The sequence below is a fragment of the Haemaphysalis longicornis genome, unplaced genomic scaffold, assembly GCF_048455015.1.
Source record: "Haemaphysalis longicornis isolate Haplotype H1 unplaced genomic scaffold, Haemaphysalis longicornis Haplotype H1 scaffold_1, whole genome shotgun sequence".
Taxonomy (NCBI): domain Eukaryota; kingdom Metazoa; phylum Arthropoda; class Arachnida; order Ixodida; family Ixodidae; genus Haemaphysalis; species Haemaphysalis longicornis.
In genome coordinates, this window is record NW_027526203.1 from 330,393,407 (window position 1) to 330,537,585 (window position 144,179).

Here is a 144,179-nt window from a genome sequence, read left to right on the forward strand (position 1 = left end):
GTAGCCTTTACCCGTCGCTACAAGCTCCTTATCGGCGTTACGAGTGACCCTGACTGTTAAACATGCCGTGTACAAGAGTCTATTTCGCATGTTCTCTGCAATTATCCACGATATGCGAATCCTGTTGAACTGTTGAAGGCCTGTTTGAACTGTCTTGTTGTGTCTTAGAAAGCACTGCTGCTGGGCCCTTGGCCAGACACGCAGCGTTCCCACAAGGCATTCAAAGCAGTGCTGACATTTCTGCGCAGCAGCGGCTTGGCAGCGCTATTATAGTTGAGGCCCGTCTGAATGAACTTTAACACGTGCAGTGTATAAGCATAGGCATATCTTTTGTACATAGCCATGTATTCATTTCACCGCCATCTTTATCTCTCTCATCCTCTATCCCCGCTCTGTCTTCCCCTTCCCCTTCTCACACACAGAATAGCTGGCCAGAACTAATACCATCAGGTCGACCTTTCCGTGTTCTTTTCATTTCATTGCAATGTCTCTCTCTCTCTCTCTCTCTCTCTCTCTCTCTCTCTCTCTCTCTCTCTCTCTCTCTCTCTCTCTCTCTCTCTCTCTCTCTCTCTCTCTCTCTCTCTCTCTCTCTCTCTCTCTCTCTCTCTCTCTCTCTCTCTCTCACACACACACACACACACACACGCGCGCGCGCACACGCAGACGCACACGCACACACACACACACACGCACACACACACACACACACACTGACGCGGCGTCTACGGCGATGGACTACGAACCGTCAACCTCAACAGCAGCCGCGAAAAGTAGTCAACCGTGGTAGTCAGGTGCCGAAAAGCAGCGGGAACGGCGGAATGCGGCGAAGAGAGCCAATCCGCAGAATCCGTTCAGCAATTGAAAACTAATGCCGTCGCAACACGACATTATAAGGACTGCTTACGTGTCATACGATTTTTCTTGTATTAATTTGAGCTAGGCATTCTTACATCTGAGTTTTTTCCATAATCTAACGTAGGGAGTAGGAAACTTTTGGGGGAGGAAACGTTTGTTTCCTACCCCCGAGACGACGCTCTTTATCATTATTTCCGTGGTTCGTTGAGTTTCATTGCGATAGCGCTATGCACTCCCGACACTCTTGTTACTGCGAGAGCTTTTCCATATATATACAGGAGGATGTAGGGTTCCTGAACCGGTACCTGTCAGGGAGTTTGCTCGGGATCCTGATTTTGCTAGAGGAAAAGCGGGCCAGGGGAAGGGGATCACGAACGCTTATAGACCTCTCTCTCTCTCTCTCTCTCTCTCTCTCTCTCTCTCTCTCTCTCTCTCTCTCTCTCTCTCTCTCTCTCTCTCTCTCTCTCTCTCTCTCTCTCTCGTTTTTTTTTTGTTGTTGTTCGTCCGGAAGGAAGTTCCATACACCAAAGCTCCACCGAGATTTTTTTTTTTTTTTTCAGAAATGTTCCAAATTTTGGGGATTTGTGGCGCGCTATGAAGATATAAGGCGCGAAGGCGGATGGGCCTCATATATGGGCTCCGGATTAATTTTGGCCATGCGGGGATCTTTAACGCCAAAGTTGCGGGGAGCGTCCGTAGTGAAGGGCAGCGCAGAGCCATCACCGATTGATTTGGGCCCCCTCGGATTCTTCACTGCGCACAGAGGGGTACACAAAGGGTGCGCAGAAGTACACACAACATGCAGGTGCTACACGTCTACCCCACTCAATATCCCTCCCTTTGCTATTTCTGTTTCACGCCCGACACCCTGTACCACCTGGCATGGGACTGCCAACAAACCCCTAACCTACCTCCTCCCATCCCCTCGCCCTCTTGTGAATAGTGGATGGCTCGCCCGGCCAACCTGGGCCTTGGATCCCAGCAAAACTTGGTGAAAAGGGCCTGGAGGGCAAGCCGCAGTCTGGCATCCCGGACTATAGGGATTCTCATCACCGGGCCAGTGCCCTGCCATCATCACTTAAGATCATGAATAAAGATTTATTCTCTCACTTTAAGTTGGTCTCCACATATTGACAAACTTCGAACGGATATATCCCGGTGCATTGGTATTATTTATAAGATGAAATATTTACTACCAGCTTGGTTAAAAAGGCAACTGTACTACAGTCTAGTACATTCTCGCCTTAACTACTGCCTTCTAGTGTGGGGTTCAACAGGAAAAACAAACATAGAAAACCTATACCGGCTCCAAAAAAAAGTCTTACGCATAATTTAAAACGCACCTTACATCAGTCACAGTTCTCCATTATTTAAGAAACATCCGGTATTGACAATTATGAACATTCTAAATAAAAAACTCTAACTATTTATCACCACATAAGGACAGACCCTAATGACTTTTACAGAAAATACACTTCACGAGGACATGAATACGAGTTTAGGCAGGTAATATACACAAAGCCAAAAACTCGCACAAACTACGGCCACCAGAAATTGAGCTACCAGATTCCCAACGTTTTAAACAGTCACCCCGCAATTTTAACCATGGCACAAGATGCTAAATCTGAACAAGGATTTAAAAAGAAATTAGACATGTACCTTTTGGAATTACAGTAAAAGACTTGTATTTTAACTTTTTGTTTCTTTCAGAAACTTAGAGGTACTTCTTTTTCCGCTTATGAAATCTTGTACTGTAATTATTGTTTGTTTATGAAAACTGAGAACTGTTTTTTGTTCTTTCTTGGTGTGAATTCTTTAATTCTACTTATTGTTTCCTGAAATCTGAGAGCTGATGTGTGTTTTTTTTTTTCCCTAGTGGAATTTTCATTGTAATTATTGTGTCTTTCTGAACACTGAAAGCTTATTTTCTATGTGTTAATTGTGTGCATTCTTCTGTTATTTTTTTATTGTCACAAAGTACGTGCCATTTACCGCAGAGTCGTGCCAAAACGGGAGGGGGGAAGGGGACGTCACCTTGTCAGGTTTTTTTTTTTTTTATTTCCTGTAGCCTTTTTGACCGTCCCCCTCGACAACTGTATAGCCATTCCTGTACATGTTGCCGCAATAAACTTTCAACTTTCAACTTATGAGCGCTGTGTTCGACACAAAATTTGGATGCGTACGAGCATACATATGTTGAGAGTGGCGAGGGAAGGTGTGTAGTCGAATCATGTTTCGCAACTAACCTCGCAAGAAAAATTGGCTTTTGGGTTAGTTTATTGCTTACACGAGGGCGTGCGGTGCTCAATATCCGTTTTTGTTGTCCTACGTTACAGATGTGCTTCTAAGCATTTTACTAATTTTTTATTTATAAAACCGCTGTCTCGTCTAAAGACATTGCAGGAGTGGGTGCATAAAGGAACAACAAAACAGTGCATACAATTGCAACGTGAAATTCTTCGATAACTCTTCAACATTTACTCTGCGTCCAGCACTATCAAAGCTTATTCCCCAGTTTCGCGGCTAGAAAATCTGAAACAATCCGAGTGAGATATGAATGGTGGTACAGATTCAGGGCATCTGATACGCGCGTCGTGCGCGCTGGGCCATCAGCGAATTATAGGGGAGCATGAATGCCGTTCGTCGAGGGAACGAATCTTGTGTAACGAGATAACGTACGCCTGCACGCATGCGTCGGTGTTCAAACGAGTGAAGTTACAAGGATTCGGCTTGCGAATATGGTGAAAAATCTCGGACCTAACGGTTAAAAATGAAATTGATCGCCTTGTTTTCTTCGGGAATAGAGTTAGAACAAAAGGATCGGCGCACAAACGTATTTCTACATTTTCCCCCGCGTTGTTCAGGTTTCGTTTTCTTCGGTCTGAGGGGCTTTGGGCAAGTTAAGACTGACACCCCGCCCGGCGACCGTGCGCACGCGTGCACTCCAGCTACCACCAATAGTATTTCTAAAACAAAGAACGACGCACCTGATTGGCTATCCAGCCTCAAGCGAGCCATGGGAGTTCAGGGTCCGTTGAAGTGAATGTGAAGTTCATTTAAAAAGGTTTGTCAACACCAAATGTTCTACATGGCCTCCGGCTTACATTCTCGTTCAAAGTTCCCGTCCTTTCCGCGGCGTCTTTAAATAGCTATCATCCTAACAAAATTGCTAGACATGGTGGCGAAAAAAAAAAATTACCGAACCCCACTCATAACGGCTTAACAGTGTATGTTTTTATTTTAAATCTTCATTAGGCTCCAGTTGGACAAGGTTACAATGCGTCCTGCGCGTTCTTCGTGGGTAAAGAAAAAAAAAGGCGCGTGTACCAGAGAGCGCCGAAACACAGGCTGGCCGCTACTGTGGACAGGCATGGTCCGCTGGCGTCTGTCTGTACACAGAGCAACTGAAAAGGCGCCCCGCCAGGAGAGCGAGCGTTGGCTTTTGGAGGAAGCGGGCAGCGGCACCCTCCTGCCGAGGGGCCTTTGTAGAAAGCGACGGCCTGTGCCGCGGCTCTTCCAGCACTTCCGGGAGGGAGTCCGACCTTTCTCCTTCACGAGCAGACAAAACGGCAGGGACAGCCGTTCTAGCGTGAAAAAAGTATTCGTCTAAAACACCTCGGGTGTCACCAACCGGCACAGTGCTTTGAAATGGGTGAAGGCCACATTTAGGTGCCGTCTGAAGGGCTCCTCCAAATGCGGCGAGGTTCCAGAGGCAGCTTCGTAGGTGCAAGGTTAACGCCCCCAAAGTTCCATTCGTGACGAAGTACTACTGTAGATTAAGATGCACGCCCCTCGAAGCCACTTGAGCGAAGCAGCTGGCGGGTGAGCGCAAACGAATGCCTCCAACTGCATTTGGTCAGCCTCTAGGTCGATGTGCCCAGATGTGGTGGAAAGTGTTTTGAAAATGGGGCTAGCGACCGTGCGCTCTGACGAACGACCTGGCGCGAGCTTATTTAGAGCTTTTGTTAAACGAATGGGGAGCGGCCTGACTGTTTTATGCTTGGTGCCACAACTGCTGGTTTTGAGGACAAAATTAATGCAGCAGCTAGCGCCACACCTGTTCTAGTTCGTCGAAATTTTCTGAGTTAATTTGATTGCACCCCTTTACGGCCAATGTCAATGCCCAATAAACAGTTCATATATGTAAACAAATTTCACGTTATTTAGAAACTTGTTCAAATAATTAACTTCAAACCTAGCACACAATAAGTTTTGTAGAAAAATATTCTTTATTTTATTTTAGCTGATGCAACATTGTTTGCTGCGCTAGAAAAGCTGATGCTTTATAGTTAGATTTTATTCTTTTGTCACAGTTAATAATCGTGTGTACTCCATGCAAAATTTGCTTGTGCGCGCATATAAAATGTAAAATTATCTATAAAATGGCCGTGCCACGTGACTTCCCTGTTCTACGCAAGATTTTCGTGCGAGGTAGCCAATATTGCATTTTGAGTCATCTCACTTTAGGACGACGCCGATTCTTGTGGCCGTGTAATTTTTGAACGTGTCCGTTTCGCTCCCCAGGTAGGATTTCTCCTACAACTTTTATGTTACGCAGTCGCAGTCCTAGTTACTAATGGGAGGACCCCTGACACAGGCAGAGTACGAGCGCGATAAAAATCACACAAACCTGGGTTGAAAGGGCACACGGCAAAAGCAATGAACGTCAGTGCCACTTATAGAGCGAGGAGGGGATAACAAGGGCCTGAGAAAGTAAAATGGAGCCAAATAAAGTAAAGGCAGCAACGAGCAACCCACATCCTGCACGCAAATCGCAAACATGAAGGGGTGAGGGGAATAATGGGCCCACGAATCTTGTACGAGGAAAACCGCATCACGGATGGGTAACGCATGCTGCGATTCCTGCAATTGTGCGAAAAGCAGGGGCGATTAATTTCGCATGGGATCAAGCGACAAAGTTAGGTACTGAGTCACGCGGAAACGAGAGCGTGCAAGGCCGCCATTAGAAATGTTCTACGAAATTTTGTTGCCTAACGTGCACTGATGCATGCAGATGGGTCGACCTGTACGACCAATCACCGCGAATGACGTTTCAAACCCTGTGAACGGCAGGGGCCTGCTCACAATCTGAGTCAGAAATTGGATCTACGATTTGCAAATTGCTAAGAGTTGGTGGAATGTCACAGCTTCCATCCCCGTGGGCGTCTCGCTGCTGTCGTTGCATGTTTGTAGCTGAGTTACACGAAAAGAAGCTCGCGCTGTGCGATGCAGTGGCGCTTCCCCCTACCCTCTACTGGGAAACGTCTTGATTTCGTTTACTAAAGCCGTGGCCGCAATTGAAGCGGGTGCCGCCTGTGTGACGACCTGTTTCCTCATCTACGCTGTATGCATTCAGTAGAGTCACGGCCGCTACGCGGTTTACGCAAGGCAAGCGAGCACCTGTTCCAAAAACGGCGGACGATATTGCAAGTGCGAACACATGTCAACCGTGGCCCTTCTTCTCGCAGCAATGGATCATTCCAGCGGTGATATCGCGCTGAATGCACGGGGCGATCTGAGGAGCGGCGACGCACGGGGCCCTAGAGGCGCGAGTCGGACAAGCACCCCGGCCATTGTGCGCGGTTGGCCACCCCCGCCGGCGCGGCTGGCGTCGATGCGTCTCTTCCGGCAGCGCCGCCCGGCCTTCTTTGAGCCGGGCCCAATTGCGATGCCAGTGGCCATTCGGAGCCAGCCGTTTGTGAAATTTGAACGGGCGATCGCGTGCGCCCGGGCCTTTGGCGTCCGCCGAGCGGTAGCCGCGACCTCGGCGGTCGCCTCTGCAGCAGCGAGGGTTAACGACCAAGGAGAGCGCGAATCCAGGAAAGGCTTCTTTCTGGACGCGCCGGGAAAGGGGCGAACCCGCAACACGGCGGCTGCAGTCCCGTGCAGGCCGGATTCCGGCGCATAAAAGAACGGTAGTGCGAGGGGGGACCTTTCCTTGCAGCTTTGCGAATGAAGCCACGTGGAGAAAGTTGAGGCCACGCAGCCAGATTGAGCATGGTGTGGCCGACGTCGACGGGGCGGCCCATCAGGAGGACGACACGCACCGACTGCTTGTATCACCACGGACAGCCCCACTCCCCCCATTGTGGCGCCCATCACGACCTGTCCCCCGAACCTGGGAGGTCCGAGGCAATCTGCCGCACGGCTGGTCTTCCTCGTCTTTATCAGCTCGCAGTATCGCAGCATTACGCAGATGAGTGAGGCGGAGGCAAATTACGAAATTATCTCCATACAATAGGCACGCGGAAGGGTAATCCCCATGTCCGAAAAATCCCGTCATACACTTCTCCACAGTGCGCGCAGCCCACGTCCGTTGCGCGAGAGTAGAACATGAACTAGCGTGACCTTTTGTACGAAAGCCTTGCATACGCCGCGCCAATCTTGTTTGCGTGCATAAACGCGCGCGCACCCCCTCCCCCCACACACGCACGCACGCACGCACGCACGCACGCACGCACGCACGCACGCACGCACGCACACGCACGCACACGCACGCACGCACGCACGCACGCACGCACGCACGCACGCACGCACGCACGCACGCACACGCACACACACGCACACACACACACACACACACACACACACACACACACACACACACACACACACAAAGAGATCGAGAGAGAGAAAGTGTCTCTCGCTTTTTCGGTTTTTATGGGACGGGGTTACACAACCTTGGGTGCTATTTTGAAGGTTAACTAGGTACACACCGGGCTTTCAGCGTATCTCCAACATTACGGTGTTATTTACATTAAAAAACAAATTTCTCTCAACACCATTGATGCCTCAAAATGCAGAAGGCTTTCATCTCACTATTTCAAATTTTCAAATGACTGCGTGCGTTTGGGGGTGAAAAAGAATGAAGAATAAAACGATTTCTCCGATGTCCGAGCTATTAGGACAGAACCCAGATCGCGCTATTTTTGAGGGATTTATCGAATATATATTTTCCAGAAATTGACCAATCCCCCGAGTGGATATCCGTCATTTCTCTCCGTGGCGCCACCAACACCAACCAATCACAATCTGCCACCACGTAGTAGCACTATTAGAGGCTCGCTCTGCGGTCGTGCGCACCAACCAATCACAGTCTGCCACAGCGCAGTAACAGATATTCACTCGGCAGACATCTGCAGCAGGGCACATAGTTACAGCCCGTTGGAATCATGCAGCCTGAGCGACTGGCCAAATTTTCTGAGACATTCAGCCTACCAAGACTGACGAGCAGATTTCCGACGACCAAAGCGCACAGAGAGGCCATCACCGCCACCAATAGGCCTGTCGCCCGTGGGGCCCCCATCGCCGGGAGCTCTCCACCCCGCACTTTAGTGCCACGACCACTGACAGCCTCCTTACGGCTCATCGATCGGACCCTTATCCACCGGTAGCCCTGTCGCCTCGCAAGTTGAGGGACCCAATCATCATGACCGGCCACCCCACCTCGGACATCCAGGCTGTATCACAGCGGCAGCCACCGCATTTCGCAGCCTTGCGGCGCCAACCACGGCCTATGACCTGCCCTTCCCCAGGACACGGCTGTCCCACCTCGCATATAGCGTGGTCCCGTGCCTCCAAGCTTCTAGCTGCCAAGAAGCATCGCGCACCAATCCATCGGTGACGGCGGCCTCCCCGCACCAAAACCTGTGGTGCACTTCGCCGACGGCGGCGTCTCGCACCTTTGAAGACAGCGGCCACCTCGGGCTGCTCCTCCCCATCGCCGGCCACACGCAACGCACATTCTGGCACCAGTGGCATAGCGGCTGCCTTTTACCGCACCTCGTGGGGAGGACCCTATCATCCTCGCGAGCCTCCAGGAGAACTGGCACAGGTCAGTTACAAAGCAAAACGACGGTGCCTGGACTGACCGATAAGACGACTGGTGACTAAGACACCGCCGACCCTGGAAAAAAGAAAGCCGTCGAGGGAAAGCACGCGCTATTCTGCGAATTCCTCGCCCTAACGGAAGCGTCGACGGTACTCCGGAAGACGAGTCGTCTTCCAGACTGTCGTCACCGGACTCATGGCAGCCACTCCCTCACTCTCCATGACACGGAGTGAAAGGGTTGAGCCGATTGGCAACGAAACCGGGAGGAGTGTCAGTTCGTTGTTGCTTGGTAATGTCCCGAGATTGGTGTGGCGGACCGGGCACTTGTCGGACCCATCAAGTCAAGTTTTATCGTAATCCGCTTCTAAAGTTGTTACACGTGTACGTACGTAATTTTTGCGCGCGATTTTCGGCGAGAAATAGCTTTTGTACGGCAAATGTAAATGATAATAGTGGCTGCATTGAACTTCAATTTGCCCTGGTATTTGATTGATTGTATGGTTTAACGCGCCGACGCAATGCAGGCGATGAGGCGCGCCGTAGTGGAGGGCTCCGGATTAATTTTGCCCAGCTGGGGATCTTTAATGTTGCCCTGGTATTTCTCGTTATGTGTATAAAAATGGTCGCCCGCTAAAGTGGCACGTTCTGAGGGTTTGTACCTCCATTTTAGGCATATCTCAATGCTTAAAAACTTCCGTGCTGCAGAAATCTCACTATTCGCCAGAAATGGCTGAGGAAGATTTCATTTCTGTGCAATGGTGCTGGTACATAACGCTTTGACTTGCGAATAACTTTCTCGCTCGTTTCGGCGAAGAAACAGTAGAATACAAGATTTGCGTCCAAATTCCAAGCACGGCAACACGGTAAAACTCCCTCCCGGCGCCGTACTGAGGTGAGGCGCGTTCAACGCAGGGCAATCCGCCGCGCTGCAGCTCAGTGGCTAAGGCGTTGTGCTGCTGAGCACAAGGACGCGGGTTCGATCCCGGCCGCACTAGCTGCCTTTCCGATGGAGGCGAAAAGCGAAAACTCCAGTTTGTCGATACTTCGGCGCACGCTAAAGATCCCCAGGTGGTGTTGCGACCGGGCGGGGGCACCCGATCCGATCTCCGTGGCCTCCGACATACGAGTGGTAGCGTGTATGGTGCGAGCGGCCAGCCGCTGTTGCAGCCGTGAAGAAGTCCAGAAGCCGTAGGCTAACGTAACTGTTTACTTCATAGCGAGAGGTGAGCCGAAGCCAAAGAACAATGCCCCGACGGGCGAGGTTACAATACAGGACTCGAGCAGAGCGACAACATCGATTCGCTGCTCTAACAGGAATTGGTTTACAACGCTTGGGCAGCTCTATTTATACCCAAAAGCGATAACGGTCGAAACGCAACACGTGGGAACACGCACTACACTCTTTCCAGAGTTCGTAAGCTGTTCATAGCCTCGGGCACGTTGAGTCCGAGAGAGGGGAGAGAGGATGACTCCCTTGCGATCACCGGGGCCTGCCTCTGTGTCCTTGAAGAGCGTGGAGACGAGCCGTGCAGGCAGCCGCCGAAGTTTTGTCGAGAGCAAAGCGTCTGACGCAGCTTTGTCGCAACTTGTTGCCGACATGGTTGCGCCTGTTTTCGAAGGCGCACGAGTGGCTTCGCCGCACAGCCGAGGAGTGATGCGGGAAAGTACTGCGGGGAAGTCATGCGGCGCTGGCCCATTCGTAACAGCTTCTCCGCCGGGGGTCCGAGGTCCCGATGGATAAGGGTCTTCAACCGTTGTCCGGAGGGATGCTGTCGAAGTGAAGTGCTCGGCAGACGTTCGACTCCAGGCCTGGGCTGTACGACACTGTGCTGGAGCTTCCCCGGGCGGGTCACTGGACGAGTAGTGGCTCCCCAAGAACGTCTCTGGCTTGGTCAGGCAAGCAACAGAACAACACAGGAAGACACAACCGCATCGCCGGCAAGTGCGAAGACAAATCAACACTGAAGATCTACCAGGCTTTTAGTTGCGAAAAGTACGCGAATAACTAACTACTCTAGTTATATTTTTGCCCAGCAGTACTTTAGACACGTGAACAAACCTGAAAGGTGACATTTCGCGTGATTGGAAATGTCCCACACAACAAAAAATGCAATCGTAAAGGGCGAAACCTGCTCCAGGAAAAACAATGAAATTGAGAAAGTCAGGCGTCTACAAGCCACTTCTCGCGCTGAGAGCTGCGATTCGAGCTCTCATCATTGCTCCGAGTTTTCCCCTTCTTGTATCGCACTTTAGGTGGGCCAGTTCTCTGAAAGAGACTGCTGCGACCGCGTGAAATCACACCTGTCGTCTTGTTCGACAAAGGCCGAGCGCGCGGAGGAGCGAACGAGATTTTCCAACGTTCAAACGAGAGGCGCGCACTCCTTTTTGGAGGCGGCGTCCCCCTGGCGCGATGCGAGCTCACGGCTTTGCCCCTTCGCGTGCCTGCACTGAAACATGCGCCACAAGCACGCGCGGAAGTTTTCCCTCTATCCTTCTTGCTCGCCTTTTCACCAACGCGTTCGGCAAGCGAACAACGGAACGTGTTTACGTTCTCTCCTCTAGGCTGATCGGTTCCCGACTTCAGCTCAGTCACAAGCGACACCGGAGCCTCAACTAGCTCAGCCGACGTTGGCTTATCGTCGGGAGCGTCAGCTGGGAGTGACAAGGGCACGATGTGCCCATTAGACGCCTCGTAGCATCCATCAGTCACTACCTCGTCGTGCCTCGCTGTTTCGGCGGCAGCCTCAGCACGCGAAGACCGAAGCGTGTTCCTGTTCTCATTCCTCACTGCTAGAACTACACTACAACCAGGCTGCTCTGTCTCAAAAGACGGCTCAGCCGCCCCAGACACCTGAATCTCTACGAGCTCGGCTGGCCGTTGCTCGAGGTCAGCTACCTGAGCTGTTGGCAGGACGGAATCGGCTTGCTCAGTGGCGAGATCGTCATGACTCCCAGCTGAGCTGTGCAAACCGCTCGCTGCTTCGGCTGCAGGCTTTCCCACCATGTCGCTCGTTTCCGCACTACCGTCCGAAGGAACAACTTCCGTTTCAGCGGACTCGTGCGGTCTCTCGGTAACCTCATCGGTTACGCATTCCTCCTGAGCTGGTGGCAGGACGGAATCGGCTTGCTCAGTGGCGAGATCGTCATTTCTCCCAACTGAACCGTGCAAACCGTTCGCTGCCTCGGCTGCAGGCTTTCCCACCATGTCGCTCGTTTCCGCACTACCGTCCGAAGGAACAACCTCCGTTTCAGCCATGGAGGAAAGAATACTCAGGAGAGGCCCCTAGCATACCAATGCATTGCAAAAAGTGTGGAGGAAGTTACGTCAGTTTTCTTGAGCCCATGGACAATGTTGCTTACTTGTTTGCGATTGCGGCGGCCAAATTTGGGCAAATAAAACGGACAAATTTTTAAGGCGCTTGGTATGTCGCTGCCTCGCTACGCTTGCAAACCAGTGCAGTCGCTACGAGAAACGTTTTTAGATTAGGCCAGTTTGAAAACTCCGCCGTCGGAGGCGGACTTAACTCGTATCCCGCCAGGCCGTTGCTATGACGACGACAAACGCTACTTTGCCAGGCTTAAGAGCTGAAAAATCGTCCTTCTATCTCAAAAACGAAGGCCGTTTTTCGATTGAAACTTTGGGTGAGGGTTAGAGTGGGCAAATTGAAGGCGAAATCAACAGCCTAGAAGATGACATCGCACCGAGGAATTAGCGACGAAGCTGTTTTCGCTTCGAAGCGGGAGGGCAGGGCGACGCCATGTTATTCAAATCAAACCGGAGACAGCAAAGGATGATGGGATAGAGTGCTGGGCTCCGTGGGCTCAAGTCATGGCGGGACTCGGCTTCACAAATGTGACGTCAGGGCCTCTCCTAACCTTTTCTTTCCTCCATGGTTTCAGCGGACTCGTGCGTCCTCTCGGTAGCCTCATGGTTTCCGCACTCCCGCGAAACCTCGCTATCTCGCGAAATGTTCATGTTCAGACCGGCAGCCGTTCCCAAGGCCTCCCGCGAATTTGAACCGTCCGAACACTCCAGCGAGATCTCCGAAACAAACGTCGACACATTATCACACTCAGTGGACACGTACTGCCCTCTGCCGACAGTCTGAGCTAATGCGCCGTCGTTATCTCTCTCCGCAACCTTGACGCGCTGCGGGGCAGCAACGGTCGCTTCCGACTCGCGCTCCCGAGCGTCTGCTACTTTCTTTTCGTTACCGTGGCCAGTTTTTCTATCCACGACAACGAGGTCTTTTTCGAGCAACGATTCTAACTCGGGCTTCACTTCTTGTTCGAGTTGAATTTCATGCTCTAGGTACTTGTTCTCCCGTTGGAGTCTCTCTCTTTCGAGCTTCTTTCTTTCCCTTCGGATTCGCTCGATATCGAGGTCGTACCATCGCATCTTTTCCTCGTGCTTGAGCTTGCGTTCCTGATCTTGTCTCTGCCACTCGAGCTCCTGTACTCGCTTTCTTTCCTCGCGTTCCTGCCTTTCGAGCTCCTCACGCTGACGCTCAGCCTCAGCCTCTGCCTCGGCGGCCTAACGTTTAGCCTCTGCCTCGGCGGCCTGACGTTTCGCGGTCTCCCTGCCATTGATCAGCTCAATGCATTCCGACAGCTCCTCATCGTCAGCCCCGACAGCGAGTATAGCCTGTATCAGCTCTGGCTTTCTCAGTGCGTCCGTAACATCCAAGCGCAACTCTTTTGCAAGCTCCAACAACTGCGGTTTTTTCAACGTTTTCAAATTCATGGCCGGTCTAGAGTACTGCTTTCCCACTGCTCCAAAAATGTTTTGCGCGAATAACCCACGCGACAAAAACACGCCCTACCAGCTATCCTCAGCAGCCTGGTAAAACTCAGTGAAGAAAAGTCCCGCACTCACCCTTGACCGCCGTGAATTCTGCGAAGTCCGAAGCCGCCTTCACGTCCGTGGTGTTGGGTCTCGCACCGCTGGCTTCAGGTGTTACGAAGTTGCCATCCCACCGCTGCCACCAGTTGTTGCGACCGGGCGGGGGCACCCGATCCGATCTCCGTGGCCTCCGACATAGGAGTGGTAGCGTGTATGATGCGAGCGGCCAGCCGCTGTTGCAGCCGTGAAGAAGTCCAGAAGCCGTAGGCTAACGTAACTGTTTACTTCATAGCGAGAGGTGAGCCGAAGCCAAATAACAATGCCCCGACGGGCGAGGTTACAATACAGGACTCGAGCAGAGCGACAACATCGATTCGCTGCTCTAACAGGAATTGGTTTACAACGCTTGGGCAGCTCTATTTATACCCAAAAGCGATAACAGTCGAAACGCAACACGTGGGAACACGCACTAGTACACTCTTTCCAGAGTTCGTAAGCTGTTCATAGCCTCGGGCACGTTGAGTCCGAGAGAGGGGAGAGAGGAGGACTCCGTTGCGATCACCGGGGCCTGCCTCTGTGTCCTTGAAGAGCGTGGAGACGAGCCGTGCAGGCAGCCGCCGAAGTTTTGCCGAGAGCAAAGCGTCTGACGCAGCTTTGTCGCAACTTGTTGCCGACATGGTTGCGCCTGTTTTCGAAGGCGCACGAGTGGCTTCGCCGCACAGCCGAGGAGTGATGCGGGAAAGTACTGCGGGGAAGTCATGCGGCGCTGGCCCATTCGTAACAGTGGTCAAAACGAATCCGGAGGCCCGCCACTACGCCCCTCATAGCCCAGGCGTATACCTTCGGCGCGTTAAGCCCCACAATCAATTTCAACGGACAGCATTTTTTATACCGCACGAGAGTGTGAAGCCGGGCGAGTCGGTAAGGATCCATGACTAAAGCAGCGCGACGTAAAAACGGACGGAGCAGTAAAACCGTACAAGGACGGGCACCGACTGAAACCGCGAAATATATGGGAAATGCAAGAGCACATGGTAAATAATAAAAAAAGGGGAAAAATGGTTGGAATAAGAATGATAATCATTGGTAATCAACTTTGGCGAGCAGCCATATGTTCTACAATGAGCAGCTAGATAGCTCCCCTGAAACGTCTTGAGGGAATTTGCATGCTCGCGCAGGGAGTCGTCAGTCAGCGCCCGTCCTTGTACGGTCCTTGAACATTAAAGCACTGATGGTGTATGTAAAGCGAAAACGCCTTGCAGAAAAGCCAAATTTCTCTGATGATGATGATGATGATGTGAATGATCGTGGGTGAAGTGAAAAAAAAAAAAAAAAACGCTCCCCGTGGCCGGAATCGAACCTCGGCTCCTCGCGTTCGTTATGAAGCCGGCGTCTATCCGGTTGCTCCATTTCCTTGTTTTTTTCTTTATTGCCGGTCTTCGACATTACAGAACAGTGGGCTCACAAGTGATATAGAAAATGACACGTAGAGCTACCAGCCTGACTCATGCTGGCATTGTCGTTTGAAATTCCTTAAGTGTCATCAGGGGTTCTACCCTTGACAGCCATTCAGGAAGGTAGTCCTTTGATTTTTGCACTTCCACGAATTGTGAGATACTCTCTATGAAATACTGTCTTTCATAATGGGAAACAGTGCAAAACAAAACTTGGACAAGAAAGACAACGGGACGAAGCGCTACTAGCATCTGAAACGTTTAATCGTCAAAACACACAAATATATACACACAATCTAAGCCACCGCCAACACAAAAGTACAGTACAATCTACAATCTTGTACAGTCACGGGGAACAACCAACAAAAACACTGCCTACAACCAAACCGCACGTGTTCATACTCCGAAAGATACACGGTACACTTTATCAGCCCTTATCCAAGAAAGCAAACTCGGCATCGGATAGCAAAACAGAAGGTTGGCTGACACATGTTTTTTCCTCTTTTTTGATGTAAAATGCTTCCATTATCTCTCTTGTTGCCCGCTTACGGAGTTTGCCAAGAACGATGGTGTGCGGTAGCTCCGGATGGCACGCGCATTCCTCGTGGTTTTGGTTTTCATCAGTGAGCGTGAGTGGCAACTCCGGTCGGCCCGTGCACTTCTTGCAATGCATGGCCAAATGAGAACACGGTACCCCTTTCAATGAGCTGTTATGCTCACGAAGGCGAACGTTCAGGCAGCGCCCAGTCTGACCGATGTACTTCTTTCCCCACTTGAAAGGGATACTACACACAACGTCCTTACCGCACTCAACAAATTTAATGCCATGTCTTATCCCACAACCATCCGTCCTTTTTTCTTTCTTGTCTGCTAACCTTTGCACCGCAGGGCAAATCTTAGCCACTTTGTTTTGGGCTGAAAAGACGACGCGCACGCCATATCTGGATGCCACTTTCTTCAGCCGATGTGATACACCGTGTAGGTAAGGAATGACAGCTATCTTATCAGGAACTGAACCCACTTCATTTTCATCCTCGCGGGCCACGCTTCCAGTTTTCTTAATCTCCCGGCGATTCCTTTCGCAAGCCAAACGAACAGAGTCATCTGGGTGCCCGGCTGTCCTTAACCTGTCTACCTGGGCGGCGACACTCTGTTCCATGAAATGTTCGCAGGATTTCTTAAAATCTGATTTAATGCAAGAAAAAGCGACTCCGTTCTTCAGCAGCTTTGAATGGGCTGAATCGTAACTTAGTAACTCCTTGGAAGACCTTGGGTGGTACATCCAGCAAGTGTGGGTTGGCAGGAAAGTAATTAATAAATCCAAAAACTCGAGTTCACGTTGCTTAGGCACCTCAAACGTGTAATCTAAGCCCAAACCTTTTTTCCTGAAGGACTTCATGACATCCACAAGTACGCCACAGCCTTGGCCTTCTTTTACTAAAACAAGGTAGTCATCAACATACCTAAAAGACTAGAGATTCCTGTCTACCAGCTCATTTTCAATTGATCGGTCAACTCTGCTTAGAAAGATTTTAGAAAGCACCGGAGCAACACGAGACCCAATACAAATGCCTGCTTTCTGAACGTACACCTTGCCACCCCAACCCACCAAAGTAGACTTCAGATAGAGGGCCAGCAACTCTAAAAAACCTTCCACCGAAATACCACATGCACTCCGAAACGTCGCTTCATCGTTATCTTCGAGGATGCAGGCCTTTACACATTGCAACAAAGGGGCATGTGGAATGGAGTAGTACAAGTCAACAACATCAATACTAAAAGCATCTCGGACATTCACACCATCGGTCCTCAGGTACTCTACAACTTCCATGGAGTTGGGAACCAAAAAAGGATCACAAAGCCGAAGCGATTCCAGATTCTTCTGCAAATACCCGGAAACCAAGTGCTGCCATGAACCCCTTTCAGAAACAATGGTGCTAAACGGGAGCTCCGGCTTGTGGGTTTTTACCGTGAAAAACGCTTCTAACACAAGACCCTTTTCATTTTTCACCGAGGACATTAAACGGCAGAAATTCAAATCCCCAAGCAACTTCACAGCGCGTCGCCTAACTAAAGAGGCCTTTTCAGTAACCTCACGAAAGTTCTTTGTTACAGCGTTTCCGGCCTTCTCAAGGAACACTTCCTCTGGCATCACAACAAAAAAACCCCTCTTTATCGGAAACTGCCACACGAGACCCACTATTCACCAAAAACCTTATCAAAGGCCCGAAACCAGCAGACCGAGTCTATCTAGCATTGTTAGATGCAAAAACCTGAGCGCATTCCGTAACACACCTCGGTTTCTCGTCGTCCTTCACTTGGTGGGCCAAAGTCCTGGACAGCTCCACCTTTTCGGCTGGTTCCAGAACCGGTTCCACGCAGAACTTGGGACCACGTTGCAGAAGCTTCTTGTGTCGGTCGGGCAGTTCAATTTGTCCCTTTTGTCCCTTTCCCTTTTGTCCCCTTTTCTTTGGTAGGGTCGGCCGCAGCTGGTGTCACAGGGTTTCCGTAGCGCTCTCCGACAACCTTGTCCACTCCTGGTAACGGCGGTACCCGTTCCCACCTTGTCTGTAGCAGGCCACACCCAGGCAATCCTTGAAGAAACGCACTTGATGGCCCCACTCGGAGGCTAACTTTAGGCTAATTCGTCGACAGTTTCCACGTGTTGGTGTGACCAAACCACACAAAGCCTGAACTTCAGGGGGGCACAACGACACTCGGGTGTACCAAGAAGTTGTCCGGATCTTGCAGATGTAGATGGCAATCAGCGTGGTGATGGTTCTTGTCCAAGTAGATGGCAATCAGCGTGGTTCTTGTCCAAGTTTTGTTTTGCGCTGTTTCCCCATTATGAACCTATAGCAACAAGCCCAACTCGCAGTTCTTCTAAATATACTGTCTTTGTTGGCCTCGCGTCCACGTCACCGTGGAGCCAGGCCATACGTGAACGCCAAATGCTGTGGAGGCCCAGCAACATGATCGAATCGTATGGAACCCCCTCTTCGTTGTCCACGCTCAAAAAACGAATGCCGTGGGGATGTAGCGGAAAGTCCTTGTGGATGGTCCTCTGAAGGACGTCCCACAAAAAGACGTCCGCCCAACAATGCAAAAATACGTGCTCTATATTCTCAGGTTGCTTTCAAATAGAGCAATTGACTCCCCAGGGTACAAATAGTCATCTTTCTTGCATCCAGGTTTTCACTAAGAGTGTACCCGTATGCAACTTAAATTGATTGATTGATTGATTGATTGATTGATTGATTGATTGATTGATTGATTGATTGATTGATTGATTGATTGATTGATTGATTGATTGATTGATTGATTGATTGTAGGGTTTAACGCGCCGACGCAACGCAGGCGATGAGGCGCGCCGTAGTGGAGGGCTCCGGATTAATTTTGACCACCTGGGGATCTTTAACGTGCGCCGAAATCTCGTACACACGGGCGTTTTTGCTTTTCGCCTCCATCAGAAAAGCGGCCGCCGCGGCCAGGAATCGAACCCGCGACCTCGTGCTCAGCAGCGCAACGCCTTAGCCACTGAGCCACCGCGGCGGGTCCTATATGCAACTTAAAGAAAAATTACTTGACTCCCGGATTAACTTCCATTCGTTTTACGCGATTCAAAACATTTTGTCCTGGGCCTCCACAGTACAGAGCTCTGTACAACGGTATCGGAAACACAGCGTCGCATACATCCTTATACAGCCTTCTACGTGCGACTGAACTCAAGTATTCTAGGGAAAAACTGGTAGTTAGGAACTGAGAAGACATCACAACCTCTTTCAAATAACCATTAATGTCACCTGACATGCTACCCGAGGATACCACAAATGCAGGTAAAGCACACGCCAGTCGAACATGAATTACTGTGCGCAGAAAAGGATCACGAGTATCTCGTAAAAACAGAAAGCGATTAACGAGCTGTCGTACGTACAAGTGTACCAGCTCCAGGCCGCCATCGCGGACCCGCCTGAACAAATTGGTGCGGCTGCACCTCTCCCACGTCGATGGCCACACAAGAACAGTGCGAAATTTCTGCACATTAACCCGTGAGCAATGCAATGCTTGCATAACAAATCAAATCTTCGCAACAAAAAATAAATTACAGATAGTTGCCTTCGCGAATATAGACATCGCAGCCCCCCTCCATTTTTCCGCCTTTTCCTTCAGTTCTTTTATCTGCCCACGCCGATAGGGCTCGCTATCGCGGTAATTTTCGAGGGGCGTACCGAAGTATTTCACAGGCGTTGTCACCCAACTCACATTTTCAAAAGTGCTTGGTGCCGATGGCCAAGCCCCGTGCCAAAATCCGACACACTTTCCCCAATCGACCCGGCTTCCCGTTACATCCCCGAAGGGCTTGACACTTTGAATGACCATTGAAATGCTCTCTTTGTCGGTACAAAATACCGCAACATCGTCTGCATATGCCAGGAGTTTTACCTCCGTGGCAAGCAGTTTGTACCCATTGATAGCTTCATTTCTAATAATGCTCTGACACAAGGCTTCAATATAAATTACAAACAAAAGCGGGTTCAAGGGTCATCCCTGGCGAACTGAGCGCTCCAAACGAATTGGCGCACCCAGGCTTATATTAACCATTAGTCGTGTAGTGCAATTTTGGTACGCCAAGGCAACGCCTTGAATGATAACACGCCCAACATTACAATATTCCAACACAAAAAACAGAAGGTCATGAGCCACGCAGTCAAATGCTTTCTCTAAGTCCAGCTGAAGCATTGCAACTCCACTGTGAGTGGCGTCCCAACACTAACACACATCTCGCCTTGTGAATGTTTGTGAATATTGTACGGCCGTTTATACCGCAAGTCTGATGTGGTCCTACCAATTCCATCATAACTGTTTGCAACCTTTGCGTGAAAATCTTCATGAATACCTTATAATCAACATTTGTTAAAGATATAGGCCTATAAGATGTCACACTCTTAAGCTTTTTTGTATCTTCGGTTTTCGGGATTAAAACTGTATGGGAGGTAGAACAAGCGCTTTGTTGAAAATAAATGTCAGGACAGGAACCATAACTTGTGTATACTCACCACGTTAACCAGCCTGCTTTGACTCGACACCCGCTGACGAAAGTGCCGTAAGTTGTCCAGTGACTGGACCAAACGAGAGAGTGCCCCCCCCCCCCCCCCCCCCTTTGATGCTTATTTTCCTTATAAAAAGCCGCACTTAGCCCATCTGGGCCACGAGATTTTTCTGAATTTAGGTTTTCAAGTGCTGTTTTAACTTCATCGTCCGAAATTGGCTGTTCTAGGGCTTGTTTTACATCGTCATCTAATCGAGGCAAACCACCGGCAAAGTATTTTTGGAACCCTTCTACATCGGTACTCTGGAAGGCGAACAGTGTCTGGAAGTGTTCAAAGAAAGCGTTTTCGATTTTGTGCTTCTCAGTCATCGTACGTCCTTTCCATTTTATCTCGTTGATCTGGTTCCGTCTTGCGTGCGCTTTTTCGATTCATAGGGCCCACTTTGTGGGCGTTTCCCCAGCAGCCCAATGTTCTGCCCGCGGTGCCCGCACCAGTGCACCGTGATAACGCTCTTGATCTACAAGCTCAAGTTTGTTTGACTTGTCGTATGTCGACGCTAAACACACCGGGCATTCTGCTTTTCTGACCAATCAGTTTTTGCAGATTCGCTCTCAACTCTTCTTCCTTCATTTTTTCTTCGTATTTTAGAGCACAGGATCAATAGCTTTCATTTTAATGTTTTGTTTAAAATTTTCCATTTCTGCCCAATTAGGCAGTTATCTGCTTCCTTGAATTCTTGAAGCTTTTCAGTGGTGTAAGATGCAAAAACTTCGTCTTTTAGGAGCTTAGAATTGATTTTCCAGAGGTCCCAATTGAAGGGTGCTTTATATTTCTTCCTCCCGATATCGCACTGCACCAAGCAATGGTCCGAAAAACATACAGGCAGTACCCTATAATTTTCACATTTGTCTGTCAGGTCCAGCGAGACGTACAGTCATGGACAATAGGTGACCGGTAAAAAGCGCAAAGGCTCATGGGTGCATTGTTTTCTCCCGCGGAGAGCCGCCACTTCCGGTTCGGGAGCTCACCTGGCCTCCCGTAGGCCGCCGGCTTTCACGCGCGTGTGTGCTTGCTGTTTATCTGTTTCCACTGGGGAAAAAATTCCCCGCATTTACCCGAGGGGAAGAATGTGAAAGTGCGAATGCAGGAGTTGAATTTGCGCGGTTCGGTAATGTTCGCGAAAGAGAGATCACACACACACACACACACAACTACAAAGAAAGAAAGATGCATTTATTCACAGACACCTATTTGTGTTGTCGTTGTACTTGATTGCTAGAGCGTATCTCAGCTTTGAAATTTCGTGTCAGTACTCCTTTAAGCGGGTGCATTAGCCCTTCTCACGCCCGATTCCTGGCCAATCCCCCACGTGGGTATGTGCCATGCACAGACACCTATTTGTGTTGTCGTTGTACCTCATTGCTAGAGCGGATCTCAGCTTTGAAATTTCGTGTCAGTACTCCTTTAAGCGGGTGCATTAGCCCTTCTCACGCCCGATTCCTGGCCAATCCCCCACGTGGGTATGTGCCATGCACAGACACCTATTTGTGTTGTCGTTGTACCTCATTGCTAGAGCGGATCTCAGCTTTGAAATTTCGTGTCAGTACTCCTTTAAGCGGGTGCATTGCTAGAGCGGATCTCAGCTTTGAAATTTCGTGTCAGTACTCCTTTAAGCGGGTGCATTAGCCCTTCTCACGCCCGATTCCTGGCCAATCACCCACGTGGGTATGTGCCATGTCAGCGGCCAGGCAGCGCGCGCCCATCTCCCCCCGTTGCCAAGGAAGACGAGGAGATTCCTGGCCAATCCCCCACGTGGGTATGTGCCATGTCAGCGGCCAGGCAGCGCGCGCCCATCTCCCCCCTTTGCCAAGGAAGACGAGGAGCGCGCGCACCCGCTGCTGTTGCTATGCGGACGGCGGCGGAATGCGGACGGCGACGGACGCTTCAGGCTCGCTTAAGAAGTGCATTCGCACTTAAAAAAACGCTCATGCATCGGGAATTCCATAAATAACGATTGACCACACTCGGGGTTTATCTGACAGGTAAGCACCCTGTGACAAATAAACAACACGCACACACGCGCCTGACAGCCGCCGGCGCACGCAGGCGTACGGGAGGGCAGGAGAGATCTCGAACCGGAAGTGGCGGTAGCAGACGATGTACCCATGAGCCTTTGCGCTTTTTACCGGTCACCTATTCAAATACGAACCGCGGAGCGCACGACCGAAGATACCGGTGCCGTCACCTGGCAGCGGACGGGGAAAACGCGCGGACATGCGCAGTTGCGATGTCGGGAGCGAGGCTGCGTGTCCCACTGCGATATTAGGGACCATAGCGGATATGGTGCCCTCTGCTCGCTCGCTTGCTTGCCTGCCTTGTCGCCATGCCGCAAGAGCGCTGAAAACAATTGTTGGCGATGCGGCGCGATATAGTATCTGCGGACACTGCGTGCTCGGCTAACGCGAGCGCTTGCTCCCCGTGTGCGCCAGCGTGATATTGCAGACATATCTTTGCATGTGGAATGCAGTAACTTTAGCAATTAACGATGAACACACAGGTCGCGCCCAAACCATGTTCAGTGGTGCGTGCTCCGCAGATTGCTAGAAGCACAGAGGTGCCTGCCAAAAAAAAAAAAAAAAAAAAATCCGGCCGCCAAAATTGTTGTGCAAGGGCAACTGGCCTATAGAACGGTTGTACCTGCCTATCTTCTTAATCTTTCTGAATATTAAAATTCTGCTAGTAATTTGCCCAGACCACACAATGCTTGCAATGTATATCATTGGAGACAAATTTTGGTGGTATATCTATTGTTTGCTACAAGCACCGAATCTGCGAATTTCCTCAGCCGTGAGTCCGTCAAACAACGGCGCATTCTTGCCGCATTGCTCTCAACTCGACCAACACCTTCGGCTGCAGCGGTGGTAGTACTTGCAGTGCTTGCAGCGCTCTTGTGGCGCGGCGACAAAGCAAGCATGCGAGCGAGCAGAGGGCAACATATCGCAGTGGGACACGCAGCCTCGCTCCCTTCATCTCAACTGCGCATGTCCGTGCGTTTTCCACGGCCGCTGCCAGGTGACGTCACCGGTATCTTCGGTCGTGCGCTCCGCGGTTTGTAGTTGAATTGCCCATGACTGTACAGTGGTGATCTCGTTAAGGGTGAACACGGGAGCGCGTGGCCGCCGGTATTATCAGAGCAGCCTACCGTGCCCAGCGCGAACCATCACGCATGCGCTGTGCGCGCCGAGCGATATTTTGCTTTCAGCGCGCGCATCGCGTCATCGGAGCGTCTGCTCGTCGTCTGCTATGTTGCGTCTCGTCTGCTAATGGATCCGCGATTCCTGGATTCTTGCATGAAAACGCCCAAATATAAAAATGTAAAGGATGATAGTTTTCTCCAGTATATTGAATGAAGGTCGTAGCGCCTGCGCCACCTTCGAGTGACCAATTTATTCCTGATAAACATTGCGCACATGTGCTCCTTCGGTTTCACTGGCAATAAGCAAGGTGATTTCAGGCGCGTAACAACTGGAAGTCTGTCACATGCGTGTTGCGCTTGTTGGCATATAATTTTATCAACAGATTACTGGTTCCCAGCATGCCCATCGGAAGGGGCAGTAATAAAGTTGAGCCGTCTTGGCAGCGTGCCAGACTGCTGCAGATCGTCATGGCACGAGTACCGGAGGACCAACGACGCGACATTATCCGGCTCGCACAGAGCGGGCATCCACAACGGTACAACCGCCCAATTTTTTACCAATATCACGGGAGCGTCGACCGTTCGGTCTATCAGCGCCGCGGGATGGAGCGATACGACAAACTCGGCGAGAGGAGCCGCATGCGCACTAAGCAAAGGTCGCTGCTGCCGTCGTCTGCTAGGCTGTTCCAAGAGCAGACAGCCACCCCCGATAGTTTATTCGCTTATCACACCACCTGCCATACTCGAAAATTTTCTTCAAGACAAGGCACGTGGCGCCAACTGAAAACAGAGTAATCGGCGTTGCCGAAAGAACCTTGCTATCAATGTATCGTTCGTTCATATATATATATATATATTTAGTTCGCTTCTAAATGTTTGTCGAAATGCGTACTGCCCACTGTTTTCATTAATTCAAGAAAACGCAAAGAAAAATGGGGAAAATGAATTCCGCTCAATAGGTCGGGTGATGTTCCCCTCAGGCTTGTCTTACAACTGCGCTTGTTTGATTTGGTTTGCGTGCACGCATGAGCCGTAGGTATGCACAAACTCATGAGTGTTGACTATCGAAATCGCCAAATTCCAGCCACTTTCAAACAATATGCTTACCTTGACAGATAAGAGGGTTCGTTCTCGCTGCTAGGCTGATATAAGAACAACGGTGGCTGCCTTCGTTTTCAGTAGGTGTGGCATATTCGTTAGGATGTCTAGTCGGGTGCCCCATTAAACAAGACGAAATGTTGTGAAAATGTGGGCCAGGGGTTTGGCACAGCGGAAAATAGCCACCGCCGTTGGGACTACGCAGTCAACTGTCAACAGAATAATCCAGGCATTTCGAGACGAATGGCGCATTTGCGACGCAGCAAAAAACTATAGGCGCAAAACTACCTAAGATGAGGATTGCGCCATGATTGCTGCCGCCTTTGCGGACCCGTTCATTACCGCAGGACAAATAAGGGACAGTGCCGGCATCGATGTCTGCGACGAGGTTGTGCGCCAGAGGCTTCGTGAAGCTGGGTTAAGAAGCAGGACCGCTGCTCAAAAACCAAGCTTCTTTCAGCAACTGCTAAAGCAAAGTGGCTTGCTTTTGCACAAAGCCATGCCGACTGGTCAGCAGAAGACTGGCAAAACGTGGTTTTCACCGACGAATCTACAGCGTGCACTGAGTGGGACCAAGGGCGCAGAGTCTATCGTCCGGAAGCCACAAGGTTGGTCTCTTTTTTTTAGGCTCGTCGCTGTGGTGTGTGATGCAGCCCCGAGTGTGCCCAGATATCCCAGGAGTGACAAAAAAACGGGAACTTCCAATTCCGGCCCTGCAACAGCTCGCTCTGACGTACATGCACGAGACATACAGTGACCGAACCCATGTATACACTGATGGCTCGGTAACATCGTCGGGTTCTGCCGGAGCTGTTGTTATACCACGACTGTCACTGTGCAGCAAATTCAAGATAGCCAATCTTACCACATCCACGGCTACAGAACTTACGGCCATCCGTAGCGCTCTTCACACCATCGAGCAAAGTTCGTGCCGCAGATGGGCTATCTTCTGTGATTCGAAGCCTGCACTTCAGTCACTCCAGTCAGCGCTGTGCCGGGAACCTCACGAACAGCTCCTGACAGAAATAAGAATGGTATACGACCGTGCTGCCCAGGCGGGTCATGATGTCACCCTACAGTGGCTTCCTAGCCACTGCGGCATTGTCGGCAACGAAAGTGCGGACGCTGCCGCCCGGCTGGCGCATCAAACAGCGACAACTGTACTCATCCCATTGTCTAGGACGGACGCAGCTAGGGTCCTCCGCATTCTTGCCCGGGAAACAGCTATCTCCCAATGGTCTCCAGAAGATTTCACATGTGCACGCATTGGTGCCTTTGACCCGCACCTGCAACGTCCCCTTCCACTAGGCCTCCCACGGTCTGACGCAACTCTTCTTTGCCGTCTCTGGCTGGGGGTGGCATTCACAAATGCTTACTCGTACTTAATAGGAATGGCAGCAAGGGCGGAGTGCGAAACGTGCGGCACATCGGAGACGATACGCCACGTTTTATGCGAGTGCCCACGCTACTCGGCTGAAAGAAAAAAGCTGTCGTCAGCGCTGAGGAACCTGGACTCTCGGCGGCCATTTTCGGAGGGAAAGATTCTGTGCCACTGGCCTTCTCAGTCATCCGCTCAGAAGGCGACTAAGGAACTATTACGTTTTCTACGGGCGACGAACTTGAACACTAGGCTATAGACTGAGAGCCTCCAGTGTCAATCACTGTCAGTGTCTCAGTGCTGGGCATACGTGTCTGGTCCAACTTTTCCTCTTTTTTTTTTCCTCTCTCTTTTTTGCCCATTTCCCCTTTCCCACGTGCAGGATAGCAAACTAGGCTCTAGCCAGGTTAACTTTCCTGCCTTTCTTCTACATTCTTCCTTCCTTCCTTGTATTTTTAGGATGTTGTTTTTATCTCCAGGCGCTTGTTAGTTCGGTTTTTGTCCATGTTGCCGGCTTTCTGCTTTTGTCCAGTCTCCATTCCTTATTTAATTGATAACGTCAATCACGGCTGCTTCTTTTTATTTTAAAGGTACAAGCCAGTCTACGTCCAGCACGTCAGAGCTAGCGGGCGAAATCGGTGAACGTTTGGGGCCTCATTACAAAAGACGGACTGGGACCACTACACAGGATCGAAGGAAGATTTCGCTCGGAGTCGTACGTTAACTTCATAGACCACCACCTCCTCCCTCATTTGCTGGATGGACTGTTTCCGGACGGATGTTTCATCCTGCAGCACGACCTCTCCCCAGTGCACACAGCATCTGCCGTGAAAACTCATCTTCAAGATTTTGGCGTGATGACCCTGGAATGGCCGCCCCAGGGCGCTGACTTAAACATTACTGAGAATGTGTGGGGTATTTTGAAAACGAACCTTTCAAAAATGGGTCTGCATCACGCGACTTGTGATGAACTCTGGGAAAACATCCAAGCCGAGTGGGAAAGAATGAAGATGGATTCGGATCTTGTAGCGGCTCTATATGGTTCTCTTCCCCGTCGCGTCGTTGCTGTTGTAGAGTCTGGGGGGGGGGGGGGGGGGGGGGGATTTACTAATTAAATTGGATGACGAGAGCGTTATCCATAACAAGGGTCATTTTAAGTGCTTATTTTTGCAATGCTCTTTGGTAGAGATTTCTGTCAATGAATCCCGCAATACACTGTAAACAAAGTGTCCGTACAGCTTGCATTTTTTTCTTGTGCAGTTAAAAGAAAAGAAAAACGTGTCAGAGGGAACACATTGAGAAACCGCGTTTTAAATTTCACAGCTTCGCTATGGAGATGGCCGCTTACTGATCCTCTTAGTTTTCACTTTGTCGGCTATACCACAGAAACCGCAAAAAAAAAACAACAACCGCAAATTGAAATTATGTTTTTTGAAGTTGAAGTCTTTATTTATTTTGCCCTCCACTACGGCGCGCCTCATCGCCTGCGTTGCGTCGGCGCGTTAAACCCTACAATTAATTAATTAATTGAGTCTTTATTTATTTAAACTAGAAATAAAAGACACACACGATCTGCACATGAACCCAAAAATGTTGTCAAAGGGTTCCTGGAACGATTACGCTGCTGTTATCAGTCGCTTTCACTTGCCCTCTTCGCACCGTTAACGGCGGGTTGAAGGGCAGTGTTATAAGCGAATAAAATATCGGGGGTGGCTGTCTGCTCTTGGAACAGCCGAGCAGACGACGGCAGAAGCGGCCTTTGCGTAGTGCGCATGCGGCTACTCGCCTAGTTTACCGTATCACTCCATCATACGGCGCTGATCGACCAAACGGTCGACGCTCCCGTGATATTGGTAACAAAATTGGGCGGGTGTACATTGGTTCTTTAGTAGGAAGGCCTTTAAAAACTGTCAACCGAATAATACAAGCCTTTAAGTACGAAGGTCGCGTCCGCGATGCCCCCAGGCCACCTCCGCCTCGAGTAACTACAGAGGACGAAGATCCCTGCATCATCGCCGCAGCAGTGCAGGACCCTTTTCAATCAGCGGGAGCCATCCGGCATACGTTGGACCTGGATGTTTCCGACATTACTGACAGTCCGCCGTCGGCTCAGAAGCGCAGGCCTCCGCAGTCGTATTGCATCGCAGAAGCCACTGCTCACTACTTCTAACAAGAACGCCAGGCCGCACTTCGCAACACAGCATGCCTCCTGGACCACAGAGGACTGGGGCAGAGTGATTATTTCCGACGAGTCCACGTTCTGCACTCGACTGGACCAAAGTGTGCGCGTTTGGCGACTCCAAGAATTTCGGTAAGAAATATTTACTCATGTATTCATTGTAGTTTAAGACATTATTATATTTTTATCATGCAGTAACCATCCAGACAACGTGCAACGTGTCTCGGCCAGCGGTAGAGCAAGCGTCAGCGTATGGGGCGCGCTGTCACGACATGGCCTTGGTCCGCTCTGCCGTATTACAGGAACAATGACTTCCGTGCAGTACTGCAACATCCTCGGCGGTGTTCTGACACCTTATGCCCTAGGCATGTTCCCCGATGGCAATTACCAATTTCAGCAGGACCTTTCACCGGTTCATTCTTCCAGGGCGGTAAAGGATTACTTGGCACAGCAACAAATACCGGTGATGGCATGGTGTCCAAAAGGTGCGGACCTTAACGTAATCGAAAATGTGTGGGGTCGTCTGAAAGCTGCCGTGGTGCGCAGGCCAATTCATCCGGCCACTGCAGACCAGATGTGGACCGCAATTAGTGATGAGTGGGAGCAACTTAGGGGTGATCAGGCTTTTGTTTCGGCCCTCTACCAGTCCTTGCCATCTCGCATGGAAGCAGTCATTGTCGGGTATGGGGAGATGACCCAATACTGAGAACAATGCCGTCCTGTGTCCCAAACCTGCACGCAGTAATTCGAAGACTTCAATTGCGTGTTTCTATGTATATAAAGGGTTTTTGTAAGCACTTGCAAAAATAAAGTGCTGTTAAAACCTGCGTGATCTTCCGATTGAGTCTGTTTGAAACAAGTGGGCGAGTTACGCTGCTGTGCCGAAACCATTGTATTGGAGCTAAAGAACGAATTACCGCTCACACGGAAACATTTTTCATGTGGATTCTAGTTTTCGCTCATTCATACAGTGGCTGATAGCTCCACCGCTACACGCACGATAAATATAGCAGACGACGCGCAGACGCTTCGATGACGCTGCGCGCGCGCTGAAAGCATAGTCTCGCTCGGCAGCACAGCGCATGCGTGATGGTTCGCGCTAGGCACGGTAGGCTGCTCTGATAGTACCGGCGGCCACGCGCTCCCGTCAGGGGCCGGAAACTTCGGCTAGTTTCGGTATCGCAAAATTAAGTGCCGCCATGACGCTGGTAGCCAAGCGAAAATTCAGCAACTTTGCATATGTGGCTTTATCTTTCCAACATACCCAGCAATAAAGTAAAGTGATTCCATTGTGTGTGGAAATAAAATGTGTACTTGACTTTTTAGATTTTTGGCACCCTATTTATTTATTTAGTCGCTTCATTCGCTTCGCCGACGGGCGGCGCTTTCGCTCTTATCTCTTCTGCTGCCATCCTGTCCGTCTGCTCCTACCACTTTCACTGTGTACACGTGTAGATGTTTTGAAGTATGCCTTGAAGATGAAAATTTTGTTGTCTGCGAGTGCGAACGGGCTCAAAATGTCAGAGAAACTGAGAAAAGGACACAACGCGTGCTTCGATGCTGTGCGGTGCGACAACTCAGGAAGGAATAATACAGCGAAAATTTTCGGCTTCCCAGCGGACGGCATGCAGGTCAGCAGAAAGTTATGAAGAAGCAAGCGCTATCCTTATCAAAAAAGCTGCAGTGCGGACCGAAACATCTTCTGCTGTTGCTTTACAGTAAATTTCTTTTTGTTTGGTACAACGCTTTTGTCCGTACTGTTGTAAGCATGTGAAGCTACTTGTCGACAGTTTCTCATGAGCCGATTGATGCCTGCGGACACGCAGACGGAAATTTCGCTTCGGTATCGGTTTGGTGAGTGGTTGCTCTTCATTTTCTTTCCAACAGAGAAAAGCTTGCAAATTATGTTCGCCCAATGTGCCTAAATGCTTCTTCGACGAACTGGTTTGGCTTTAGAGCGTTCCGACGATCAGTTTCTCTGAATGCTTATTAGCACGAAAGAAGCCCAAAAATTATTTACGTGGCAGCTTACCGCTGGCATTCCGTGTTACGAGAAGTTCGAGTTACCTGCGCGACGGCCGAGCGGTGCTTCGCTTTTCAACTTGTGCTAGGACACATTTTTTGTACCTTGTTTGCACTCTCAATATTTGTTTCGCTTTTACGTGTTTATTGATATCCATGGTGGTATTCGTTCCATTTACCAAGTGTGATGTATGGCGAAATTGCGCAGAAAATTCGCGAGCAATAAAGGGTTTTTTGGGCTAGCAAGTTTGCGAGAATAAGAATATGGAGCGGTTGTTAATGGTGGCGAAATGAGCTGGTCATCTCGCGTAATAATAATTTTATTATTCACAAACGCGTGTTTCTATGAAACATCGTTTCTGTAGAATTGTATTGTGTACAGCAAATGAACGCGGGGACCTCTGCAGCAATTTTCTGTATACGACGAATTGTACGAAGATTTCTGTTATGTTTGTGTAACCGACAGAGAATGCGGACATTTGTACTTACTATACTAGATACACATATATGTGCTTTTGTGGCATGTATTGAACTTCACTTGCCATACGTTGCTAATAAAATCAGTGAATAAAGCACATTTCCCGCTTACTACTTTTTCTGCCCCAAACAAAATTCCACGCTTCAGGGCGTGCTGCCTCACGCGTATTCAGCTAAGAAATATATCCAAACAAATGTTTTCTGCACGTGCTGAGAGTCCAAGCAAATTAGCAACTGAAAGCTGTCGAAAACAAGATGTGCAGCAGCAACCCTATCTGAAAAGCAAAATGCAAGCGGTGTTTGTTCACGCTTGCGGCACACAAAGACAGGCGCGCTCGCTCAGACCATAGCAGACGATAAGCGGCACGGCGTTTCCTCCTCGCGCATCAACGAAAGCGTTGCTATAGCAGCATCAGTAATTTTTCTGTTGTCTTTTAGTTAGACAGTGTGGCCTACCAAGCACCAGGGGACAAATTGGCGCCAGTGGCGCAATTATCGGTTACCTGGGGGGTATACCAGCTGACCTGGCCGTGCTCCCGTGTTCACCATCAGCGAGATCACCACTGTACAACCTATCCAGCCGCGCGTGACTGGACCCCTGAAAATGGGTGTACTGGACATCTCGGGCTCCCTCCACGCACTCTGCTACATCTCCTATGTTAAATTCTTCAACCATTTCAATAAGGAGGTCGGTACTGTCATCTCTATAATGGCTGCTGCTTGATTTGTCCCGCGAAGCTAGTACGCAATTAAAATCCCCCATCAGTATGAGTAGCCTTTCAGTTGTCATTTGATGTCTCAGGTTGGCAAAAAATTCTGTCCTTTCATCCGCCCTATTCGAAGCATATACGCATATCATTTGGAAACTTACTGCAGAATACAATATATCACATACAATAAGCCTGCCTGAGTCGTACGACGTCACGGTTTCCACAACAAGGCCAGGCAACTTTTTTACAAACAGTACACACCCTGCAGACGACCCAACGGCATGACTTATGCAGGCATAGTAACGTAACGTGAAACGGTCCGCCATGCTCGCGGTCTCCTCCTCCCCGTCAATTTTTGTTTCCTGAATAGCTAAGACGTCTAGGCCCCGTTCCGTTAACAGCCGATGCACCTGGGCTTGCCGTCTTTTAGTGGCCAGACCTCTAACATTCAGGGTGCCTACATTTAAGGCGCCTTCCTTACAGGTTTTAACCTAAACGGGGAGACCGAGAGCGTGGCGCGTACCTGCTCGCATCATGGCGTCGTCACACGCCCCCCAGGATCCAGCTCGCTCGAGACGAGCGGTTGCTGCTGCGCCGACGTCGTCCGTGGGAGGCTGTGGTTCTGCTGGTTGTCTGGTCTCGTCGGCTTGGGTGGCACCCGTCGACTCTGGCTCGTCTTAGCTGCCAGCTCCTCGCTGTTTACATGCGTGGTCGGGGGGTGCCCGTCTTCCGCATCGTCGTGGCTGCGCTTCGTTCTCGCCGCGACGGTGGCCGCTTGGCTCACGTCCATCCTCTCCTGAACGCTTGCGTCGTCTCGCTGTTTCGTCGGCGGCGCGCTCTCGGAGTTGCTTTGCCGCGGTGTTGGCGCAGCTCCAGTATGCACCTCCTGACGCTTGGGCGGGTTGCCCTCCACAGAGAGTGGCATGCTTGAAGTCCCGTCCGCGGCCGCCAAGTTTCCCTTGGCGCGGGCGGCTTCCTCAGCCTCCATAGCGTCCATTACGAGTTCACTTGAGTCGTCACCGCCTGCCGGCCCAGTCACGTTGGGGTATAGGTACGAACGCATTGTGCATCCGTGTGGCCGAAACGCCGACACCGTGAGAAGTGGGGGACTTTGCACTCTCTTCGAGCATGTCCCGTCGCGTGGCAACGCAAGCACTGCATGGGCCGTCCCGGAGCAACCACAAGTGCTAACTCGCCCGCCACACGAATCTGATGAGGCAGGTCGTCCAGTTTTACTCCCGCCTTGAGCTTCAGCATGACAGTCCTGGTCGTCGACCCTTTGTCGTGAACTCCTCGAACGCGCCAGCGCTCTTTTGTAACTTCCGTAACTCGCCCGAACGCCGCGAATGCAGTTCGGACATCCTCGTCGTCGACCCCTTGCAGCAGCCAGTGTAGCTTCAACCTCACCTGCTGATTCTGCGGGTCGAAGATAAGGCAGCGGCGCCCCTTAACTTCCTGTTCTCCGGAATCCAGCATCTTCTTCGTAGCCTCTGCGGTGTTGAAGGTGACGGCCCAGACGTGATTAATCTGGTACGCCCACAGCGCAATCACATCCAAGAGCATTCCAGTCCTGGCGAGCATATCCCGAAAATCTTCGACTCGATACGGTCTTGCCTTCACGTCGCCGTGAAGAAAAACGGTGTTTGCAACAATTCGCCCGGTTGGCAGTTGAGGCATGATCTGATAATCGTCTTCAGCTTGCGCCGATGTTTCCGCGGCCGGCCTGGGCCGCTATCTCCGCTCCTACGCAGGACATGATTACACGAACGCACGCTTCGGTGACTGGAAGTGGAATGGAAGCGGTCTGAGAAACTCAGACGACAACCAAAGAATCCGTCACGAGAAAGCTTCGTTTTCAACCATCGTCGTCGTTAGACGGAGGGGTGCATGATTTTTAAATGCAGAGCATTTCTTAGCCTCGCCTGTTCCTGCGTCGGACGGTGTCAACAGTTCCGCGTCCGCAGCAGGTGCGCCTCTCCTTCCCTCCTCTCTCTCAACAGCAGCTGGCGCACGCATGCGTCGTAGTCAGCCCGTTCGCTCCGTCGCGGTCTCGGCTTAACAGGTGCGTGATAGCAGCGCGGTGGGGCGTGGAAGGGCGCGCGCTGCTTGCGCATGCGCGCTCTCCCCCCCGTACTGCTCTCCCTCTACTGCGCGCGCTGCAAATATAGCGGCTAGCGGTCGCTCGTGTTTCAGTCACTGCGTTGCTCCTTCCTTCCTTGGTTGACGCTCGTGCCCACGTTTACTCGTGTCTGCTACTCCAGCATCACGGAAGAAGCGATGGAAGCAACACTGCCTTCAATCAGTACTGAGGCCCCAATGCTCTGCATTTACTCGTGTTCCCCTCGCGGGAAGGCGCGGGAATTTTTTAGTCGTGCCCTGTCTCGCGCTGTTTTAATCATGGAGCCTTTTTCAGGTCGTTCCAAACCATCACGTGACGCTTTCTTTAAATGTCACCTTCACAAGACGTTTCACGCAAGCGCAAGTGGCCAGGACTGGACTGGACTGGAAATTACTTCATTCACATCGATCCTGCAGTGGGCGGGGGTTTGTTATGACCCCCGTCCCGACGCGGCCAGTCGTCGCATCTTCTTCGCTACCAGGCGCAGGCCCTTTACGGAGTCCGTGATTTTCGAGTGCAGTGAAGACCTGCTGGATGGCCCACTCTTGCTTCGTCTTGTCTCTTGATTCGATGGCTTCCTGTAGTCGTGCCGGGTAGTCTTCGAAGCTGGCGCCTTCTGGGTCGGTGGCGCAGTCCCACATGATGTGCCACCGGTTGGCCGGCCCCCTTTTGCATATCTCGCATAGGCTGCTTGTGTACTCCTCCGGGTACATGCGGTGTAGTGCCGCCGGTGACGTGACCGACGCCGTCTGTAGTTGTCTGAGAATCGTCGCCTCTTCGCGGCTCAGCGCCCGATGGGGCGGGGGGTATTCTCTTCTGGACAGTCGCGCGTTCTTTAGTGCTTCACCGTAGCCTCGGGCCCTATCTTTGGTCTCTGTCCACCATTTCCACTCGGGGCGGCTTTCTACTCTGGGTGTGCGGTGTGTTAGTGCACGCGCCTTCCTGTGGGCCGTCTCGTTGTGGTTCGGTGCGTGCGACGAGCATTCGCCCGCGTGCGCCGGAATCCACCTGACTTCCACTCTCCGGTCTTCTCGGGTACCCGACTTCTTGATGATCTTGCCAGTCTGTAAAATATTCGTGACGGTCCCTGAAGACGCCTGTTGTTTCCAGTTTAAAATTTGCTTGCCCAAGAGTTGATGCGCAGTAGAGGAAGAGGTGATGTGGTTTAAAGGAACACTGAAGTGATTTATGAACGTGGCGGAATTGCGCAAAGTGCAGGCAATTCCGCCATGTTTAGACCACTCTCGTTGCGTTTACGCGACTATTTTTCAGTAGAAAATCGACTCGAAAGTGCTGTCCCCCTCTCAGCATCGTCCTTGCCGATTTCCTATGACGTTTTGCATGACGCTTACTCGAGATGGCTTGGCTTGGCTGCGCTACTGCGCGGCTCGCCGACTTTCCGACAGTGTCAGTCGGCCGGCCGCCTGCGGGTCGTCGCAATTCGTTCAATTTGTGCCTGGCACACGATTTGTGCCTGGAAGGATGTGCCTTTAGTTTGTTCGTTTGCAGACTGTATCAAGCTTAGTAAAGTCTATGAAGTCAATTGAGTAGCTCCACAGAAGCGCACATGTGACGCTTCGCTGACTGGTAAACTAGTAGAAAATCTAAGGCTAATTGAAGGCGGGAGAAGAGTCGGCGAAATCAACCGAAACTTTTATTCTAAAGCGTAAAACCAAGGTACGGAAAGCATTTTTTTTTTTTTTTGCGCTGGGTGAACTAGAACAGCGGTTAGCAGAAGGACCATACATTTGCGATCGCTTTTCCTGACTAAGGAATGTAATCGCTAGAGATAAGATATTCGTGGGATTTTGAGGGACGCTTACTGTACAAGCGTTATTCAAGAAATAGTCATCTAAGCTGCTGGGAATGCTGAAACAAAAAAAAAATGGCAGCATCTCCACTCCGGGGATGATGGAGAGGGTGCGGAGAACGGGGACTTGAAATTACATCAAGTTGCGCCCCCAGTGACATCCCATTTGCGCCCCGACCATCATTCGATTTGAGCCGTGAGTTGTTCCTTGATTATTCCCTAAATGAAACTGAAACTCACGGCTCAATTCGAATTTCGCTTGATTTTCGCTTGATGGTGGTGTGCGCACGGATGGACGCGGACGGACATTGGGAGGTCCTAAGGTACTCCACACTGTTACAGGCGAGGGTACTAACTCACGGTCGTAACGTACGTCAGTGCTCTTGCGAAGCAGAAGCTTGTAGACCTCGGAAGTTTCCCCGTGAAGTCCTTAAAGTGTATGGTGTTTGACCCGGATTCGCGGGAGGTCAAGGTAAAGCTACTTTGGTTACCCCGCCACATGGAGAGCCGACGAATCGTGGAAGCGCTGGAACCGTACGGCACTGTCCAATCTGTAAACCGGGAGATTTGGCGTTGCCCTGGAATGGAGCACATGGAAACTTCTAACCGGGATGTCTGCCTAAAGTTGAAAGAAGGTGTCTCTGTGAGCAGTATCCCGCACATGCTAGATGTCTATGGGATCCAGAGCTTGGTACTCATTCAGGGAAGACCACCGCTATCAGCGCTATGCCTTCGTTGTAGCAGGATTGGGCACGTGCGACGGCAGTGCCGTACACCCCGGTGCTACCAATGCCGGCGCTATGGACATACGGTGGAAAACTGTGTAATGACGTATGCTGATAAACTGCGTCAGGGCCAGGCGAAGACTACAGACGATGAAACTTCCGAACACCTTATGGATGCATCTGAAGTGGTGGATGCTTCAGGAGAAGTCAGCGTCGCCCCAGGCCTGGCCACGGCTTCCCAGCAGTCTCCATCTGCCAATTTGGAGACCCCACAGCATGACCCTGTACTCCGGGAACCAAAACCACCCGATGGTGGGTTTTCAGATTCCAGGAAGTGCGGGCCAGTGGGGCCTGTCTTGCCTTCAGCTGAAGATTCCAGGGACTTTGATGATGTGGGCCCGTCAAAGGAGGCCGAACTGCTTGAGAGCTCCTGCGACAGCGCATCGCTTCCCTGCAGCGGAGTGGCTAGGGAAGACAGCGCTACTTCCGAAAGCTTCACCAAGGCTGAGGATGATTCTTCGGAGCCTAATGGTTCGCCGTCGGCATCGTGGGCTGATGCACCCCCTTTTTCTGAAGAGATGATGGACGCTGCTTCAGGGCCCCTAAAGCGGCCGGCCTCTCATTATTCAGAGGAAACCTGTACTGGTGCAGAGAAGAGGCAGGCGCCTGACCTTGCAGCAGTTGCAGGGGGAGATCCGGGAGCTAGCAGGTCAAATGTGCGGCCCACCCCACGGAGGCAGACTCAGCGGTCGTCAAAAACTAGGGTGACTCCTTCTTTCGGTGAGGGGAGCGAATAGCTGATTCCTATGGCCAACTTAGCAGCAGTACACGTCGCCTCACTTAATGTAAGGGGATTAAGACAGAGACGCAGACAGTATCAGCTACTGCAGCTTTTTCAGAGAAATTCTATAACTATTGCGGCCATTCAGGAGACCAAGCTAAGTACAGATCAGGACACGCAGGCAGCTCTCCAGCCCTTTTTATCTGAATACAGCGTTTGCGTTAGCCACTCGGTTGGCCTATCAGGTGGGTGTATGCTATTGGTTAGTAAAAACCTTGATGCGACTGTCCTTGCTTGCAAAGTGGATGATGTGGGGCGGTTTGTCTGCTGCGACGTTGACATATCGGGAACTGAAAGGCGCATTATTTGTTTGTATGCCCCCAACAAATTGACTGAGAGGAGGAGTTTCTTCCTCTCCTTGGCTCAATTTTTGTGCACCGAGCTGCTAGGTGATTTTAATTGTGTGTGTACCCAGGAGGATCGTTCGCCAGGTAACTGGCGCTATGATTCCAGTGCCGCGGTTCTCAGTGACCTGATCAGTGAATACGGCCTAGTTGACATGGGAAGCGTTATAGGGAGCACTGTACACTTTACACATTTTCATCGTTTTTCTAGTACCCGTCTGGACCGAATTTATGTTTCAACGGGAAAGTGCTCCATTGTGCGTGATCATGTTGTTAGGCCAATATTTTTTACTGATCATTGCATTGTCTCTGCACGGATCGGTCCACGGGGCTGTCGCGCTCCTCCCATCCCTTGAGAACTGTGGAAACTGAACAATAGTATACTCTGGGACGGACTTTTTCAACACACAGTAGCAGCTTGCTTGAACGATACATTCGAACTTTCAAGCATTAGTATTTTCCAAAAATGGGACCTTGTTAAACAAGAAATCAAAAACGTAGCTATAGAGGCGTCGGCTCGGTCATCCTTCTTGAAGCGACTTCACATTCGTGAACTCCGCAGTTCCTTGATGGAATTACATGAGGTTGAAAGAGCTGAGGCCGGGACATTTTTTGATGAAATATGCAATGTTAAAGCTCAAATGCAGCAGCATATGACTGAAAAATATCGGGGAGCCCTTGTTCGATCAAGAACGCGTAGGTTTTTGCAGGAGCCGCCAACACGACGCGCATTTGGAGATGAAAAGCAGACAGCACTAGAAAAAGTTATAGTCGAAATTGAGTATGGGGGCCAAAGCTACTCTGATAGCCGCAGTATACTTGGAGAATTTTGTGCCCATTATGAAAAACTGTTTAATGGCAACACGGGTACCTGTAGTACGCCTGATTTTAATGTATTCCTCCAGCCTTTTCCTAAGCTCAGTGACGATGAGCGGGCTCTTGTAGAAGGACCAATTATACGCTTCAAGAAGTGGAAATTGCCATTTCAAACCTGCAAACCCATAAGTCACCTGGACCTGATGGCCTCACTTCGGAGTTCTACCAAAAAGTCTCGAGTATTCTGGCACCTGCCTTACATGAGGTATTTACAAAGGCCTATGAACTCGACGTCCTGCCTCGTACATTTTACCAAGGTTATACTGTACTAATCCCGAAAAGTGACAACGCAGAACAGTTGAAAAGCTTGGATGGCTACAGGCCGATATCTCTGTGTAACGTGGATTACAAGATATTCGCGAAGGTGCTGGCACGCAGGCTTCAGATTGTAATCACAAGTCTGATAGGTTCGCACCAGACTTGCGGTATTCAGGGGCGGAGCATTCAGACCAACATCCATATTGCTCGTTCAGTATTGGAGTGCGTATCCGATGGTGCTGGGCAGGTTGCGCTCCTTCAAATTGATCTTGCCAAAGTATTTGACAGGGTTAGCCATCCTTTCCTTTTTGCTGTTCTGGAGTCAGCTGGGCTTGGGGAAGCCTTGTATAAAGGCATATCTCTCTGTTATAAAAGCTGTACGATTCGGTTGATTATGAATCGCAAACTCTCTAGACCTGTTCCTATTAGATCCTCCGTACGGCAAGGTTGCCCGTTGTCACCCCTTTTATTAGGTTTGTACCTTGAGCCCCTGTGCATTAGTATTCTCCAAAGCAGTGCCATTCATGGTTTCTCACTGGAAAACTATGAAGTCAAAGTTTTAGCCTATGCAGATGACCTTGCCTTTTTTTGTACGGACAAGAAAAGTGTTTTGGAGGTAATGATGCTGACACAGCGGTTTTGCGATGTAAGTGGTGCTAAGGTGAACCTTGAAAAATCAAGAGGTTTTTGGAAGGGCTGGTGAGGTACGCAGCAGCGTCAATACGGAGGCATAACATGGGACTCTGAAACAATACAGTACCTTGGGGTTCCTCGACATCAGATTCGGAACAGTGGACCTCATTGGTCTTCTGCACTTACTGTAGTGAAGCGTAAAACGCACGCATGGATGGGGCAGGAGCTGTTTATATTTGCGCGTGCAGAACTGTGTAATGTATTTCTTGTCTCCAAACTTCTTTATGTTCTGCATGTCCTTAGTTGCGCACGAAATAACGTTCAAGCATTTCACAGAGTGTTGGCTACTTTCGTATGGCGGTCCAAGGGAGCCCATGCGCCGCGATAACCTCTTCCTCCCGTTAAGGTCTGGTGTGTTGGATTGGTGCATTTGTTTGTACACCAGCTCGTTTCGCGGTTCTTTTTTATCAAAACGGCTGATCATCCGTTTTTTAAAGTTTTATACAGCATAAATTGAGTGCTCATTTGCCTTTTTTATTTGCTCCAACCCACCCCGCGAATCCTAAGCCGCTTTGGGGCTTTCTGAAAGAGGTTGCTGACACTTTCAAGTTTCTTATTGTGCGTTTTTCTCTCGAGTATTTGTACGGTCTCTCCAGGAAAGATTGACGGGCATTTTAATTGAAAGTTTATTTCCAGTGACCATTTACCGTCAACCATATCTGATGTTTTTAGATGACAGTGTGTTGAAGCGCGTCAAGAAAATGTGCATCCAAGCGGCTGCAAAAACTTTCTTTTTTAAGTTGCACACATCAACTTTGCCTGTTAAAACATGGCTCAATAGTAAAGGTGTATATGTGCCTTGGTCTGTTAACTGTCGCTTGTGTAACCAGCCGGAGACAATTGATCACTGCTTTGTTTTATGTCGGGATGCTGTGTTTTTTTTTTGTTTTTTTGTTTTTTCATGTTCTGCAGCGGACTCTTAAAAAGGACATAGACATCACCCCTTACAGTATACGATTCCTGCCAGTGATGAAGAACTGTTCCGGGCCATACGACCTTTTCGTGCTGATAGGATTGTTTAGCCTATGGAAGTGTCGCATTATTGACCGCCATGCCGAGGAACCTCGTGGAACTATATATAAGTCAATTTTTCGCGAACAATGTGCGCTTGTGTACAGTGTCTATGCGGCGCAATCGCAGCCGCCGGGCTGGTTGCATCTTCTTGAAGCGTGTGTGTGCCTGCCTGACTTTTAAAATGTATTAGTGAATGTACTGTTATTGTAGTTAGGGTGGGACTTTAAGCTATTCTGGCTAGTTTCCCATGCAAAAGGAAAAAAAAACGGTCGTAGCCGAATGCGTAAGTCAACTGACACTAACTCTGTCTGGTTTACCAGACGCGGGCTCGAATCCTACCCGTGCCTGTCTGTTTTTTTTTTTTTTTTGCGATTGTAAATGCTATGCGCACGGACGCGGACAGACATTGTGCGGTCCTAAGGTGTTCCGCACCTAATAAACAGGCTATACGATATAATCTTATTTCCACCTCCGACTGCGCCGTGGCTATGGACGGGTGGTCTGAAGGCACTGAGTGCAGTGTGCAGCAGTTAGAAAGTTCAAATCCCGGATGGGACTTGTTTTTTAGTTTTTTTTTTTTTTGTACTCAGGCGATGTGCTAAATTCACCATTTCGCGTTGCAACCTTCATTGCTCCAAGAGCGAGTTGGCCGACATGCGTCCAGACTGACACTGACATGCTGGCGAGTTCTCGTTGGTGTGGTGTTGACATAAGCACCGAGTGCTTGCGGACTGCTTGCGAATCAGCTGACTCGGCCTGGTGCGAACACGCCTTTTACGACACAGGCACAAGCCAGGCAAGCTCCAAAGGTGAAGGAAAAACGCCTCGCAGTTGAGCGTCTCCGATGACGCGGAGGGCGTTCAGCCCCTCCGTACGCCTCGGCTAGTGGACGTTACGATTCTAAGCGGTGCTCGCAGGCTTACCTGGGACATTCTACAGCCAACTACATCGCAGAAGTGCGGCATGCCCATTTATGAGATATCGAGAATGCCCAGCGAACGATAACGTCGGATGCCAAGCATGTTAATTGTTGCACAGAGCCGAACCGCGGTTTAAATTTCGATCTTGCAATCGTCCAATCACACGGCAACTCGAATACGCGTCACTGCTGTTAGTTGTTGCGGCCACCATAAATGTGGTGGGATGTACGTTTTCTTCTTTTCAGGCTTTACAAACCAAATACTGCTTTATTGATCGGACAGACGATGAAAAGTGTGTTTATTTTATCCAGTTGATGCAATGCAAGCAAAAACAGAAGTTTGACAAAGTCACTTCAGTGTTTCTTTAAGCGTCAACGCGACGTTAAGCCTAACGTCGCGTTTAACGTCAACCGGTACCCGCAGCTCCACATGAGTATTTGGCATGTCGTTCTTTAATGTTAGTTCTAGACATAGGACGTTAGACCTAACGCCACACTTCCACGTCTAACGTTGCCACTCGGTACAAATTGGAAAAAAGTACTCATTGTACTCAACGTACTCAAATCTCCTGGTACCAGTTCTAAAAGTGTGGCATTAGGCCAACAAAACCTGGTAACAGGGCGAAAGTAGGGTTGGCCGAACTCAGCCATCTGCTATAGTTAGGACAAGTAATCACGGTATGGCCGAGAGCAGTTTCAACGTGTAATTATGAGGAGCGTCTGTTTGTCGCTTGATGCGGGCTGGCGCGAGGACGTCTATTTTCTCTTAAGTACTTGTCACTTTGAAGCAAAATTTAGTAGCCTAGCTGCCATTGAAGCAGTGAAAATTTTAATAATTTTCAATAGCCAAATGAATCAATCACCAAGTCATGTCTTTGGTATTAATTAGGAGGAGGAGGGGGAGGGGGAGAAATAAACATCTTTGAAATTTGAATGGAGTCTTCAGGAGGTGGAGCCCTCAGTCCAGGACCCCATATGCCTTTCCATCCGCAAAACCCAACATTACCAGCCGAAGCTGCATGGTCGGACAGGCATGAACTGGACAGGGCGAGCCTCCATAGCTCAGGAGAGTTGAAAGCATTCGGTTTGAGGCGAGAGTTATAGGGGCATCCGCTGACCATAGTGAAATAGGGTGCCTGCCGCTTCACAGAAGGGGCAGCTACAGGCAATTTGTGAATTGTGGTTGCAGACCCTTTTGAGGTGGGGAAAGCCGTCCGTTTGCAAGGCCCGGTAGTGGTGTGCCTGCTCGATAGATCTGTGTCGGTGGGGTGGGGGAAGGGTATGCCAGGCGTAGATGGCCGATTTCTGCGTCTGTCAGAAGGAGAGTGAATCTTTGCTAGGAGGCATTTTCTTCGCTCCTCGTGCGGCGTGTCATTTCTCGCGCGAGGTCGTTTGCCGTCTCGTCCCCTCTCACTCCCAGATGGGCTGGAGCCCCTCATATATGGATATGTCGCTGTGGGCGATCCAGGAGTGTGGCATTGCACAGGCCGCAGCGTGAACCGTCCCGGCCTGGAAGTGCCAGCAAACCTGTTGGCTGCCCATCGCCACAGTAGTAGCCTGGGTAGAGGAGATGGCAAGGCGATTAATTGCGCCTCTTCCGCTTCAACTGGTGATGTTTTTTTTTTTTTTTTTTTGATGGAGGCAGTGATAGCCTGCCCTCGCTTGCTGCCAAGGCGAACGCTGGGTAGGAGGGGTATGCCATGCCAGTGTGATACAGTGATGATGCTGACGCGGTCATAATGAGAAACAAATTCTCAGCGTCATGTATTCAGTACCAATGTTTCTTTATCAGAACAATTTGGTTTCAGACAACAGCCCCATTTTGTGACCATAAATTTGTTCCGGGAAGGCAAATATTTGGGGAGACATTCGGTTTAACCCCCATTTTCATCAATTTCAACCATATGGGAGTTCGAAATAAGTGTTTACTCAAGAACGAAGGATGAATGCATCTGTTTCACATAAAATTTTTTCCGCATGCTCAAAGCATTGATTTATTCTAGGGTTTAACGCGCCGACGAAACGTAGGCGACGAGGCACGCCGTAGTGGAGGGCTCCGGATTAATCTTGAGCACCTGGGGATCTTTAACGTCCGCTGAAATCTCGTACACACGGGCGTTTTTGTTTTTCGCCGCCACCAGAAAAGCGGCTGCCGCAATTTCAAGCATGGTTTAGTCATCCAGGAAACGAGGTAACACAGATTTGCACGAATGCTTTAGAAGAACGCTTTTGTGTAGGGACAGAACACCATGTACGTGAACTACCTGAAGTGCCGTCTCCACGGTCACTCCTGTTGAGTCGAATTTTCTTACTTAATGTTTCAACAGTAGACAAATGAAACCAGGAAAAAAGGTGAAAGAATTAACAACTTGACTTGTCGTGGGTCTCAAACGATCATAGGGGCTCTTCAATTTACAGACTAGGGACTCGGCCATGCCAGAGAGGTTTATGGGAAATGCCGGAACGCTTCTCTGGGATTCCGTGGTGAGTCCGAAACTGTCGATGAGCCCCACTGCCTACAATGCTAGTCTATAGCGATAACCGTCTGCAAGACAAGCGATATCACAGGTCTACCAAATTTAGCCTCTCTTCTTCAACGGCTGGCTCTTCGAGAGCAGAATTTTCTACGAGTTTATAGGCGTACTTGCTGACACTGCAGCTCAGACGCAGTGGCGACTGCAGCTCAGTTGTAAGGATGCTCATGCTTCATCCTTCGGCCAATTTTTCCCCAAAATGTCAGAGCCTCGCGAAGGGCCAAGAGTGCACCGGATCTCTTTTCTTCCATAGCTTGCCGCCAGCAGAGACGTCCTAGCGCCCTGCGTTCTTTCAGGATTTCGAAGGCACCGCCCCAAACAACTAGTAACCTTTGGGTGCGCGTAACAGCGGACGGGGTGTAGGCCATTTATACCAGACGGGGCTGACACACCCGGCTTCAAAACCGAAAAACTTCCCAAAGCATTTAGGTGCGATGGTCTATCTCTAGACGAGCAATGCAGAATAACAATTCCTGGCCATACCCATATTCACTACATAAGAAGTTTTGACAGCGAAAGCATTCTTAGGATCGATAAACCGATAAAACCTAAAAACCAAAACATGAAGGTGCAGAAACATCTACCCAGCCGACAGCAATTCACGCAAACACTGGCGGGAAAATGTGGGGGTGACTGCCTGCCGTATCCTATCTTTCTTATCATGGTGGCTCTCTCTGAATGAATCTTCGCTCCTCACCAGTAAGCAGTATTGACGGAGTGCTAACGCACCCTTCCTCTTCTCTTCTGTGATTATGTGACATGCTTCTATGACCTCGCGCGTAATCCTGTCTTTAGCGCGTGCCAGAATGTGCGTGTTCTGAAACTGCGGTGTACACTCGCGCGGTTTGCAAGTTTTGGAATGGAGTGACAGGGTGCTCGTTGCCGGTGTTTGCCGAGCTGCGTATCGGTGTTCTCCGAGGCGTTCGTTGACGCACCTTGCGCTTTGTCCGATATAAGCTTTCCCACACGCCAGCGGTATCTTGTATACTACACGCGTCTGACAATCAACAAATTTATGCCTGTGTTTCACGCCGCATTCTTCTTTGCTTCCCTCTCTGACGTTCACTTTTCCGCACATAGCTTTGACGGCGCAGAGAAAACCACTCCGACATCGTTATTTTCTGCCAGCTTCTTCAACCTGTGTGATATTCCATGGATATATGGGATTGCTACCGGAGTCTTTTTCTCTGTTACATCCCTTTCTTTGTTCCGAGTTCCTCCTGTGATAGATTGGGGCAGCTTTTCACTGACTGATACCAGCAGGCTGTCTGGGTATCCCTGATTCCAGAGCCTAGAGGTTTGTAAGGCGTAGCTTTCTTCAGTGAGGTGGCAGCATGTTTTCCTGATGGCCTGTGTCAAGCAAGAGACTGCAATGCCCCTTTTAACTATTTTTTAATGTGCCGAATCGTACCTCAAAAGCCCTTTTTCCGACCTAGTTTTGTACATCCAGCAGGTGTGAGTCATGCCTATTTTTATGTGTAGGTCTATAAACTGAATGCAAGAATTCTCAGGGACCTCGTGGGTGAATTCGAGCATGCCGAAGGCATCCTTGAAAACGGTTATCAATTGTTCGGGGGTGTCTGCGGGTTAGAGCCTTGTGTCGAGGCATCTTAAGTAGTCATCTACATATCTGAAGCAGACTACCACATTCGTGTTGCTAAGCTCTGCCCTGATTCTTCGGTCCCCCGCAGCCAGAAAAATATCTGACAACACGGGCGCCAAACTTCGAACCAATGGAAATGCCATCATCTTGCGCATACAAATCCCCCTCAAAATCAATGTACAAGGATTTCAGGTATAACTCGAGCAATCGTAAGAAATCCGTAACGCAAAACCCACGTAGATTTTGGAACTTAACAGCTCCGCACGTGTCAATCGCTTCTTCGACGGCGCTGATTGCTCCGTTCTGGGGTATGCTGTAATACAGATCCTTAACATCGATTGATACACAGGTCACAGGCGGACATGTCTTAAGGAATCCTACCACTTCTTCAGAGTTTCTTATCAGGAAGGGGTCGTCGACTGGTAGCAAGGAGAGCTTTGCCTGAAGGAAGGTTGCAAGCATCCGTTGCCATGTGCCTTTGTCTTCGACTATGACTCGGAACAGGTTGTCAGCTTTGTGGGTTTTGACCGAGAAGAAAGGTTTCAAAGTTCCGTCTTTGCAGTCTTTGATCGCCTTGGCCAACTTCTTGAGGCCCATACTTTCACAGTTGCAAGTTTGCGCCTCGTCCCTGTCCGTTAGTCTGTATACTTAGCGCAATTGAACATGAAGAACCACCAACTAGACCCATTCTACGTCCTTTTGCCCTCTTCAAGTGTTTACCAGAGCAGCTAAACAACCACCGGCCGTCCAACGTACATCCATTCCGGCTTTAGCGGACGTCTGTAGGACGTCCGTTTCAGGGCCGATGGACATACCCCGTACGTCCGTGGGACGTCCGGATTTAACTTCTGTACATCCCGAATCAGATGCATTTTAAGTGCGAATGCACTTCTTAAGCGACCCTGAACCTGCGTCCACCGGCGATGTCCGCGCACGTGGAGATGGGCGCGCGCAGCCTGGCCGCTGACATGGCACATACCCACGTGGGGATTGGCCAGGAATCTCCTCGTCTTCCTTGGCAACGGGGGGAGATGGGCGCGCGCTGCCTGGCCGCTGACATGGCACATACCCACGTGGGGGATTGGCCAAGAATCGGGCGTGAGAAGGGCTAATGCACCTGCTTAAAGGAGTACTGACACGAAATTTCAAAGCTGAGATCCGCTCTTGCAATCAAGTACAACGACAACACAAATAGGTGTCTGTGAATAAATGCATCTTTCTTTCTTTGTAGTTGTGTGTGTGTGTGTGATCTCTCTTTCGCGAACATTACCGAACCGCGCAAATTCAACTCGTGCATTCGCACTTTCACATTCTTCCCCTCGGGGAAATGCGGGGAATTTTCGACGTTCAGTAAAATTTACAGAATCCAGTTTTATTAACGAAAAGCTTATGTTCATACAACGAATACTACACCGCAACACACCAACGCACTACCCGGCAGATAAGCATGCATGAACACGGTAGACTTGCTTCACATTTCGTTAGCGGTTCTGAATTCTTATATCCCTTCCCCAAAGAGATCAGAGTTGGAGTCGGTGAGGCGCTTCAAAGAAATTTAAAAATTATTTTAGTCATATACAGATGAAACTTGCAATATGCAAGTCAGGGTGTTGATGTACAAAATCTTTATAATTGAAAAGCAGAGTAACTTTTTTGTTCATGGTTTTATATTCAATTTAAAAGTTTATTTGATGCATTGTAGTAACTTTGTACGTCCACGGGCAGATGTCCTTCGGACCTACGGAAATGAATATCCTTTCTACATCCATTGCTGGATGTTCCATTGTACGACCGAAAATGTACATCAAAACATGGACGCACAGTGGCCGCCCAAACTGGGCATTGGACGTTCGGCTGTTTTTCAGGCATACCACGGACGTCTGTGGTTGCTTGGGAGTGGACGTGCGTCGAGGTACTCTGACGTTTTCAGGTACTGGCAAACGGCAGCATGGTCGGCAACGACACGTCGGCTGGACTGCGCCAGTCAAAAATTGCACCCCTTGTAATACGTACGTGCAGCGCGCCGCGCCATGGCGCTAGTGACCGCAGCTGAAGCACGCGCAGAAGATGATGACGATTTCTATCGGCTTCCCCTCTGTAACCAGGTGGTGTTTCACAGTGACCTTACTATTGACGCCGCTGTACACTCACCCCGCCTACAAAAAAATTGGCGCAGCTTGCACTAGTGGTGCAAGGCCGGAGAAACAGCCCAGCTGTCAGCCCCTCTCTGGACGATGCCGCTCTGCCTAGGCTTGCGGAGTAAGCGCAAAGCTATGCACAGCTGCGCCAGGGGTTGCTAGGCAACGCGAGGTGACGCCATTGCTCCGCGAAGTTTTTTGGTGCAATGGACGGATAACGCTCGGCCATTGCCTCCTGTATTTTTTCAACACCAAACGCATCGCCCGCATCACAATGGGAGCGAGTGGGACGCCTATTTCGTGCACGTCGTAAGACGAGGCCCCGAGCTTAATTGGATAACTCAATCGTCACTAAATTCGACAGCGGCCTGTGCTTGGTTGCCAAGGCAACCGATGTTTGAGATTGCCAAAGTAGCGGCGCTCGGGCGGCGCTCTGGCCAGCGACGGAAAACTGAGCACTGCAGTGGAGCACGTTTTGCCAGCGTTGCTGCTGGCCGCCAAGCGGTGGCCCGAAATTAACCGGTCACGTGCCTAAAGTGCTGGGAAGGCTAGCCATTGGGAGAGAGAGGCAGGAATAGAAGGAAAGGGCTTGGTTGGCCACTCGAGGCTGATGAGTTTGGCATTGAAAAAAATACAGGAAGCGATGGCACGGCTTAAACAGCTCCGCTGTTAAAAAAAAAGCTTACCCTGTATGGAACTTTTATGCTATACTCGGTGACAACTTAAGAACGGCACCGGAAGTTGCCGCTGTGCCTTATCACCGTAGCTGGATGTTACTCCGCACGGCGCAAGTAGGGCGTTACTGGGAATATTTTGAACATGGCGTGAGCTGTTCCCGTGATTTTTTGGACTTAATATGCTTATAAAAGACTCCAGTGACGACAAACAAACTGCGTGAGACAAGGCAGGCGATATCACGCATTCATAGCAAACACTTTTCAAAACGCGCGCATTGACGTCACGGGTCCGGCGCTTTGGCAGAGTGATACACTACATGAGGTGGTGCCATTATTGAGTTGTAACCGAATATAGTCTCACTCATTTTGTTCAGCTGCCTTCCTGGCTTCTCTGCTGTTTTCCCACCAACACTCTAACCTCCTTTACCTAAACTGACCTGCTGTCCAACTTGCTTAGCTTAAAGCCGAGGGCTTCAGGAATCACTGAGGATTGGTCGGATACTTTTGCACTCCGTTACAAAATTCCGCATCAATTCCGGTTCGCTTTAAGATAAGACTGCGAAGGAACTCAGCCACCCTTCACAGCTTGATGCCCTGGCATGCTGTAATAAGGAGTATGTCAGAAGGTGTGCATGTGATCACAGTAGGTACAGCCACAATGCCAGGGGAAAAAAAGAAAGAAAGAAAAGAAACCAGTGTTTTATTTGCTCATGTGAACTGCAACAGGTGCAATGTCATGTCTCATCGCTATAAAGAGCTTAAAGGAGTACTGACAAGAAAATTTTATGTTACACTTTTATTGCTTTTATCGATGCTTAATGGTCTGGCGAACCTGAAACAGCACTTCAAACACTTCAGCGCGCGATAGTTAATTACATTGAACGGCCTGAAAATCGTTTGTTTCAAATTCCTGCACTTTCATCCCGAACGGCGCATATGCCGGAATCCCGGCCTGACCTCACCGCTTTGTGCGGACGTCACCGGTGCCCGCTTGAGAGGGTGCTGCGCCCGCTCGCTGCTCGTGGGGCCGCGCGCGTGAAGTGACGTCCCGAGTTTTTGACGAGCGCTGTCGCGTCACTTCTTTTGGCTTCACGGGCTGATGTCACGCTGATGTCCATTTGCTGAGTGCCGCTCCGTGCGCTGCTCCGTCGGCGCGATAAATGAGATCCAATTGAACTATGTTCTTCGCGTCGCAGGCCGCTTATATTTCAGCCAGGGTATTCTGTTGAGTGAAGGAAGCGAACTGTGCAATAATATTAACGCCGAAAATTGGTGTCAGTGCTCCTTTAAGAACACAGTGCTCTGAGGGCTTGCACAGAAAGGAATACAAAAGGGGAACAAATGTGAATTCAGAATCACAATCAGAAATGGATTTTATTTCCCTCAAAGGAAAAATGGATCCAAGAAAGAAAGCTGCAATCGACAAAAGAAAAAGAAAAAAAGATTTACATATGCCGAAACATATACAGAATAACATAGACATTTACATAATATAAACACATGTATACACATGCAGGAATTTGTGGATCATACACAAGCATAATCACACATATACACATATGGCATGTATACACACACTACTCTCATATGCATGCATGTGTGTGTGGTAAATGACAGCTTTAAACAAATAAACGTTCATACAACACTGTGAACAATGAATTATCCCTTCGAGGCTTGCTAACTAACTTAGGGGCCAGCATCTACAGGGATGGCCCGCACAGGAAAGCAAAGGTGAAACACACAAGTGAACCACAAGCCAAAGCTCATGGCCTAGCTAGGCTTGGAGTTAAAGATGACCTCCAGAGATTTTCTTATTTACGTGTATGTGAAACTTAGCTTTTCCAATATTCCCTGTAGAAATGTGCTTGAAGGGATCTGGACATGTAGTACTGGTTCAAATACTGTAGGAATTTAATCGGCACTGGAACCTGGAACATCCATCAACGGTGCATCGGAGCTCAGCAGGTTGGCCAGCCGCATTTGCTGCTTGACCCTGCGGTGGTGCAAGCCCTCCCAGTAGACCTTACCACACGACGTGCACACATAGAAGGTCTTTACATGCGCCAGGCGCTCGAAGGACAAGCTGCCACACTGGACGCGTGTGCCATTGCTGAAGCAACCTAAGTAAAGGTCCAGCAAACAGTCAGCCCCGTAGCTGCGTGTCAACGTCTCCATTTCAGTCTGCCCCAGTGCTCGGCGATCGGGGGTGGCCTGGAAGTCGCTGAGTTGCCTCATGTCAGCGTGTGCCACCAGTGCGTAATGGGACGCATTGCACACCTGCAGAGACAGATAATCGGTGAGTGTGTCCACAAGCCACTTCTGACATACTACTACTTACTGTAGTTGCACATGAATGGTGCTGTCTGTAATTTGCTCTTTCAGATTCAGCAAATCCGGCATTCAAAATACATATGGATACCATTAGGGCTGTGCAAATACTTAAAACGTTCGAATGTAAAAAGGAATAATACCACCTCCTGATTCCGATTTCATTCGAATAACCCTGCTTGGAAAAATTCGAATAATTTTGAAGCATATTGAAGTCTGAAAATGCATATAGACCATTGTTTCAATGAACTCGGATACATAAAATTATGCCTCATTGAAAATGAGAAATTCCCAGCTAAAAACATGCAAAATACATCCTTCGCAATGAGTTAGAACGGGCTAGGTACTCGATATATCGCACACTGAGCACTAATATAATGACCACTGGCTCCCTTCAGTAGTGGTGACAAGCTACTCCACAATGCACCGGCGGCATGCATTTGGAGGAGAAGAGGAAGGTACTCCTGGAGCGCTTCCTTGGGGTTAGGCCAGCTTTGCCCTCTGCCTTTGTATCCTGATAGCATGGTCATGCTCAGGCAACTCTGATCAACAGATAAGAGATCCTATCTGCACAAGTTGATTCTTTTTTTAAACCTGCAGTGTTCATTTTTTAATACCTATACAGGACACAAGGAAGATGACAAAATGATGACACAAGGACGATGACAGATGACATATTATAACATTGAGATATTTTCTTGACAAAAAGGGGCGGATATTGTGGGGAAATAGCAAAGTTGCTGACTACACACATCTATTATCCTGCACTTGCGTAATTAGTGGTCTCAACACTTTTTATACACACGTATTAGGCATGAAATGCCATTAGCAGAGCCCATATTTGAGATTTTGAGTGTGCAAGGACAATGCAACTCATGCAATGTTAGTGCCACAGGCAGGGGGTTGCAAAGTGGAGATAATAGCACCAGGCCATGAGGCCATGCCTGTGAGGTTTTAAAAGTCAGTCTGGTTGTTTCATGCCTGGCATTGACCCACACACTGAGTTTCTTCCCTAGAACTTAGGTGAACACTCATATTGCTACTTAATTTCTGTCTTTTTATTTCTGCTTCAGAATCGCTATGAAACATACAATGCAATATTATCAATGAAGCCAAAAGTAGCACAATAAGTTCTTTTTGTTTGCTCTATGCCACAGAAAAATTTTACGAAGGCTTCTAACACACCCCTCTCTTTTTTTTCTATGCGCTAGTCATCGAAAGACATTTAAAAAAGAGTAAGAATAAAATCATTATTAACTTCGTAGTAGCTTCGAAAGCAAAAATCTCTACTCGCACAGTCCTAGATACTGTGCATAAAAAAAGATCTAGGAGAGTGATGATGATGTTAGGTTTTCTTGGCGCAAGGGCATCAAGGCCAAAGAGCGCCAGTACTATGGTGAGGATTATTCAAGTGAGAATATAAAGTACAGAATATATAATAAAAGGTATCTCAGATTTCTGTTGGTGTAGAGGGCCAAGAATTGGTGTAGAGGGCCAAGTAAAAACAATTGACACTATGCCAGGCATTTTCTACGTGCACCCCTTGCCCCCGTCTTTGCGGTAACAATGAGTGGCCCTACCGGGTCCTAGCGTGCGATGGTGGCTCGGCTCACGGGTGATACGACACATACCTTAAAAAATCTACGTCTGAGAGGTACTTAAAAACACGGTTAGTAGAGAAAAGTGGCTCGTCTGATAAAAACAGCAATGGGTGTTGAGGGATCATGCGTGTGTACAATTCTGGAAAATGAAGCTTTCTTTGCGGTTCAAGTAGTTTGCATTCTACCAGTACGTGAATGACTGATAGCGACCCTCCACACCTCAAGCAGCGTGGCTGTTCTGTTCCTTTCAATAGGTACGCATGTGTAGCATGGGTATGGCCTATGCGCAGTCTACAGAGAGTAACCTCTGTGATCCTGTCTCGTTTCTCACAGATCGATCTACCTAACTTGGGTTTTACCATGTGCAATTTGTTTGCTGTTTCCCCATTCCAATCTTCCTGCCATTGGTCTCGCAGCCTCTTACGTACGTACGCTTTAAGATCCTCGTACGGGACGCTTTGAATATCTAGATCATTCCGAAGAGCTGCAGTTACAGCATTCCTGTCTGCTTGCTCATTTCCGGCTATGCCGCAGTGACCTGGGACCCAACAGACAGTGATTTCAAGTTTTTGTTTGTGGGCTGAGCACAGTAGTTTTAGCAATTGATTAAAGACTGGATTTTTTTGTAACTTTCCTGACGCTAAAGCCTGCACAGCACTTTGAGAATCCGTGAATATCACTGACTTTGGGACATTGTTCTCAATAATATATTCTACAGCCAATACAAGGCCGCGTGTTTCAGCAGTGAATATAGATGTGGCTTCAGGCATAGTCTTTGACGTGGAAAAGTTGGGACCATGTGCAGCACATGATACTGCACCAGCTGACTTGGATGCATCTGTGTAGAACTCAGATGCTCTGTACTTGTTCTGCAAAAACAAAAAATGCTGCATAATTAATTCCTTTGGAGCGGTTCTTTTGTCAATCTTCATAAAAGAGAGATCATAAGAGATAGGGCAGAGATCCCATGGAGGGACAAAGTCAGCAAAGCTGGTTTTCTGAGCGTCAGTGAAGGATATTCCCAGGCCTGCGGCCAGTGCCCTCACCGACAGAAGGAATGGCTCAGCCATGGCAGGTCGCTTTTCAAAAAGCTTGATTGCCTGGTTACCTAGAGTGCTGTTCGGGTGTCCGGTCAAGGATGTCACTTTTAGAGCATAATTCAACCCAGTGTACTTCCGCTGTGTTTCAAGAGACCACTGATTGGCTTCCACATACAGGCTTAACACAGGGCTTGTTCGGAAAGCGCCTGTAGCCAGACGAAGGCCAAGATGGTAGACAGGGTCTAACATCTTTAGTGCTGTTCTCGCGGCAGATTGATAAACAAGACACCCGTAGTCGATGCGGGACCTCACAAGGCTATTGAATAAGGCCAATAGGCACTTTGTGTCAGTACCCCAAGACTGGTGTGAGAGGACTTTCAGGATCCTGACTGTATCCAAACATTTAACTTTAAGGCGTTTGAGGTGTGCAATGAATGAAAGTTTGTCATCAAGCACAACCCCAAGGAACTTGTGCTCCTTTTTTACTGCTATGGGTGTTTCATTGAGTTTAATAACAGGATCTGGGCGGATACCACGCTGCCTAGAGAAGACCACACACGTGCTTTTTTCTGGGTTAAAACAGAAGCCATTCTCATCTGCCCATTTTGTAAGTTTGTTTGCAGCTAGTTGGATTTGCCTCTCACAAATGGACATATTACATGATTTAAACGCAATGTGCACATCATCAACATATAGCGAGTAGGATATGGAGCGAGGCAGTGCAGTTCCTAAGGAATTCATTTTAACAATAAAAAGGGTGCAGCTGAGCACACCACCCTGCGGCACTCCATTTTCTTGGACGAACATCCTCGAGAGGACATTTCCAACCCTAACCTGAAAGGTGCGCTCCGAAAGGTAATCTTTCAAACTGTTCAGCATGTTTCCACAAACTCCAAGGCGGCGAAGATCGCAAAGAATACCGTAACGCCAGGCTGTGTCGTAAGCTTTCTGGAGGTCAAAGAAAACTGATAAACAATGCTGCTTATGAACAAATGCATCCCTGATGTAGGATTCAATAGCCACTAGGTGGTCTGCTGTCGATCTACCAGAGCGAAATCCCGCCTGGCGATTGTCTATAATACCATGGTACTCAAGAAAATAGATAAGGCGACGGTTAATCATTTTTTCGAAGACCTTGCATAAGCAACTGGTTAAAGCGACCGGTCTGAAACTAGTTGCAAGTGATGGATCTTTCCCCTCCTTTAGAATCGGCACCACAATAGCTTCTTTCCACACTTTTGGAAATTGCCCTGCACGCCAGATCTTGTTAAACAACAGTAAGAGCGCTTCTAGCGTGTCGTCGTGCAGGTGCTTAATCATGGTGTATGTTATTCGGTCTCGACCTGGTGATGATTTACCACAAGTAGTGAGCGCCACTTTAAGCTCCTGCATAGTGAAGGGGCAATTATACCCTACCTCAGACTGCCGTTTGTCACGTACAATCTTCCGTTCCTCTGCATTCTTGTGTCTCAGGAAGTTATTTGAATAGTGAGCTGAGCTTGATACATACTCAAAATGCTTGCCTAGAGCATTCGCTTGGTCTTGTAAAGTGTCTCCACTTGTGCTGACCAAAGGGTACGTAAGAGTGTTACTTCCTCGGAGTGCTTTAATTCTCCTCCATACTTTCCGCGTGTCAGTATATGATGTGATTGATGACACAAAACGATTCCAGCTTTCTTTTTTCGCAATACGCCGAATCCGTCTGCCATTGGCCTTTGCCCGCTTGAAAAGTACCAAATTTTCAGTCGTTGGGCACCTACGCAAGACACCCCATGCTTTATTCTGTTCCTTACGGGCCTGCCTACAATCATCATTCCACCAAGGTTTCGGCTTAGCAACCCTACTAGAAGAAGTCTGGGGGATGGACCTCAGTGCAGCTTCAATTATATGGGTGGTCAGAGTCTCAGCAGCTTCATCAATACCAAGGTTGTCTATAAGTGTATAGTGACACTCAGAGAGCTCTTTGAATTTTTTCCAGTCTGCGGCCTCCTCCTTGAACTTTTGTGGGCATGGAGTGTTGTCTTGTTTGTTGTCTACAAGCTTGAGGCTCACTGGAAAGTGGTCACTTCCGTACAGGTTATTAATGACCTTCCACTGGAGTGCTGGAAACAGAACTGGAGAGGCTATGGCGAGATCTATGCAGGAGTACGTGGCATGTGTTGTGTTATAATATGTTGGGTCTTTCTTGTTAAGTATGCATGCTCCAGATGATAGCAGAAACTTTTCAACGAGGCGTCCTCTAGCATCCGTGCGTGCAGAACCCCAGAGTGGGTGGTGAGCATTACAATCCCCAACTAGCAGATACGGCTCTGGCAGCTGATCAACTAATGTTTCAAACTCCATACTGGAGAGCCCGTGGTCTGGAGGTATGTACAGTGAGCATACTGTTACCAGTCTACTAAAGATAATGGCTCGTATGGCTACAGCCTCTAAACTGGTCTGTAGCGGTAAGAACTGGCATGCCACTGATTTTTGCACGATAATCGCAACTCCTCCAGAGGGATGCATGCAGCCATCCCTGTCCTTCCTAAATACAGAGTAGTTCTTTAAGAAGTTAGTTTGGTTCGTCCTCAAGTGTGTCTCCTGGAGACACATAATACTTATTTGGTGTTGTGACAGCAATTCATAGATATCGTCCAAGTTTTTCAGGAGGCCTCTGCAGTTCCATTGGACTACATTATCAGTTACCCTCAGCTTATGCTGAACAAGGATTAAGGAAGTGCCATGCTGTCACCCTCCCAGGCTCAAGACACCTTCCCAGGAGCCGTGACCCTAGGTGTCTTTTGCTTTGAACGGTCGAGTGACGTGCCGCGCCCTATCGGCGTACCACGCAACGGAGGGCTTGGCGTTGTGTCCATGGCTTCTTGCGAAGCCTCGTCAGCAGGGCTAGGCTGGCTGGTTGCGGCAGCCTGCCTCTCAGCAGGGACCGGCAGTGCAGTGCCAGCAAGGGGCCTAGCGTTGGCATCAAGGGGTGCTGGGGCAGCCCTTGACGCTTCTTTTGTGGCATGTGCAGTGGCCTTAGCCACCGGCACTGAGGGGGCTTGGGGTGTCCCTTGGGGCCTCACTGGGAGGGTTCCAAGGGGAACTCGAACCGAGTGTAGCGCCGCCCCCCGTCGCGCTACATCGGCAAAGCTAGTGTGTGTCAGGAACAGTCTCTGTCGTGCTTCCCTAAAGGTAATGTTTTCCTTATACTTCAGAGCAATTATTTCTTTTTCTTTCTTCCATTGCGGGCACAAGCGCGAGTACGCGGCGTGCTCTCCCATGCAGTTTACACAGTGGAGTGGAGCTTCACAGGTGTCAGACGAGTGGTCGGGGAGGCTACACTTTGGACATGCTGCCTTGCCTCGGCAGCTCAGTGAACCATGGCCAAATCTTTGGCATTTATAGCAGCGACGGGGGTTTGGAATATACAAACGCACAGGGATTTTAACGTAGCCTGCCTCGACAGACTCGGGCAGTACACTGGTCGAGAATGTGAGGATTACATGCTTGGTCGGAATTTCCTTCCCATCTCTACGTATCTTGATTCGTTGAACATTCACAACATTCTGGCCCTCGAACCCTTCCAGGAGTTCTTGCTCAGACAAGTTCAGAAAGTCTTCATCAGAGATAACACCTCTGGTAGTGTTCATGGATCGGTGGGGACTGATGCTCACAGGATTGTCGCCAACAGTGGTTATTTTCGTCAACTTGGCACACTGAGCTGCATCTTGTACTTCTAGGAGAAGGTCACCGCTTCCCAGCTTGCTTACTTTATAACCGCCGCCTAGCTCATTCGTTAGAACTTTGGCTACCAAGAATGGTGACAGACGTCTCATTGACAAGCCTTCTTTTTCACAGTGCATGACGTGAAACTTTAGGAAATTTTCTGACTTTTTAGGAGTGAAAAACTGCTGGACTGCTTCGTTGCGTCCCCGTTTTGGAGGACGATCATGGGATGCAGAAAATCTTGTTGCCATAACAAGTGAAATCAATTCAGCAGCTATGCTGGCCGCCCACCACCGAGCCCAACCTGGGAACGCGCTAGATGCGCGTTAGCCATACATAGCTGCTATAACCCTGTTTAAGTCCTCAAGGTTGATTCCTTACCCAGGGTTAACCCTCGCCGCCTGGAAATGTGTGGAAATGAGGAAAAGAAGAGATGACAGGATAGGGGTAGAAAAGAAGACAGGAAGGTGAAAGAGCTGAGAGGGAGGCAGGAAAAGGCGACTGGCTGGTTCCCCCCGGGCGGGTCAGACCGGGGGCACCGTCTGCGAGAAGCAGGGGCCAAAGTGGTGTGTTGCCTCTACCGGGGGGCCATGAAGGTCCAAAACAACCCCGGCTTTGGCTCAGCCACCAGGATTCCCTTTTCCCCGGACACGGCTCAGCCACGCACAGCCGGGGCGTGGGTGGGTCCAACCCACATGTGCTCGGGTCCGTGGTGTTGCAAGTCACCAAGTGCCTATGGCAGTAGGCACCCCTGCGGAGCTCGGGACCGTGGTGGCGCTACTCACCAAAACACCTTGAGTACACAAGGTGCCCCCTGCGGGGATCTAGGAGAGTGTCAACAACTGAGTTGAGAAAGATCTGATTGCAATCCACGACAAATGATATGCCAGTGCATTTGACGCGTGGTAGTCTCCAATTTGAAAACATTTTCATGGGAAACAAGGCTGCGTAGGCAATGACCGAATTAAACAAAACCAAAGCAAATGATGAACATGGTATCACATCAGGCACCCTGGCAATAACAGTGAAACATTAAATTTTGCTTTTACTGTGTCACCTGGAAATTCCTCAACTTTACATTATGTCCATTTTCATGTAATTGATATGCAAATACAACACGCATAGGCCTCTAGGCCCCATGCAAAGGCCAACTGCACAGCTCCATTTCTCAGGAACTGTGAAATTTCAGGAAGCATGAGCAAGCCTAAGGAAAACCATGAAATCTCAGCTTATCCTATCGCCTCAAATGTGAAAAACGAGTTATTTTTAACAGTAAACATAACATGTGTCTATTTTGACAATGTTGCCTACCCCATATCTTTTCTTTGGTTTGTATTTCAGGGAATTGCATCTACAGGTTTATTCAAGAAGCACAAAGTGTCCTCCGAGTCTTTTTTCTTTAACCTTTTGTGTACAGACAAAATGAAATACTTTCGGGCGCACTTATAACAAGGGCAGTGAAGTGGAATAGCAGCAGCAATGAAGTAATCATAATTCCTAATTTTGCTTACATTTTCTCGATGTATATCTGGCTGGCTTTAACTAAGGAAGTCTAGAAGCTTTAATTAAAATAGCAGAGAAACTCTGCGACAAAGAAAACAACTGAAATCAGAAGTTGTTAACAGGAAGTTATTTGTTGGCCCACTGGGCTCTACTGTGCTGTTTGTGCCCAGGCAATCACATGCGAACTACAATAAACAAGCTGTGGAAATGTTGTTGAAGGTGATAACTAACACCTGCAAAGGCAATGTGATTATTCGCATCATGTCCAGGACTGCATCCATATTGATCTCTTAAAGGGAAAGCACACTGTAGGTTCAGCAGTGTTAGTTTCAGGTAACATTTGGGGGGATCAATTCATATACCCCTCCCCCCTCTTTTATTGGCCTCACTACTCACTGCGCCATGTGGTTTGTCAAGTATATGCCACACCCCATTAGTTTTGGTTTCCCTGGCCCTCAACAGCGAAAATTCAGAGCAACCAAGCTTATATTAGAAACATTTTTTTCCAAGAAGTCTGTGCTTGAGATGCCCTCTGTGAATCCTGAAGGTGCCAAATTGCATTCACCGGAAACATGAGTGATCCCGACAGTAGCTCCTAAAAAGAATATTCTCGCTCCAAGTTAAAAATTTCCACCTTTCGTGGCACCAGGAAATGCAACCTCTGGAATATGCAGATGACATGGATGAAACGCATAAGGCCACTGACTCTGCCGATATTACGAGACATGACTATAGATAAAGACTTTTCTGTCACAAGAACAAGCCTATGTAGCTTCGATGTCTGCACTCGCTACATCAGCCTGAAGAAAAACAAAAATTAACAAAATGATTGAAAGGTTATGAAGAGTATGCACACCACACATCAAAATTTTTCGTCTTTTTATTTTTTAATTATGACTTTTTTTTTTTCACTTTCTTGCACTTTACCCTTTCTTGCACATCCTATGCTCAAAACCAAGAGTCAGAAGTCATCAACTAGAAAGTGAATCTAGTAATAGAAGGCATCTCCAATATGAACAGCCGCTGTCAGTGTAAGAGTGCACAATTCTGGGCATGTGATTAACCTGACATAATGATAGGTATATAGTATGAAACAGATGGGATGAAGCAATGCTTCCATGAAACTGATACATACATCCATAGAAGGATCAGCCGATTTTTAGTTCAGATATTTTGCATCTGTTATACAGACGAAATGGCAAGCTAAATATGCTTGTTTTGATGCTATGTTACTGCCATTACAAATGAATTCCTGAGTGGCAGTGTTGGGAATGGTACAAAATTCTGGAAGGCCACTAGCCTTGCTCCAATTACTGGCATTTGCCTGAGCTTGTCTTTGCATGAATGCAGCGCTACTTTTTTGCACACTGCCTGCTGTATTACCTCTGAATTTTTTGTGTTTGTCCAACTCTTTTGCACTGAAATAGATTCCGTACATGTGCTTAAGTTTTTCTCCCATACAGCCCCCCTCCCCTTCCAACCCTACAACGCACATAAATAAATAATGGCTAATACATACAAACATGCTAGGACGTTGCTCAAGAAGGACATATTGTGAGCACGTAGCTCTGAAGCGTGAAAATTCATTTATTTCACCTTCACATTATCCCCATCATCAACCACTTCGAGGAACACTTCGTCTATTTCCTTGGCTGATCGTCATCATCACTTCTTGGGTCAGTGGTCGGAGACAGCTGTACCGCATAAACATCCTGCTTCACCTGTTTCCCAAGGGCCTTACAATATACAGTGTAGACCGCTTATAACGTATGTTGTGGGAGCCGCTAAAATCTGCACTGTAAGTGGTACCACACTATAGACAAAACATGCGCGAATCTGACCATATCGCAAGCTACATTTCAATCATTCTTTGTTTACCATTACTCAAATGAAGTCCTCTTAAATACAGAGGTTTGGTCTTTATTGCGTCTTTTTTTTTTACGCATCAGGCGCTACTGCATGGTCTTACAAACCACGATTTTTTTATGTTTTGAGGGATCTGTGTTTTTTAGCGTCTAGAAGAACGGATGCCGCAGAGAGGAAAGCAGCCCGGCTTATGTGCGCAAGACAACGTGATAAGAATGCAAGCCAGAATTAACTTCCGGCGTCACGGCTCGGCTCGCTATCTACAATTGTTCGAAAAGGAAAGGGGTGGTTGCTTATCTGCACAGGGTTCTAATCGCAACAACTTACCACCCCCTGGACAGGGGGAGGCTCCTATCTTAGTAGTGCCAAGAGCAAGGGCAGTTGTGATTATCACGCAAGTGCAAACAGAACACATGAACTAAATGGTGTCTTTTTTTTTTTTTTTTTTTCTGTGTCTAAGTTAGATGTGAGAAGGGGGCATGGGCTGTGTCAGATGATTGAATCCATCTCTTTCCTTTCTTTTTTGCGGCACTAAAACGATGCCCCAGCTGCACCAGTCGATCAGCGGACCAGCCAAAAAACTGCACTACAGACGGTATTGTGCTTCGGGGGACCGCATTATAAGTGGTACGCTTATGCAATGAGTTCTATGGAGGCCTACTGGTGGCCATGAAAACCCGCGTTATATCCGGTCCTGCACTACAAGTGGTTACGTTATAAATGGTCTACACTGTACTAGATGCTACTCCCACGCCGCTATTCTACACATACAGAACCGCTCCCTACCCTCAACAGTTCCACAGGAGGACAAACGAGTGGTCTCCGCTCTACAGCCATTCACCATTTTCCTCCACTGGGTCCCTGGACATTCCGGGATTGACGGGAATGAGTTGGCCCGCCAATTCGCCCGTGACACTCATTACCGGGCACCATTAACTCCCTGGCCTGGGCCCTTGGAGGATAGCGGGAGGCTTTCCCTGCGGCGCACCATCACGGAAGTCTACCTCCAGCTCCATCAGGACAAACGCTTCTACCCACACCTCATCCATCATGCACCATGCCGGAGGCTCGTCTTTTCCGGCACATCCAAATGAGTGCCCTGATTACTCCCTCCCGCCTATTTCTCTATCGCTATCGATCTGACCACTCCCGTCCTAACTGTCCTGCTGCCTATGCTGATTTACCCCACTGCCTCTAATACTGCCCGGTGGCTCAGCTATCAAGCTCCTATCCCTCCCTTCCATGACTCGACTGGCTTGGCTCTGCAGGGGAAGAAGAACCGTGCCATCTGGTCACCCATGCGGTCGACATGCTCGGCCTGTAGTTTTGGACAAACAAAAAGTCTTTACTACTACTACTACAAGATGCTCGGCTAGCGAAGCCATGTTTGAGACCAGTAGGTGCTGTTATTTGAGACTTGCAAACAAAAATGTTTTAGCCTGGCATAAAATTTTTGCATGCGGTGCTATACCTGCAGTCCAGCACTTACATATAATTAAGTAACATTGATCCTTTTTTTAGCCTATTCGTGCTACACCAAATGCTGGCATGGCTTGCAGTATTGTCACAAATGCACCAATGCCAAATTTTTTAGGTAGGAAAATATTCAGCTTGCTTCCACCTCTTTTTTACAGCAAAGCATAAGGAAGAAAAAACTTGACAAATCTACTGCTTTCCATTTAGATCAGTCCAGTCCAGCATGGTCAACCTGGCAACCATGGTCAGTACCTCCCTTAGTTTCTGACATAGCCCTCTGGCCAAGGGTACTTGAGGGTCAAACGATACAAGGTATGCAGAGAAGTCCCATCAAAAGTTGCACTCGCATAAAATTTGAGCTGCAGAATAAAAAGAAGGGCTTACAGTTGGAACTCGTTACACTGACTCAAGCAGAAAATAAAATGCAATCAGAAACATTTAATTTAGTTTTACACTGCAGTCACAGCTCATATTTTTGCCTCTAAACCACTACATACCCCTTTCCAATTCCATAAAAACTTTCTCCATAAAAACACCTAAATTGTGTTGAAAGTCGAAAGCCACTCATGCCTCCATGAGAGAAAATGCATTGTAACCTGTGACTGTGGCTTCTGAATTCAGTTTTTGGAACAACGAGATATTCTGAGCAAAGTCAATCCAGAAGTGCGCATTTCCACTAATTCCCTTATTTACTGGTAAGATGACAGCAGCATCTGATTTCCCTCATGGTAGTAGCACAGCAAGGTACTAGTAGCAGCAGAGTAGAGCAACACAGCAAAGAAGCAAATGTCACAACAAACTACAGGCTCACGCAGGCGTGAGTAATCATGCCGCATTCTCCACCCAGTGAGTTCTTCCCAACCATCAGCAGTTGAAACCTGCTAGAAATACATTGATTGATCGATCGATTGATTGTTAGGTTTAACGTGCCGACGCTACGCAGACGACAAGGCGTGCCGTAGTGGAGGGCTCCGGATTAATTTTGACCATCTGGGGACATCTAACGAGCGTCGAAATGTCGACACACAGGCGTTTTTGCTTTTCACCTCCACCAGAAAAGCGGCCGCCGCGGCCGGGAATTGGACCCGCGTCCTCGTGCTCAGCAGCACAATGCCTCAGCCTCTGAGCCACTGTGGCGAGCGAGTACTAGAAATACAGTTTCCTCAATTATTTCAAACTTGGTGGCAAATTTCTCTTCATAATCATGCATCTTGGGGCCCTGATTATTGCTAAAAGCAAATATCAACCAAAATCTGGATGCCTGCTTTTTAAATGATAGGCTGATAAGTTATAACTGTTTTCCCCTTCTTTCCCCTTCGCTCTATCACAAAAACAAGAAAAGGTCCAATAACCCACGTCTCATTAATGCTAATTCTGTGTAGTGCACTAAGTACAACTTACCACGCATCTGGTCAGAAGATTCTCCTCACTAACCACAACTTTGTAAAACTGCAGTACTTCCTTTAGCTGTTCTTGAGCAGGAAGTGTTGTGTCCATACGAAAGCAACGTCCAGGAGCCAAGTACTGTTTCAACTGCAAAAATGAATGCACAAAAAGCAAGAAAAGAGCACATCAAGTACAAAATGCCAGGAAAGAAAGTTGGGGGGAAAAAAAGAAGAAACTGAGAAATTACCTTTGCATATGGTGCTCCACTTGTAATGACCACTCGGTCTTCCTTTTGAGCAATCTGAAGAGGTGGAAGTTCGTTTTTAAGTAAATGTCAACGACAAGAAGCAAAACAGTCTGCATGTGGTGCAAGGGTAAGATCTTGTCTTAATTAAACATAATAAAGGTCTTAATTAAACATAATTTTAATCTGCAAGTTCTATTATATATAACAATGCACCTAATTAACTGCTTGTATTATTTTAAAACCAAGTGCGTGAGTTTTATAAAAATGGGATTTGTGAACATTCCTGTATGGCTTTGACCTTGCATGATAAATTTCTGATCAAAAATGACGAAACAGCAGTACAGTTACGCTTAGAAGTGGAAGCAGTGAAAATGTAGATCACAGGCCCGTTTGGTGTTCTTTACTTTTTCTCAAACATTAGCAAAGATAGATATCCTAAAGTTTGCTCGGCCACAAACCACGTGTGCTTTTGGACTTCACTGCCCAGCCCATGTTTTGCGAAAAAGCCACGTGTGCAAAAACCTGCAAGTGCCTCTTCATCACATGCACGCATGCACACCATCATCATCATCATCACCAGCCTATCTACGTCCACTGCAGGGCACAGGCCTCTCCCATTAATCTCCAATTATCCCGGTCCTGTGCCAACTGCGACTAATTTGTCCCTGGAAACTTCTTGATCTCATCTGCCCATCTAACTTTCTGCCACTCCCTGCCACGCTGGCCTTCTCTAGGGATCCACTCTTACCCTTAATGACCAACGATTATCTTGCCTTTGCATTACATGCCCTCATCATCATCATCATCATCATCATCATCACCACCACCACCAGCCTATCTACGCCCACTGCAGGGCAAAGGCCTCTCCCATTATTCTCCAATTACCTCGGTCCTGTGCCAACTGTGACCAATTTATCCCCGCAAACTTCTTTATCTCATCTGCCCATCTAACTTTCTGCCGCCCCCTGCACGTCCTATCCTATCCCTATCCACCCTATGCCCTATCCACGTCCATTTCTTCTTCTTAATTTCTACTAATATGTCCTTATCACGCGTTTGTTCCCTGACCCACTCCGCTCTCTTCTTGTCCCTTAATGTTACATCTATCATCTACCGTTCTATTGCGCGCTGAGTCTTCCTCAATCTAAGTTTAACTCTCTTAGTGAGCCTCCAAGTTTCTGCCCTACAGTGTAGGTGAGTACCGGTAAGATGCAGCTGTCATACACTTTCTTCTTCAGGGCCAATGGTAGGCTGCCACTCATTATCTAAGAATGCCTGCCAAATGCACTCCACCCCATTCTGTTCCTTCTAATTATCTCTGCCTCATGGTTGGTATCCGGGGTCACAACTTGGCCTAAGTAGATATAGTATTCGCTTACCACTTCCACTGCCTCGCCACCTATCTCAAACCGCTGTGCTGACCAGAGGTTATTGATCATTACTTTGGTTTTCTGCATAATAATTTTCAGGCCCACGGTTCTACTACGTTTGTCCATTGCGGTAAGCATGCTTTGCAATTCCTCCCCTGAGTTACTTAACAAGGCAACGTCATCAGCAAATCTGAGGTTACTGAGGTATTCTCCATTAATCCTTACTCCCACCTGTTCCCAATATAATGTTCTGAATACTTCTTGTAAACATGCTGTGGATAACATTGGAGAGATTGTGTCTCCTTGTCTGACGCCCTTCCTTATAGGTATATTATCCCCTTATGGAGGATGATGGTAGCTGTGGACCCACTGTAAATATCCTCTAGCATTTTTACATAATGCTCGTCTACACCCTGGTTCCGTAATGCCTGAATGACTGCTGAGGTTTCGATCGAGTCAAATGCTTTCTCATAATCTATGAAGGCTATATATAGGGGTTCAGTATACTCCGTGCACTTCTCTATCACCTGATTGAGCGTTTTAATATGGTCCATTGATCAATAGCCTTTACGAAACCCTGCTTGTTCTTTAGGTTGACGGAAATCTAAGGTGGCAGAAATTCTGTTAGTGATTACCTTGGTAAGTACCTTGTAGACGAGTGACAGTAAGCTGATCGGCCTGTAATTTTTCAAGTCCTTCATGCCACCTTTCTTATGGATTAGGATGATGTTAGTGTTCTTCCAAGTTCGGTACACTCGCGGTGATTAGGCATTGCGTATACAGGTTTGCCAGTTTTTCTACTACATTTTGCCCGCCATCCTTTAAGAGGTCGGCTGTTATCTGATACTCACCAGGTGCTTTGCCCCCTTGCATTTCTTTCAAAGCCTTCTTTAAATTCTTCTGTCGTTACAGGTGGGATGTCTATCTCCTCTGAATTACTTCCTCATAAGATATTACCCTGGATGTCGCGGCTGCTGTACAGATCTCTATAGAACTCCTCGGCTACTATGACTATACTATCCCTATTTGTTATGACATTGCCTTGCTTGTCTTTAAGTGCATACATCTGATTTCTCCCCACGCCTAGACGCCTCTTCACTGCTTTCAAGCTGCCTCCGTTCTTTACAACATATTCGATCCTATCCATATTTTACTCCTGTATGTCAGCTGTCTTACGCTTATTGATTAACTTCGAAAGCTCCACTAGTTCTATTCTGTCAGCTGGGGTGGAGACTGTCATGCTTTGCCGCTTCCTAATTAGATCTTTCGTCTCCTGGGAAAGTTTACCAGTATCCTGTCTAGCCATCGTGCCCCCGACTTCTACTGCACACTCCGTGATAGGGAGTTTTAGAATAGGGGGCCCCAACGCTCTGGGGCCCCCAAGCGTCTTGGGGCGTGGTACTGCGCATGCGCAGAACCCAAGCCGTCCTTGGGGTTTTGGGTTTGCGTTTAGCGCGCACGCTATTTTGCTGAAATAGCGGGCGCCCCAAAGCTGGAGTTTGCGTTCTTGCGTTGCTCTCGCAGCCAGCGAGACTGCGCGTGACCATGGCTGAAGCGAAACCTGCGGTTCGTTTATCGACTCACCCGATCAACTACGACGATCGCTGAGCTGAATTTGTTGATTGTGCGCGTCGTTCTCTAGAAATGGATAAAGCAGGTAATCGTGAAGCGTTTTCTGTCTTCAGAAACAGTCCGCGCACACGCCGGCCGCGCCTGCCAGCTCGGCACGCTCAGCGGCTCGAACCGGCGCAGACCATGGTAGCAACCGCTTGTCGCTGCTCTTCCGAATCAATCTGATCGCTAAAAAGAAGCTCCACATTCGAGAAAGTAGGTGTTAGTGTGATGAAAAATTGTGCTAGGGCTTATTGTCAGGGCTTATTTTAAAAGCGGCGATCAGATATCTGCCGCGATGCTAAGCCTACGCTGACCGGCCGCGGACGTTTGGCGGGTTCGCCGATCCGACCGATCGCCGCGGCGCGCGGTGCGCCGAGCGGCCGAGAGATGGCGCTACCTACGCGGAAGCATCGAAACAGGCTACGCAGATGTCGTGGTCACCGATCACTCGAACAGCAGTTATAGCTTAAATAAAGTTCCACATGCGAGAAAGGGGATGATAGTGTGGTGAAAAGTTGTATTACGGATTGGCATTCGCAGTTGCACAGATAGCGGCGATCAAATATCCGCCAGGATGCTAAGCCTAAAGTTCCCATCACCCGACCCAACCTGAGCAACGCAAGCCGGTTGCGGGCGCCCCTCTTCTAAAACTCGCCGCGCGCGAGCCCGTTGCGTTTGGGTTCCCCTAACTTCTTGGGGGTCCCAAATGCCGGCTTCCCCTATTCTAAAACTGTCTAATGTGTCTAAGATTGTCGCTGGCTTCCTGTATCGCAAACTCTGCTTCCTCGGTAAGAGCTGAATATCGATTCTGCAGCGCGATACTGAATTCTCCAACTTTACGTCTTACTGTTAGCTCATTGATCGGCTTCTTTCATACTAGCTTGTAACGGTCCCTCCTCAAATTTAGCCTAATTCGATATCTTACCATACGGTGGTCTCTACACCTTACCCTTCCAAGCACTTCCACATCCTGCACGATGCCAGGATGTGAAAGTGCTTGAATATTATCACATATTATGAAGTCTATTTCATTTTTATGCTCCCCATTTGGGCTCCTCCATATCCACCTCCGGCTCTCCCGTTTGCAGAAGAAAGTATTCATGATGCACAGATTATTTCGTTCTGTGAACTCGACTAGTAGGTCATCTCTGCTATTTCTATAGCCCAGACCATAGTTCCCAACTGCATTGTCTGAAGCCTGATTTTTGCCTACTTTAGCATTGAAGTCTCCCATAACTAAGGTATACTGTGTTTTTACTTTAGCCATTGCCGATTCAATATCTTCATAGAAGGGTTCAACTAGCTGGTCGTCGTGGCTGGATGTAGGCGCGTAGACCTGTACCACATTGAGTTTGTACCTCTTATTGAGCCTAATTACAAGACCGGCTACCCTTTCGTTAATGCTGTAGTATTCGTCTACGTTGCCAGCTATGCTTTTATTGACTAGAAATCCCACTCCAGTTCTCTTCTGTCCACTAGGCCACGGTAACATAGGACATGGCCATTTTGCAGCACCGTAAAGGCTTCACCTGTCCTCCTAACTTCATTAAGCCCTATGACATACCATTTAATGCCCTCTAATTCCTCGAACAACACCTCTAGACTCGCCTCGCTAGATCAAGTTTTGCGCATGCACACATGTATGCGCAAAACAACACTTTGTGTGTTACCAGGTGTCACTTGTATGGCACTTGTCACCACATGCAGGCGGGAGCGCCTCACCAGATCTCACTCAGCTCAACAATGTCTGCTAAGGACAGGCGTGTGTGCTCGTGTTTATGGACCCGATAACTTTGTCTAAATGTTTGTTTAGAAGAATATAAATGTTTTTTGAGTCTTCTTCATGGGTAATGCATACCTGCCAACCTGGTGACTTGCAAATTCGTAAAACCAGAGGCCCGGTGGGGGGGGGGGGGGGGGGGGGCAGCGCACTAATTTTTTACAAGTTTAAAAGGATTAACGTTCTGTGCCAAGCGTTCTAACGTTTTCGCAACCATAAGTGAAATTCGCAAGTTTTGAAGAGTAATGAGCAACAAGGCAGGAAGAGCAAATTCTGTCATGTACAATTTTACAAACACTCGGTACAGTATTGTCGCGGCTTCGCGTCATTGCACTGCGAAGCACCTACCGCGGTCATGCCACAGGTCGTAGTGCATTGGTCACGGCAGTCATACGAAGAGCGACGCGAACACGGAGGTCCTAACCGACCCCCGAACGATGGGCTCTAAACAGGCTGGTCGAGGTGGAAGCGAATTCCGGACATGGATGCGTACCCACCCCGAGAAGGTGACAAAGTCACAGCTTCTGCTGATGATGATAACAAGAGTACGTATTGCCCTTTCGTGGCGGTGCAAGGTGGCACAGTGTCGTTTTAATGGATATTCCCTTTTTTTCGGAAATCCAAATATTTTCCGTAAAATTTCGGGCAAGATTCGTAAAATCGTAAGACTGGTCGAAATTCGTACATTTTACGGAAAATTCGGAAGAGTTGGCAGGTATGGGGCACATTTCAGACAAATAAACAAAGGTGGCACGAACTTTTTTGCCAATCACCTGCCTGCTCTTGAACTGTAATTCAAACAGGGGCTGCACCGATGCATTGAATACACGCGACAAGCATATTTCGGATTCAGCTATGTATCTTTATACAGCTAATCTAGCAATAAATGTGGGCCAGACACCATGACACATGTTGGCTTTGCGGGTCCCACTGATGGACACCACTACGTTGCTGTAGTGCTAGATGCTTGTACAAAATGGGTTAAAGTTCATCACGTGACAGAAGCAATACCAGAAGCTGGTATTAACGTGCAATGAAGCATGTTTTCTACATTTACTAGCATGTTGGAGAAAGTGGTGTTTGACAACTGAACTGTTTTCGTCTCAAGTGAGACCAGGAAACTCCACACAGCAAATGGAATACACGTAACATCCGCTGAGTACCATCCCGCTACAAATGGGCAAGCAGAGCATAATATTGCTGAATGGAAGTGGGCACGTTTTCAGGACAACATGAGCAGTATACAATAATGCTGGATTTTCCGCTTCGTATTTTGGCAGCATACAACAGTCCACTGTTGTGTGGGAACAACACTTACGAAAGCCATCTTTTGCAGAGAACTTTTTCGTCTGCTTGACCTGTTTAAACTCGTGGTGGGGAGTGGGAGAGGCAAGCTTACACACATGTGAAATGTGAGGAATAGTGCAGCTGCAAAGGCTGGCTGCAGAGTGTAAAGTTGGTATGGTTTACAGGATCCCATTATCATGTGGCAAATGTGATGTCGGCCAGACTGGCCACTGCATTAATTGAGAGGTTGAGAGAGCATCGTGCTGCTGTCAAGTCATTGGCGAGTGGAGGACATTTGGCAGAGCAATACCAATGGCCCTCATGCACAGCTGAAACTCAGGGCACATGCGCCCTGCACAGCTGTGGGATGCAGCAAGCGAGGGAGACCTTCGAGACCTTTTGTATACTCACAATGAAACTGATAAAAGTGTGGCCTCTCGATTGGCATGCCAAGGAAAAAAAATATCTGAAGTGGCACTCGAACTCCTGGTTGTGAAAGCTGCACCCGACATCTGTTTTAGGTTTTCTGTACAATTGTATGTATGTTGCTCTATTTTGTCAACAAACCCCCAGTTCCCTTCCTTGTGTCCCTGTTATTCAGTGCTTTTATCTATGTTGAAGCTGTCTAGTCCTTTAAGAGAAATAACAGGCGGGCGTCTTACCTTGACAGCCTGGTCGTGGTGCTCACCATCCCCGAGAACGATGGTGTCGATGCCGCATAGCCGCAGGTAGCGGCCCAGGCCTTGAACCATGGTGTCGACGACAACCCGGAATTCAGCTGCAGGAACCGGATGTCTTGGCCGTGCACGCTCTTCATTTCCTGTGCACTGCTCAGCCTCCCCACTCTGCGCGCACACAAAGATGGGAGAAGGTGAGCGTGTAGCAAGAATCAGAATGAAGTGATGTCCGCGACCACGGACTGACTTAATTGGTCCCATTTCTTGGCTATGCACTTTTCAAATAGAAACATCTTCCAGAGAAGTCTGTGCGCCAGGGCAAAGAGAACAGAAATGGTCTTCAAGCACACAATTTACACCAGACTTCCTTTCAGGGTATGCAATGTGCAGCCAAGGGCCATGCTACTTTCAAATAAAGCGAAGTTACTTGTTATCTTCGTAGCATTCACTTTAAAGTAAATTTTGCTGAATGCATCCACTACGGCCAGCCTGACGCTTCCACACATTCAAGCGGAGTTGTTCAGCATGCAGCCAAGCTGTTCCAAATGTAGTTCTCCAATGCGACACTGGCGTAATAGAAACGAGGTGAGCCCCAGTGCCTGAAAACAATGGTGAAAGCAGGAAGCAGCAGAGATGGGCCAACTCCACCCTAGTGCTTTTCTTTTCGCATCACGATAACATGGTCGCACTGAAGCAACCCTGATCAACACTCCCTCTAGATAAGAAAGCCCAGCTGCATACTGACATAGTACCTAGACTTTTGATCAAGTGATGCACGAACTTGATTTTTACAGCGAAGCCGCATATACCTCGGTGAAACGTCTGTCCATAGCCAGGAGGGCCCTCCGCAGGAACAAGTGCGCATGCGCGGGGGTGAGGGAGGGAACGAGTTGGGGAGGAGTTAAAGGCAAGAGGAGAGGGAATGCCTGGCTCTTTCCACTTGGAGTAACGTGTCTGCGACATACAAACACTCTCGCAGCATCAGTGTGAAGCGCACATGCACCAAGTGGGATGAAGCAAACAGAAAGGCAAGCTCTGGTTCTTTGGCAGCGTGCCTGTGACGGTGCACAGCCTGTGTGGAATGCACATGTGCCAAGTGTGAAGGAGCAAGAGGAGAGGGAACGTCGCTTACGAAGAACAGTGCCAGGAGTCTGCCCGCTGCCACCATGCCGACAGCACAAGCGTCAAGGTCGGGCCGGCCCTCGAGCCCATCCATTGATGGCAGTTTCGCTAGGCCGCACGGGCGGAATTTAAATAAACACTGCGACAAACCCAAGCCAAACGTGCCTGTCTTTATTTCTCGGCATAAAGAGGTGCATAAAGTGACACTAATTGCCTAAAACAGTTCAGAAACACTTAAATATACATGCATGATAAACGTTAAGATACACACCGTGCCCGCCCTTTTCAGCTTCGCTGGTCAACCATCTCTACAGGCTGTAAGGGCTGAACGTTTTAAAGCAAAGCTTTATACGGCTGGGCGAAAAGAAATACCAGTGGTCCCACGTACACAGAAAACTCCTCGGCGCAACCCCATGCACATGCGTGAAAAAGAAACCAGATTGGAGAGGAGTTACAGGAAGGGGAGAGAGACTCGCTGGGTTTATCGCAGCAGAATGCACGCACAGCAAGCTAATGCGGTAACTACAGCTGAAGCATTAACAGCTGGCGGTGCGGGCAGAGCAGCATCAACGTGGCAATGGCACACACCGGCCGCACGTTACTTCGAAATGGGTAGGCCACGCATCATATGAGAAACACCAACCGTACATCGCAGCTTTGATGGTAAAATATCTGTAGGGAGTGAATGGACACTTTTTTTTTTTAACTTGTGATGGTCTTTTTTTTTTCCAATGTAAGACATTGGGAAAGCGAAACTTGTCTAGTTACATGCTTCCAGACACCAGGCTGAAGCTTCTCAACTAGAAAGCGTTGACAATAGGGCACTCAAAAAACAAGTTTGCGGACTGTACAAATTTGTTATCACACACTTGCGCAAATTTTTGGGCTACACTATTTTAATACGTTTCTAGCATTCAATGCTCTCCATGGAACCCACTTTTAAAACACATGTGCATGTGCGCCGGGCCATTCCCAGCGCAAGCGCTTTTTGAAGATAAAATTAAAGCGTTGCTAGTACTGGGAAAGGGATTAACAAGCAAGTGCAAAGCGGGGATGATGCCACCACGTCCCGAGGGCATACTCGCCAGAGTTAAAAAATTGTGCCAATTGTTCATGCCATGCGCTGCCTTATACGACAAGTTTCCTACCTAGAAATGGCATGGACGGTCACAAAACTCTTTTTTTTAAGGCAATGTGCTAATTGCAGCTTGTCAGAATATGTACCTTCATGACACTTGTGGTTGAACTGACCATACGAGATGAAAGTTGTTCCCGTATAAACAATAATACCATCAAAGCTAAAAGCAGTAGTAGCTTTTGTATGTTTTATGCCATAGAGAAGCTTTGCACGCCCTTTTAAGCGACCTTTTTTGTTCAGGCCAATTACTGAAGCATGTTTAATTGTAAATTTCAGTTGTCTTGATAGAAACTTCAAAATATTCCCTTCACTTGGAAAATATTCGCTTCAAATCACAACCATTCAAACAAAATCCTCATGTGCTTTGAAACCAAAACTTTCGGGAGATGCTAGAAACTTTCTAAGGATACGATGGTAAAAGCCTAGCTGGACCTCCTGTTGATCTACTGTTAAACTTTCTGTTGAACTTTGCGGCCGTGCCCGTCACCCCTTGATTAGCCCCAGGACAGCTCGATCCATACACTTGCCATTTCCAGGAGCCACTTGTTCGCCCCCATTGCTACCTTCACCTTTAAAGGCAGCTTGTATTGTATGTGCCGTAGAGGCCCACTCTCCTCTTGCACGGCTGTTTCCCTTTCCTGGCGTGCGCAGCATGGCTTTCTCAGGGCTCTTCTCTGACCCTCCTCCGACATTGTTTCCTTTCCCCGGGCGCAACCCTCAAACTGATTTTCTATGTGGTTCTGCGTACTTCACAACGGTTTTTTTGTTCCTCACGCTTTCCATGGAACAGAGACTTAAGGCATGCGCCTTAAAGATCACTATTCGCACACCCCTATTCATGTAACTATCATGTATTACGTATTTGTGTTACACAAAGAATGATTTCGACGATCCCCTGCAGCACTGTGCACGCCATTATTCAACAACAGCACACCTGGTACAACAAGCAACACCCAACACTACTGTGGTTAAAGTGCCTGCCACGTGCCTCTTCAGTGGAGGCATGGCAAGCTCTTAATTTCACAAATTTTGGTGCACAAATACAACTGACCATGACAAAACAAACAGATCAGTTTATTCATCCTATGATTATTATTGGGCAGCAAATTTTAAAATCTTTTTCACTGTATTTTCAACTTGTTGACATGCTACATCCCAGACGTCACTTTCACCCATGGGGGAACATCAGGTAAACGGCAATCTCTTTTACATGCCACTCTGCCCAATTACTAGCCACTGGGTGATACAGAGCTGTGAATGGATATCTCTGCCTAGCATGTCATTGTTTGGTTTTTGAAAGCAAGGCTGCAGACAACCCACCCCAAATCACAAGTCACAAACCTGTTCTTAACTGCTACAGAACACAGCATGCGCATCCACCATTTCTCCCCCTCACCATTTTAGAGTAGTCTTCAATGCACACCTGCACCACATTTCCTTGAGAACCATACCCTAACCCCGAGGCATATATTTTTTTTTTTGTTTCGTCGCCTGCTCTGCCATTTTTAGAAACAGTTTCCCTCAACTATTTCAACAATATTGGCTTAGCCTTACTAAACCAAGCGTAACCTTGGATTGTTTCCTTGCAGAAGAAAAAATAAAGTGCAGTACTGTTCATAGGAGGCTGGAAAGAACAAAACAAAGCAGCAACAACATTTAGGCTTTACTAATGTTTTTGTTGCATTAACCAAAAAGTGCAAACATAAAATATCGCTCCGAAAAAATGAGCTTATTATGGCAACATGCTGCAAGCAGCTAGGCCCAGGGTCAGAAACCTCATGCTTTTTGCAGGCAGCCAGATAAGAAGTTAAGCTGCCACATTTTTCAATCCCTTGGCATGGGGGGGAAACAGGCCAAACAAGCTCGGAAGGGAACTCTTGGCACAGGATGCCACTGCACGCTTACAGCAAGGTGCAGAGTTGCGCACCAAGTGCAAGGTGTTTAGTACAAAGCAAGCTTGTAAGTTCGAGCCCTCATTTGTTTGCTGAACTGTGCCCAACTTGTTTCTATCCATAACCTCCAGAGGGCAAAGTTTCCGGCTGCACACACAGGTTTTGTTTGTGTAGGCACGCCCGAACACATGGGGAAAAAGTGCAACTCGTGATGCCACAGTGCAGATCAGCCACCTGGCTCCCACACTGAGCCGCAGAAAACGAAGGGGGCAGCCCCTTGCAGAGAGAGGGGACTGTGAGACAGACCAGCAGTGGCACAGTTTATTTCGCTAAACAGGAGAAAGTGACGGGAAACGCAACAAACTAGTCCGAGCAGTGCACAGCACGAGAATGACTCGAACGCTTGGCGGCCACGGGACAGATCACAGCACAGAAAGGAAGGAACACAATTGTGTCACTACTACTCAGTCAACTACATTCCAACAACACACCTAGCGGTAAACAAAGTCTCAACAATCGGAGACTACCATTTGGAACAACAACTACAGGCTGAAACGCCCCATCACCGAGGCTCACATCACACCTGTCCCACAAGAGATTCACCATTTAAAAGCTCGACAACATGAACCTGTCTTCTGAACAGCATTATGCATCACAATGCCAACTGCGATTACAATCAGCTCTTGTATTGACTTCCTGCCGGTGTACAATCTCCCTCCTTCAGGGTATACGATCTCCAACAAGATGGAGGACAACAGCAATAAGGTTTGCATTTCCGGAATGTGCAAGAATGAACTATGAGGCATACACCGTAAGATACAAGTCACATGAGTGTCATGTCATAAAAGGAACCACAGATGTGACTCATTGTTTAAAGTTGCACTAAAGCATTTTTGTACCGCCTTACAGCCTTGGAACCAAAAGGAAAAAGCCATAGCAAAAGTTAGTCCAGAATGCAGCCACCCAGTCCAAACAGTAGGCACAGACCATGGCTTATCAGCGTTCTTTAGTCGCGTAAATTTTGGATAATTACTAGCAGTTTTGCACCTTATCTTCAAAATACATTTTTTCACAGCCTTGGCAAATACCGCCTCTCTGCCCTGCGACAAAATGAGTTATCTTTCTATAGAAAGGATTACACAAAAAGTAATACTTTGCTTGAACTGATGCCTTGTTTCTGCTTGAATCTTTTAACAGGAGCCATGTTTTGTGGCTGTCTTTGTACATTAACCCTATAAAATAAGGCAATATTGACCGCTTCAAGAAACAGGATACCATGCGGTGTGAACATGCAGAGCCATTTAGAATCCATAGCCATACAGCCATTAAGCAGTGACCAAACCTAGCAATTACAATACTTGGAAGCAACTTCAGAATGGCACCAATCTGTTCCCTAAACTTGCCTCACCGTGCTACAAAAAAGAAAAGGCACCCTTGGCTAAAATGTTTGTGCAGTAACATTGTGAGCAAGACCACTACAACAAGCACATTGTTGAGCCTTAGAAATTCATCTTAATTCAACGCTTTAGTTTGCACACCTTCTACTTCTACTTATTGAGAAAGAAAAAAAGTAATGCGAATCGTATGCAAAAGGCTCACTTACAAGATGCAGAAGAGGGTCCTCCTCCCCTCCCCTTAGAAAATACTTTTATAAGGGTGCACAGTAAAACTGAAAATATATCAATTTGCTAGCAAGGCAACTGGCATTTCCAAAAAATTGACAGCACACCTTGAAATTCTTTAGCTGTGCATAGAATTTCACACAATTTGAAGCAACTGGCCACAATTCTCAGGAGATGATTACATATGCCATTTTGAAGCATCCACTCTCGTCCACTGTAACGACCCCTTCCTTATTTGCATATGCATTGAAATGAATCTACAGCAAGCCACATTAGCCTAATAAACTGAAATGAAGCTCATGGCACCGATCACCTGTTGGACTGCACCACCAAAATAATTGTACTTCATCGTGCCTGCTACACCAATGTGTTTCACTGCGCATTAGAAAGTGGCGAACTCAATTCTCTTGCCTTTAATTGTTTTAACACCACGGAATGCCGCCTGCCAGAATACCGCAAACTACTTTAAACTTTAGGGCTGAGGAAGTGAATGAACACAAGGCTGGTTTGCCCTCGTGACTGGTTTTGGAGAATTTGCTTCGCACTGTGCTGCACAGAGCTTGCAAGAGAGGTACCACAGAGGAGGAGGCCACACTGCAGGTGCCTTTTCTGCATCGCAACTGGACGTGGCAACAAGGCTGAAATGACTGCCCTCCAGCTTGCATAATAACGTGCGCACGACAATTACGGACTCCCGTGCCTGACTACCTCGGTGTGCGCGTGTGCTCATCGGTTGCACTCGGGCTGAAAGCTCGGGACCGACCACACCCTAAGTGGAGACTTGAAAGCTTACTTCCATGGATAACAGATAACGCGGCAAGACATTCTCTCAGCAAAAATCTTGCGGGAAATGCGCTAGTTACAAGGGACTGCTAGTCATGTGCCCGTGTGTAGGCTCAGCTCTTGGCCATGCAAAAGTCACCATGCACTGACCTGCCGCCAAGGTCTTCACCGTGCAGCAGCCAGACCCTTCACCTCGAAACTGAATTGCTTCCACAGGGAGTGCAGAAGGACCAGCGCTCAATGTGGCTCAACCTGGAGGTGTTTTCTAAATCAAAGCAACACCCTCTGCACACTACAATCGGAGGTGCAGAGCACAACAGCTGCTGGACACAATGAGACCATGTAACGCAATGGCCCCCTAAAGAGAGAATGCTGATTGAGCATTAAGAGATTGCCAAATTTAATGGCCAGTGCAGCCCCTGAAGAGCAAGACAGTTTGAAAGCAATTCAACAATACATCCGTGTACAATGAGCGCGGAGGTTGGGACTAGTAGACTCACTGGCAGCAGCTAAAGGTACACGCAGTAATACACAGGTACAGCTCTGGACCCAGGAACAGAGTCCGTCAGTGCAAGTGTGCCAGAACATGCCAGGCATGCCCACACAGGGCATGCCAAGGCGAGCCATCCCCCCATTTTTGTGGAACTGCAAGGCTACTCAACACCAGCCACACGCTCAGCACAACGCTTCCCACTCTGTGCTCATGGAATGTTTGCTTGTGTGGCATCGACACGGCACAAACACTGTAGAAAAATACCTGCACACGGTGTGCAGTTGCACTCAATTTGCAACCATGAGGCAAGTCATGCTTTGTACTTTAATCAGACATTTTTTCGCACCAATGCTCCTCATCCCCCCCACCTCTTGCCAAATGCCCGACATCCGTGTGTTGTTTCCCACTCTGGCTGACCGCCCCATCACCTCTGCTACGGACAGCTCGTTTTAAGCCTTACGCCCCTGCAGTGATCCCCGTCACAAAAAGCTGAGGCCGTTTATGGGCCAATAATCTTCTTGCGAGAGACACTTGCACCTGGGCTGGACTGGGGATAACTTGGGGTCCCTTAATGTGCAATGTCTCTACCATTTGCAGCTATGAATCAACCCCCCCCCGCCGTACCAGAGTGGTGTCAAGTGTATTTAACCAAAAATTAACCAGCACTTCAAAGCACTGGCAGCCTACAGAACACTGTTCAGGTGCACCTCCTGCTCACATGCCTCGTTCACTCAAGGTCTACCAAGCATTTCATACAGAAAACGAATACCCTGCTTGGAAGCAGCACTTTACCCTTGTCGGGAGCGTCACAAATATAGAAAAAGTTGCAAAGATTGCAATTTCAGTACTGCAAGGGACAAGACGAAGCCTTGGGCTCTTTTGACTCACGATAAAACCCCTTGTGCACACATTCTTATTTGTACATATCCACCGCACTGCAATTAGCCAAGAACTCATGAGTAAACCTGGCTACTGTTTAGCGGTATCAACCAATGCAACTTGTAAGAGTAAACGTTATTAGTAGTGTGTGGGCAAAGAAGAGGTAGCTGTATCTGTAGACACAAGAAATTAACACCCCGTGCCACAACTTTAAAAGCAAGAAACAAAACCTTTATTGTTACCCCTACCTCAAGGGGCAACACACACACATACGTGCACAAAAAAAAAAAAATGATGCATGAGGAAATGAATGAAAAAAAAAAAAGCATGAAAATGAACTGTCCAGGTCACTGCTGGCGAGTTAGTCCCAGCTTTCGGGTGGCGGCCTCGGCTTACAGGCTGCTTTCTTGTGTACCTCAGTCACAGGTCGAACTCCTTCAAAGAGGACTTCCACATCAAGATTTTCCTCACGGGCGCCGCAGTGAAGCTCGTCGTAAATTTGCAGTAGACAAAAGGCATCCAGAGCTGTCAGCACACAAAACAATGATGTCAGGCATGTATCTTTGCACACTCCACTACACATGAGCAGCATGAACTGTGCTGACTACCAAGCGACATGGAGGCATCTATACACAAAAGTACGCATTGCCACTTCTTCAAATCTGACTTGGTGGCAGCATGCGTAACACTGCATGGGGAGTAGTCTATTGGACGTCTACACTAGCAGGGCAATAGCAAACCAGTTTTGCAACAAAACCGGTTATTCAATTAACCGATAGTCCGGATTTTAAAGTCTGATAGCCAGATAACTGGAGTGACGGTTAGCGTACCTTGTTAACCAGTTTTGTACCCGGATATCTAGATTTCTGTTTTGTATACGAAAGATATCGTTGCGAACACGAGCAGGTTTTTTGGTGTCGATTTCATGGTGTCACCGTTTCGCTGTCGCTTTTTTAAAGCCCAGTTCTTTTCCATGGCTGCTTCATTGCAGGGTATATTTCACACCAAACCACTCGAATACTATTCCAATATTCAGTCAATTGGATATCAAAACCGGATATATTGATGATCTGTTGTTGATAATTTAGGTCGCTCCGAGCCGCTTTAACAGGATAACCAATCTGACGAATATAATGCAAGCACTAGTCTACACTCACGGCAAAGCCACAAATAGAAGGAAACCCCACCATCAATACCGAACCACACATGCCAACAAGTGGAAGCCACGGTTCTACAAAACACCTATTCAGTGACATGCAAAAATGGTACTGGTGTCACTTTTCCAAGGCCCTCCACTAAGCAGTCTGCTTTGCAGTCCTGTCCCATACTGTGCAAGCTTTGGAGTACAGTTCTAGTCTGAAGGATCCGAGACATTTTGCAGAATCCTACAAAAGGTGCCCCTAGCAAACCTTAAAGAGAAACCCCCTGCTGGAAAACACTGCTTTTAACTCAGAAAATGGGCCACAAATCAGACTTCAGTCTCTCCATTTTCAAGTTCCCAGCCCCCCGTGCATCTATACGCAAGGTTCTATTAAAATGTGTCAAATATTTGTGGAATTATAACGATGTGACCTGTGGCGTTATAATTCTGGAGTCCAAAATATTAACAATCTAATCTAATTTGTGGCCAACCTTGTCCCCCTGGTGCTCTGAAACTACACGTTTCACCACTGTTTGAAAGCGCAAGAATTCAATTTTTTTTTGTCACTGAAATGAAAGCCTAACCCTGTCTCCATCATGAAAAAAAAAAAAACAAGTAACCCACGTGATATTGGCACCTTTTGGTTGGCTCCAGGGAACCTGCCAGCCTATCAGATGAAATAACCGGACATCAAATGAGATAACTAGGCGCAGCCCAATGCCAGGAGTGCTCATCGCGCAGCAAGGGCCTTTTAGATTACAGTGACGGCAAGCATATGCTTATGGCTGGTCTTTTGACAGGTGCGTGGATTGGATTGTTACAGAACAAGTGTGACTGTTCAAAAGTCTGTACTAGAGCCCTCCAGGTCGTTTATGGGTATTGTGTTTAGCATGGTCAAGCTCTTTTGCAGTGGCTGGGTTGAGGGTAAGGCTGCTTTTGTAAAGGGATGTAGAAGAAAACCCTGGGCCCATGAGCGTGGAATCAGAGCAAGAACTTGTAAATGCTGTGCGCACAAGAAATGTTGCAATGAATCAGGACGACACTATGGGATGAACAGTGACCGCCCCTGCAATAGAGCGTGCACAAAAATTCGGCAAAAGGCAGATATTTTATAAACCGGGGCCAGACATTGTAAAGTTTGCTTTTAAGGACAAGCAAAGAATCACGTCGACTGCTTTAAAATTAAAGAGAACGAGTTTTTCCACAGGAGAAAATTATTCTAAAGCAACTTGACACTGAAGGCACAGGCTACAGTCGAGTCCACTTATAGCAATACCGTTTATAACAATATATCGGATGTAACGATGAACAGCTATAGCCCCGTCAACTTTTGTGTTCTTTCTATGGTAAAATAAACTGCTTACTACAATGCTCCAGTGCCACAATATCGGATAGAACGATTGAATCCGGTTATATTGTGGTGCACCAAAAGTGCAACAGTGACGACTCTAATGACGCGGTTGCGCAGCCTACTCAGGTAGTGTCTTCGTAGGAGGCCCAATGCGTGACACAGTCCCTCGGAGACTTTGTTTCCGCTAAGGACATACATTTACCTCAGCTAGGTGAAGCACCTATAGATGCTCTTGGAACAGATTTGCGCTAGCTTCACACGCGGCAAACGAAGGTGACCGACTGTGGCTTCTTTACCGCAAATTAGTAGTAGTACGACCTTGCTGGCATGCGAATAAAATGTTTTGAGCTCTGTTCTGTCTTTTTATTTCGCAACCCGCTCATAATCCTTGGCACTTGGATACTGTTATAAGTGGACTAGACTGTACTTGCATATGGACGGTAATCTGATGCGAAGTTTACAATCGAGTACAACAGGCGCAGAATGGTAGCCATAATCAGAAGTGAAATATTCATATTGTGATATACCGTATTTACACGATTGTAGGTCGACACATTTTTTTCAAATTTGACCATCCAATGGTGGGGGGTCGACTTAGAATCGAAGTCGAACCATCTACCGCTAGTAACGGCAAGAGAAACGGGCAATCTGGGGTGCTACGAGGTGGGGACAGCTTCGTACCCTCGTTCCCATGGTTATAACCGCATAGGGCGTTTTATGCTCGCGAAAATGCGCCGCGCTGACGCTGACGCGAATACCACCCGCATGCTGCGCGCTACGCGATCGGCGGCGGCAACATGGCGGCGTCACCAGCCACGAAGAGGTGCGCGTAGCTCCAGCGGCCGCTTTAAACCGCTCTTTAAGATGTCACTGAAGGCACAAACGAAGACGTTTGTGGAGGAAAGGAGCTGATAATGTGGTCGAAAACGACACTATAAAGCATCATCCGCACCGCTAGGAAAAGCGCCAATCAAATATCCGCCACCGTGGTAAGCCTAACCATTTCCAGCGGCGCCAGCCGGCTAGTCCCGGGCGCTATCAAACTGATCAAAGAGCGCGCCTCCCCAATGCCGCGCTCGTCGCGCGTCATACGGAGATAGAACGGTAGAACTGGTTTAGCTTAATAGAGAGTTTTAGCATAGCGGCTCCCGTACGCTACGCTAAGGTTAGCGGATAGCGGGACCGGACTGCGCATGCGCGCGCGGGGAGTGCGAGGAGGTTGCCCCTCAGCGGAGGGAAAGAGCGGGCATGGCGAAGGCAGCCCGCGCGGAACTAATCCACCCCACCGTGACAAATTCGCTCTTCCCAGTCGCGCCCCGCTACCCGCCGCCGTAGCGTTAGCGGACGGAGCACGCTATGCTAAAACTCTCTAATAGCAGTAGAAGCTGCCGCGCGCGGAATCGTCGACGCGGGCGTGAAAAAGTCGCCCGCGCAACACCGACGCGCACGAATCGCGTGCAAAAACGCGTCAAGAAGCTTTTTATTCGTCTCTAATAAATAAAATGAGTATTAGCGAATCCTTCGATTCAATGCGCGGCACTAACGTAGCCCAGATCGTATCACATTGTTCAGTACACTTCCGAACGCGATGGTGGGAGGTTAGTCACTCAGAAGTAAATTGCGTGCGGCCGCTTTCGTCAGCCGCCATTTTGTTTGTTTTGGTATCGCGCGCCAGTGGCTGCTGCCGGTCAACCCAAAGCGCATGGTTATTCTATGTGCTTATACAAAAGCTTTTCATTTTTAACATTTACCGAGCACACCGCGAGTGCACGGCTCTTGTGGGAGCATCGATCATTGATGGTAGAGCCGCCGTGTGGGTTGACGGAAGAGCTTCTCTTTGTGATACGATTTTATAGGTGGCGCTCGCATTTTTCTTTTTTTGAGAGATGCAATTTCTGAGGGTCGACCTACATTCGAGTCAACTTACAATCGTGTAAATACGGTACAGCACAAGTGACTCCGTAAAGCAATACGCACAATAGCAGCTGATGGGTGCCTGAACACAGCGTAGAGTGAATCTTCCCCTTATCCCCTCAGTTATTACTGACGATTGCTGAAGTTACTGGTACTGCATTTGGCTGGATAAACGCATTTTAGATAGTTATGTCCAACAGCAATACACACGGCGAGGGTGTGTTCATCCTGGTTTGAGAAGGCTTACAAACTGTGGTAATACCGTGTGAGGCTAAGAGCCCCGAATTCGTTTGGTGGTGGATACTATTTTCTCAGAAGAACGGTTTGGTTCTGGGTCTTTCTACTGGCCTGTTGTACTTCTAGTGTTGTCCCTCTGCTTAGGTTAGTCAAAAATTCTTTTGGTCTGTCCATTTTCCGAGTCTGTGCACGCATTTTTTCCTCCTACTTAGAGCTGCATATTTATTTATTTATTAAATACTGCAGGCTTTACAAAGCCCAAGCAGGAGATGCATATGATGCTTCAATGAATACTATGCATATGAGGCATAGCATTCAGAAAACTAGTTAATTATGCAACTTGAATCTTTAAAAACTAAAAGCAGTGGTGCACAAGAAAGGCATTTCTCTGCAGGTCACACTGGGAAAATTTATCTGGAGCATCTATTCGATTGATTGATTGTAGGGTTTAACGCAACGGAGGCGATGAGGCGCGCCGTAGTGGAGGGCTCCGGATTAATTTTGACCACCTGGGGATCTTTATCGTGCGCCGAAATCTCGAACACACGGGCGTTTTTGCTTTTCGCCTCCATCAGAAAAGCGGCCGCCGCGGCCAAGAATCGAACCCGCGACCTCGTGCTCAGCAGCGCAACGCCTTAGCCACTGAGCCACCGCGGCGGGTTGGAGCATCTATTCGAAATATATAACAACAGGAGCTGAATCTTCAAGCTGAAAATTTCAGCCTCCCAACTTCATTAAATAAAAAGTTGAGCTACCAGGATAGAATTCAGGTAGCAAAAATGTTTACAGAAAGAGACTGCAGTCTCTTTGTGTAAACATTTTTGCATGCTCCCCCTACTGTTAAATGGGTATTTTTTAAACGATCATTCCAATGAAGCCAGTTACGAGCGAGCAGTTGTCCCTTCCACTTTGTGTGTGCTTTGCTCACAATGTGCATGCCTCTTTTCTTTTCATCTCGTTAACTGAATGTGCCCGAAAGAGTTGGAGTATAATTTTTTATGTCCCGCATCCCTTGAGCAAAAGTAATCTGACGAGTTTTAAGTTGCGTGATGACAACTGTGCAGCATTTTCAGTAATACTGTAAAACCTCGTTACAAGAGACACTCGAGGGACCCAAAAAACGTGCCTCTTGTTACCAACGTCTCTTGTATGCAATGTTGCTAACATGGGGAACATAGGAAAAACCAACCAAACCGCTTTCATTCAAATGCATCTAACCAAGTGTCTCTTGTAACGAGGTTTTACTGTAGCTATGATTTGTAACCTTAACGTTATGCAGCCGCTACACAACCCAAGCCTGAAAAACGCAGGCTTCTATCCAGCAAAGATATCCTGCACCAAAAACATGGACTCAAACAAGGAAGGACACCACTTATGGGATTACAAATGGTGGGCACCCAATATTACCTTAGCTATGTGCTTCAGGCAAACGTGCAGAGTCAAACACAATGAACAAGGCAAATGTAAAAGTAGAAGATCGCGCCTCTTTGCACGCAGGAAGCTTCCCTTTTGTTTAAAGCTGTCCAGTTCAACAAAGGGAACCAAAGTTCAGGCTGCTGGCAGAACGAAGTTGTCTTGTGCGAAAACAAGACTACAGAATAGAACATACAAGCTGTCGTAGCAAGTCCCCCTCCCCATGATCGTTCTGACCCTGCTCCCCTATAATGCAACCTTCGTCCATAACCAACTGCCGGCTGCAAGATTGTGAATGCTGAGGAGCTGACTTAAAGAGTCCATGAAGACAAAATACAAGTTTGGTTCATTAGAAAGGCTGCTTTTACCTAATAAAAATGATACTGATTTCATCACAAACTTCGAAAAAATGACGGAGATATTAAACAAAACGTGTGGAGCTGTGGCGACTCGCTAGCCAGTCTGCCGCAACTTTTCTATGACGTCACAGAATCTTGTTTGGGCGATTGATGGCGGCCGAACTAATCAATCGCCAGGACACATGACTGGACGATTGTAGTGGGGCCGCTAGTTCCGTTTGATCGAATCACTCGAATGCTAACGTGCACCTAACCCACTGAAAATTATGTTTTTAGTGCTGGCCCATATGACGTCACTCTGGCGCGAAATTTGAAAGTTCAAGTATTTCTTGCGTTTTTATTGGTTAAAAAACGTCTTTCGTGGCCGCAATGGAGCTGAGTGAGGTACTGAAGCCTAACTCTCTAAAGTTAAAAAACAAAGTTGTATTTTCTCTTCATGGACCCTTTAAAAGCTGATAAAGCGGCCACAACGCAGAGGCATTTTTGGCTTCAGCAGAAGATCAAGCCAGGAACAACAAAACATGCAAGAGCTGGGCTTTGGATCTTTATGAATGTCCTGCTGTTAAATTCACCACTTACCAGCGTACTTCAGCTGTGCCTCCCTTAGTGGCCGGTTCTCCCAGTCTGAACACTGCTCATCCTTGTTCAGCGGCATGCCCAGAACTAGGCGAGTCAGTTCAGACAAGCCCTTATACTGCATGGCTGTTGGGTTGACCGGCTTTAGCAGAGTGGGGTAATCTTTCCGCAACTACACAACAAAGAGAAACAAAATTGACACCACTCGCTTTCATTCCAAGTGCCCCACCACAGTACCAAGAGCATATATTTTCACTGTCGAATAGCACACAATTGATGCAGCCGTATTTGGAAAGAAGAGGAATGGCTTTTTCCCCCAATTGCAGGTTTTGCAATTAAGGTCAAACAGTCAAACCCTGCAACAACCCTGCTTCAATGAAATTTCCGCAAGGATTTCTGATTCCCCAGCAGTTTGTTTATCAAAGCTAATGCACAAAAATTTGGGGGGAAATTTTTTGTACTAGGTAGCAAAAAATCAAACTCATTCATCTACAACACCGCAAATGCATGCACAGCCATTTTACAGAACAGAAACAACCCAGCTCCCAATGCCTCAGCACCACACTTCACTCTTGCTGCTATGGAGGCGGGTGTGATCTAATGAAGCCAGTTATTTCCTAAACGCTTTTGAGCATCACGATTCTTCTGGCACATGGTGAAGACGCTATTACGCACCGTCACTGACTGCCAATCATGTACCAATGTTGCACAACTGACTTGCCCACTAAACAGCTCCTCTGCCAAAGGGAAAGGACTAGCTGGCGCGAAATGAATTCCAACATGCACCTTTCAATTGAGCATATTCTGCGGCCTGCAACAATGGCAACACCAAAATAAAACCCGTTAGTGAGGTTTATCTTTTCCAAGCACAACAAGGGCTCCAACATAACACTACCGCATCAACACAGGGCAGGGAAAGAAAAAAGAATATGTTAAAAGGAGGTTATCAGGTTATTTTTTGGAAGGCACTGTCCTGTTATTTGCAAGAAACAAAGGTTGCATGCTGCTGAAAAGGGCTGGGGGGCATGCACGTGCTTTTTGAGCCTACCAAGAAGAAGGGGAAGGGAAAAAAAAAAAAGCAAAACAAAGCAAGCACCCTTGCTGTACCAAAGCCTTCAGTTGTGAGTGCAACTCATACGCCCCCCTACCACCTTCCTGTCGCGCCCTGTAAATTATTATTGCTTTTAAATCTGAGGTGTGATCTAATGAAGCCAGTTAATTGCACGCCACAGTACAAGTGAGCAGGAGTTCATACCCTCGCAGGTCTGCTTTTGTGCTGGGCACCATGTGACAACCTGGCTGGTGATTTGCAAACAGTGAGCGGTAGTTTAACCCTTTACTGTCGGGTGTTTCTGGCCATGACACACCCCCAGAGTCGGCTTGGTTTCAGGAATATCGGGGAACAAGTGTAGCTATTTGTTCGATTATGATTGCATCCAGAACGTGACGCATCGAAAGGAAACAGCGTGGGTGAAAAATCGCCTTTATTCCACATATTCTCAGTTCGCCGTGCACGCTTCCAGGACGATGGCCCCATTGTTTTATCACCTGAATCTGACGCTGCGGAACTCAACCATTCCTCAGAAGAGAAGCTCTCCAAATACGAATCTGAGCTCAGCTCATATATGGAATCGGAAGAGCCATCGCTCCAGTCCGCAGTCGAAGGGCTCGCACGGTCAGCCATCCAAAAGTAACCGTGCGCACGGAGGGTGCACCTTCAGCAAACCGCACAACACACAGAAATGGAGTTTTGTAAAATCAAGAAGGCAGATGGAGATGGAAGGTGAATACAACATGGATACAAAAGCATCATTTGCTGCTGACAGTGGCAAGTGAGGAGTGGCGAGCGAGCAAGAACCACGATCGAGTCATGCTTCGTCGATTGGAGAGGCAATGGCGCTGCGTGAACAGAATAGGAAAAATCCTACAAACCTGCGGCAGATTGCAGAACAACCCTTGCACCCGTAATCTTACGCGCATCACATGATCACTCAGCCCGAGAGAGTAGAGCGCGTGGAGCGACCATGCCCCACAGCAACAAAGGGCGGGCGCAATCGCTCCATACTCTCCAATATATGTACATATCAACATAGCATGGGGTAAAATATATGAGCTTCTAGAAAGCTTTGACAGATGGCGCAAACAGTACCGGCAGGCTTCGGCACGAATTTTTGAATGCACAATGGAGAATGTACCGGTACGTCAGTGACAGCGAAAGGGTTAATTCAAACAACTGAAGGGTAATTCAAACAGCTGAAGTCAAAATTCATTGAGGAATGCAGGCTGTATGTATTAGGTGCAAAATGAGTGTCGATAACATCATTTACTAAATGGGTGGAAACGAAAAATCTCCAACAGCTAGGCAAGGGTTCCTGGAACAGATTGATGCAACAATACACCAAGAACGTTGCCGGAGCTTGTGCTTGCTTGCAAACTGTTGAAAGGAAAGGACACAATGGATCCCACAGAAGGCTGGTGATGCACTGCTGCATAACCCCACTTTGAACCCTCACCAAAACAGCCATGGAGACATGCTGGATTTAGTCACCAAACCAAATTTAAATTGTGGGCTGCTGCCAGTAAACCACCCTTACCACATTTGTAACTATGAAGGACCTCTTTTTCGCAAATGGTATCTGAATGTGTTCACACTTAAAAAAAAAAAAACCTGACACATCTCGCTTCCTTGCACACATCGCTTTATTCCATTTTACCATGTATGCTCATATACCTTTTTTTGTTCATCTTCCGATTGACAGTTGAACCCTCACTAAAAGTTTGCCCCTTGTATTTGCAATGGGGCGCTTGATAGGCAGTTGGTTTGAAGGCCTTCGAAAGGTCTTTGAAACGACCATGTAGCACAGGTATTAGTTGAGGCACACGACGAGGTTCCATGCAGTTACGCCTCATATGATACATTCCATTCGGCAGGGAGTGATTAGCAGTTTGCAATTTTGTAATCTGTGCAATTCGGACCTTATGCGTTTGTGGGGAGACAAAGAAATGGAATGTTTTCAAATTTTGAAGATCTTCATGCCAAAGCTACACCTGGGCTATGAGGCATGACGCAGTAATGGGATGCGGGTGAACTTGGACCATCCGGGGTCTGTATCATGCACCAAAATGTCAACACAGACGTTTCAGCTTTTTGCCTCCATTAGAAAAACAGCTACCATGGCTGGGATTAAACCCGCATCCTTGAGCTCAGCAGCTAGATGCCCGAGGCACTCACTAAAGTGCCAGTGTCAATGGAGAGTGAACGATACAAGAAAGATGCTTGCGCGTTACCAGAAAGGCATTAAAAAACTGGAGAGATGCCAGGGATCTCTGCTTAGACATACGAAAATGTTGCCAAGAAGGCGGGGATTTGAAACAAACACAACAGAGTGCGGGTGACTTTTGCAGTGTTATTGTGAGCGTTCTGCTGTCCATAGCTTATTAAGTGTCAGACATCAGCTCAGAAGTCAAATTCAGCTCAAACGTCTTTGAGCCCACAACCTTGCTAGAGTTTCTATGTTAAGAACATCCCTAACAGAGTACTAAACAACAACATTCCCTCATCCAAACCCCAAAACAAAATTTATCTACAAACACAATCTTGAGGCAACAGTGCCACACCTGAACAGGGCATGCAAGTCCACAGTGATATCACTGTGGGCTTTGTATAGTATGGCTGGTAAAAGCAAAGCAGGTCAACTCACATACCACGCAAGCCGTTCTCACTCGCACGGACCCTTACCTTCTGCGCAAACTTGGACAAGTCCACGACATTATCGAACATGGCATGCGGGCTCTGGGCAGTCTCCATCACCAACTTGACGTCATCGGCAATGCCATACCCTAGGATCACAATCACATGTGAGAAGAGGCTAGTGGCAGAGTGGCCCAGATGTTTTGCCTTCCTTGAACGTGCATGCTTACCCAGTTTCTTTATGCGGCTCGCAGCCAATATCTCTGTGTAGAGCAGGTCCCAGTCTTTCTCCGTCAGCGTTTCAGCCAGTGCCAACATGTCCAAGATGTACACACAATCTCGCACAGCCAGTTGCACCACAGAGAGCCTAAAGGACGCAGTAGAAAAAAAAATGCGCACATTAGCAGCCCCACTATTGTGGCAGGCGCAAGAGATCAAAATGCACAATCTGCTGTGTAACTGAAACATCTGTTAGCAATTAAGACCTGGGATGGATTGCCTGCGATTAAGACAAGTTCCTACATATTGTCCAAAGACCCCCCACACACAGCTTAATTACCCTGCAACAATAGCCACAGTTGAGAATTTAAGAGTATTTTGCTCCATTGGAACACTATTGCTGTGCCGCTCAATGTTGAAAATGTGTTCGGCCACTACACCTTCTGTCTGAATCAGAGGTGCTTAGGGGACCCTCCAAAGCCCCCTCAAGCACGTATTAATGTGAAAGCATTATATGCTTCATAAAGCGAAAATGCGGTGTTCAATGTCTGCGCAACCTTAAACATGGTCCAAAAAATGCCCGACCGTGCAAACAGAACAGAAAAGAAATTTAAGCGGGTCTGGGATTGGAACCCCGGTCCTATGCAATAGGAATCCAACACGCATCCTCTGCACCATGGCTGGGCCTAGGCTCTAGCAAACAATACATGGACCTAATGAATGCGGTGTAGACTCAAAACATGCTAGACATCTACTGAGGCCTACTGGAGTAATATGAGCACGCTAATTATACAAGTAACTAAGATCGAATTTGTAGGGCCTACAAGGGCGAAGAAGACGAAATGAAAACAATTACCCTGCATGGGTACATGCCAATACCTAACGGAGAAGATGAAAGAGAAAACGAACAGCGGAAAGGGAAAAGGACCACAATGATGGTAATGAGAGAACAAGTGGAGGCCTACAAAATAAGATAATCATGAGACCTACCATTAGAGGATCGCACAGCTTGAAATAAATTGCAATGCTTTTGCAATTGCCCACATTAAGTGTCTCCCTTAATTTTCTTTTCCAACCACTCTCTGCTCCATTACATCACTCAGGAAACAACTCATAGTATGTAGTTTTCAACTAGAATTGAAAAATGTGCTACAACTACTCTGGTATTCATACCTGGCACTGCACACAGAAAAGAGGGACAAGAGAAGGTTTCACTTTATTTTCCAGAGTGCAGTGTCAAATGTGAATCACCTTCAACTAGCCCAGCTTTACGTGGTACTCTGGTATTGTCACAATGCTTCCTTAATGTTACTTTTATATGTGCCCAACTCCACTCTAGCCACATACAGCGGGCGACCCTCCACTTTTACTCGCAAGTTGCAGCCCCCGCCAACAGGAGCAACATTTGACAGGGAAACATTTTCTCATCCTATGCACGATTCTAAATACATTTCATAAGCATGAAATACGAAGAACAAAGTATGAACAACTCTTAACCAACCAGTTCATGGGAAACAAGTTTCTGCAAAGCGAAAATTTGAAATCCACCTTAAATGCTAGCTAAGATGGACAAAAAAAAGTATTAGCTTGAACTGTTTTTTTGTTTCGAGCTAAAGCTGGTGTAAATGGGAGAAATCTACTGTTTCTAGCTGTCTTGTGCAGAATGTGAACATATGCACTCATTTACTGTTCACAGCCACTGCCCTTTTGGCGCAGCGTGGTGCAATTTTGGTCCACTTTCTGTGTTGAGCACAGTTTGGCACAGATATTTGTGTTTGTATAAAAACGGCACAATTGGAGCAGAAGTCCCACCCCTGATTACAAAGGTAATGCTCAAAAACATCTCTTGTAAACGAAAATTTTACCTGGACCTTACGCCTTAAGACTTTCGTGACTGTGGAAAAAAATCAGCTGTTTTTGGATAGCCCAGGAAATAGTTTTTTTTTCTTGCCATAGAAAATGATTGATGCTAAAGTGTAAGGTATGAAATGATAGAGGAAGGATAGGTCTTTCCAACAGTAATAATTTCGAATGACAGATTTATTTCGCATTTTACAAAAAAAATTATTGAAACAAAAAGTAACAAAAAAAAGATGAAAACATCTGCTACTTCACACAGGGTACTCATAAAAACAATTTGAAATATACGCTATGAACGCAAGCCCCTCATAGAATAATACTCCAAATACAAGCTCCATGAGTACAAGTTATTTACATACATACAAAAATTTTAACACTAGTGCCTATAATGCCACCGTGCGAAGCAGTTACTCAACACGGAGAAACACAGGTTGGCTGCGCATGTTTGGTAGATATTTGTTTTCTGCTCAACCTTCCTTTCTTCGTAGCAGTTTGCAGTTCCAGTATTTCTCAATTTTTAGTGGTTGGTGCTGGGGACCCTGAGGCGCAGTTTTAGGGGACACAACAGGAGGGACAGTGGGGCCCGCGAGATTCTGCTTAGTTTATTACAGCCCAGCAGCTGTTCAATGGCCTCAAGTCTGAAAGCGAACTGATCGAAGTGCAAGCTCCGTGACAGCTCCGGAACTTCTTGACACTGCAAGGCGTTGCGCTGCTGAGCACGAGGACGCGGGTTCAATTCCCGGCCACGACCGCCACTTTTCTGATGGAGGCGAAAAGCAAAAACGACAAGTGTGTACGAGCTTTCGGCGCACATTAAAGATCCCCAGGCGGTCAAAATTAATCCGGAGCCTGCCACTATGGTGCGCCTCATCGCCTGCGTTGCGTCAGCGCGTTAAACCCCCTACAATCAATCAACTTCTTGACCCTGCCGACGAAGTCGACAGCTCTAATGAACCACCGCGCACTACCCAGGAGCGCTACGCCAAGGTCAACTCCGGGCCATCTTGCCATCTTCGCTGAGAGAACCCGACTCTTTGTGCAGCCAGCGCCAAGTGGTCTAGCCCGAATGAAGCCGATACCCCGCAGATAAGAGCTGTGACCTTTAGAACAGGCAGGATCTGTTTGCATCATCCACAACGCACCCGCGATAAGACGGCCGGAGGAGTAAGGAAAACTCAACAGCGGATACCTGTTGATGTTCCGGAGCACTCTGATGCACTTTAGCTGTCCGTACTAAAATCTGATGAATCAAAGTCTTCTGTATCTGTGCAGTTGGCATCATCCAAAGATTTTAGCTCAGATTTATCGGAATCCGTCGAAATTCACCGTATGCGTGCAACGTCGGCAAGCGTCGACGCCATAATCGAAACTACATGAGCTTGCCTCCCTGCAGGCGAAGGACGTTTAAAAATTACCCCCGCGGTGGAGAAAAGAAACTTGAAAGTGAAACTGATGAACTACTTCTTCCTTTACCCTTTGGATGGTGATAGCTGTCCAGAAGCGCAGCATTAAAATTTGAATTTGTATCCGGTCACAAAAGTGTTAACAAAATTTTTAAGAAAAAAGAAATAGAATTTTTAGATACCCAGACATTCGTAACACTGCAAATACACGCAGAGTCGTCGCTGTATTAGTTACAGCTCTGCATTTCCCTTCCACTGGTAGGAAGGGAACAACTGACAGTAATGCCGCTAATATAACTTGTAAAAGGGCTTGCACGCGACCACAGTCAACCCATACAGATAAAACTGCGTCGCAGTCCCCAGTACCAGTGTAGCAATGTTTTTGCTGGTTCGTTCTAGTGCGATTTCACCTGTTGCAAGTTAGGAGTTTCTTGTATGATACTGACATCGGTGTAAGGGATGAGCTGGGCTTTATTACAGATGAAATTAAGCGATACACAGGAGACCAGAGGCGGGGAGTGGTCAGCACATAGCAGGTAGCCCGTAAAACCAACCTCTTCCTTCTGTCATCCCTAGCTGCCAATCAGTACCCGTGGCACGCAGTAAAGACGTTATGCAACTGATCACCAACTGCCAGTCCTTTAGCAACCTTGTGCAACCGACCAGTGAGCGTCAATTACTTAACAAAAGAACTCCTCACACACGCATAGCACTGCACACTGCTCAGCCCACATCACCACAAACACCACAATAAAGTAAATTGCTCCTGAGGTAGGGCATTTCCCACTGCTACGTCGTTGACGCCCACACTCAAACAAACCACCATGTCTAGGCCACAAACCTTATAGGTCCCAGTCCCATGGTAGGCTGCCACTCTGCGTCCATGCCAATCACGTCGTAGGTCTGCAAGTGTCAAGAGCTCAGGTGATGGTGTTTCCGCTAAAGCACTGGGTGAGCTAACCTTGAGAACCTCGATGCAACTGAAGAAGTCCTCAGCAGTATCTACCATGTGCACGACCGAAAGATCGAGTTCCAGTTGCAAGAACAGGCCAGTGTCTTTCGAGACATCATCTGCTCGCCATGCTGGAAGCATATCTTGAGTCCTGTAAAAAAAAAAAAGCACGCAAGGAGGAGACATGGCAATGGCAGCATCTTAGTATAAGTAATCCAATGTTGATCAGTTTAATGGCTTCCTTTATGCTTAAAGATCATGCTCTCACGGTGGATAAAAAATTTGGACAGCAACAAGAAATACCGTATTTACTCGCATAATCCTCGCACTTTTTTTTCGGAAAAGTCAATGCTAAGTTAGGGGTGCGAGAATTATGCGGGGAAAAAAAAAAATCCGGTGCACAATGTTGCCAATCTGCCTCCTGCCAATCCCGCTAAATGTAGCGGTCGTTTTTTGTACATGTAAGCTCAGTGTTGCCAACAGCAGCTATTTCTTTTTATTTTATTATTTGCAACGTAAACAGTCTCCCGTCGATCAGCGATCATGAAATTGCCGCCTTTGCTTTCTGGCACGCGCCCTATCTCGTCGTCGTCATGTGCGTGCCCTACCCCAGTAACACACGTTGAAGTCGGTGACGCCGAACTGCCTGCTTGCGGCGCGGTTGCCGTGTTCGATCGCGTACTCTATCGCTTTCAATTTGAAAGCGGCACCAAGCACAAAACAAAAAGATCGGCACCAAGCACAAAACAAAAAAGATCAAAAAGTTCTCAAAATGGCAGCGAGCTATCCACCGTTGACGCGAGTGACTCGCTGACTGCTGCTGCTCAACGACGGGACCACGACGACGACACGACAGCGGGCTGCGCGAACGCCGTCTAGTTGCGCGCACGCGAAACCGGCTCAAGAACAGTGTGGGCAGCGTGTTAGGGCGCCTGTTAGGGAGTAGCCATGGCTGCCATGCAGGTTAAGGGCGCCTGGATGGCCTTGGATACACAGCGCTCTCCGCCGAACGGAGAGGCGGCGGGGGAGGGCGCGCGTTGGAGAGCGCGTGCACCATGCTGGTTTCGCGAGCAGGCAACTTTCGCCGCTGCAAAGTTGGGGGTGCGAGGATTATGCGAGGAACCAAAAAATCCAAGTTTTGGTGGCTCACATTGGGTGCGAGGATTACGCGAGTGCGAGGATTACGCGAGTAAATACGGTAAGCAAATCTCTCACACTCGTGAGCAGCTACATGCAACTGGCACACCAGCCACTCTTGAGCACCACACTATTTAATTCATGTTCATGTGCAACTGCGCTTGATTACACACGTCTGGCTTTGTACTAACAAATTTTTGCACCAACACTTCAGTGTGCAAAGAACACTAAAGGCTGAATAACAGTTCTAACTAAAATTTTAGATCATGCCTTTCAGAACTTTTTTGGATTTGATGACAAATGATGCTTTGGCTGCCTTGGGTTAATTGGCGTATTCATGGGAGGTTGTGGCCGTTACTACACCAGGGTGGCCAATCCTGCTCTGGTGAGGGAGTGCGTTCCCGGCAATGGTCGCCGGGGTCAGGCCACACCCCAAGCCTCATTCTAAATTCCATCAATACGCGGATTTTTTTTCAATCCGGTGGGAACTGTCCGGCACCGGGATTCGAACCCCGGTCCTTCTGCCCGCGAGGCGGATGCTCTACCTCTACACCACCGCTGTAACTTGGGGGAGGAATGGCAAAGCATGCTTTCCGCACTGGACAAACAGAGTAGAACTGTGGGCCTGAAAATTAATATGCAGAAAACTAAAGTAATTATCAATAACCTCGGGTCAGCACAGCGGTTTGAGATAGGTGGCGAGGCAGTGGAAGTGGTAAGCGAATATATCTACTTAGGCCAAGTTGTGACCCCGGATCCTAACCATGAGACAGAGATAATTAGAAGGATAAGAATGGGGGGGAGTGCATACGGCAGGCATTCTCAGATAATGAATGGCACAGCCTACCACTGTCCCTGAAGAAAGTGTATGACAGCTGCATCTTACTGATACTCACCTACGGGGCAGAAACTTGGAGGCTCACTAAGAGGGTTCAACTTAAATTGGGGACGACTCAGTGAGCAATGGAACGGAAGATGATAGGTGCGACATTAAGGGACAAGAAGAGAGTGGAGTAGGTCAGGGAACATACACGTGTTAAGGACATATTAGTAGAAATTAAGAAGATATGGACGTGGGCAGGGCATGTAATGCGAAGGCAAGATAATCGTTGGTGATTAAGGGTAACAGAGTGGATCCCTAGAGAAGGCAAGCGTTGCAGGGGGTGGCAGAAAGTTAGATGGGCAGATGAGATAAAGAAGTTTGCGGAGATAAACTGGTCGCAGTTAGCACAGGACCGGGATCATTGGAGAGTAATGGGAGAGGCCTTTGCCCTGCAGTGGGCGTAGATAGGCTGGTGATGGTGATGGATGCTTTGGTTGTTCAGTAATAAACTAAGTTAAAAATAAATAAAATTAGTTGTGAAAAAAGCATATGTATGGGAGGGTATGTTGATGTTGCTGCCAATGAAAATTTTGTTGAACCAGCCATGAGTTTCAGAGGGTTGCTGTCATAATGAATGGCCAATCCATTCGAGTGAATATGTTGTTAGGCCAATATTCAGTTTCGAAGTTCAGCGAAAGTAACATTGAGCCTTACAACATGCCAAGCAATGTCAAAATCCTTGTACACCAAGCTGCGGGCAGTGAGTGACAGAAGTTAGGCTTCGAAGCATAATGTTTGGGTCAATGTAGGGTGTTACAATTCAGCGCGCCGCTACCCTGTTCACGCATGCTGAAAGTTTTGTATAGTGCTCCTGTGCCTTGCAGAAAGCCCACCTTCCCGAAAACATGTTGAGACAGGCCCCGTCAGTGAAGACTCAAGCTGCGGCAGTTCAAAATAACTGCTCGGCATGTCGAGATGTGCACCTGAGAAGCGGACGCCGCTGCCGGGATCTCCTCTCTGCCCTCTCTCAGACTCAACGAGCGCCACTATACTGCCGGCCCTCACAAACTCTGGAAAGAGTGTGCATGTTTGTACTGTTCTCGTGCTGCGTGCAAAAGTACTATGAAAGCTGTTGGACCGCTAGCGCTTAGGGGATAAATACGAGGTTCTCCAAAGAGCAGAAGGCATTCTTTTGACAGTGTCGGACCACGCTGTCGCTCTGTTCGAGCCATGTAAAGTTCGCCGAGAAGAGTGGTGTCCCCGTATCGTCGCTGATCATCTCTTGCCATGCAGCAAACGAATTAAAGTTTTGCTTTTGGCTTTTTGTCGTCAACACCAAGACCGCAACATCACTGGTCGCTCGACCGCCATGCTACCACACGATGGAGGCAATGGAGCCCGGTTCGGGGATGCCTTCCCGCATGCAACCAGGGCCAATGTAGGGCTGTTGCATACCAAACGGGGATGCGAGTCCCCCGCATACCCTCGTTCGCAGCCACATAAAAATTATTGGACTAGCTGTGAGCTTCCAACAGCTGCTGTCCCCGTCACTGGCCAATACACCTCAGTGGGTATGTTAATAGGCTATGACATAGCACGTGGGAATTTGGGTGACAGGTCTCGAGCTACAGGCTGCTGCTTTTGCCAAATGAGCCAAGCAAAAATGCTCACGCACTGATAAATTGCGCAAGAAAAGTGGGCAGGACTCACAGGTCCTTTGGATAATAAGAGTGCCGGAACTGGTACAGGTACGCAGGCCACCTCTCCTCAGGCAGGTTGAGCCGGAGGGCAAAGCCCAGGGCACTCTCGTACTCGTTTACATCCATCAGCTCTCGGACGAGATCCAGGTGCAGGTCCTCGTTATCCTGGACAACTTGCTGCACGGCAAGGACAACAGTGAGTGTGCTGAGACAGACAGCCTTCCTGTCTGCATCCTCCTGGCCTGCAGCTCCGAGCAAGGCCAGGCGTCTAAAACATTACTAGCTGCCCAAGCCCTGCTAACTGGTGCAGCAGTTTCTTACTGATCTGTGCCATTTCATTGCCTGCAATGCCATGGCCGCTGCTCATTGCGCTCACCAGATGAAATGCGGCACACACACAATGCGCAAGGCATTGTGAAGTGCTCCCTCAGGTGGGAGGCGATCACCTCCTGGCTTGAGATTGCAAGGCACTCCATGTAAACCAGCAGTAACCATCAGCTCAGCCTAAAACTGCAAACACACTCAAGCCAGAGGGTAGCACACAAGTGCTAGAACCAGAAGCAGCACTTATAATATTGACACCAAGAGAAACAGACCTGACACACTAAATCACTGAACTTCCGCAAGAGCCTTACATGGGAACGCACATCCTTTCCTCAGCAGCACAATGCCTTAGTAACTGAGCCTCCACAGAAGTTGTTTGAGCATGGCAGATCGCTATTCATTTTTCTCTCCCTCCCTCTCTTTTTTTTTCTTTTCAGAACAGCTTCCTGTCGTTCTGGTGCACATGCAGGAATATTGATTGATTGTAGGGTTTAACGCGCCGACGCAACGCAGGCAATGAGGCGCGCCGTAGTGGAGGGCTCCGGATTAATTTTGACCACCTGGGGATCTTTAACGTGCGCCGAAATCTCGTACACACGGGCGTTTTTGCTTTTCACCTCCATCAGAAAAGCGGCCGCCGCGGCCGGGAATCGAACCCGCGACCTCGTGCTCAGCAGCGCAACGCCTTAGCCACTGAGCCACCGCGGCGGGTATTGTCCCAAAACTCCCACCTGGTAAAAGCAGGTCGGCCTCAATTCTACCATGTGCACAGTTTCTGCATTCGAAGCTTTAACCGCAAGTCGCAATAAACTATATGTCACCAGACATTCAGTGCACAGATTGTATTTAAATTTTAAGCGCATTTTCTTGCCCTCCAGTCCTTGTCCAAGAAGCCTGAGGTAGCCGTAAATGTGAAATTGGTCTTTGACAGAGCTTTTACATCATGCAATAATGGACTCTGCATTTCATAATTTTTTAAGAGATGACACTGGTCTTCAAAACATTTGTAATTTATTTAACTATGCCCTAGGCACTTACACATTGTGTATTTTGCAGTCTATAAATACGCAGTCAGTTCTTGCTTACCGTATTTTCCGGTCTATAAGTCGCACCTTTGTATAAGTCACACCCCCCTCAAAATGAGTTTTTCCAAAAAAAAACGTATATAAGTCGCACCGTTGTATAAGACGCACCGGTATATAAGATGCACTTGTTAATTAGGTAAACTAATAGTGAATCAGATCGTTAGAAAGTGCGGCGAAAGTACATGGTTGTGGCTGCGGCCGCCTATTAACGCATCACCCTGTAAGCAGGGCTAGACACGGGCATATAACATCCAAAGTCTGGACATAACTAACTTCTCAAAAATGGTTTATGGATACACACAGATGGCATGTACTTACGAACGGCGTTTAGGCAAAACCATCGAAGTCTTTTTCCTCAGACTCGCTAACAAATAATTCAGTATCTTCAGTGGAAGTTCCACCGGTGCATCACTGTCGCCCTCCGACTCTCTGATGTCTTCTTTGCCAACATTGTTACCACTCGCGGACCCGATTACTCTGGCCTTTATCAACCCGGCTACAACTGTTTTTGTAGAAATGGAGTCCCAAGAGTCGGAGACCCATTTGGCCACCTCTCCAAACAGCGCGCGTCTCTTGTGTGCTGTCGTAAATCAGCGCAATAAAGGTGTCATGGCGGACGGAAGTGGCGCGATGGGAAGCGGCACGAAAATCAAAACTTATCTCCAAGCTATCATTTTAAAAATTAGCAGCACGTTTACCTCCTTCAGAGTAACTGTCTGTAATAATTCATGAGCTGCATTTGTTCTTGCAACCCAGTTTGATGTTACTTTGAATTTATTCTGAACTGCAGTTACTGCGCATGGCCTAAAGTGGGGCGTGGTTGTCGCAGGCCATTATCATTCTTTTTGACTAGAAAAAGCTGCAACTTCTTTGGTGCAATGTCCCGAAGCGACATATGGGCTATGAGAAATGCCGTAACGGTGGACTTGGGATTGATTTACACCATAGAGCTGTGTCTCAACGTGCGCTGGCCACGCGCGGCCGCCGCGAACCAGATTTATTCCATACATAAGTCGCACCGGTGGATAAGACGCACCAACGAAAATTTCAGAAAAAAAAACTCGACTTATACACCGGAAAATATGGTATATGGACTAAGTTCAACGTCGTCAACACCTTATGCCAATCCCTTTGACACAATTTTGTTAATTTTTTTTACAAGGTACCTATTAAATACTAAATAATTTATCCCTTTGTGCTCTATGAAGAGCAAGAAGTCCAACTGTAATTTCAGCACTGTTACTGCAAGAGTTACAACCATATAACATTGTCACGGGCTCTTGTTCCTTGCCGACAGACCTCAACGATACAGCCAAGATTAGCCAGTCATTCAGCTATGGCGAACTCCTACTTTACGGATACGCGTCACGGCGATGATCGGATACCAAGCTAGTACATAGCCTTGGGGAGGAAGACGAGGACACTCACAGCTTGTCTTGGGCACGCTATGCCTCGGACTTTGGAGCTGCCTCAGAATCCGGCGCCTTCTTGTATATATGCGAGAATACGTTTTATTGTGCTGTCATAAACAATTCCTCTGCTGTCGCATCACAATATTTCCGCTAGCAAAAATACATGTCCCATTTCTGTGCCCTATTCAGTTATCAAATGCAGCAAGAAATTATATGAATCTGACCAGTACATTCCAAGATACTGTAATTGACAGTTGATCTCGTGAGGAAAAAAAGAAGTTCTGGGGAAAAAACCCGAAAGTTTGAAACCAGGTAAACAATGGTCCCTCAGGGGACTTTAAATTGCGACAGCATTGTATATTTAAAGGAGTACTTAACACAAAATTTCAAAGCTGGGATAACTATGCAAAAGGCTTCCTTTGTAAATGGAGATATCTCCCAGAAAGTTTTAACAGTAACCGTTCAGCATAACATATGTAAATAATTATTTATGCAGCAATCGAGCATCTAATGTGCCATTCTATGATTAGTAGGCTGGTAGGCACCCATAGCAGCGGGTAAAAAAAAAAAAAAAACACGAAAATTTTCATGTCAGTACTCCTTTTAAAATACACCTGTAATAATAGTGTGCTGGAATGTTCCACCTGCATCCCAGATTCAGTCACTTCACAAGTAGCAAATTTGTGCACACTTTGCGACCTCAGCAGTTGATAAATAAAAAAATTAGATGGTGCACTCTGGCTTCAAAAACATCTACAAAAGCCGTTTTTGTGTTTGCTTTAAAGTCACTAATTGTAGGACACATGCATCGTGAAACGACAACCCTGACTCATATAACACACAAAACTTGAGCTTCAGAAATGTAACAATTAGCTTTGTAAATCAGATTATGTTTGTGGAAGGGAGAGGTATGAATGCCTACAGCTACAATGGCATGCATGCAACGACTACTGCACACTGGTTGCACAAGTTCTAATCAATACCTTTTCAAAACCATGGGAAAAGATCCTGGACCAAATCTCCAGTTTCCTCTGGTTCAGTGGTTGAATGCAGGCGCGTTGAAGGGGCTCACAGTTTAAAAAAAAACGTAGTTTAAGACTGTTGCCAGTGGCTGAATTTTTCTAAGGTGGTGCAAAAGGAAGCAGAAGACACGACTATTGGGTCCCTCTTATTTCTGCTCCATATTTGTTTCCCTCCGGCTTTGCAAACATGGTTCCCTTCCTTCATGCCCACACAAAGGAGGGATGCACATGATGAATGATGCTGATTTCGATACCCAAGTACCAAAAGCATGGGCCATTAGTTTCAACTGTAAAAATGTCAAAAAAACTAGGTTTGGTGCAGATGACTTGAAATGCAGCAGTATTTGCCATGGCAACCACACCCCTGACACTACACACAATATTATGTGTAGACACAAAGGTGGGGATGCAGCTTGAACCAATATATTTCATTGGACAACTCACCAGAACCATCTCCCGCCAGCTTGGACCCGAGTATTCGAGCTAGAAGGAAAATAAAAGAATTGCACACAGTCTGCTGCATCTACCAAGTGCAGAGCCCACCTCATCATAGCGCTTGTGGATCAAGTACTTCATGGCCCTCTTGCTCCTGCTGGACTGGACATTGCGACAGGTATCTGCAATAATTCACACAAAGGAGGCATTACATGGCAGCACCATGTACATACATAATACCATACCTGCCAACCTGGTGACATACAAATTCGGAATATCTGCGGACTGCGGGAAGTGGCGGGCAGCACACTAATTTTTAAGTCTAAAAGGATTCACGTTTTCCGACACGCGTTCTCACGTTTTTCGAACCATACATGAAAACCGTCAGTGTTGAAGAGTAATGAGCAGCAACTCCATTGGGAAGGGCAGAAAATTCGGATATCTACGATTTCGAGAACACTTGGTAGTGCTTTTGCGGCTTCGAGCCCGCCATCGCACAGCAAAGCAACTACCGTGGTCGTACCACGGGTCTTACTGCGCATGACGCAGCAGTCATACAAAGAGCGCCATGAACACGGAATTTGTAACCGACCCGTGAACAACATGCTAGAAGCAGGCTTGCCAAGGTAGCAGCGAATTCTGGATATGGATGTGTAGCCCACCCCGAAAAGACGACAGAAATCACAGCTTCGCAGATGGTGATAACAACACTACATATTGCTTTCTCGTGGCGGCGCAGGTACCACAGTGTCGTTTAAATAGATGGTCCCATTTTTTTTCAAAAATTCGTATAATTTCAGGCACGATTCGTAAAATCGTAAGACGTGTCGAAATTCGTACATTTTACGGAAAATTCGGAAGAGTTGGCAGGTATGATAATACCTGCAGTTGGGCCAGTTAGTCTAGGGTTTTTTAAACCGCGAGTGAAAAAAAAATACGCAGCACACAGGACACAAGAACTAGTGCTCTTTATTTTATGCATATAACAGGACCACTGTACAAGGATGGCTCGATGACACCTGCTGTTGGATGAGTTGGTTTAGTATTCTGAGTAAAGAGAAAAAAAAAAGGTCGCAGGACCCAACAAGACAGACAGGACTAAAGCTCTTATTTTATACATATAACAGGGCCCACTGAACAAGGACAGACAACCTAAGGGGACGTGCTCTTCAAAACGTTTTTCTTAATAATCAAGTTAGGAGGCTCAAATTTGCAGCCTAGATTCCGGACAGCTGCTCCGGATGCAGCATGGCATGCACAAAAACGCTTTCTGAGCACACTATTTTGAGAGACGGGTCTAGGAGAAGGGAAGGCCAGTAATTCGATGGGGGGACAAAATAAGGAAGTTTGGAGACAAAGAAAAATCCAAGCAGTGCAGGACAGGAGCGGGTGGACATCAAGTACCGCAGCGGACCTAAATAGGCTGTCGATTATGATAATTCTTGCAGAATTTTTTTTTTTTTAACTGAGAACTTTACAACAGCCCAGGTAGTTTCTCATGAACTGCACAGTGGCATGGCATACCTGCCAACCTGGGGACCTCGAAATTTGTGAGATTGTCCGCAAGAGGAGGGGGGAGGGGTTGCAGCATACATGACCTGTCTAGCCTACGAGATCAGCCTTGATTTCAAGGCCACAGTCAGCAAAGCAAGCAAATTCAAAAGGACATTGCTGTTCACCAATAAACTGCCCACAGACCCCCGTTTCACAGTGGCGCAAATGAAGTTCTGGGGCTTGGTCGTTGCCAAATGCAGTTTTATATCACTTTTCCCAACGTGCGCCAGGCTCGCGTCACATGCCCAAATCATGCAAAATTTGAGGTGCTCGCACTTCTGGGATGGCACAACACACAGAAATCCTTAAGAAAAACTGCAAATACTCATTTGGCTTTCGACAACGCCACGTTGTGGACACAGCTATAAAAAAAGGCCTACATGCTCATTGAACTGAAATAGCTTTTATACCACTGTCGCCGATTTCGGCTGGCTACTTAACTCATGATGGAAATTATAATGCGGCAGTGCTGCTTGATATGCTTTCTTTTTTTCGCGGCGCAGTTTTTGCACTTTTTCGGGAGATTTATGGCCGTTCCCGTACTATCGGGAGAGTTGGCAGGTATGCAGTGGGCAAGTCCACCTGACAAAGTGTCTCCGATTTCTATACCACAACCCCCCCCCCCCCCCCCCCCCCCAAAGAAAAAACGACTTGTAGTTGTTTATACTGTCTTCATTTTTCTTGTTTTATGACAGTCATAAATGTTCGGTGGTACAAGTTGCCTAACTAACTAAATTGGTCCACTCAATGCATACTAAGGAACACCTGGACCAAATTTCATTGCAATAAACAAAAAATACCAAACAGAGAAAAACAAAATTTGAAACTCATTTCTTTGTAGATTCTAAAATTCTTGTTTAAACAACATAAAGCTTCGTGGGGATATAGTTTTAAACATTCACCTTGAGGTCCTTAATGGGGCCATGCAGACAAAATACAAGTTTGTTCTATTTGAAAGATTTCGTGTTTTGTGGTGCCCCCAGTGCTTGTCCGGATGCAAATGATGCTTTGTTCACTGACAAAAAATTAATCAATATAAGTTAAAATTTTGATTCTGCCGCCAAATCATGCGTTTTCATGACATCTGCAATGACGTCGTATGTACTGGAGAGCCCTGTTTACCGTTAGTCAACCCAGACGGCCCCCACCATACCGTGGCGGACGGACCATTTTCTGCTTTTGTTTTTGACCATACCTGTACCTGGCTTGTTTTTGTTTAAGTAGAAAATAATCGATTCATGAAACATGGTGTTCGCTCGACAAATATGGTCACGTAAGACACCATCGCTTACACCAATTGGCCAGTGTCGTCCAAGACAGCCCCAAAGCACCGCAGTGCTGTGCAGCTAAAACAGCATAGTGCGCGCAGTACCAACAGCAGTACGCATCGATACTTCTATGTTTACGTGTACTTCCGTAACTTCCACTGTTTACCCCACCATTCTTACTGCTATAAACAGAATGTGCCCTAAATGTAAGCGCAAATAGCTCGTTCAGCAAGCTTATAAGCCCTGCTAATTTGCGTTTGCTTTTTCTGGCCTCAGCCAATTGCAGAGCTGTCACATTGACATCATAGGTTCTGTTGCAGGAAATGAACTAGTGAGTTGCATGGTCCTTCCCTTTTGTCCTAATTATGTAGCTTATTTGAGCGAAGTTTACATTACATGTGGGGTCTGTACGATTCTAATTAGGCAATCTTTCGAATGAACCAAACTTGTGTTTTGTCCACATGGCCCCTTTAAGCTGGAACTCTCTTGCCATTCTCACTGCAACCATAACACGATTGCATGAAACATTGTAACTGACGTCAGCCTGAGTTGCTCCAAATCAGCTACTTCCCCAACTGCTTCCACAAAGTTATCGGTGACGACTTTAGTGGCCAAGGTACGCACTTTCTTTTGTGGAAGATCTGGTGGCAAAGTTTTTTGGGTAGGGTCAAGGTACGCACTTTCTTTTGTGGAAGATCTGGTGGCAAAGTTTTTTGGGTAGGGTCAAGGTACGCGCTTTCTTTTGTGGAAGATCTGGTGGCAAGGTTGTTTGGGTAGTATAAAAATATCATGCTTGCGCCTATCACGAATGCAGCAAGTACCACTTTCACATTGATCGCAAAACTGCCGCACTCAGAACTTTCTTGGCCGGCGGTTATCACTGCGATGTGTTCGCAGGGAAAAAAAAAAAAAAAAAAAATCAATGCCGCAGGGCACCCCCATTTAGTAGCAATGTTTTGGCAGTGGTGCAAGGCTCTTCGTGCTTTTTTGCAACCTCAGAAACTGCAAATTTGCATTTCCTGAACGCCGCACACATAGTGCCGCTCGTGCCGATTCTGCAGATAACCGTGCTTTCTCTGAACACCACTCCTGTTCCTGGCTATCTACTGTTGATAAATTAGCCGCGCTCGACTGTCAATGCCTGCGATGCTTGGAGGGTGCGTTACCATATCTCTGGTAGGAGAGCTCGCCGCCGCCATGTTCATTGCATTCCTTCACTTTATTTGTGCACTTCCCTTGCACGGCACAAATTCAGACACTAGGGGAAACAAAAGTCACGCTTCTGATTGTTCCCCATCAAAAAATTTTGTTACACGAATTTTGTGCCCCAAACCGAAAAAGAAGCCCCAAGGACCGTCCTCGCCATTGGCGGTCCCGCTTTCACATCATGTGATTTAAAAACTCCGTAAGAGCCCTCAAAAGCAGCACAAAAAACTTTTTTTCCACATGCAATTACAAAGCTGACTGACGTCACTTGCAAAGGAGGAAGATATGCACTGCTCCACAAATTGCGGCCATCTAGACTGTTTTGTGGCACAGCCGCTGAAAAATGGGTGAAATCTGACCAACTACGCAATTTCTACAGTGGCCGCATGTCATTCAGACGTGTTTTCCACTAACTTCTCGTCCATATTTCACTTTTTTTTTTCATTGAAGATGGCCAGATGGAAGCTAAGTGGAAACAAAACAAATCATCAATTTCGGAAGAAAGAAAAATTCAACCCCTGTCTTCCGCTGAACAAACACTTGCTTTTAAGAAAGTGATCTTAATTCATACTGAGTGCAAAAAAAAATACACAGAACAAGACAGACAGGACGCCCTCATTTTTTAAGGAGGGAAGAGGGTCTTAGAACAAAAATTTTATTATGATTATGGTGAGAAAAATTGGTGGACTTTTCTTTATATTTACCCATCCATTGTTTTTGTATAAAACTGGTATTCCAGAACGTGTGCAAACTTTGATATAATTTTGTGATGGATTTTGTAAAAAAAAACTGCTCAAGAGCTGCAGCTAAACTTAGAACCATTTAGTACTCCTGTCACAAGGCCACTTTCAATCCAGATCGAAGCGCAGCAGGATTGACTTTTCGAGCACGCCCGATGCACCACTGCTGCTACATGGCACGTTTCAATCTCGATTGAGAAATTGCACTCATGCACCAGAGGGAAACCAAAAAAGGTGTTTTGCGGCCAGCATCAAATAACTCTGCACAACTGTAGCCAGTATCAGCCAAACTCTCAGCTGTGCCAAGACCATCTGTTGTGGTGTGGTTTGTGGCAACAAGTGCGACAGTTTGCGTTCTGGTGAGTGAGCCCATCTTTTGCGACAATGGTGGGCTTCCCCCATGTGTTTTTTTTTTTTCATACTCGTCCAAAGAGCGACTACTGCAGGACAAACTAGCAATAACTATTTTACTCAATAGAGTCGCCAGCAGGCTGGCAACGCCATTTCTGTTTTCAGGCAGGATTAACCCACGGTGTTGAGTTTGCAAATGCAATTTTGTGAAATTAGGTATACTTATCTACATAAACATTATCACGCACAGATTCAGAATCAAGCTATTTGATACAACTTGTGGCGTCATTTGAAGTTGTCCCCTTCTATGGCATTACTTAGCGGGACAAATGCATCACAGCTCCCTTCCGATTGAGCGTGGAAACCTCAATCTTGTTTGGTGAACCAGGATTGAGTCGGACGCGATTTAGGTCGATCGCGACTGAAACTGGCCTTAGGCAGCACCGGGTCCAAACTGAGTTCGACCAGGATCAACCCTACCGCAATTGAAAGTGCCCGTGTGACAGGGGTATTACTGTGCACTAGCAAAGGATTGCAATAAGACTACCGTAAAATACTGAGAAAGCGCCCCCCTGAAGCTTGAAGATAATTGGTCTAGAGATAGGGAGGGGGCCGTTATTCGGATTGGGCCCCAAACTCAAGATAGCAGCCCAAAATGGCGGCAATCGCAAGAAAAGCACTGTAGCCTGCAGTACCAACGATGTTAATTTACGACACTTCAACTAGTCAATACTAAAAATGTACATTCTTACATTAGCTTTGAACACCGTGGCATCCAAAAGCCTGGGGAGAAAAAAAAAAAAAAAAAAAAAGTTTTCAGAATGGCCGAAAGTGAGAGGGGGGCACTTGCCCAGTCGTGTAACAAAAATGCGAAGTTCCCAGAAAACGCTGGGAGGGGGAGGGGGGGGCACTTGCACACGTGGGGGCTCTTGATCGGTATTTTACGGTAACATCAATATCTGTGCTGGTGCAAACGTTACGACCATTTGAATTTCAAGCTTGAAAAGTGGAAACCAGGAAAACTGGTTTTGTCTGTCAAGCCTAATCTTCAAATGATTGTATCTTCCACTCAAACACGGATAGAATGATTTTTGACTTGTGCAAAGTTATATAGTACCATGCACCTGGGCCACAATTGTTTTTACAAAGGTTGCCCCAGAATTAAAATCTAGAAACTTTGAATAAATTCTACAATACTTCTATTATACACAAACGAAATTCATACCTATAATCAAAATGCAAAGCTACACATGTTAAGCTATTTTCTTCCCTCTGCCCGGTTGAGCATACTGTACTCACCAGCCGGCAAGTCGTACTGCTTCAGCATCCTTGAAATGGCCTTGCCCAAAGTCTTCGGATGCAACTTGGCCTTGCCGTTGTCCTTCAGGTTCAGAGAGCTAGGAAAAGTGAACCATGCTCAAGGTACAAATCCCGCATGAACTTCAGGTGTGAGGGGGGAAATAACTAAAGGGACTTACCGCACCAGGCTCCTCACAGGGCGGCTGTCTTTGTACAGGCGGTCCAGGTACCGCACCATCTCTTGCTGGAGATCTGGGTGATCAGCGAGGTAGTTGTCCAGCAGAGAAAGCTTGTCCAAGAGGAACAATGGCACGGCTATCTGTAGAGGAAGAATGCTCCCAGGTAAGCCCCCAGTGCAAAGAACACGGGGGAAAGTTGCTTACCTCGCGAAGCTGGAACTCCTGTTGAAGGTTCAGCCTGATAACAAGAGTGCTGGCCTGAAATGATATCCAGTTTATGTACGATCAATAATACTGGGTAGATGTATTAAAACAAAAACAGTGAAGGTTATCCTATAAACACAGGCCTGCTACAAACTATCACCCACATGGGGACTAGGCTGTCTTGAAGCCCGTTCCTTGCACCACGAAGAATGAGCTATAGGGTCATTAAAAGTTGCACATCCCTCACAGTGCAAGCCTTTCTTGGACCACACCGAGTACCTTAATGTCCCTCTTGTGTGTTCTGCACATCTAAAAATAAAATTCCGATGGGTGTTCTGTGCACCATAGCTATACCTTGCCATGCAGTGCTGTAATGCAATGGACCAATTGAGACCGCACTAAGATCTTTAGCATGCATTTAAATCTTGTACACACACGGGCACTTGCATTTTGTTGCCTCTAATCAGAAGAACAGCTCCCGCAAGCCGGAATAAACTAACATGAACCTTGTGGGAATCGTGGAGAACCGCGACCTGCGATCCCGAGCCAGCGCGCGCTTCGGGAGAGACGCTTGTGCGCTGAAACCGGTCCGGCGCTGCGTTGTTTCGTCGGCGTCCCCCGAGAGATGGCACCACCGATCTATGCGGGCATAGGCGCGCGGGCGGCGCATGGAGGAAGAAAAATGGGCGGCGCGGGAGACGAGGGGAGTCTCGTCGGAGACCCGGTCGGGGCGAGATCGGCGGGAACATCGCGGCGATTGCGGATACCATGCATCTCAGGTGGGAGCTTTGTTTGTCGCGCGCCGTGAGTGCCCACCTCCCGTTCGCGGTCACGACCCGGACGGCGTGATTCGTGAACGCCGTCGAGCCCTGTGCTCGCATGCTTTGGGATTCCCCAAATAAACGGCTGTGCTTCGGCACTACTGTCTACTGTGTTCTCGTATCGGCGAACCTCGCTGGGCTGCCGTAGCCATGGGAGCCCGCGTGGTTGACACGCCGGGAGCTAGCGTGGGGGCCTACCCCAGAGAGCTGGCAAGGCCCCCGAGGAACCCCTCATGTATCCCACATGGCGCCCGAACGTGGGTCTCGTATTCAGACGAATTCGAGGTTGCTAGCTCCCCGAGAAATGCGTTGCTGCAGTCGTAGCCCGCTACCCTTTGTCCGGAAGACTTCGGACGAAACGCCTCGCGCCAGTCGGTTGCAGAGAGACAGTTATGATGCCCGATACAGCCGTGACGGCAAATGTGTAAACCTTCCTACCCGCACCAGGCGGTGTGTCAGTAGGATACCTCCGAGCACCGCAGACGCGGCCCGCTTGCGAGACGGGAGGTGCGTAGGCCTTGTTCCAACATGGCGGCGGGTCGCCTTCCTCGTAGCGCCGTCCCCGCGCAGTCGCGCCGGCGGCGCCGGTTGAAGTTTCCCCCAGGCGCGGCGGACACTACCGAGCGAGGGTGCGGTGTTTGGGAGTTCGCAAGCCGCACGATGAGCCCGCCGCTACTGCGCTTCGAGTCCGAGGCGGAGTGTTTGCCGATTTGACGCCTGACAAAGAGCGAGGGGGATCGCTGAAGAATCAGTCTCCTCTCGCTGCGGGGGGAAGCGGGAGCAATGGGACCGTTGTCTCCGCGCTTCCGGAGTGCGTGCGTCTCGATGCCGTGAAGTCTCCGCTTGAGATTGCGTTTAGGCAGTAAGAGCTTCGCGCGGCTCGGCAGCGGGCTCGTTGGTCGCGAGAGATCGCCAGTCTTAGTAAGAGACGGACTCTCAGGCGACCTATACCGGTGATGTGCGCCCGTAAGCCGCTGGTATTGCGGTTGGCGCTGGCTCTACGGCAGCTTGTATTGCTGCGAGTGAGTTGCAGGAGCCCGCCTGCTTGATGCTGACGCTGCTTTGCCGACCAACGCACCAGGCCGAAATAGCTCGGACGGGCGTTTCGATGCCGACACCCTCGTAATAGTCAGGCGAGCTGCCTCCAGGCGGGGGTGGCTGCTGGAGCACAGTTGCCGGACTCGTGATTCCGCGAGCAAGCGAACGTGCAAGGGGGAGTCCCCTCGGGCATCTTTGTTACCCTATTTGGCGAGATCGTCGATAAGGTTTCCGGCCAGTCACAGGAGATTGCGGAGTCCCGCTGCTCCCCACTTCAAGTTCGGGAATCGTTTAAACTAGACATTAAGAGCGAGACCTGCATACGGATACAACAGGGAGCCACGCCAGTCACCACTGCCACGGACAGCGAGGATGGCCTGCTGAACCACCGGCGGGGCCGAGCGCGGCCCGCGAAGCTACCGCCAGTTGCTGCTCCGGCCTGCCGGGCGGCAGCCAACCGTTCGGGAGGACCTGCGGCCGAGCCGGCCACGGAACCCAGGAGGCGGCGGGATCTGGCGCCTACGCGAGCGGCGCGAGCCTTCGGGCAGCCGCAGTGGGCGCGGCCGTTCCCGTTGCCGCCTCGAGCTGGGAGTGGGGGTCGCATCATGGCGCGACCCCGGCGTTCGTCGGCTGCGGCTGCAGCTACCCCCGGGCCTGCCAACCTGCTGTGCTGCCCAACCGCGAGAGACTTGGAACCATTGCAATGTGTTTGCGGGTTTGTGAGGCGAGCATCGCGACGGCGGCATCGTGTGGCGAACTTTGGTGTGGAGTGGCGTTCGGTGGCTGTTTTGCTGACTTGAGACGTGACGAGTGTGGTGCACCGTGGCGTCACTCGAGCTCAAGTGGCGTCCAGTTTTAGGGGGGAGGAGTGTGGGAATCGTGGAGAACCGCGACCTGCGATCCCGAGCCAGCGCGCGCTTCGGGAGAGACGCTTGTGCGCTGAAACCGGTCCGGCGCTGCGTTGTTTCGTCGGCGTCCCCCGAGAGATGGCACCACCGATCTATGCGGGCATAGGCGCGCGGGCGGCGCATGGAGGAAGAAAAATGGGCGGCGCGGGAGACGAGGGGAGTCTCGTCGGAGACCCGGTCGGGGCGAGATCGGCGGGAACATCGCGGCGATTGCGGATACCATGCATCTCAGGTGGGAGCTTTGTTTGTCGCGCGCCGTGAGTGCCCACCTCCCGTTCGCGGTCACGACCCGGACGGCGTGATTCGTGAACGCCGTCGAGCCCTGTGCTCGCATGCTTTGGGATTCCCCAAATAAACGGCTGTGCTTCGGCACTACTGTCTACTGTGTTCTCGTATCGGCGAACCTCGCTGGGCTGCCGTAGCCATGGGAGCCCGCGTGGTTGACACGCCGGGAGCTAGCGTGGGGGCCTACCCCAGAGAGCTGGCAAGGCCCCCGAGGAACCCCTCATGTATCCCACAACCTTAGCAAAGTTGACTACAATATATTTAATGGCTACAGAAAATTGCGCCTTCTGTTAAGCTGTTGCACACATTATTAGGCAACTGCTATCTTTGGCTCCACTCATACACTTGACCGTTCCCCGCCCAAACATCATCTGCAAGCCCATAGTTGTGTTTGTGCACAACTGCAGCAAAGGAAACGGGCAATGACACTTCCCTGGGAAGGTCCTAAAGCGCACAAAAGGCAACAATGCAAAAATTTAACCTTCTGACTGCACCAACCTGTGGGAAAAGAAGGACACAGGCTGGTACTCTTAGCATGGTGCACACTGCTGCTATCCATTCCAGGCCAGTCGCTACGAGTATGCGCCTAAAATTTTTCAACACCCCATGACCTGCCCAATCTATGTACCAAACCTGTGATTTTTGCCACTCTTGGACTTAGTTGGACAACAAAAAAAGCCTTAATTCTGCTTGGAGAGCAGCAAAAGAAGAGCCAACAAGCAGACAATTTGTAAACAGTAGGGCTCAAGTACATGCATCCTCACAAAAGGAAAGAAAACAAAAGGGCTTCAGTACTGCTAAAGGCATGTTACACCTAATACACATTAAAGCAAAGAAGATGGGGATTTGATGCCTAGAGAGCACTTTGGCAGATCCAGCACTGCACAGCAATACATGCTGACCACAAGAGGGGAACTCCCCACAGTAGCCTATCCCTCTAACACCACAGAGAAGTGGGGGAAATGTGTCAAATGCAAATTTCTTGCACTCACTTCATTGAAGAACTGCTTCTGCAGCAAGTCACGAATGTAGCCCATGTAGCTGTACGCGTCTTCTTCCAACCTGTATGCTTGGCATACCACATCAACCAGAGCTGAGCTCCCACGTGTAGACAGCACAGTTTCCAGAGCACGCGCCTTCAACTCGCTGGTCAAAATAGAGTATCGGTCAAGGTGTTGAAGCACCTGTCGAAACAGAAGCGCATTGAACAACTGTGCCCTGGGTGCAGTGTTCAAATAAGAAAACGCAATGAAATCGGTGGCTCTGTATTTTCTTTTACAGTAGGCATAACCCCTCAGTGGAAATGAACATTTGCCCACTATGCGAGTCAAAAGAAAAGTACACCATAACAATCGAAAACACAAGCACAAATGCAGGAAGCGATTGCGAAGTCTGAGCAAGGAATAGGAACCAGAAAAATTTTGTAAGGCTAGCTGGTAGAAGCAGTAAACAACAAAGAAAAGAAACAAAACGAAACAGTTTTGGTACTGTGACGGTAGAACAACTGCAAAACCTAAAAATTACGCCTACATCAAATGCACAAAAGGCCAGTTAAACATACCCATTCTTTGAAGACGCACATTATGGTGAAGCTCTGAGTGTGAGGACGGGTCTTGCCAAAATCAGATGCACTGTGGGTCAGCGCAAGAGCGCACTCAAAGCAGTTGAGTGTGGTTTCAAAAAACGACTCTAGAGTTCTCACAAAAGGCTTGGTCTTCCTTTGTTTTCCAGCACTCCAAAGGGCTTCAAGCTGTGCTGTCCATGTTTCGTCTATGAACTGGCAGAAAAAACAACAAGTAGTGAGTTGTAGAATGCATTGAATAAGGTAGTTATGTTGCTGATAACACAACCAAGAAGCACAAGCTGCTGACATCATCACCAATATAAAAAAAAGTATGCAGACAGAAAACAGGCAGCGCAGAATTCTCCAAGTGGCAGGGGCAGGTCACTCATCACAACATCTAAAATAAGTGCTACATCACTCAGCTGACACTGTGTGTGCGTGCATGCGACAGTGATGCAGCCAGCAGGAAGAACTGTGCAACGAATGGACCTTTTCCCAGTAGCGATCTGCGCATGCGTGGGCTGCCGGTACACCATTTTTGGCAGGCGCCTCCCACAAAATAAACAAAAGGGCACGCACCCCTCAGCTTTCTGCTTAGTGAGTGGCTATGCTGTCTAGCGCTGCAGGTTTTTATTTTTTCTCTTTCGCCAGCTCGTGGTGGGGTCATATGGGCACACAAGAATGGCTTTCTAAGGAAAGGGGCAAAGACAGTTGAGGCTGACCACACACATGGCTGCCAGTGAGGGAGCAACGAAAACGAAAAAAAAAAAAAAAAAGTAAAGAAAAAGGGGCGCTTCGGCAACTGCAGATTAGTCACGGGAACATGTGCCTGCTACTGTGACGTTCATGTGAAAGGTACGGGTGAAGAGTGGGTGCGGGAGGGACAGCAGGACCGGGATATTTTGTGCACAAATTCTCCGAAAGCCAAACTTTTGGGGGGGCGTGCCTTACTGCCATTTTTAGCTCACTGTGGCGGCCACTAGGACGACTCGTACTGGAAAAAGGTACATTGAATTCTCCACACGGGAAAATAATGGCAGCTAGAATGCAGTGATTTACTCCTCAAGCTGCGTGTGCGACTGTGCAACTGGATTTATTTCCCAATCAAGGATGTACAGAACCACTAAAGTGTTTGTGGAACACAAGAAAATATTCCACTGGTATCCACAGTGGACACAAATGTGGGGAAAATAACAATGCACAACAGCCAAACTTCTCTAGTATCTTGGTTCAGCACTAAATAGTGAAAGCACTGTTTCAAGCACGATATATTACAGGAAGCCCACAATGAATGTCCTGGAGGCAAGTGGCAGGGCGGGCACTTCTCCAGTTGCATTGATGAGCGTGGACTGATGGCTTGGTACTTTGACATTCTGTAGGCACAGCGCGCTTCACACACGCAAAACAAGAGACATGTTAGCAGCGCATCACCCATGCCTCTCTTCTGTGTCCCAAGTGTGATATGCGCTGTGCCCAAAGAATGTCCACGTGTATGCCACATAAATGTAAGCACGAACCTGAATCAATATGCCACCCGAAAATAGCCCTGCACTCATTTAAAAGCCTTCTCCAGCCGCCATAAAACTTCAGAGGCCATTTCCATGTAGTTTGCTGCTTGTAGCTCTACACATTTTATAGAAAAATTGTACCTGCGTTACAGGTCAGCAGACAAAAAGGTATATGGGAAAAAAGAAAAAAAAAAAACAAGAAAGCCCAACTAAAAGTTTCTCCACCAAGCTTCCACATAAAAGAAAGGCCCCATGGTGCACACCAAACAAACAAAAATTTTGACACTCTAAGGTGAAACTCTCTAAAATGTGCTATTTATTACTGAAGCCGTGTAACCCTTCATTTCAATCTTCAGCAGGCAGGTTCGGGCCTTAGTTAATTTCCAAGGCCCAGAAGAAGGAGAGAACCGAAGGCGCCCATTCAGTCATTTCATATGCTACCGACATCCAAGTCTCCACGTGCCCACCCCTAATTCCCACTTGTTCAAGCACAGTCTACAACACAATCTGAACATACCTGCAATCGGCTTAATCCTGCCCTACCAACATGCCGGTGTACCGTCAGTCACCAAATAGGCAAGCAGCAAAGTGCTATGGGAACAGAGCCCTCTTGAATGCACTTGTAATAAACCAGACAGACACCCAGACACCGTCGTCTACCTTGATAAAGTCATCAGACAATGTTCACTACAACACACCCCGGTTCTCCTTTAACAGCTGATATCCAAACTGCAGCAACACTATAGATGCCTTCGTGCTCTATGCAAGTACAGTGCTGGACCTGACATTAAGGCGTGGAAGAACTGGGTGGAAGGTACTTGCAGCCCTTTCTGAAAGCCTTGTTGCTGTTTTACAGTCTGTTCTGTGGTTGGAGGGGCACCATCTTTTTTTTTTTTCTTAGTACAAGGTTTTGTCCAATGCAGAAAAAAAAAGGAAAGTGCACATTATAGATTTCATTCTGTAAACAGTCAGGGTTGGATCTGTCAGCACCCACGAAATGACCACATTTCGTGTGGTATGAGTTTAGTAGCAAAATCTGGCGGTGTGTACTTTTGATGACCAGAAGTGAACAGATCATCTGCTTTAAAAGAAAGTGCCACCTTTAAAAGCCACTTCCCGACACCAGTGCGGTCGTGGGTGCGCTGTTCCGACACAGCAGTGCACCCTCTTGGGTGTTGCAGTCCCCATAAATGTATGATAAAATGTGCACGTGGAGGTTATAAAAATTCAGACAAAAACTTATCACTCCATTTTGATCTACACCAATTAACTGAATTTTTGTTTCTCAAGGAAAACCATTGCCTCCAAATACTTCTCCACAACGGAATGTGCCAACTTTATATATGCAGAACGTAAATATATGGGACTAGGGATTCCGTAAGAACACACATCAAAGATGCAGTACTTATTGCCAGTGCTATTCTACTTGAAGGTGCTTTATAGCGCCGAATGAGGTGATTGTCATGTTTTGAGTGATACAGGGATAAAGAAATCAGTCGAGAAAAAATCTACGGCGGATTTTTTCTTGACTTTGATTTCTTTATCCCTGTATCATTCAAAACATGACAATCACCTCATTCGGCGCTTTAAAGCACCTTCAGTGTGCGTGCGTGTCGCGCTACTTTGTGCCACGCTCCTCTTTAAATTTCTTTTGCCCATTGCATACATATGCAATGCACTTTCATTTCAATCTTCAATTCTGAACTGTTTATAGCTGCAGCATAGTTGTGACAGTGGCGTCCTGTCATCACACCTTCGCGAATTGTCTCCGACAGTGTACCCAGTTGCTCAAACAATTCAACAATACTGTACTGTTCCTTCTGTTTCACCGTTTGTCTAAACTAAAGATATTCACAAAATTATACTGCAATGTTCACAAATCCTGCATTGATTACGCTTCAGTCTTCCGCTGAAGCTATTTGTCAAAGTTAAAACCCCCGTAGAATCGACGGAGCCCGCATGCTACACTCTGCATGATTTGCACGAGCTCATGCTCAACAGTTTGGTACCCTGAGCGGCAGTGGAAAACGCCCTAAGCAACATTCAGCTGTCATTACCACTACTAAACGCAACTGCCACTACCGCTTGTTCAACGCCCTACCATTGGACGATAGGTAGTCCGTTGGGCAGCGATGTTGGCACGTGCGACATCATAAGGCAGATTTAAACGAATTCAAATACATCAACAGTGCAAGCGCGGACAGGCCGAAGCGCGTTCACTGGGAACAGTGCTTTCAAGACACAGAAGCCTTTTCAGGAAGCTGAAGCAATTTGAAAATTTGGTTACAGCCTTTAACGAGGTACGAGTTAAAAACTTTCTTGAGCAACAACAAAAAGGGACTCGAATACGTAAATCAAAATTCGGATCTTTGGTGCCCAACACACGACGCCAAACAGAGAACACACGTGCAAGGCAAAATACAGCGCATGCGACGGCTAAGAATTTCACGCTAACGAGGCTTGAAAATGCATTGGGCCAAGAAGCTGCCCCCTTCGGTCTAGTCATAGTCTTTCGTAGCCCGCGTGTAGACCGTGTACTTGTCGTTACTGAGGAAATCGAACATTGCTCGACAAACATGAACGCTGAGTTAGCCTGAAGTGCTAGACCCCACCAACAAGGCACAGATTTCTAAATAGAAACAGCGGACCTATTTATAAAACACACTGATGTGTAGAATTTATTAAACACACTGATGGGAAGAAATAATTGTGCGCATGCGACATTCGGCGGTGAGTGCGCCCCGCTACTCACCTGATTCATAATGGTTGTGGCGGCTTCCCCTACTCTGGGACGAACGAAGTGTATACGCTGCCAATCCGATAGGCGGGCAACCCCCAACTCACTGAAAGACTTATCAAATGGCGCCTTCCGCACTGTCCGTGTACAGCGCTGGCTTTCGTTCACCTCGTTCACCTAACTCTATGCGTTCACCCTTGCCTGTTTGCGCTTGCTGCCTCCGCTCTGCAAAGTAGTGCGCTCTCCGCTAAAAGAAAAAAAAAAGCACTGCTGAAAAGAACTTTATGCTTGTTAACATGTAAGCTGGTTTAATTTAGTCAATTCATTTACTCTATAATTTGAGGACATTGTATTTTACAACAACAACAAAATAATTTACAGTATTATGCGCGACCTCGACGTCAGAACGTCAGAGGCCCCGAAGGCCACGCCCCCGTTGGAAAGTAGACGAAACGGAGTAGCGCCTAGACCTGTGCGCCGCCGCGCCACGCCGCCGCCGCCGCCTGTTTTGGTCGCGCCGTCTGCGCCGCCGCTGAAGTCCCGGGAATGAGCACGCCGCCGCCGCCGCCGGGCAAAATTTTCGGCGCGCTGCCGGCCCCGCGCCCCACCTATTATTCTTTTCTTTGAGGGGAGCTTCTGAAGGGCGACTCTTCTGAAGAACGAAGGAGTATGAAAGGAAAATACGTCGCTTCGCTGGAAGTTGTCGTTTCTCCCTCTGTAAGAAATGGCTCTCAGCGGTGCTGTTCGTGGGGAAATAATCGCCATCCACCATGCATCAACGGATGATTTGTACTTTCTGCCTGGAATCAGCTCATTCTGCTGCTCATGTGGGGAGACTTCTAGTCCCCTTCCTTCTCCTTCACCTTTTTTTCCCCGGCCCGTCTCATGCCAATCCTCTTACATTGCATGCGTACCGCGACCTTGTTAACAAAAGATAAATGGGTGATTGCCTACCGTCTCGACGCGCTTGACTCGGAATCCTCTTGAAGCACCCCAGCTTCTCCCGCTGCCACACAAGCGCGACATCTTTCTTGTGTTATCCGCTTTCTCAGAAACTCTAAAATGACCAGGCACCCATGGTTAAACAGGCCCACCGGACTCTCTCTGTGTCAATAGCCCTCTTTCTTTTTTCTTTCTTCTCCAAAGGGAAGTAGGACGGAGGACAGGAGCGAACGCAAACTTCAGCCCCTCAAGCCATATTCGTTCTACTGTATAAACATGACCAAAAGTGTTTGACCACCTTCCTTCTTGATAAAGGCCGGTCCCTTGGCGTATTAATAACATCGTCATCCAACGGGGATAAAGGTATACACACTAACAAGGAAAATAAAACATTAACACAACAAATGCGGTCGCAGACAGACTGAAAAGAATAAATGCGGGTGAAAGAGAACGACCGGAGTACACAAGTCTCTAAAATCAGTGCGCCAGCTCCTCCCACCACTCGCCGATTCTCTCAAGGGGACAAGCCGCTAACATCGAAGAATGAAACCCCATAATCAGCACGGGAACAGTGCACAAGAAACCGCCTCAGTAGCGCGCAAGCTTGAATGGGCAGCGTCATTACGGGAAGAGTGCACGGGAAGTGGGTCAATAAATGAACTGTCCAGGTACGCAGGAAGGGTCAATGAAAGCGCAGCTAGGATCTCCGGAACTCTGAGCCTGGTACAAGCATCACAACTCATTAACATCACCAATGCATTGTGAAACACAAAATTGGAAGGAAATTCTAATACCCGCACAATTTCAAATAACCAATGTCGTATTTGAGCACTGTGATAAAATAGCGTCCCTGAGGGCAAAGGAGCGTACGTCATGCTGCCCTTTCTGCGCTGGAGGCCAGTTAACTAGAAGATTTGGAGAAAAAGAATTCAGAAATAATGGTGAAAGGTACCATAAGAAAAACTGCAGAAATTCAGAGGGTTGTCTACCAATGCATTCTTACTCCTCTTGCCTTCATTGTGAGTTCTTTACAGCCGAATTAGGCTATCCCAAACTGAGCTTCGACTAGCAATGTCCACGCTCCGCAAGAAAGCTATGATTTTGAAACGTAAAAGTTGTATATATATTAATAGCGCGTGTTGCGTGACGATTGATTGTGGGGTTTAGCGCACCGTAGCTACACATGGGCTATGAGAGAGAGAGAGAGACAGAGAGAGAATAAATTTCGTCAGCACAAAAATTGCGGAGTAGTGTCCTCATTTCAGAACCCCATTCGTGGTGCCGGCTGGTCGTCCGCACTGGATCAAAATTAATCCGAAGCGCCTCATAGCCCATGTGTTTTTTGATACTTGTGAGTAAAAAAAACCCATGGGCTAGAGGCGCGCTGTAGTGGGGGGCTCCGGATTAATTTTGATCCCCTGGGGATTTTTACCGTGCGCCAAAATCTCAACACACGGGGGTCTTCGCTTTTCCACTCAATCTGAAAAGCAGCCACCATGGCCGCGATGGGTGAACCCCGGAAACGGAAAAAATGGTCCCACCATACTCCAGTCGACATGTTTCCCTTCAAGTTAGATCTGAACTTTTTTGCGGTTTTGATTTTATCCCTTTGCGTTTTAGCAACGGGTTGAGGAAGAGATGGAATGCTTTAATATTCCTATAGGGGCAGAAATTAACGCCTCTGGAGGCTAAAACCCAACAAACCAAATTGGGTTGACAGACGGGCGGTTTGATGGATGGATGGATGGATGGATGGATGGATGGATGGATGGACGGATGGACGGATGGAGGATGGATGGTAGGGCTGAGTATCGATTAAAAATTTTAATGCAAGTAACTGGATTAAAACCGCAAACAAGAACTGCGAAGCCTGGAACTGTTGGTTTAGTAGCTTAGTCGGACATAGCCATCTAAGTGTCTGGAATGTCATAAAAGCTCTACGCTTCGAGGTTTCATCAGTATCGGTGAAAATTGCACTAGAAGCCGTGGGAGCTTCACCAAAGAAGCGCACAGCGTCGCCCCAGGTCTAGGACATTTCGTTGCTGGACATTACAGTGCAGGACGTTTCGGTGCGGACAATTTGGTGTACGGACATTTCGGTGGACGGACATATCGGTGTACGGACGTTTCGGTGCAGGGCATTTCGATCCTTGCGCGAACATTTCGGCGACCGTATTATCGGGTGCTTGTTTGCTTGAAACAGCCGTTATATTTTTATTTTTGCTTAACATGGGTTTTGGACAACAATCTAGGGCAGCGACTGCATTTTAATATTGATGCAGTGTTCGCGATTTTTTTGCCAGGTATTTTTAGAAACTGAACATTTGTGTATTTTTCTTTAATACCTACTTCAGGGAGCATCGGTTTTGCAGCCAGGTGATTGAATTCTTTTGCACATTTTTTTTTTATTTACGACAAGACGTTATTTATATTCGCTCTTTTCTGGGGCATGCTAATCAGCAAAGACAATTACTCGATGTTTACGATGGCTAACGCATTCTCTATGTTATTTTTTCTAAATAAAATGCACTCTCACAATCTAAAACTTTACAAACATTCGGTTGCCCCTAAAAATGCAGACAATCTTATGAATGGTTTATTTAGGCTGCGCTGTCAAGTTTAAAGGAATTTGAAGACACTGTTCTCGCCAGCTGTTTTTTTTTTTTTTTAATGGACAAGTCCAGGATATTGTCGCGGAGGAAGAACGGGACTTTTGAAAACAGCTGCAGGTTCTATATCTCATCAATGCTGATCAAGCGCGTACAGGTTGTGCGTACAAATACCACCAATTCTGTTCGGTCAAACCAACCTCCGTTTTAGCTTTACATGCTTACAATCATTTCCTTTTAATTCTCCCAGCCTCCCGCCCCCTCCCCCTCCGTCTGTCTGTAAGTTTTAACCTTCCCAGATTTCTTTTTCAGTAATATTATGTTCAATTTCCCGTGGCAATCTTACAGGCAAAGCGGCCATCACTTTCTCCAAAGAGTCACCGCATTGATGGAAGAAAAAGCGATACATTCGGCGTGAGCTCACACGACCTCTGTAGTGCACAAGAAAAAGCCACCCGAAAAGCCCCTGAAGACACAATGACCAGGATCGTTGGCGCCTGTCGCCCCCATTGAGGAACAAGCTCGATGGCTGCATTACACTGTAGCTGCATTCTTCCGCGCGTCGCGGCCACACGGAAGGCGCCCCTCTCCAGGAATCGCTGTCTTTCCTTTCAGTCGCCCCACCTGCAATTAACTCTTCAAGTCGCCATATCATGGACACCGCAGACATTCCTCCTTTTCTTCCATTGTAAGAGGGGAAAATTCTGAATAGGCTGGTTTTGCGAAAGCCGCGACAGTCGTATTCACTTTTTCGATGCCCAGTTTACACTTTGAAGAAGCACAAGTGACACCCCCCTCTCTCTACCAAAGGGGCTGGTTATACCCGGCAGTGCTTAGCCTGTAACATATCTGATTGATTGATTGTAGGGTTTAACGCGCCGACGCAACGCAGGGGATGAGGCGCGCCGTAGTGGAGGGCTCCGGATTAATTTTGACCACCTGGGGATCTTTAACGTGCGCCGAAATCTCGAACACACGGGCGTTTTCGCTTTTCGCTTCCAACAGAAGAGCGGCCGCCGCGGCCGGGAATGGAACCCGCCTAGTAGTACTTGGGCTCAGCAGCACAACGCGCCTTAGCCACAGAGCCACCGTGGCGGGTCACCATTATTCAGTCATGCAGGTATTGTCAATATTGGTCGTGCCTCTGCAGAGGTAATATGCGTGTGGGGTGTACCTGCATTGTACTCTTGCAAATGCGTGAGTCTTTTTGTCAACACGTTGGCCCGCTAGACGCCTCACTTTCTTTTTTTTTCAGATTTTCCTGATGAATAGAAGGTTCTGAACTGGTTTGAAATACTGTATCGCAAGGTTTTTTTAGTATATAAATGCACTGCAAGAAATGCAACATCAAAAGGGAAATTGTCTCTGGCCAAATCGCCCTCCCCTGATGTCAATTAAATTTAATGGGAATTTTTATCCGTGCTGCATTTCTTTCTTGTTTGACATTTCAGGATCTATTATACAAACTGTATACATTGTTTAAACACTGCATCTGTTAGGTAATCGCCAACTGTATGACATCTGATCATTGAAATGCACTATAAGACGCCACATCACAGGCTTGTGCAAATATATATATATATTTTCTAATAAATTGATTGTTCATGAATCCCGGGCTACAACCAGACATCCTTTGTCATTCAAGTATTTTGTTATTGATTAGCTCAGTCAATGAGTGCCTGAACCAAAAAGCGGTGCTTAAGACCCCTCATTGTTTTGGTTACAACATCAGCACGTACATTATTTTTTACAACTGCGGTGCTTTCGGAAACTTCAGATTTACGGCGCAAACGCGCGGTGTGCGGTGTGCGGACGCGTCTGCTTGAGAGCGTTCGCGTTAATTGGTGCCGCATGCTTCTTGGTGGGGTTTATGAAAGAGCCAAAAAACAACCGTGTGATGAAGCATATCTTGCCAACAACATAATTATTTCGCTTCCCAGAAGCATCTTTCCTGGCCGAATGAAAAGAATGCGCGCATAACGAGAAGCGCGCGCAAGGCCTTCAACCCTGCAATAGCGGGTATACGTTTTCCTTTTTCATTCGGGTTTGGTGTTTCATGTATTTATTTATTTATTTATTTATTTATTTATTTATTTATTTATTTATTTATTTATTTATTTATTTGTACAGCATGCCACTATTTAGGCCCAGGCAGGAGGGGCAACAAAACAAAACAAAAAAAGAGACTAGACTGGCATCGTTTCCGACAAAGGAGGAAGCATATATTAGATCAGAATACATCAAAGTACGTCATTTCCATAAACAATATCGTGGTTGCATAGTGGCGTCAGTTTCTGAAGCACGCGCTACAAGGGCGTCAATGGTATCAACGGTGTCAATGGCTGCTTCGCGACCATCGCGATGAATGCCCATGTATCGAAATTCGACACGAATTGTCAGATCAGCTGTTAGTCGCTGGACTGAGCAAAATGAGCCAAATGCTCATTTTGCGCTGCTAGTTCGAATTTGTAAAATCGCGATCAGATATGCGGCGGCAAAAATTAAGCGGCACGCCGCGCCCTCCCGTTTGACTTTGGGGCCGCGGCGCGCGGGAGCGGCGTCCTGGAAGAAGACGATCTCGCCGCCAGGGCCAGTCTTCGGAGACCTCACCAGGGACAAATACCTACACCCCATCTTATTTTCCATGTGCAGAAAATAATATGAAAGGTATATTGCGGCCCTGGGCAGCAGAAGAAATGGTTCAGAAAAAAAAAAAAAAAAAAAGGAGCAACTCTAAAGGAAGTTCGAATCGACAATTCTTTTGAACGGTACGCGCACCTTTTACCACTTTGTACCATAATCGCTAACGATTAATTGTCAATGCTGGGATAACGTTTTACTCTGCCTCCCAGAATTTCCAAGTGGCAAAAGGCCCACGTCGACGACCGCGATGAGTACTACAGCCTCTTATTAATTAAATGCACGAAGACCGGACTGGCTGCCGATCTCCACCTACACATCAGTATCAGCTGCATGAGCATAGCGTTGCGGAATTCGTCTAGGGGCACCAACAACTGATCGCTTGCCGATGAGTCATGACGCGCGCGACCTGCGCTCCTGCCGCACCTCTCCGCTGCGGCGCAGGAAGAGTGGTTGCAGTGAAGCGGACTTAGGCCCGCAGTCGGAGGCCATGGTGGAAGAACTTTTTTCTCGCTTAAGAAAATACTCCGATTAAACTTTCCGGAATAAATTCCGTTTGTACACCGCTTAAAATGAGCCTAAGGTCGTAATATTTTTATATGGAACGCCACACAACGCGATAAGCGTCTGAACATGGACATGTTTGCAAATTTTTAGAAGTTGTCTTCACCGCGCTGAAACTACAAGGTTCCCGGCTCCCATAATTTTTTTACACACTTACCGTCAACAATATAAACAAAGTGTGCAGCTGAATATTGCCTATGAAAAAGGTTTTAAGAGCCGTACAAATGTGTGAAAACAGCTCAAAAACGTCGCTTTGCTTCATCCCAAAGGTCATTTTTTGGACACAAAAGCAACTGTTATGTATTGTCACGGCCGCTGGATGAGAGCTCAGTGCGCCTTTCATCCAGCGGCCGTGGTATTGTAGCAAGGAAGCGCTCTGCTTTTTCTATTGCCTGGAAATATGTCATTGTGCTCCGTATATTATTTTATTTTTGTGAATTTTTTTCGCAACACAGGTTGAATAAGCATTTTTGGCATATGCAATCCTATATATTGACTATCTTAATCAGCAGAATAGCATTTCTGGTATGGCAACCATGGTAGCCCCGCAAAAAAATGGCGGGAAAATTTGCCAAACTAGGCAGGTTGGTCGCCTGAAACGGCTGTTATCGAGAAAAATTGACAGACACAAGAAGAAGAACCCCAGTCGTCTTTGTCGAGGGAATCGTCTTCAAGATATAGCGCACGCACCCCACGCGCACGAAGACAACGTCACGAGGTCAACGCCGAGGGGGAAATCTGCCCTGTCCAGGACTACACACATGCGGGCCGATTGTTTAATGGGCACGGGCGCGAAGGCTTGGCGAGTCTAGGATTGTCCGATATATATACGCCTCATGGCCTTTTGAAACAGATGTTCACGCCACTGCAGGTTCAGTCACCATGCCGCTCTGCTTTTTGGTTAGCGGTATATCACAGCATATATACATTCGGATATCGTGTTACATCACCGTAGCCTCGTTCTCGGTTCATGGCCACGTGCTTGACCTATGAGCCGTGTAGCATGGCCGCCGGGGTGCAGCATACACAACATCGCTTATAAGAAACATTAGCTTCGGCTGGTTCGGTTTCGTGGCAGGGCGTTTCTTCTCTGCATGACGGAGAAAAGCGATTATTTCTTACATCGCAAAAAAGCTGTGCGTTTGAAATTTATTCGTGGGTAGGCTGCAGTTGGTGTTAAACACAATGGTATTAACGTTGCGCCTTTTCTATATAGCGTGCGGTCGGGGCACACATGGTACCAGTGAGATCTCATCCCACACAGAGGAATTGGCCGGGAAGAGGGGGCTCAACTGGATAAAAACGAGATGCAAGCGTTCGCTGCAGTGCCAATACTCATCAGAGTGGTTTCTTGGGCGAGTTGGTCATTCATCGTGTAAGTAAGCGCAAAATGGACAAGGACGGACGAAGTGTCCCGTTCACTTCGTCCGTCCTTGTCCATTTTGCGCTTACTTACACGGCCAATACTCAGCTCTACTTTTCTTTCCCAGGCACAAGTGACATCTTACGAGAAAAAAAGCATACATATGGTTTTTCACATCTGAACTCGCGCAAAAAGTGCGTGAGTGAGTTAAGTGTGTATATATGAGCCGAGTAAAAATTAAAGAAAAAGAAAGGTGGTGGCCATTTCTCAGCACAGAAAGCCGTGAGCTGTCGCCGCTGCTGGCCTGTGCACGATCAGGCGTTCTCGATTTTCAGACCGCGATCTGGTCACTTGCCCAAAGGATGCGGAAGGGAGAAGCGTTGGGTGCATACGCGTTTGCCTATGAGTAACAGACGAGGTGGTACGTGGTGCAGGGATCAGTCCAACAGGAGCTAGGGGCAGTGTAAGGGGATTGAATGGAAGAGATGTGGCTAGGATGGTGGTCTGGGCAGTTTGGGTCTGCGCCATGCAGGCGGGTGTCGATAGTGAGCCTGTGTTGGTCGTGATAGAGAATTTCAGCGTGCCGGCTTGGTTGAGAGGGAGCACGGCCGAGTCACCAACTCTCGACGGAATTATAATGCCCGGAAAATCACGTCGCGGGCAGCGCGCCCTGGAGTTCATACGGTTTGGATGTAGGGTAGCGTTGGAATTGTTTGAAGAAGCTCACGTTAATTGCGGGGGAGAATAAGCGGCCTGTGGGGTGGTTACGGAATGCGTGTTCAGTCATAACATGCATGATATGTAGCCCCCCTCCCCCCTTATTCCCGGGGCAGCGCACAAGGTGACCGGCGACAGCAATGACAATTTATTCGGCGGTGATCGTAGCAATCGTAATGGCATGAGCGAGGCTGGCGTATGTTCGGAGTGATCCATGGTAGTCGAGGGCGGTGCATGCATGAGCTGGTCGGCTGGGGTAAAAATTGCAGCATGCATGCGTGTACCGGACATATGCGTTACTGGCGGATTTCTTCTGTGGGAGGTTTACACTCGCCCAATTGTCTTCGGTCCGCGGATTGCATGTCGGGTGCATGTGGCGGGGAGAAACAGATGTACAAGTTAAGAACGGCAATAGCTCATATACGGTATAACTCCGCCTAAGCGACGGAACCGGATATCAACTGGCGCGCGCGTTTTGAACGGAGATGCTATGAATGCGTGATATCGTCTGCCTTTCCTCGCGTAATTTGTCTGCCGTCGCTGCAGTACTTTATAAGCATATTAAGTACAGAAAATTACGGAAACGGCTCGTGCCATGTTCAAAATATTCCCAGTAACGCACTACTTGCGGCGCGCGGAGTAACGTCCGGCTGCGGTGATGAGGCACAGCGGCAACTTCCGTTGCCGTTCTTAAGTTGTAACTATAGTGCCTAGAATATACTAGTATATTCTAGGCACTATATTGTAACCAAGGGTCTATTCGATTCAGCCTACACCTCTTGAACCAGTTCACAGCGGTGCAAAGCGGGTTCCGCCATCGGCGGAACCAGACCTGCACATTTTTCGTCTGCTTCTGCATCTCCTCGGCAGGGCGTGCAGGCAAAGCCATGAACTCATCATGCACCCGTCGGCACCACCGGTGAATCGAACGGCAAGGTGTGCACCGCCTGAACTGGTTCACGCGGTGCAGGTGAAACGAATAGACCCCAAGTATTGGCGATGAGATGTTTGAGTGGCGCCCCCTGGCTCTGACGTTTTAGGTACTCGCGCCGCTGTCGTCTGCTACACTCTGCTTGTGAGGGGCAGCAGTCCCTGTGCTGAAATCGCCCGCTTTGATGCTTTAGTGCATTAAAAACGTATTTCTAGTAATTCAGTTATTTTGCTAGCTTCTGAAAGCTCGGAATAATTTCAATCTGTATCCCCCAGAAGTTTGCAACACACGAGGAGCCTGAGAGAAAACTTTCTTCAGAGTATCGGTCAGAAGATCGTGTGTAACTCGTCCTTGCTAGCTTATTTGCCTGATTCAGCGCTCAGAGCTCTTCCATAAGTGTTCAAAATACGTAGGCTTCCGTGCAGTATTTTTTGAGATGCTCTTATGAAGTCTCAATGGTCTAATGATACGTATCAAGCAGCGGGCCCCAACAGGCACATCACACAGCAGGAAATGAAGTGGCTGTCTTCTATTTCTTTCGTTGCTGTTGATTTGTATCAGGTGAGTTATTTTCCTGTGCCTAACGCATTAATGTTTCTGCACCGCCACAAACGTATTATTAGTAGCTTTGAGGATGTTTGGGGAGCTCACAAAGATCGTGTGGATATTTTCTTCAGGCTACATGGCATACATTCCCTACTTCACAAATTGGCTTTCGTTATGGCCGTGTGCAAGAAAGGGCGTATTGATTGATTGATTGATTGTAGGGTTTAACGCGCCGACGCAACGCAGGCGATGAGGCGCGCCGTAGTGGAAGGCTCCGGATTAATTTTGACCACCTGGGGATCTTTAGCGTGCGCCGAAATCTCGTACACACGGGCGTTTTCGCTTTTCGCCTCCATCAGAAAAGCGGCCGCCGCGGCCGGGAATCGAACCCGCGACCTCGTGCTCAGCAGCGCAACGCCTTAGCCACTGAGCCACCGCGGCGGGTGAAAGGGCGTATCCACAGCATGAGTTGTTTATTCACATGCAAATACAATGATAAGGTTTGTGCAACGCCACCGCGATCGCACCACAGACAACGTTGTCAACAGTACTCGAAGGTGGCTTTTCTGCCCCGAATTTCTATCGTAACCATCGTTGTCATAACGAACTGACTCAACCGGAACAATTATGACATGATTACGGTGTTGAAGGCTTGATATACCCGCTAATGAACGCAATAAATAGTATACGTGCATATATTACAAGAATCGAAACCAATAAATATTTCCAAGCAGCTCTTTTATGTTTTCCAACCATTCCAGGCGTAAAGAACAAATCTTGGTCTACTCGGGGTGGCGTTCTATGAATTAAAGAAAATTACTCTTACTGTCTTGTCCTGTAATGAGGACCCGGCCCACTAATCAGCTCGATTTTACTGTTAAATATAGTTAGTTTTCTCCTTCTCCTCCTTCTGCTCCTCTCGAGCGCAGTTTTCCTGTAACGCATATCTGAATATTCGGAAGATATGGCTGTGGGAAATGTACCGAAATATCCCACCAAGTCTGAACAAACATAGTGTTACTGTATCTTTACCGTAGATGTAACTCGTTTCGATTAATAAACCTTCATACTGGTTAGAAGCCTGGTATAAAACCAGCATGCACCTATACACAAGGTGGGTTATTTGGAACTCAACCTACAGTTTTTGCAGCATTTAGTGTATGTCGGCATATTTTTATGCCATGACAACGTAAAGTGATGTGATACAATACTTTCGAGCGTTTGGGAAGGTTGCAAAAACTGTTTTATTTTACATAATATTACCTGTAATTGTAAATGCATTCTGCCAAAGCCGACAGCCCCGAAGGTCTGGAATTTGTTTTGGTCTTGCATTGTCGCTGTTGTCGGTTACTAGCAGCCGGCTGTTCCCTTCATTCGAAATATTGCTGTATACAGTTGCTGACTCATAGCTCGGACTCTTCGCGCTCCGCACAGGACCGGCTTCGCAAGGAATGGGACGAAGCCGGCAATGTTTCTTCCGTTGCGCTATCCAAAACTATACTTTAACTCACGCTTTTAACTAGTGTATGCGATTTTAAGTCTATTATCATGATAAAAACTTACGCACACGCAAAATCTGGTGCGGACACGCATCAGACGTCAACCGAGCGCAAAAAAACAGCAAAGAGAGCGAGCCCGAGTGAAGCAGACAACAAATGCGAGAATCCATAGGCCGACGCTAGAGTGAATCAATCAATCAATCAATCAATCAATCAATCAATCAATCAATCAATCAATCAATCAATCAATCAATCAATCAATCAATCAATCAATCAATCAATCAATCAATCAATCAATCAATCAATCAATCAATTAATCAATCAGGAATCCGAAGCGGAAGTCCCCCCCCCGCCCCCAAATGAAGTTGACCTCCCACACGAATGGCGAAAATACATTCGCATCGCAGCCACTACCAAGGAATATGCATCCAGAGCTGAACGTGGAAAGAAGACAAGCTAGAGCATCAGCCCTTGACAATCGTTCCCGAAATGCATTGTGAGCCACGGGAGATGTTGACGCTGCCGACTATACTAGACGGCGGCTGTTGTCTCAACGCAATGGCAATTGCAGTCGTCAGCAATGATGGAGTCACAATGGCACCAGCATCCACGCCGGCCAAAGATCCCACTCAGGGTGAGGAAATGGCCATAGCCCTTGCTATAAATTCTACCCGAGCAACCACAATTGTGAGCGACTCAATTATAAGTCCGCCATACATAACTTCACGAAAGGCAGGATCTCCCCTGCACCAGCCTCGCTGTTAGAGAAGACTACTAACCCCCAAAAAATTAATTTGATATGGACTCCGACCCACTGGGCTCTACAGGGGAATGAACTGGCCCACGCAACAGCTTGAGTTCTTGCCAACCGAGCTGTGTTACCACGATGCCACCACAACCACCATCATCCCCACACCAGACAGCACAGGAAAGCCAAGACCAAGCACACATTATTAATGCGAGAATCCATAGGCCGACGCTAGAGTGAACTAGAATACTTGGCGACGGCAATTCTGTTCGTGAAGTTGAGTGGATATTCAAAAAATATTTTGTCAATTGTTGTGAACAAGGATCCGGCTCATATCTCGCACTAGGCCATAAGACTTGCCTCATTAGACACGCGAAAGAGACAATTAACGGCGCGAGAAAATTAGGACACGATGCGTTCGAAAACGGGAAGCGAAAGCACAAGACACGGACAACTGATTAGTATAATTGCACTTGCAAAGTCAAATTTTAAGCAAAATGTTTCGCTGGTGTCCCACAGGCTTACCAGTCGATGACATTGCTGATGCCAAGGCGTTGTGTCGCTGACGACTGCAGAGTCGGGGCGAGGCGTCTGCGCGCCGAGAGGCCCATCTGGAAACTGGAGCTGCAGTCGGCTCCCCCGGCCTCTGGAACGGATCCCGAGCACGGCAGGAATGCTCGCCGGCTTTGGGATCCCGGAACCATGGAGGAAGGAAGAATCTTCTTTCCTCCCTGCCCGGAACGCACCACGACTAACCGCCCGGACCCGGCTTCTTCTTCTTCTCCTTTCGGATAACGGCGCGAACCCACTGAGGGGCGTTGGTTGGGGCTTGAAAGTTGGTCCAGTGAGTTAAAACTGCGTACTTAAAGGACCGAAAACAATGATTGGTAAAAAAAAAAAAAAACACATACGTTCAGTAGGGGCGGAATATGAGTCTTCCCGGGGCCATGATGAATTGATGAAAGTTGGAGTAAATTTCTTTCCTCTGCTTAGGATAGCGCCGAATGAGAGAAGTACAGCCCCAGGCGTTGGAATGGGGCAGTTAGTTCATTCTTTTTTTGCTCCGAGAAAGGGTGACATTCGAACAAATAGTGTTCTAGGGATTCGGGTTGGTTTCAAAACAGGCATATGCGTCTGCTAATTTACAACGCTAATTTACAACCATATTTACCACGATCAATCAGTTGATACAGAAGTGCGCGGAGTTTACTCAACACCTATATATAGTCATTATAGATTATGAAAAAGAATTTGGCTCGGTCGAAACCTCAGCTGTCATTCAGGCATTGCGGAATCATGGTGTAGGCGAGCATTACGTAAGAATACTAGAAGATATCTACAATGGGTCTACAGATATCATCGTCCTCCATAAGGAGAGCAGTAAAATACCTGGGCGTCAGACAAGGACAGCATGTAAACAGCATGTTAACAAGAGGTATTCAGAACATTGGGTTGTAAACAGGTAAGCGTTAGGGTTAATGGAGAATACCTCAGTAATCTCAGATTTGCTGATGATGCTGCCTTGCTAAGTAACTAGTGGGACGAGTTGGAAAGTATGCTTACCGTACTGGACAAGCAGAGTATAGAACCGTGGGCCTGAAAATTAATATGCAGAAAACCAAAGTAATGATCAATAACCTCTGGTCAGCACAGCGGTTTGAAATAGGTGGCGAGGCAGTGAAAGTGGTAAGCGAATATATATTCCGCTTCGGATTCCTGATTGAAAGTGGTAAGCGAATATTCCGCTTCGGATTCCTGATTGATTGATTGATTGATTGATTGTCGGGTTTAACGCGCCGACGCAACGCAGACGATGAGGCGCGCCGTAGTGGAGGGCTCCGGATTAATTTCGGCCACCTGGGGATCTTTAACATGCGCCGAAATCTCGCACACACGGGCGTTTTTGCTTTTCGCCTCCATCAGAAAAGCCGCCGCCGCGGCCGGGAATCGAACCCGCGTCCTTGTGCTCAGCAGCACAACGCCTTAGCCACTGAGCCACCGCGGCGGGTCCGCTTCGGATTCCTAGTGACCACAGAATGTGTCTTCCCGTTTTGCTTTTAGACAGACGTTCTAACTGAGCTGTTTGTCGCGCTTCAATAATTTATGCCTGGTGCTTCGAAGCGTTAGTTGGGAGAGGTGTATCATATTGCTTGTTTATAAACCTTTTTAATTAAGCCATAAATTTTTACTTTCTCGTCATTTTTTTAGTTGTAGGAAATGAATAAGGTGATTTTACTAATTACGAAGTTTTCTACGAGTCGTAGCAGCGTGTCTTCCTTAATACCTATATTCTTGTTTGGTGCTTTCTTGAGATGAGTCGCATGGTGAGGTCAGTGCTCTTCTACAAATGAAGGATTGTTTCTTTGTTGTGACCATTAGATTGCAGTCGTAGGCCGAGGATTCTAATGCTGTTTACGAGTCCCGGCTGGGATCTTCATGGTTGTTGGCGTAGACGCAGATGTCGGAATTCGACGGGTCTTTTTTCCATCCCCTACTGGTGGGCCGGTAGATGAGCAACACGGATTCCCGAAGAGGACAGTCCAGTCCTCGTTCTCGAAGGAAAATTTTCCCCCTTTCTCACAGCAATTTGAATATAAAGGCTGTGATCAAAACCTAGGCTGCGAAAAAAAATAGCAAAAATAAGATCTTCCATGGAGAGCGTTATAAAAAATTCCAGTTGGTAGAAAATTGATTGACAGTTTTACGCGCCGACGCTACACAGGTGATGAGGCGCGCCATAGTGGAGGGCTCTGGATTAATTTTGACCACCTGGGGATCTTTAACGCGCGCCGAAATCTCGAACACAGGGGCGTTTTTTGCTTTTCGTCTCCATCTGAACCGCAGCCGCCGTGGCCGGGAATCGAACCCGCGTCCTTGTGCTCAGCAGCACAGCGCCATAGCCACTGAGCCACCGCGGCGGGTAGTTGGTCGAAAAAGAACCGCGCTTCTAGCTACATCGCATTCAGTGCTGCTAGTTCGTCTTGAAATGTGTTTTGCGGGGAAGCAATGCGGCGTTTCTGGGCCACATTTAGACATTTTTTACAGCTGTTACAACTTTTTCAGAGGCAAGTCGGCTGCATAGTTTGTTTATATTGTCGGCAGTAAGTGAGTAAAAAAAAAAATATGGGAGGCAGGAAGCGATTAGTTTCGGTGCGGTAATCGTATTACATTAAAAAAAATTACAATATTGCTCATGTTCAGGCGCTTATCGCACTATGTGGCGGTACATGTAAAAACACAGACTTGGGCTCATTCGAAAGGGCGCATAAGGGGTATTTATTTCTGAACGTTAAAGGGACAGACAACCGATTTTTGCCGAGTATATATTCTCTATCCCAAATGAAAGGGCATCACTTAAAGCACCTTGACGAGAAACGGTTTTGCTGTTAACGTTCTAGAACTTTTTAAATCGAATTTTTTGATCTACAAGCCGTATGTGTCCCTCTCAAAACTAATGCTGGCAACCATGACATAGAGTAGCTCGGCAACAAACTTTTGTCTGTATGCGAAATGAAAAACGATATTTAAAAACTTGTTCCCAGCTAAAAAAGTTTAAATCGCAGGCTTTCCCGTTCCTTTGTGTGTTTTTTTTAATGCAACGGTCTTTTTTGCACGAATGCGCCATCTGTTGGGATAGACGATAGGTAGAATCTGGCTTCACGTTGTGGAGGCGGGAAGTTCAATTCTCCCCGGGCGCGATGTTTTCTTTTTTTTTTTTTAAGCTGCCGTAGGCGTATTTGGAGACTGAAATCAAATATTTTGGCAGAACAAACGCCCCTGACTCAGACAGAATCATCAAAGCACCTTCGCTGGGTCTGTTTACTGAACACTGCCGTTGATTCTGGGCATGGTGGCTCAGTTAGCCACACTGAGAGCAACCCAGCGGCGGCGGGTGGCGTGTCTTTAGAATTTTCAAAGTAATGTTTAGAAATACATATACTATTTAAGCTTGTAAAAATACTTGTGTTAAAAGGTTTTCAATACGTAAATAAACGTTTCAGCAGTTACAGTAGCTACTAGGTTTGCAGGTCACGTGACAGGGACACATATTGTAGTGTCAAGTTTCGACACTACGAACCGCCACCCTTCCGATTTCAGGAAGTTTGCTGCCAAATTAAAATTATTTCCGCCAGTTTGTTTAAAAATTGCTTGTGGTTCCCCGGCTATATAAGACGCTGGCTTTCATATGAGCTAGAGAACATATACGCAACAAAAATCGGTTGTCTGTCCCTTTAATGAAAGTACTTTTTGTTTTAAGCGAAAAAATATTTCTGTATTGAGTGGCCACCACGTCCTAATCGGTGGGCCGTAAGTTCTCTCCACTGCATCAAAGGTTCCTGCGGCAGCGAGGGATGCGGTGGCCGTACGTGTTTTAGATCAACGCCACCTAGAGAAGGTTAGATGCGACTGCATCTCATTCACTCGCCCTGTCCATGCAGCGTCGTCGGCGTTGTTGTCGTCCGCCCCTCCCCCATTCTCCTCGCCACGCGAGCTGCGCTCTCCGCCGCTCACACCCTCTCCTCTCCGATGCCGCTCTCTCGCGAGGGGCATTGGATTGGATTCGAATGGATTGGCTTGGCTTGGATTGGGATTGGATTGGATTAAAGTGGATTGTGTGTGTTGGATTGTGTTGCGGCATAGCCGTGGCACACGCACTAACGCCGGCAAGCGTTAGTGCGTTAGCGCCGGCAAGCGTTAGTGCAAGCAGGCGCCGGCAAGCGTTCGGTCGCGTGCCCATGGTTGCCAGCCCTGCTAAGCACTTTCTGGCTGAACTCTGACGTCATATGAATACCCCCTATTGAGCGCGACCACGGGCGGCGCTGCGAAGCGCGCCTCCGTCACGTCGCTCGCGTTTGTCGTCTGCTTCACTCAGGCTCGCTCTCCCTGCTGTTTCTTTGTGCTCGGTCAACGTCTGATGCTTTTCCGCACCAGAATTGGCGTGCGGGCGACTATTTATCGTAATAATAGGCTTAAAATCGCATACACTACCTCATGGTGACAGTTAAAGTATAGTTTTGGATACCGCTACGGATGAAACCTTGCCGGCGTCGCCCCATTCCTTGCGAAGACGGTCCTGCTCGTAGCGCGAAGAGTCAGAGCTAGGCGTCAGCTTCTCAATTAAGCAATCTTTCGAACAAAGGGAACAGTCAGCTCCTAATAACCGGCAACGGCGAAAATGGAAGACCAAAACAAATTCTAGGCCTTCAGGTCCATCGGCTTTAGCAGAAGGCATTATGATTCCGGGTAATCATATGTAAGGTAAAACAGTTTTTGCAACCTTGCCGAATGCTCGAACGTGTTGTGTCACATCACTTTACGTTGTCAAGACATGAAAGATTGCCGACATGCACTATGTGCTGCAAAAAACTGTAGGTTGAGTTCCAAATAATCCACTGTGTATATAGGCGCGTGCTGATTTTATACCAGGCATCTAACCATTATGGACGTTTATTGAGCAAAACGAGTCACGTCTACGTTAAATATGTTGTTGAAACACGATGTTGTTTCAGACCTGGAGGGATATTTCAATACATATTCCACAGCCATAGCTTCCCGAGAGGCGGAGGAGTAGGGAGAGGGGAAAAAACTTTATTTAACAATTAAATCGAGGTGGTTAGTGCACTGGGTCGTCAGTCCAGGACAAGCGAGTAAAAGTAATTTCCTTCAATTCATAGAACGCCATCCTGAGTAGAATAGGATTTGTCCTTTGCCCATCGAGGGGTTGCAAAGCAATAAAGAGCTGCTTGGAATTATTCCTCAGTTTCGATTCTTGTAATATATGCAGGTATACTATTTATTGCGTTAGCTAGCGAGTATATCATGCCTTCAACATTGTAATCATGTCAGAATTGTTCGGGTTGAGAGTCAGTTCGTTATGATAATGATATGATTACGATAGAAATTCGGAGCGCAAAAGCCGCTTTCGAGTACTGTGGACAACGTTGTTTAGGGCGCGATCGTGGTGGCGTAGCACAAACCTTCTCATTGTATTTTCAGGTGAATAAACAAAGCACGCTGCGGATATGCACCTTCTTGCACGCAGCCGTAATGAAAGCCAATTTGTGAAGAAGGGAATGTATGCCATACAACATGAAGGAAATATCCACACGATCTTTGTGAGCCTCGCAAACATCCCAAAACCGCCTAATAAGACGTTTGTGACGGCGCAGAAAAAAAATAGCAAGAAACATTAATCTGATAAAAGACAATAAAAACGAAAGAAATAAAAGATGGATGGATGGAAAGGACTTTACTGAGCAAATCCTGCAGTAGGTAAAGCCCGGTTGACGGGCCGACCTCAACGTGGCCGTGCGTTGCATCCTCTTGGGCAGCCCTACTCGACAGGGACCCCTTTGCGGAGTCCGTGCCTTTCGAGTGCCTTGAGAACCTGCTGGATGGCCCACTCTTGATGCGACTTGTTGGTTGAGGCGATGGCGATTTGGAGATCTGCGGGGTATTCTGTGAAGCTGACGCCGTCTTGTATGACTGCACAGTCCCATAGGATGTGCCAGCGATTGGCCGTACCTTGTTTGCAGATGTCGCACTGTGCGCTGGGATAATCGTCGGGGTACATGTGATGGAGGAGCGCCGGTGTGAGCACCGACGCAGTTTGGAGGCGCCGTAAGTGTACTGCTTCTTCCCTGCTTAGAGATTTGTGGGGTGAGGGGAATAGCTGGCGAGCAGCCCTCATGTTCTTGAGGCTTTCTCCGTATCCACTCGGTGAGCCTTCAGTCACCATCCACCATTCCCACTCCGGACGGGCACTTGCGGTGGGGGCGCGATGGGTGAGAGCGCGTGCTTCCCTGTGGGCCGTCTCATTGTGGTTCGGTGCATACGGTGAACTATAGGCCTGGCGAGATTGTTGTTCGTTGATGCGTCCTCTTGCGAAGTTGCGGAGGGCTTGTTGAGAATCACTGAGGATAGTGTCGCAGTCCGGTTCGGTCATGGCGAGGGCGATAGCCAACTCTTCGGCCGCAGTGGCGTTGTTGCAGCATGCGCTGGCGGCTTGGGTAGCTTGGCCCGTGCAGGCGTTGATTGCAACCATCACGTATCGGCCGTTTCCGTACTCGGCCGCATCGACGTAGCGGGCGCGGGAGTCGACCCCATATCGCTCCACGAGGAACTTGTCCCGGGTTTGACGGCGAAAGCCGCTTTATTTCCTGCTGTGCGATGCGCGTGTAGGGGCCGCTGCTTGGTACGTAGCATTACTGTTGAGTCTTCATAAGAGCATCTAAAAATACTGCAGGGAAGCCTACGCATTTTGAATACTTATCGAGGAGCTCTGATCGCTAATCCTCGCGAATAAGCTAGAAAGGACGAGTTACACACGTTCTTCTGGCCGATGCTCTGAAGAAAGTTGTTCTCTATCTCTTCGTGTGTTGCAAACTTGTGGGGGATACAGCTTCAAATTATTCAGATATGTCAGAAGCTGGCAAAATAACTGAGTCACTAGAAATACGCTTTTCAACGCACTGCAGCAACAAAGCGGGCGATTTCTAGCACAGGCACTGCTGCGCCCCTCACAAGCGGAGTGTAGCAGACGACAGCGGCGCGAGTCCCTAAGCCGACGTCAGAGCCAGGGGGCGCCACTCAAACATCTCACCACCAATAAAACGCGGTGCCTGCGCCGGTCCGCTCCATCGTTCCAGCGCCGTTCCTCCGCTGTCCAACGCTGCAACGTGAACCCCTATATCGTCGCATCTACACAGCGGTTCCCCCGAGGGGAGGTGGGAGTTTTTTTTAATTGTCATGTGGCTATAGCTTCTTTACAGAACTGCGGCTGACTAGTACTGGATTTCGAGAGGGTGTCATATCGGCAGGTGATCAGTTGCAGGAGTTCTTTAATCACTCACGCGACGCTGCGCTCATGAAGACAGATGCAGTACAGGTCGACAGGCAAGGTTTGTGCATTTAGGAGAATGCAGTGTTTGGCCGCCGGTGCTGGTGCTTTGCCACTTGAAAATTCTGGGTGGCAGGCATATACCTTCCATGTTCTTTCCGGCTCATGTATAAATGTGTCCCTAGTAAGGTCTTCCCCAAATCGTTTCACGGTGCTGCCCTGCCAACCCCGTGTCAAGCGCTCATAAATTTGACGTTGCGAAGAGTTGCACTCGACCGATAAATTCAACTTTGAAGTAATTTTCGTGGTAGCACGAATTTACATGATTTTCTTGTTCCGGTACTGTGATGACGCACCGATGGAAATATAGAGAATTTTACGGACAGCAGAAAATACGTGTTTCAGAACCTTTAACGCCTCGCCTTGAAAAGTAGCCACGCCCGCTGTCACGTGGGCAAGACAGTCCGAAATCACGGCACTGGTTTTACACAAAGGGTCCAGTTTCTTCTGAACAATAGTCTGCCACTAAGTGGTGTATCGTGGCTTGCGTATCTACCTATAGGTAGATACGCATCGTACCACTATAGTGGTACCACTTAATCATGCCACTATAGTGGTACGATTAGGTAGCACGCGTGAAAACTAATTCTCTGCGAAGGTTAGAAGAATCATCCTTCAGGCTGCTTTTCCGGTCTCCAGATACGTTGCTTGCTGTTTTCTTATGAAGTGGTGCAGCTTGAACTTTTCTATTGCGTTCAGAAACCTTTCAGAAAATTCGGCAGAACTCACATTAATCTTTCTTCTCTGCAGCCAACCCTTGCGATCGCCTTTCCCATTCTCGCTTTCGGATTTACTGACTCATCCGTCAGCGGCATTGCAGGAGACCGGAAGATGCATGTGGAATCCCTTTAGCAAGACGACAACATCGTTAGAGTGAAACGAAACAAATCTCTCGAACTACGTGGCCGCCGCACCTCTGTCCTGCCGCGAGGTAACTGTCGTTGCAGTGAAGCATGAAGCGGACTTGCGGCCAGCCGTCAGAAAGAGAGAGAGAGAGAGAGAGAGAGAGAGAGAGAGAGAGAGAGAGAGAGAGAGAGAGAGAGAGAGAGAGAGAGAGAGAGAGAGAGAGAGACCAAACTTTATTTAAAGCGGCCCATGTCCGGGCTGCCGAAAATGGGGTTCTGGTAAGCCTGGAATGCGTTCAGGCGGGTGTTCCGCAGGTGTCAGGGCCCCGCACGTGGGCAATATGCCGGGCGAGGCGAGGCCAAAGGTTGGGGCGAAGATCAGGCGGAGGAGCGGCCCAGCTTTCCCATGAGTATGGAAAGTACGATGGTAAAATGTGTGGATGAAGAAAGTGGGGTGATCGCCTGGCGCGAGGACAAGTCCAGTAAGAATATTTAACGTCGGGATGGGCACCACACACCTGACAGAGGGGCGTGCCATCTCGGGCCATTATACAGTGAAGAACTAGGTCACAAGGGAGGGGGAGAGTCTGAGCCTGGCGGATGTAACTGCCTTCGCAGCGAGTGATCGATGGTCAGAAGTGGGAAGAGGAAGATTGCGGCGGGAACTGCGAAAATCTTTCAGCTGTTGCCTCCGAGCCTTGCGATGGGCGGCGCGTTCTTCTTTAGGGCTGTAGTCCTGGGACCAGGGTTTAGGGTCGCTCGGGTTTCGATTCGCACGAGCAAGGGCATGAGCCCTTTCATTCCCTACAATTCCCTGGTGCCCGGGGATTCATTCTAGAAAGATGTGCAGGTGACTGTGAACTGCCATGTAGCATGTCAGTTCGTGATGAATGTGCGCAGGTAAGGAGTTAGTCGCGAATTCTCGGAGGGCTCCTTGACTGTCCGTGCGGATGGTAATTTGGTCTGGACTGGACTGGAAAGGACTTTATTCACATCGATTCTGCAGTGGGCGGGGGTTTGTTATGACCCCCGTCCCGACGCGGCCGGTCGTCGCATCTTCTTCGCTACCCTAATAGGCGCAGGCCCCTTTACGGAGTCCGTGCTTTTCGAGTGCAGTGAAGATCTGCTGGATGGCCCACTCTTGCTTCGTCTTGTCTCTTGATTCGATGGCTTCCTGTAGTCGTGCCGGGTAGTCTTCGAAGCTGGCGCCTTCTGGGTCGGTGGCGCAGTCCCACATGATGTGCTACCGGTTGGCCGGCCCCTTTTTGCATACCTCGCATAGGCTGCTTGTGTACTCCTCTGGGTACATGCGGTGTAGTGCCGCCGGCGACGTGACCGACGCCGTCTGTAGTTGTCTGAGAATCGTCGCCTCTTCGCGGCTCAGGGCCCGATGGGGCGGGGGGTATTCTCTTCTGGGCAGTCGCGCGTTTTTTAGTGCTTCACCGTAACCTCGGGCCCTATCTTTGGTCTCTGTCCACCATTCCCACTCGGGGCTGCTTTTCACTCTGGGGGCGCGGTGTGTTAGTGCGCGCGCCTCCCTGTGGGCCGTCTCGTTGTGGTTCGGTGCGTGCGACGAGCATTCGCCCGCGTGCGCCGGAATACACCTGACTTCCACTCTCCGGTCTTCTCGGGTACCCGACTTCTTGATGATCTTGATTGCTTTGCTGCTTACGCGTCCGTTCGCCAGGTTTCGGACGGCTTCTTGGGAGTCACTCAATATTGTGTCGCAGTCGGCTTCGGTCATTGCCAGGGCTATGGCGATTTCCTCGGCCTCCGTGGCGTTCTCGCACCTTGCGCTCGCTGCCATGGCTATTCTTCCTGTTCTTGCATTGATCGTGACCGCGACGTATCTGCCTTTGCCGTAGTCCGCCGCGTCGACGTATCTCGTTCTCGGATCGTCGCCGTGTTGCTCAACGATGTACTTGGCCCTCGCCCTTCTCCTTTCTCGGTTGTATTCTGGGTGTACATTCGTCGGTATGGGGATCACGCGTATGTTTGCGCGCGTTTCTGGGTCGAGTTCTCGCAGTTGTCTTCCCATGGTTCGGTGTCCTTGACCCAGCGTCTCGAGAATGGTTCTGCCTGTCTTGGTTGACGATAGCCGCTCTCGCTGCGGCTCCAGTTGCGCCTCGATGAGCTCATCGACCGTGTTGTGGGCGCCTAGTTGCAGGAGTCTTCTTGTACTCGTTGACTCGCTCAATCCCAGGGCTCGCTTGTGCATCCTCCGTATCATGACGTCGATTTTGGCCTTTTCAGTCTGTGTCCATTGGTGGTACGCGACCGTGTAGGCGACGTGGCTTATTGCGAAGGACTGCACCAGTCTCGACAACGCCTCCTCACGCATGCCCGTCTTCTTGGTGGACACTCGTGTAGCAGTCGCATCATGCTTGCCGTCTTGGTTGCCAGCTTTCTCATGAGGTTTTCCTTGTTGCCTTTGCCGTTGATGAGCATGCCCAGCACCCTGATCTCCTGCACTTCGGGGATTCGTTGGCCCGTCTTTGTGATTATTTCTAGGCGGTCACATTCTCTCGGGGGCGGTGGTTGTTTGCCCGGCTTGCGGGGGGAGTACGTCAGAAGCTCTGACTTGGCCGGTGTTACGAATCGGCCAACGCCGCCGTATTTTCCCCGCATCAGCCACCACGTGGGAATCCACCACGTGCGCCCGCGTGTCGGTGAATCGTACTTTCGTGTCTCGCCATGCCGGGTCAGACACCTCGCTTTGCAACGCGCCTCAGAATGCGGCTCTGCGACAAGAAAACCAAGCTCTCAAGTCGCTAATATCCCCTAGGTAAGAGGACCCCACTTCTCCCACCCCTCCTCCCCCTAAGCGCAAGGCGGTCTCAGATGACTCGCCCTCCTCTGAATCTCCCCTTACACCAGACGAGCAATTCCAAAACCAAATTACTGAGGTTGAGGTCTCCTGTAAGCAGGCGCTGACGGAGCAAAAAGCTGAGTGCTCGAATATTCACCAAGCCCTGCAAGCCGGCATATCCAACGTCCATGCTAACGTAGAGGCCTTACGCTTAGAATTGCGCAACAGCGTTCAAGAGCTCGTGAACAAAATTAATACCCTGTGCAATCCAAATCCGGCCCTCGCCCTTAATTATGACATCCCCAGGGAATAAGAAGAACCCGCGGCTCATTCGGGTCTGGCAGTGGAATTGCAGGGGGTATCGGCAAAAACGACAAGCCCTGCAACTTCTAACTCAGGCAACGGAAACGCCCCCTACGGTCATCGCGTTACAAGAAGTAGGCTCGTTAGTTAAGCTCCCTGGCTATAAGGCATTTCAGGGTAACGGCAACCTCACAATAGCCGTACTAGTTGATCGTAATACTCCTGCTGAACGCCCACAGTTTGATGGCATCGCGGTTCCTCACGATCTGTTGACTCTCTTTCCGAACAAAAGAGACGCTGAGCGGCTGTACATCCTCAATGTGTACAGCAGTCCGAAGGCAACAGGGCATACATTTAATCTCCTCTTCTCTTTTGCAAAACAGACTATTGGACCCCATGCGCTTATCATAGTAGGCGACTTTAATGCGCCACATACAGCCTGGGGATACCACCATTGTACACGCAAGGGCAGACTTCTCTGGGATTAGATTCAAGCACATCGTCTTACTACAGAGTCGGACCCGTCGATTCCAACTAGGATCGGCAATAGCGTGCAGCGTGACTCATCACCCGATCTCACCCTCACTTATCACGTCAAACACGCATGTTGGACCTCCACTCCTGACACATTAGGAAGTGATCATTTCATCCTCCAAACGGATGTGACCATAGCCAGCTTCGTGCGCGGCCGCCCTCGGCAGACCTTTTTGCCGAACTGGGACAACTTCCGACAAGTACGGCAAACTCTTGATCCCCCCAAAATTAGTACTTCGGGATTAGACAATTCGACTCAGCAAATTCTTAAAGATGCTCGGCACACAAGTATCGTGCTAGATCCAGACATTCCTTCAGATATGGTTGATTCCCACCTACAACATTTGTGGGCTGCCTACCGCAGTATACAACGCAGATGGCGCAAACAAAAGCACAACAGAAAACTGTGCTCTGAACTATCCCGCCTCAAGGATGAAATTGAGCGGTACTCCGCCCAGCTTGCCCAAGATCAGTGGCGTGAAATTTGTAATCAAATGAAGGGAAACCTCGGAATGAAACGCACTTGGTACCTCCTCAGGCATTTATTATACCCCACTCGCGCGAAGACCTAGCAGACCCATCGGCTTACAATTGTCACACAAAATTTCCCTGGTACCAACGAAGAACTACTAGACAAAGTTTGCTCTCTATATGTCCCCACTGGTGACACCCAACAGCTCCCACTATATAAAGGACCACCCAATACTGATCTTGATGCCGATATTACAGAGGCAGAGGTACGCAGCGCCCTCCTTGACCTCCGCCCCGGGTCAGCGTCGGGGCGGGATGGAATAACCAACAAAATGCTCCGTAATCTGGACGACTCCTCCGTATCGGCTCTTACAGATTATTTTAACCACTTTTGGAAGCTCGGTTATCTCCCCCAGGCATGGAGGCACGCCCAGATCACCCTAATTCCAAAGCCCGGGAAGCCTCTTACCATCGATCACCTCAGACCCATCTCACTCACCTCATGCATAGGTAAAGTCATGGAACACATCATCCTCTCTCGCCTCACGCTCCACCTTACATCTACTGATGCTCTTCCGCATTCAATGATTGGCTTTAGGCCCGGATTATCCACCCAAGACGTCCTGCTACAATTATCTCGAGACGTAATAACACCTTGTTGCAACCGGGCGGGGGCACCCGATCCGTTCTCCGTGGCCTCCAACATACGATGGGTAGCGTGTATGGTGCGAGCGGCCAGCCGCTGTTGCAGCCGTGAAGAAGTCCGGAGCAGTAGGATAACGTAACTGTTTACTTCATAGCGAGAGATGAGCTGAAGCCAAAAAAAAAAAAAACATACAATGCCCTGACGGGCGAGGTTACAATACAGGACTCGAGCAGAGCGACCGCATGGATTCGCTGCTCAGACAGGAATGAATTTCAACGTTTGTGCTGCTTCTATTTATACCCAAAAAACGCCCCCAAGAGTAACACGCCACGAACATCACAGACACACACACACTCTTTCCATAGTTCGTGAGTCATTGATGGGTTCGCCCCACGTGGCGTCCGAGAGGGGGGGAGAGAGTGTCCTTGAAAGGTGCCGGGGTCGCGCTAGCGAATGCCGATCGCGCCGATAGCGAAACGTCTGAGCCGGGGATGTCAAGGCGGGACTCACCGACGCGCAGGTGCCTGAAGGGTGTGGCGAACGTCGTGAAGCATGCCTGGGCGTGCCGCTGGCAGCCGCCGGAGGCGCGTTGCAAAGGGAGGTGAGTGACCCGGCATGGCGAGACACGAAAGTACGATTCCCCGACACGCGGGCGCACGTGGTCGATTCCCACGTGGTGGCTGATGCGGGAAAATACGGCGGCGTTTGGCCGATACGTAACAACCTACTACCAAGCGCGACACAGCAGCAATATTGGCTCTAGACCTCACAAAAGCCTTCAATCGGGTCTCGCACGCTGCCATCATGCGCGGCTTAGAATCGATTGCCCCTGGAGAACGCGCTTAAAATTACGTGCGTGCGTTCCTCACGGCGCGCACGGCATTTCTTCAAGTAGGAGATCTTAAATCGAAAATTATCACTCTTCCTTCCATTGGTACCCCGCAAGGGGCAGTATTATCACCCCTCCTTTTTAATCTGGATATTCTTAATATTCCCAAATGCCTAGAAGTAATACCCCACCTTCACTACAGTCTGTATGCGGACGATATAACGCTATGGGTAACAGGCGGTAGTGACGCACTAATTGAGGACACCTTGCAGCAAGGGGCCCAAGCGGTTGCCGAAGAGGCTCTCTTGGCAGGCCTTGCGTGTTCACCCGCCAAATCCGAACTGCTCCTTCTACCATCTAAATTCGGATCGCGAAGCCCCCAAACATCGCAGTTTCCATAGATGGCCACCTGATCCCAGAGGTGCCTGCCCTTAAAGTGCTAGGGCTGGTAATACAGCGCAACCGAGGCAACACGGAATATATCTCAAGATTAAGTTCCCATGTAAATCAAACAATTGGACTCCGAAATCATGGACTCAAAGAACAGGACAGGCTACGACTCGTACAGACATTTGTCATCAGCCGGATTACTTATTCCCTCCCCTACCTCCGAGTCACCAATGTGGATTTGGCCAAAGTTGATACTCTAATTAGGAAGGCATACAGGGCAGCACTACGAATTCCCCAGAATGCACCCACTGCCAGACTTGAACGCCTAGGGATCCACAATACGGCTCAGGAGCTTATTGAAGCCCACCACATCAACCAACTCCGCCGACTTTCAACTACCTCCACTGGTGAGCACATTCTAAAACGTTTGGGTATCCGCGGACCAGAGATCTCCGACCCGAAGGTCCCCATTCCAAGAACCATCCATGCCTGTATCCGGGTTCGTCCCCTCCCACGGAACATGCACCCCGAGCACCACAGGGCTCGCAGGGAGGAGCGAGCGCGGGCACTAGCGAAGAAATTGCCAATCCACCCAGACATCGTGTATGTTGACGCGGCAGAATACCGCCATCACGATGGCTATGCCCTCGCAGCCATCAACAGCCCGGATAGCCCCCCGGTTACCTCTCTTACCGTGCGTACCACTTCCCCAGCGGTGGC

At 48.2% G+C, this 144,179-nt stretch overlaps 1 protein-coding gene and 1 long non-coding RNA gene across 2 annotated transcripts; one reads left to right on the forward strand and one right to left on the reverse strand.

Annotated features, from left to right (window-relative positions):
* Positions 1-48,429: 48,429 nt before the first annotated feature.
* LOC144152219 (exonuclease mut-7 homolog) lies at positions 48,430-116,341 on the reverse strand. The gene is made up of 19 exons (XM_077683450.1): positions 116,189-116,341; positions 111,926-112,141; positions 111,357-111,548; positions 107,313-107,366; positions 107,109-107,248; positions 106,930-107,027; positions 100,620-100,693; positions 100,521-100,559; positions 96,244-96,410; positions 92,583-92,724; positions 92,463-92,524; positions 88,370-88,506; positions 88,188-88,288; positions 84,452-84,620; positions 77,873-77,982; positions 69,514-69,696; positions 62,801-62,854; positions 62,569-62,700; positions 48,430-49,922 (listed from the first exon to the last, which is right to left on the reverse strand). The coding sequence occupies exons 1-19, from the start codon at positions 116,195-116,197 to the stop codon at positions 49,557-49,559; spliced, it is 2,445 nt and encodes an 814-aa protein (XP_077539576.1). The 5' UTR covers positions 116,198-116,341; the 3' UTR covers positions 48,430-49,556.
* On the forward strand, positions 49,807-70,492 carry LOC144152224 (uncharacterized). Its single transcript, XR_013319109.1, has 3 exons — positions 49,807-49,941; positions 69,522-69,722; positions 70,323-70,492. It is a non-coding gene; the product is annotated as an uncharacterized LOC144152224 (long non-coding RNA).
* Positions 116,342-144,179: the final 27,838 nt, after the last annotated feature.

Excerpts from the sequence above, each read along its gene's own strand:
- LOC144152219 (XM_077683450.1), bottom strand. Across the intron at positions 96,411-100,520 it reads GCTGGCGGGAGATGGTTCTG|CAAGTTGTCCAGGATAACGA; the intron begins GTGAGTTGTCCA and ends CTTGCCGTGCAG. Across the intron at positions 92,525-92,582 it reads GTTGCATCGAGGTTCTCAAG|ACCTACGACGTGATTGGCAT; the intron begins GTTAGCTCACCC and ends TGACACTTGCAG.